At 38.2% G+C, this 144,179-nt stretch overlaps 2 protein-coding genes and 1 pseudogene across 2 annotated transcripts; all 3 read right to left on the bottom strand.

The window, feature by feature from the left end:
• Positions 1-37,013: 37,013 nt before the first annotated feature.
• On the bottom strand, positions 37,014-38,384 carry LOC140239168 (uncharacterized). The gene has a single exon (XM_072319051.1). It carries the CDS (start codon positions 38,382-38,384, stop codon positions 37,014-37,016), a length of 1,371 nt encoding a protein of 456 aa, XP_072175152.1.
• Positions 38,385-38,507: 123 nt separating this feature from the next.
• LOC140239166 (cytochrome P450 2J2-like) lies at positions 38,508-61,295 on the bottom strand (annotated as a pseudogene).
• Positions 61,296-75,136: 13,841 nt separating this feature from the next.
• LOC140239165 (cytochrome P450 2J2-like) lies at positions 75,137-86,066 on the bottom strand. Its single transcript, XM_072319050.1, has 6 exons — positions 85,934-86,066; positions 83,623-83,626; positions 82,315-82,505; positions 77,789-78,354; positions 76,497-76,824; positions 75,137-75,315 (listed from the first exon to the last, which is right to left on the bottom strand). The coding sequence occupies exons 1-6, from the start codon at positions 86,064-86,066 to the stop codon at positions 75,137-75,139; spliced, it is 1,401 nt and encodes a 466-aa protein (XP_072175151.1).
• Positions 86,067-144,179: the final 58,113 nt, after the last annotated feature.

Here is a 144,179-nt window from a genome sequence, read left to right as displayed (position 1 = left end):
GGGGAAAAAATGAAATGGCTGATATTTTGATTTGATTTGTTTTGATTTCTATATTCCTTTTTGCACAAGAATATAACAGAAAGCCAATCGAACAAAGTTCTTGAGTAATATCTTAACAGTGAATTACAAGGACATTGGTTGATGAATAAAATGAAGTGAATAAAACTGTTTTTCTTAATAGTGCAGAACGATTTCGAGCAAGTGTCTTTACATATTAGATAAAATTACAATTTTACGTACCAGCTGTTAAAAAAGATAATTACACATATCTATGAGCAATAAGAATGCAGGTGACCATTATCGTAAGCACAGAGGATATCCCTGCCATTTCAAAACCAATTTTCATCAAATAAGCATTGAATTCCTTTTCGAATTATATAGGCTCCCTACCTTCATATTTCTTTAGAGGTTCGTCATTATGTAATACACACACGCATACACACGCACGGAGAACTGAAGCCCCATCGCATACAAAACCCTAACATCCCCCATATGATTTACTTTATTCTAGTATATAGGTTTAGATGCACACTGTCAGTGAAGTAAAAAAACAAAACAATAGAAAGGTTGCTCTGACAGGTGGGATGCCTCCTAATAGGTCTGTAGTGCATCGTGACGATGTGAGACATCACATGGCTAGCGGGAAAAAGATTATTAACATTCAAAATTATTATCCATGGTTCATTTTCTTCATACGGCATGTAGGCCTATAGATATACTGTATCTTGCGATGTCCTTGTAATCCTCAGATGTTTGCACTTTTAGACGGGTTGTATAGAAGTAAACGCATGCATCTTTCATTCTAATCCAGACAGGTTTGGCGTGATCCCTGATCAATTCTTCCATGACGTACTGGTGCTGGTAAAAAGAAATGATTACACAAGGAAAACAAATCAGTTGGCTTTGCAATACAATGGACTTAACTGCTCCCATAGATTCTGAAAATGAATGGAGAGCAAAGAAGTTGACTGAATCCATAAGCAAGTTCAAATTAAAAGGAATGACAGAATCCCTTCACAAGAGCACTTAGTTTCTTGCGCCAGTTTTTACTTACTTTGCTGAATTTTCTGGAAATGATTCAAGTCTTTTTGTTGTTGTTGTTGCTTCTTTCTTATTCATTATCATTATCAAGCAGGGTTACGACCATTACTGTATCCTTTGTCTCTTGGGTGAAGATTTTCACATCTGTAATTTACACTTTCACCAATATTTGCAATAAATCAATTTTCCATATTTAGTTTAGCTTATGGATTGGATTCGGGAGTAGGTAATCCCCCCCCCCCCCAAAAAAAAAGAAAAAAACCCAACCAAACAAATAAACAAACAGAAGAACTTAAAGCATCTAAAATCTGCATTTTATAGAAACTCATTTACATGCCCTTTAACTACATAATATTCATTGATTTGGCTCTGTAATTGTGAGTACTTATTGATTTCCACTTTCCACATGGGTATACAGTGATGTACTATCCCCAGTTGATTTACTCTGCTGACTGCACCATGTATCGTTCTCTGCCAGCAGAGGTAATGTCTTGCAGAATTTATACAGTCGTCAGGACATCATCGTCACCCACTTTGGTGCCATCGGCATCCCTTTCCAAGACATCCTAATGGGCTTTACATTCAATTTTCACCATCTGTTGAGTTATGGAGAATCTACAGGGAATAAAGCTGAATTTCACTCAAAATATAGTCACTAACCTATCGTCATTCACATGAAAGATACTTCATAACTTCGTAACATTAAAGATACAGTGAGTTTACCCGCTAGGCCGAGTTTACCCATAACTACGGTACCGGTAATCTGTAGAATGTAGGCCTATTGTAACGTTAACAACACCAACACGTTATAGTTAGACTGAGTAAAGTTAGAGCGTTCCCCCATTCTAACGTAAGATTTAAAAATAGAAAACTAAAACAAACGAGCAAAATCTTTAAGGGCGTAGCCTATTTCTGCGCCTACTACAGTTTTACATTAAACGAGGGCAATTTTGCAAAAAAAAAAAAATCTTGTTATTCACCGACTTAGCAGACTTAGCAGACTTACCGCTTTCATGCAGGCCGGCCAGGCTAGAACTTTATCGCTTCGACGCCATTTAGCTAGATCCGCTCCTTTTTAGCTTTATGCAGTACAACAGTCGTCAGTGCAGTCGATCGAGTTGTAAGTACAGTGTATATGTAGTGGACGATACCAAGCCTAGAATACGCACGTACTGTAGGCCTACGCAAATACATGCTCTCCTATCCATCCAATTAAAACCAGGTCAAGGAAGGTGAACATTCAACACATTTGTGACAAACTTGTCATTTTAATATTTTGCCAATTTTATGAAAATGTAATCACACATTGTCCACGTGTACTATGTAGACCTATTAGGAGAATCATGCATTATGGCGGAGGCATACCAGTCGGCATAGCGACATTTCTAGTGAAAGAGTGCAATTGAACTCTTCCATGGAAAGACCAGAAGGCACATTGATCGAACGATCAGCAGCAGTGGCCGCAGCTTCATTGGTATTCGTCAACGGGGAAGCTTGCCTATGGTCCATCAACTGGGGCGCGTTGAGTCTTCGGCGTTTTCTGCCTTCTTTTTGGCAGTCTTGCCACCGTTTCTAGGGCCCTTACCAAGAACGGGATATTATCCAGGAGAACGAGTCAGAATATTGGTAGTAACAGTGCTGATGAAAAATATCAGGAACTCGCTGAATTGCGAAAATTTGTCAGTTAAATTCAAAAGTTGGGTTACATCATTGATGGCGCAATATAGAGTGCCGTAAAGGAGCGGGGGAATGAATCAAGGCAGTGTCGGATGATTGAAAGGTGAATTTTAACGTGTGCACCTGGCACCAGGATGCAACGTGCTTGATGTTTATTTTTTAATTTTGTTTTTGCCTCACGACCTCATTAGCAGCCACCAATGCACATTTTAACAATTCCAAAAGCAAGTGCAATCCTCCTGTCTTTTTGGAAAATGACAAGTGTGCATGATATCGACAATGTGGTACAAAGATACAATAACCGCACTGACAATCTCTCCCAACCAGAAAGACAAGCACTACAAATACTATGTAGAAATAGGGACATTGTAATCAAACCAGCGGACAAAGGCTCATGAACCGTCATTATGTCGACCGCTGACTACATCGCTGAAGGCGAACGACAGCTATCAGATTCCAAAACCTACACACTACTGGACAAAGACCCACACAAAGCAATCTAGACCGAGTAAAAAAGAAAAAAAAAAGAAACATCGAACCACTAGATATTGATCCTAAGGTCAAAAAGATATTGACCCCACCACATCCAATCTGCCCTAACATTTATTTCTTAAAATTCACAAAGAGAAGAACCCTGGGAGACCGATTGTCTCCGGATGCGCATGTCCAAACAACGGATAGGAATTTCCAGACTCGTCGATTTACACCTACGATTATTCAAAAAATGTCCTTATTCATCCAAGACACAGCACACTTCTTACGATGCATACAGGAGATAAACACCAAATACCCCATTCTCACCACGTAGCATCCTGGTGTAAGCCGACATAATGTAGTCTGTGCATTAACATCCCTCAAATGAGGGTATCCTAGCAACAAAACGCGCACTGTAGGACATCCGCATCAACCCACAGTTCCCCAACTGACCCGTTGAACTTTTTGCGTCTATTAGAGCTTGTACTTGATCTGAATTATACTTTCAATTCCAAGGAAAATTAAACAAGCAAACCCCTTCGCTTCCTCATATGCAAATCTGGTGACTTGGAGCAGAAACTGTGTGTTTTTTTTTTTTTTTGAAAACCAACACCATAAACATGTTTTCAGGAAGTTGGAAACGCTTCATTGATGACATCCAATTCATATAACTAATTGGATCACCAAGCACACTGTTAAACTTCCAGCTGTCCTTAAATGAAGCGCATCCGTCTATCAAATTCACATTTCATTCATCCAACACTGAAATCACCTTCCTTGATACATACCTCTTACTTCACAAGGGCACCTCTTCACCAAACTCACAGACACACACGCATACCTTCTACCCACATCATTGCCATCCCAAACACACATGCCACAGTATACTATACAGCCAGGCACTTCGAGATAGACGCATCTGCTCTAACCCAGAAGACGAATCGCATCATCTCGAAGACGGAACTCCAAAGGCATTTAATAACACGCAAATACAACCCACAGACCATCAATGATACAAATACAAGAGCAATATTCTATATATTTGTTTTGTGTTTGTGTATGGTACTCTTCTGTGGTATATATCGAAAATCACCACAGGAATTCCTGTCGTACTGTCCTGTGGTACGTCTCAACATTCCACAGGACAATTCGTGTGGTACTGTCCTGTGGTACGTCCCAAAATACCACAGGACAAGTCATGTGGTACTGTCCTGTGGTACTATCCTGTGGTACTTTCCTGTGGTATTGTCCTGTGGTACTGCCCTGTGGTACTGCCCTGTGGTACTGTCCTGTGGTACGTCCCAAAATACCACAGGACAAGTCGTGTGGTACTGTCCTGTGGTACTATCCTGTGGTACTGTCCTGTGGTACGTCCCAAATTACCACAGGACAAGTCGTGTGGTACTGTCCTGTGGTACTATCCTGTGGTACTGTCCTGTGGTACTGTCATGTGGTACTGCCCTGTGGTACATCCCAAAATACCACAGGACAAGTCGTGTGGTACTGTCCTGTGGTACTATCCTGTGGTACTGTCCTGTGGTACTGCCCTGTGGTATTGTCCTGTGGTACTGCCCTGTGGTACTGTCCTGTGGTACGTCCCAAAATACCACAGGACAAGTCGTGAGGTACTGTCCTGTGGTACTATCCTGTGGTACTGTCCTGTGGTACTGTCCTGTGGTATGTCCCAAAATACCACAGGACAATTCCTGTGGTACTGTCCTGTGGTATGTCCCAAAATACCACAGGACAAGTCGTGTGGTACTGTCCTGTGGTACTTTCCTGTGGTACTGCCCTGTGGTACTTTCCTGTGGTACTGCCCTGTGGTACTGTCCTGTGGTACGTCCCAAAATACCACAGGACGAGTCGTGTGGTACTGTCCTGTGGTACTATCCTGTGGTACTATCCTGTGGTACTGTCCTGTGGTACTGTCCTGCGGTACTGCCCTGTGGTACTGTCCTGTGGTACGTCCCAAAATACCACAGGACAAGTTGTGAGGTACTGTCATGTGGTACTATCCTGTGGTACGTCCCAAAATACCACAGGACAATTCCTGTGGTACTGTCCTGTGGTACTATCCTGTGGTACTTTCCTGTGGTACTGTCCTGTGGAACTGCCCTGTGGTACTGTCCTGTGGTACGTCCTAAAATACCACAGAACAAGTCGTGTGGTACTGTCCTGTGGTACTATCCTGTGGTACTTTCCTGTTGTACTCTCCTGTGGTACGTCCCAAAATACCACATTACAATTCCTGTGGTACTGTCCTGTGGTACTGTTGTGTGGTATACATCCCAAAATACCACAGGACAATTTGTGTGTACTGTCTTGTGGTACTGTCCTGTGGTACTATCCTGTGGTACTGTCCTGTGGTACTGTCATGTGGTACTGCCCTGTGGTACATCCCAAAATACCACAGGACAATTCCTGTGGTACTGTCCTGTGGTACTATCCTGTGGTACTTTCCTGTGGTACTGTCCTGTGGAACTGCCCTGTGGTACTGTCCTGTGGTACGTCCTAAAATACCACAGAACAAGTCGTGTGGTACTGTCCTGTGGTACTATCCTGTGGTACTTTCCTGTTGTACTCTCCTGTGGTACGTCCCAAAATACCACATTACAATTCCTGTGGTACTGTCCTGTGGTACTGTTGTGTGGTATACATCCCAAAATACCACAGGACAATTTGTGTGTACTGTCTTGTGGTACTGTCCTGTGGAACTTTCCTGTGGTAATGTCCTGTGGTACTGCCCTGTGGTACATCCCAGAGTACCACACGATGCTGTGACACAGTACCACTCAGTTCCTGTGTTAACATATATTTGTGTGGTACATTGTGTGGTACCAACCAGTACCACAGGGAGTACCACATGAGCCTGTAAAACAGTACCACACAGTTCCTGTGGTAACATATATTTATGTGGTACATTGTGTGGTACTGACAAGTACTACAGGGAGTACCCTACAAGCCTGTGGTACAGTACCACACAGTTCCTGTGGTACCATTACAAGTGTGTGGTACATTGTGTGGTACCGACAAGTACCACAGGGAGTACCACAGGACTTTTTTGTTAGGGTTGGATCACCACGCACACTGTTAAACTTCCAGCTGTCCTTAAATGAAGCGCATCCGTCTATCAAATTCACATTTCATTCATCCAACACTGAAATCACCTTCCTTGATACATACCTCTTACTTCGCAAGGGCACCTCTTCACCAAACTCACAGACACACACGCATACCTTCTACCCACATCATTGCCATCCCAAACACACATGCCACAGTATACTATACAGCCAGGCACTTCGAGATAGACGCATCTGCTCTAACCCAGAAGACGAATCGCATCATCTCGAAGACGGAACTCCAAAGGCATTTAATAACACGCAAATACAACCCACAGACCATCAATGATACAAATACAAGAGTAATATTCTATATATTTGTTTTGTGTTTGTGTATCTGCATGTTGTTGTTTTTTTTTGTGTGTGAAATACATCCAACTGGACCCCATGGAAGACCAGCTTAAAGGGAGAGTACAGTTTTGGTGGAGATGAGAATTGGGTTTTTAACTTTTTTCGAGATACCAAGAAAACACTTATGATATAGTACAGAACATGAGGAATTCAAAGTTTATTTGACGAAGATTGGGTTTGGAATGACTGAAACATCAAAAAAACAAAGTAAAACAAAGCGATCGTAATAAAGTGTGGGTCCCACACTTTATTAGAATCGCTCTTTTTTGATATTTCGGCCATTTCAAAACCAATTTTCATCAAATAAACGTTGAATTCCTCATAGAACTACATGCTCTTTCACATTTTATAAGAGGTTTCTCATTATCTCACCAAAAAATGTTAGAAACCTGAAATTAGGTCTCAACCATAACTGTACAATCCCTTTAACGTAGCTGAATATGGGCTATCCAGCCATCTCTCAGATGGAAATGAACAAACAAACTATAATACATATATATGCGCTTTGTATGAAGCGAATAAAGAGTATAATAATAATAATAATAAACGGATTTGAACTCCGATTACCTATCACAAGCGCAAAAAAAAAAGACAACAGACTACTTTCCCCCCCCCCCAAGCCCCTCTCATCTTATACCGCCGACCGAGATCACTTCGTGATATAAAGAACCGAAAACATAAACCAGGGAGGCGACTCACCTCCCTGCATAAACTTACCGTCAACACACAGACATCAACCCCACTCTGGCTTCTACAAATGCAAGTCAAACAAATGCACCCTACATCAACACATTACAGAAAAAACTCATTCACAAATACAACCCAAATCATCGTACATATCCCATCACACACTACATTGATTGCATCAATCTAGACCATCCATCTCGACATGCACACTCTGCAAAAAGCAATGCATCGGTAAAACAGAAACCACGCTCTACACACGATTCAACAACACTCGCTCAGAAATAGGAACATTCAACACACAACCAAAACACCTCCCATACACCAGGTATTTCAACCACCCAGAACACAGCCTGAACTGCCTACAAATCACTGCCATCGACCTGATTAAGAAGAAGACCCGCTTCGTAATCTTAACTCGTAAATCTTACTGGATATCCCCACCAAAAACTTTACAGCCGACCCTTAACCTACCATACTTCTACGACTTAAGTCACCTGACCATAAATTGCACATGCGTAACAACATTATACGCATGCACCACAGTCATGCTAACACTCACATACACACACGACACACAATCCTCATCACAGCAAGCCCTTATATCCACCACAGGAAGCCCTTATATCCACCACAGGAAGCCCTTATATCCACCACAGGAAGCCCTTATATCCACCACAGGAAGCCCTTATATCCACCACAGGAAGCCCTTATATCCACCACCAACGAGGTAAACCATCAGAGACACCACAGCAAGCCCTTATATCCACCACCAACGAGGTAAACTCTTATTTTGTTATGTGAATCATTCACATTTTTTGAACCCTTTGTAATATTCTCTCACTATAATATTATGTTATTGGTTCATAACACGTAAACGTCCGATTCTGTTATGTTATTAGTATGTCATGATACGCGATACTGTAGCCAGAAGACGACGCGTGGCTATTGTACCGTGTCATGTAGGTCCTATAGCCATTTGCACGTATAGAATACAACAACGTCCGGTCTTGCGCTGCTGTTACATTCCTAATAATATGCATTGTATTATTCTCACCAATACCAAAATGGTTAGTTCCACATTATTACTACTGTCTTATAGAGCTTGCAACGCGAGGGTAATAAATTATGTCACTGTTGTTATATAATAATTATAATGATTATCATACACTCATTGTAACCAATAACAGCGGAATATTCAGTCTGATATTATTAATGAATTCTGAGAGGGGGTAGACAAAGAATGAAGACAGAATGATGTGAATCAAACTCAGGCTATTTCAATTCTCACCTACACTGCTGTCATCTTCCGTTTGACATTCAGCTGTAGGACTGTCCATCTCTTGTTGCATGGTGAAGTTGAAGTGTTTTAAAGACTTGTAGCAATCTCTATCAGATAGTACATCGGCTATCGCTCAACTTGGACGAAAGGCAGCAACCGCAAATATTTGCCAATATAATCTGGCTAGGAGATGAAATTGCAGCTAAGAACGTATTTGAAGAGGTAAACCTCACTTTGTAAAGATTGAAATGACCAAATAAATTTGAATGTCTCAGCAAATCTACATTATTTCGGAAAACTTGGAAGTGATGTACATCCTTCTATGCCTGCAACACTAACTTTTCCACTGCGACAACTCTCTTTACTCTCTGCAAATGAATCAGGCATATCTTTTTCACATCAGTTATAAATCATCTCCAAATAAAAAAGAACTAACACACCGATAACATTGGTACATGGATATATAACACAAATGACCCGCAACATTTGGCTGGTTTGACAAAAATATACATTCTATTTTTTTTTTCATGATGCCATGGTACTTCAAATAATTCATGAAAATGTCGATATCTCAAGTTAGGCCTAAATATTCTTTGTAAGAGTTCAAAAATTCTTAGGAAATGTATCCGACATATCCATCGGGTTTATGAGCTATCTATTGCATTTCATACAAATACCGGAAAATACGTGATGTGTGATTAAGCCATGTTAATAATCACATACCTTCTCGCAGCATGTGTCCACAGGCGATAGTTACCGGCTAAAAGAAAGGCAGAATTCTTACAACTCAGAGAAATTGCTTCCTCCTTCTGAATTTTGGACCTGCCACTGGCCTTATGTTTCTAAAAATTGCCAAGAGATAAACATGTTCAAAACTTAAGAAAGTAATAATTTGTAAATGGGACCGTGCACCACAAAACAAAAGTTGCATCCCTCGATTGTATGTGAGGGCTCCAAAAACATTTTCTAGAACCCTTTGTTAGGGGGGGGGGGCGAGAAGAATGATCAGGCATGTTTTAGAGGCCCCTTTTCCTTTTCTTGAAATCCATAGCATACTTTTCAATTTCAAGTCTACTAACTTTTGAAAGGATAACTCTACTGCTTTGAAAGTTGGCATTAATCATGGACAGAATGTGTTAATTGAACATGGTCAATTTCAGCTTAATCTGAAATCACTTCATTGGCGTTTGTTCCAATGGTTTACATTTCGTGTTTTGTCCCTTTCATTGGACAGCTCGCACGGCTTGGTGAAGATTAAACGCTTGAATGGACTCTGTACTTCAGTCTCTTTTCTCTGTTCACACTCCTCCATCCTCCTCCACACTCCTTCCATCTGACTTGAGCTACACATCATTTTAAAGCTTAGAATCTGCCCTTTCAGAATAATAATAAAAATAGAATTACATATATATGGCGAGTTTTTGTTGTTGTTTTTTTTTTATGCAGGGTCACAAATAATATTTCGTGTGTAATATCTACGCTGTAATCAAGTAATTTCACTCAACTCTTCCATTTGCAAGGGGAAAGTGGTCACTCAAACTATGTTTAGAGATCCTTGATAGCGGCTGTACCTCTCAAAACCTTCATGTGTTTCATGAATGCACGCCAACACAAAGTAGCTCCCCCCCCCCCCCCCCGCCCCCCAAAAAAAAAAAAAAAAAATGACAAGAAAGTATATCCGGCGTCTAAAAGATGTTCATTTTGTATACCCAAAAAAGTGTCTTTTGCATTCATACAGGCTACTTTTCAGGACACCAATTTATTTCACTCCAGTCCTGATATTTGCCAAAGGAGGGCGGTGTTCTCGATCTCTTTGAGGGTGCATGGTCCTTAAAGGACAAGTCCACCATCATATACACAAGGATTGAGAGAATGCAGCAAAATTAGTAGAACACATCAGTGAAAGTTTAAGGAAAATTGGACAATCCGTTCAAAAGTTATGAATATCTTAAGTATCTGCGCGTCACTGCTGGAAGAGAAGACTACTACAGTGTATGATGTCACATGCGTAAGGAAAACAAAAAGAGAATTTCACAAAACTTTACTTTTTGAATAAAGTGCACATTTCTTCGACTTGCTACTGACGTATGCTAAGCGTAAGATTATTCCCCTGCCTTCTGAAAGAGAGAAGTCGAGTGTTCTTTTGTTATGGGAGAAAAATGGAAATATGTTGAATTTTCTTTATTCTTTCTTTATGTCGTTGTATTTATGTGACATCACAAGCTATAGTAGTCTTTTCATCCAGCCGTGACTGAGCAGAAACTTCAAAAATTCATAACATTTTAACGGATTGTCCGATTTTGCTCAAACTCTCACTGATGGGAGTTCTACTAATATTGCTGCATTCACTCAACCCACATGTCTATGAAGGTGAACTTGTCCTTTACGGGCTCACACCCATAAATATTTCCCCGTAGGGATGTGTGTTAAAAAAAAAATTGAAACATTTGAAATGAGGTGTTTCAGCTTCACTAACCTGGATAAGTGAGGTATACCCTTTCATCCATCAAATTTCAGGGTGGAATCTTCAGCTCAAATTCTGTCCAGGGGTCCGCAAAGCCAGCCTACGAGTTCTTGTCACTCAAAAAATCACCTATTTTCCGTATAAGTACCCAATGAAATATAGTCCCCTCAAATTCCATTAAAAAAGCTTTCATCTTCCAACCAAAATGCAGTTTGTAGAGGAATTCATACTCAATATCTACCGCTATTCAGTTTTTTTTTTTTTTGCCAAACTACATCATTGATTTTTAATTAATTTTTTTCTTCATTTATTTTGGTATCTTTGGTACGAATTTGTGAAGGGGTCTGGGACATTCCATTGTATTTATGGGTGTGGGCCCTTAAATGAAGAGGTCAGTTTCACCACTCAACACTTTTATGTGTTTTCCTTATCTGTGTCGAAATGATGGATAATTTCAAATTCGGTGCTGCTGCTAGTGTTAGTGATATCTCGATTCTTACAACCGGCTATAAAACCGAATTGAATCAATCGGTGTTTTGATGTTGATCTCAACGTATTTCCAGCAGTTGAAAGGGGCGGATCCAGGGAGGACCGCAACCGGCGCACGCCCCCCCCCTTTATTTTTTGTTGAAACAAAAGAAATAAACAAGAAAAAAATGGGGGAGGGGTGCGTGCGCCCCCCCTCCCTTTAATTTTGTAAACGCGCCCCCTCTTTACGGAATTCCTGGATCCACCCCTGTATTTTGGTTCCGGTGTTGAATGTTGTCTGCTGACCTGAGCTCCACCGTTTGCGTTGGAGATTTGGACGCTGTTTTGGCTAACTCTATCCCGTAGGGTTTACTATCTTTATATTATCGAGTTCAAGGTTCAGGTGTTCGTAGCATTACTGCGCGAGACCCACACTACACGTCCACAATACTTCGCGTCACTCGGGCAAAGTCCTTGGTTATGCCATGGTCTACAGAAGGAACGTACACGAACACTTTAGATAATCATTGCTACATAAATCAGAGCCCGGATGTAAAATTAAGATCGGTGTATTTTAACTAGTGACCGGGGATTTCCCGATCTGAAAGATTCGCCATTTTGTCCCTCTCGCCAGTACAGCAGGTCCTACTTATTACGTTGCGGTCGTCTTTCTTTCTTTGAAGTAAGTTATGTCTATTTGATATTACGTTTGTGCTCTGTAACGTTGCACTCCTGCACTGACTGAAAATCAGTGACAGTTAAGACACCTATGGTTGGGGAATGTAAACCGTCAGTCGTATATACAACGTCTGTATAGTCAAGAGTTCGATGTACAGTGTTAAATTGCGCGGTGCCTTTAGAATCATAATGGTTGTTCATGTTGATTGTACTCCATGTTAACCCGTGGTATCTTACTACAATTTAATGACTTTTGTATCGTCACCAAAGAGTGTACAGAGTAAAAGCGCGCAATACGTGCGCGCTTCTATTCTCTTTGATGGTCACATTACAACGAGTTTGCTGGCGATGAATGTGATTGTGCATATATATATATATATATATATATATATGCGTGTGTGTGTATATATATGTATATATATATGAAGAGTTTGTTTGCAAAAACCGATAAGTCCATATTTGCCAAATGGAGATATTTACGATTAAAGGTCAAGAAAAATAAAGAGAATAATAAGAAATTTTTTGCTTCTTTTGACCATAACTTCAAAAATATACCATTATATGTAGTGACCAATATGTCATATAAAAGGTATTATTTTGTACTTTATGACAGAGATCGTACTTCAAAATCTTCAAAAATGGACTTATCGGTTTTTGCAAACAAACCCTACATATATATATATACATATATATTTGAAGAGTTTGTTTGCAACAACCGATAAGTCCATATTTGTCAGATGGAGATATTTGCGATTAAAGGTCAAGAAAAATAAAAGGAATAATAAGAAAATTTTTGTTTCTTTTGACCATAACTTCAAAAATATTTCTTTATATGTAGTGACCAGTATATCATTTAAAAGGTATTATTTTGTACTCTATGACAGAGACCGTACTTCAAAATCTTCAAAAATGGACTTACCTGTTTTTGCAAACAAACTCTTCATTTATTAATTATATATCTATAAATTAATATAATATATATAAATATATATATATATATATTGCATAAAAGCGTCCAAAGGGGGAATATGATATGTCTGAAAACGATGTATCCTAAGGATTTGACAATGTTTTTCAAAGCCTTTTCATTGATCTGGGGCCTCGGGACTTATCCACAGTAGGGCCCAGATGGCATAGTGTGTGTAGATTGAAGACTGTACCATCAATACAATTCGGGGGATAGGCAGGGATGCAAAATAAATGGGTGTTTATATTGGATGTGTATATACAAAACGGGTCATGGGGAAAATTCGATTCATCTGCTTTTTCTAAACAGAAACAAAAAGTATTTTCTCAACATACAGAATTTAGAGGTATAGGACGCGTTTTGTACTCTTGTCAGTTCGATTCTGCATTGAGCCTATGTTAATGCATAAAATTAAAAAATGGCAATATTTGTTTTATTTTCTGAATATGTTAATGCTTTTTTTGTCAAAATCCCCCTATCATTTATTCCGCATTCCCCTTATGGCTGGAAAACGTTTTATACATTATGTCTATAAATATTCTGTCCCATTGAATACATGAAAATATTGTGGGGACTTGAAATACCCATTTAGGGAGCCATCCAGTTGTACATAAAGCATATAGTTCAATCGTTTTACTTACACTGCCATGGACCATATATTCAATTCAATTCAATTCAAAATGATAGGAAAAATAATATGAAGTAACACAAGTAATATAACGCTTACAAGAGCACATTATATTTAAAGGAACTTTGAATCACGAAAGTTTCAACAAAACATGAATACGATGTTTTAATTCTATCAGTTTTGGTTTGGATAAACAAACAAGAAAGCAATGCAAGCTGAATTTGTAACTCTACATGGAAAAGAGGAATTCACAAGATAATCATAGCTTGTAAAATTTGTGAATTACTCTAGAAGGTGAGGGCATCTCAAGATCCGTCAATGACTCCAAGTATGAAAATTTTGATATGATGACGTCAGGCGAAATAATCAGAAAAAAAGGACTATGACATGCAAAAGAACGAAAACAGGGACGGTACAGACAGGAGGGGTATCTCAGAGAAACGAGAAAAATATGATTGAAATGGCATCAACTGACAAACCAATGAGATGAATGATAAAATATGTCGGTCTAAACTATAAGAATTATTTGCTCTTTAGCAACCCTGGATGATCGGAAAACAATGACACCTATAGGGTTTGAAGATTCATCAAAGGGAGATGAGAAATGGCAGAAAGCAAAAATATTATGAGCCGTATAAGCCAAATCATGCCCGCGGCGAAGAAGCCTCCACAATTTCAGTTTTCACAGTCTGTCGAACTGATAATGAGCAAGGGCATATCAAGGTCACTTTTAGCGTGCATGTCAATACTTAACGGTGAATAAAATCATATGTTCCGGATGTACTCTACCAAGATTATGACACACTAGCTTTTGAAAGATTGTTATGCAATGCCAGAAATGTAAACAGGTCATTTAGATAACTGGAAGACATAATATATGCTACTATTGTCATGCATTTGTCTCGTACATGCATAGTATAAAACTCTACCTCTCTCTGTATATATACTGTATATATATAATAACATATACAGAGAGATGCATATATAAATCTTATATATATATATATATATATATATATCAGGGCTCCACACTCACTTTTTCGTTTCGTCAATTTCAAATTTATGGTGGCCCGAGAGAAAAATTTGGTGGCCCGAAAAAAAAAACACCTTTTACTGGTTTTTATAATCAGTAACAGATTTCTTCTCGATCTATCACAGGATGGCTACAGGACAGTCGAGGTACATTACCATTACGCCGTCTCATCTCGAAGCCATTGCCGAAGAAATCTGTTACATGTATCTCAGCAGGATCGATTTGTATGTAAACTTTTTGCAAAAGTTGAAATTACCTGAGCAAGAAATACACAGCTTCAAAATAACAATTTCGGAACCCCACCATACTAAAGCTGCAGGAATGGCTGCTCTGCTGAAACGTTGGTATGAACGCTGCTCTCCGCTCTCACGTCATAAGGAACTAAAGAATGTATTGAATCCGCATATCTACCAGAAAATTTTTTGTAAGTTATCGCACGAAGACATGATTTTTTTTTTTCTGTCTTAAGTTTTCAAATGACGAATTAATTGAGTTGTTCCTCTTTTAAACACAAATGTTAAGGTATATTCGGAAGAAGATGCAATGAAGCCACTTGCACTGAAACGATAACACTCCCTCGAGCACAAACTCGTACGTGTAAAAAGAGATATGTCATTTCTCAAAACTCTTTTTTTTTAAATAAAAATTCATTACGATTCCCTGTTTTTCTCGTTTTCTTTCATGTTAGGTGCGGGCAATATTTTACGATATTTATTGGATTTCTCTGTAAGGAAAATTTTAAAGATAATAGCAGAAGTTAAAAGTTTAGTCCATTATTTTACAGTAATAAAGAGAAATGCACATAAATAACTGTTCCATAATGATGATATCCGTGTAAGACAGTTTCATTTAGTGCATTCTGACTCCTGCCACTTTTGGTTCTTAAGAATTAAAAAAAGAAACCTTTGGTTTAGTTCCTCAGGATTACAGGATTAGACAGCGACATTTGCAGTCCCGTCTAGCAGCCCGCGAAAACCAAGAAGGTAAGATTGTTCGAACTTCCAAATATCACTCGTTCATATTGCTGAGACACATTGGCCCTCGGAAGACCATTACTTCATTTTTTTATTATTTTTTTTTTTTTTGAGCTGATGATTTGCTGGAGAGATTTGAGAGTTTTCAACACTCTAACGCACCGAAGTTCAGAAAAAATGGCAATCTATCCGTATTCATTAAAAGATATATTATATGGAGACTTTATTTATTTATTTATTTATTTATATGTTTTATTTTCACAGGGTGGCTCCATCAGTGGGTTAAACACTGTTGTTCTTGGAGGCCCTGCATGAACACATACATACAAATAAACACATGATAATCATACAATACCAACATCAAAATCAAATTTGCAGTATCAAATCTGTATATATCTTAATATACTGTATACAGATATAAATTAAAGGCTCAAAATTTAACAAATATTATACAACACATTACATCCTCATATCCTTAAATTTCCCCTACCTCAGAAAGAAAGAACAGAAAAACAACAACAACAACAACAACGACAGAACTATACTTGGGCACAGTGGAGTGCCCTCCAGAATTGGGCTGAGAAAGAATGTTTAGATGGGGCATGCCTTAAGTTTATTGGTAAACTGTTCCATTCAAGTGCTCCGGTGTGTGAAAAAGACTGTTTCCCAGCATTAGTTCGAGTTCTAGTTACTATTAGCCCGTCAGAGACTGCTGATCTAGTCTGGTAGTTGTGTGTATTACAAACTTTCTGAAACAAGAGTGACAGATACTCTGGAGCGTCCCCATTTAGTGCCCTATAAACCAGTTTGCACCTTTGAAGCTTCCACCTATCCTCTATCGTGGTCCAGTTTAGTTGACTTAGTACGTAGTCAGTAGATGTACGTGTGTCTACCCCTAAGACTATTCTGGCCATTCGTTTGTGTTGTCTCACAATAATATCTTTCGTAGTAGAGGGACATTTTGACCAGGCGACGCTGCAGTAGTCAAACAGTGGGAGAACTAAAGAGTTTGCAAGAAGTTTTAGTGAATTCAGAGGTAGGGATGTTTTCAGACGACTCATCAAACTTAATCTGGAACTTATTTTCTTACTTGTATGATATACATGTTCCTTCCAGTTAAGAGCCGGGTCTAAGTGTACCCCAAGATATTTGTAAGACTTTACTTGCGAGAGTGTGTGGCTCTCCAGCTTTATGTTGACGAGATTTGGGATAGCAGCTAGTTTTTGAGGCGTTCCGAAAATCATAAATTGTGTCTTACTAGGGTTAAGTGTGAGGCCATTTTCTTGTACCCAGTTGTTAACAAGATCTAAATCCTTATTTAGATGAAATTCAAGTTCATCTACATGCTTAGCACTGTATATTAGAACAGTATCGTCAGCATACATTATGACCTTGCTCTTGAAGGTGACACTGGGTAAGTCATTTACCATTATGGTGAACAGTAGGGGTCCGAGGATTGAGCCCTGCGGTACCCCTGACAGTATTGTACCCCAAGTTGACGCAGTATCCCCAACTGTTGTTTTTTGCTGGCGGTTTGAGAGATAATTTGTAAACCATATGAGTTCAACCCCTTTTATTCCATAGGATGTCATTTTCTGCAGGAGTATTTCATGGTTTACCGAATCGAATGCTTTTCGGAAGTCTAAAAACACCCCTCCAGTAAGTAAACGTTCATCCATGTTCTTATACAATAAATCAGTAAGAAAAGCTAAAACAGTGTCTGCACTATGATTTTTTCGAAAACCTGATTGTTCGGGTGCCAGCATTTCATGTGCCACAAGATACTCGGTCAGCTGGAGGTGCACGGCTCTTTCAAAGACCTTCATTACAACAGAAATAACTGATATGGGTCTGTAGTTATTTGTATCGTCTGCGTTGCCCCCTTTGTGTATGGGGGTGACACAGGCTTTCTTCCATTCTTCAGGGATGAGCCCAGTACACATTGAAACATTAAACAGGTGAGCTAGATGGCTGGAAATGATAGAGGCAGCTGCCTTCAGCAGTTTTGGATGTATCCCATCAGGACCAGTTGATTTAGACGTTTGTAAGTTTTGTAGTTCCTTTTGTACAAATGCTTCATCGACTTCATGAAAGGAAAAAACTGAATTCACATAATTTCTTTCATAGGGCTTATCACATGTTGCGGTGTTATTTTTGTCTTTACAACTTGACCTTGCACCGACAGATATGAAGAACTTATTGAACTCTTCAGCTATCTTTCCTTCATCTAACTCAGATGCACCATCAATGATTAAGGAATTCACCTTCCTATTCAATTTCTTACAGGGTGTTACAGTTTTAAGAATTTTCCATAATTCTTTGGAGTTTCTACGGTTTTCAACAATACTTGTATGATAGTATTCTTTCTTGAGTATCTTCCCTAAATTATTTACATAATTTCGTATCTGTTTATACTGCGCCCATTGAGCAGGATTGTTTCCAGAGTCTACAAGCTTTTTCAGTCGATCCCGCTCGTGAGAGAGCTTGATATATTCATCGTTGACCCAGGGAGTTTTCTTTCCCCTTACCCTACGTGTTACCACAGGAGCAAACCTATTACATATATCAAGGAATTTTTGTTTCCAAACTTCCCAAGCAGTGTTAGGATTTTCTTCCAGTAAAACTGGCGACCAGTCTACGTCCTGCAGAGCTAGTATAAACGCGTTATTATCAAATCGTTTAAATGAGCGGTATCTTATGGTACGAGGAGGTAACTTTGGTTTGTACAGTCTTCTAATTACATAAACAAGGTTATGATCACTGACACCAAGAGATATAACGTTACTTTCCCTAACATTCTGTGGATTACTGGTAAGTATTACGTCCAAAAGAGTACAACTTGTCTCTGTTATTCTGGTTGGAGACTCAATTAACTGATACAAACTATTCTGGTTACAGAGCTTCTTTATTGGTTTTGATTCTGTGGTACATAGCATGTTATAGTTTAAATCTCCGAGTACAATCAATTCTACGTTTGAGTCTGACACTCTGGAAATCATCTGTTCAATAAGTAACTGGTACTCACACGGTGCCCTTGGTGGCCTATAAATTGTTCCAATAAGTATACCTTTACAATTCTTAATCTTTACTTCTATCCAGAGGGCTTCAATGTCGCTGCATTCCAAGTCAATTCTACGGTGATAAGATATTGATTCGTCCACATATACTGCTACTCCACCACCACGGCGATTTCTGTCCAGCCTTTCAAGGCAGAATCCTTCAAAAGCAACTTCCGAGTCCGAGACGGTTGAGTCCAGGTGCGTCTCTGATATGGTTATGATGTCAAAAGGCCGGTTAATTAATTTTTGCTTCAAATTATCATACTTTGCGGTGAGGCTGCAAACATTAAGATGAGCAATTTTAAGTCCTTTCTCCTTTAGGTGGATAGCACCCCCCGTGTCTAGTAGCTCTTCCCGTACGGGACCTTCCTCGAATTCCAGTGTGGGAGGTAAGTTTGTAGGAGGTAAGTTTGTAGTTTGAGCATTCTTTCGTTTCCCCCTTCTAGTCTTGCGTCGTCGGGCGATTCCGAGTTCAGATATTGTCTTCCACAGTTCATGTGGAAGTCGCTGATACTGGCATATGTTCTGATTTACGTTGAGGCTTTGCAGGTATTTAGTGTCGTAACGTATTCTATCTGTTCGCTGTGAACTGTGTTCACTGACGTGTTGTTCACTTTTACCTTTCGAATTGGGACCAGGGTTAGGATGTATGTCACCCGATTTCAAAAGCAACTGGTGGGTTGCAGTAGAGTTTGCGTAGTATTGTATCCTTGCTTTCCCATATTTACATAAGAGTTTGCACGTTAGTTCACTAGGCACTTCATGGGGGCTACAGTCAGTCAATGCCTGACAATCTTGGCTTTGACTTATCAAAAGGATGACAGCAAGTACAATGGTGAAAGTTCTATAGAGCTCCATCCTACTTACAGGTGCGCTGTGGGTCAGTGAATAGAGAGTTGATAGCTGGTCCCTCCTTTAACAATGCTGACATTCAGTGATTGGCACAGTCATCCTTGCAAGGGTGAGTGGGCAGAAAGTCACTGAAGTATATCCATGTGTTGTAGTATGGCTCCCTGCAGTCTCAACCATACCGAAACATCGAAAATGTAAACTCCAAATAATACTTTCCCTCAGAAATCAGAAGCACTCATGTTGGTCCTGCTTGTTCCAAGACTCCAACATCAAACACCAGTTACAAAAACACAGGGTGACAGCACAAGACAAACACCAAAAACACAGGTAGGACAGAGAGCCTGGAGAGGAGCTGCCTAGGCGCTCACTCAGCTCTCTGATATGAATTTACACGAAAGGCAATGCGTTATGACAAAAAAAAATAATCATCCTAAGTTACTTATTCAGATCTAATATTCTCTTTTAAACTGATATGTGATGAGCTTAAAAGCAATTAGCAATAATTATGATTACAGTTAAAGATCACTTCAATTTTCAAGATATTAGGTTTCTGAGAAATACATGTAAACAGATCCGCATAATCTCATGTAATTACTTTAGTGTACTGACTTTGTCTTTTTTTCGGTTATTCACATTCAGCAACACGTGAGGATTCCATGGAGAACCCTGTTCATAGATAAAAACGTACATAACGCCACCTGGACCTTTGGTAACATATGAGAATATACCCTGCAAGAGATTAAGGGCCATCCTAGGTCACATCTATCCTCAGAAGACCACAACATCATAACAGTAGAATTTAAACGGATCGTCTACCATGTAGGTCTATCTATTTTTTTCTGTCAACTTTTAACTCATCATACCCTATAACCCTTTATCCCTTTGGCGTTTCCCTTTTTATCTTACTTGACCAGGGCACTGTGTCATGGAGCTGTTCGTAAAGTTACCACGACTTTACGAACGACTTAAGTATTGCAAGCAAAGTAGGTTTCCTTAAGTTTGTTATTATCAATAGCTAAAGTTCTTATTTGCAGGTGATAATGACTATCCCTACACGTAAACACGTTTTTAGTTGAAAGTGTATTTTTGCCCCAATGTAGATGAAATATCTATTGACATACAGTCGTACTTTGTTAAATCTTTGTTAAAAATGGACACACATATTGACACTTCATATTCCAATAATTCGTAAAAATAATGCGTTTTTAAACTTTACGGACAACTTTATGAAAGACGGCCCAGGCAGACACATCGACACTGCCCGCAGATAAAGAAATTAGTAAGAAGTAGCTGTTTTTTTTTTTTTTGTTTTTTTTTTTGTTTTTTTGCACGTGGCGTCCATGAGATGTATATGCACTAATTAATCTGTTCCCTCTACTTCTTAAACACTAAAGTGTAGAATTAGAAAGGAAATATAACACAAAGACATTACGTATTTCCTCATTTAATTAGCCATACATTACCATCGAGTGCAAACACATTCAACGTATGACATACTTATTATGAAAGTCTCGTGAGCATTTGATCCACCTAACGTTATACAGGGAAAGACAACAAAAATGTGAATTTCTTTTGATTGGAACTTAGAAACGAATTAGGTCAACAGTTACTAGAGATGTATGTGTTCAGAATATTCCTCTCAAACGCGTTACGTACTGCAAGTATCTCGGAGTTATTATTGATGAGCATTTAAATTGGGATAAACATATTGATTATTTCAGAAAGAACACAGCAAAAGATATATATTCATCAAAAAAGATTAAAACCGTATGTTACACAACAAACTGCATTGACATTTTATAAATCTGTAATACAAAGCAAGTTTGATTATTGTAGTATAATATGGGGGAATGCTGGGAAAGGGTACTTGGAAAATTTACAACGAATGCAAAATAGGGTACTCCGGATGGTTCTCAATGTAGAGTGGAGATTTTCTAGTCGAGATATATATGAATGTTTGAATATTGATAATCTTTCGGTGCGAAGAGATAAACATGTATTGCATATTATGTATAAGATTGTCCATGAAATGATGCCTGGTGAGTTTATGAAATATTTTGTATTCAAAGAATTTTATTATGGATCGAGGAATACATGTAAGAATCTAGAAATTGCAAGACCGCGTACAAATAAAAAACGGAGTTTATCAAATAGAGGAGTTATAAAATGGAATCAACTTCCTGAATATATCAAAAATAAGACATTTGTTGTATCTAAGGTTATTGTTTAGGTGTGAGGGTGAAATATAGTTAATTATGAAACATATTTCATGGATAAAGATATATATTATGTGAATATTCAGTATTATGTTATGAATGGAATGGGGGATGGGAGAGGGTAAACGTTTGGCAATTTTTGGTACTTTTTTGTATTTGTGGGCATTTTTTTGGTTATTTTTATCAACGTATTGTAATTTTGTTTTGTGTGTTTGATATGTTTATTATTGTGCAATGTATGATGATGTATATGTGATTTTATCGGGCACGGACCAGCTGAAGAACAGCCATTGGCTGAAGCCGGTTCCGTGCGAAAATAAAATAAACTGAACTGAACTGAACTTAGAGCTTTTCTATTTGTGGGAGTGTATCAATATGAAACAGTTACAGAGGCACTTCAAGCAATTTACACAATTTCAAATCACTTAATTCATAAATTGATATTGTAATGCATAGATTTGTAGAATTTATTGTGGTATTTCATCACACTGACTGATTATTTTTCCGTAAAAACAACAACAACAACGGCTGGATGGCCCACATTCAGCCATGCCAACATGCCATCACTGGTCTTCCATGGGCTCCAGAAGCTGCAAATTACAAATACAATATGAACTAATGAAAAACATAGATCAAATCATGAAGATATGAAATACATAGATTGAGGAAAAAATAACATATGTATTTTAGATCTAAATAAATCAATATTTGGGGAAATCTTTACATCCATGGGAAGGTCTTCACATTCATTGGTATATACTTCAAAATTTATTTAATTTAATCAAATATCCATCTCTAGGTTTGGGTAGTCTTCATTTTTGTCCAAAACAAGAGGGATAAAAAATAGTTTAAAACTCAAATTTAAATTCATTTCTTAAGTAAGAAGGGGTGAAGTTATTCATTTTCTTAAACATTGAAGTAAAAGAGTGATTTTTTTTTGTCAAAAAGTTGCTAATTTTAGGCGTTTTGTATCTATGTAGGAGAAACATGAGAGTCAGGTTGTAATCTTAGAATAATTCTGGTTTGTTTTTTTTTATTCAGTTTATCGAGGTATTTCTTGAAGGATGACTCTTTGTCTGAAAAAAAAAAGACATCTACAGTCCTATTTTATAATTTTTGGAGTTTATCCAGGTCTTGACGATGACCCATTCTCTGAAATTCTATGTAAAAAAATCTACACTGCGAAAGTATGGTGGCCATAGGCGCCGGAAGTGGGGGGGCGGCCTCCCCCCCCCCCCCAATCCAAAAAGTGGGGGGGGGGGGGCAAAACGCATTTTTGCCCCCCCCCCCCCCAAAAAAAAAAAGCCCCCCCCCAAAAAAAAAAAAAAAAAAAAAAAAAAACAATAATGATAACAAGAATAAATGAATAAACAAAGAAAATAAAATAAATATGTATATATATGAATAAAAGGGAAAAATATGGCTACAAACGGCAGCTTTTGGACTGTAAAATGTCAAAAATTTCAAGCTCGCTCGCTTCGCTCGCTCGCATCCAGCATTTGAGCCCGGTGCGCCTCCAGCTTAAAAAAAGCGAAAAACATAGCTACGACGGCAGCTGTTGGACTCTAGAATGTCAAAATTTTCAAGCTCGCTCGCATTGAATCGTTATGCCATTCTCCTAATGTTGCTGACAGTAATTGCCAGTAGTTGCGCCCGATGCCCCCACCCCTTAATTTCCAAAGCGAAAGATAGATATAGCTACAAACGGGAGTTTTGGGACTGTAACAAGTCAAAATTTTCAAGCTCGCTCGCTCGCATTGAATCGTTATTCCACTCTCCTAACGTTGCTGCCAGTAATTGCCAGCAGTTGCGCCCGATCCGCCCCCCCCCCCCACTTAATTTCCAAAGCGAAAGATATAGCTACAAACGGGAGTTTTGGGACTGTAACATGTCAAAATTTTCAAGCTCGCTCGCTCGCATTGAATCGTTATGCCACTCTCCTAACGTTGCTGCCAGTAATTGCCAGCAGTTGCGCCCGATGCCGCCCCCCCCCCCCCACTTAATTTCCAAAGCGAAAGATATAGCTACAAACGGGAGTTTTTGGACTGTAAAATGTCAAAATTCTCAAGCTCGCTGGCTTTGCTCGCTCGCATTGAATCGTTATGCCATTCTCCTAATGTTGCTGCCAGTAATTGCCAGCAGTTGCGCCCGATGCGCCACCCCATTAATTTCCAAAGTGAAAGATAGCTACAAACCCCAGTTTGGGACTGTAGAATGTCAAAATTTTCAAGCTTGCTCGCTTCGCTCGCTCGCATTGAATCGTTATGCCATTCTCCTAATGTTGCTGCCAATAATTGCCAGCAGTTGCGCCCGATGCGCCCCCATTTATTTCCAAAGCGAAATATATAGCTACAATTAAAACTCCAGTTTTGGAACTGTAGAATATCAAAATTTTCAAGCTCGCTCGTTTCGCTCGCTCGCATTTTATTGTTATGCCATTCACCTTATGTTGCTGACAGTATATAATTTGTCAATCGTTTCACACCGTCATTCCATAATCCATGTAAGGAAACTTATAATGTTCCTCAATGACTGCGTTGTTGAATGTATCACATTCCGTAATGTATTATAGTCCCATTATTGCTCACGCACCCACGCAAAAGCATACAGACAGTCAAAATTACTTTATGGTTCCCCCCATGTTTCGACCCACCGTACGCCACTTTACATATATATATATATATATATATATATATATATATATATATATATATGTGTGTGTGTGTGTGTGTGTATGAGTGTGTGTGTGTGCGTGTGTGTGTGTGTGTGTGTGTGTGTGTGTACATTGTGTAACATATGCATGGTCTAATCTTGAGCCCCCTCCAATGTTTGCCCCCCCCCCCCCCCATCCAAAACTGCTTCCGGCGCGCCTGATGGTGGCAAAGCAGTCTCACATTAAATAATGTAGTGATAAACTTCGCTCCCTCACTTGCTTAACAAGGTCGACCGCGTAGAATTAATGTCTGCCTTTCTTCTTTTCTTAAGCTTCCTTTTGTACACAATCATGCATTCTAACATGAAGTTGTCAAATCATCATCATTGTTCACTGTAATGTCATGAAATTTTTAAAATATATTGTCTTTCCTCATCCCGACCATGATAAATTCTTATTCTATACCCAGTAGAGCAAATTGGATGTTTAAATAAAAAGTCGAAACTTGTCTAATGTGTAATATTCTCAAACAGTTTCAGGATCAGTGGTACGAGTTGTGAAGTAAATCATCGTTTTGCAATCTCACAGTTTTTACTCAACACATCTGCTCTATATTCAAAATAATGTATATTTACACATTTGTATTAAAGTATATGTATGTATACGTACGTACCCCAAGATATGCGTGATGCCAGTATCGTCACTGTCTACAAGAACAGGGGAGACCGCAGCGACTGCAACAACTATAAAGGCATCTCTCTCCTAAGTGTTGTGGGAAAAGTCTTCGCACGTGTAGTTCTGGCACGCCTGCAGAGTCTCGCCTCCCGGGTGTATCCAGAGTCACAGTGCGGCTTCAGGGCAGGCCGATCTACAGTAGACATGATCTTCTCACTACACCAGCTGCAGGAGAAGTGCCGTGAGCAGCAAAAGCCGCTGTACATTGCCTTCATAGACCTGACGAAAGCCTTTGACCTGGTCAGCCGAAGTGGACTCTTTAATAGTCTCCTGCCGAAGATTGGATGCCCCCCGAGATTGCTCCAAATTATCATTTCCTTTCACGAGAACATGCAAAGTAGAGTCTGCTACAACGGGAGAACTTCTGATGCCTTCCCTGTGAACAGCGGTGTGAAGCAAGGCTGTGTCCTCGCACCGACACTTTTCGGAATCTTCTTCTCCATGCTCCTTCAGTACGCCTTTGTTGACTGCACAGAGTGAATCTACATCCGTACCAGAGCGGATGGGAAGCTATTCAACATCGCCCGACTGCATGCCAGAACCAAAGGTAGAGAGGTTCTTATCCAAGAAATGCTGTTCGCTGACGACGCTGCTCTGGTATCGCACACAGAAGCGGGATTGCAGAGGCTTGTTGATTGTCTGTCCCATGCCTGTAACGAATTTGGACTAACCATCAGCCTGAAAAAGACTAAGATCTTGACCCAAGGCACTGACTCTCCTCCAGACATCTCCATTAATGTCACACATCTGGAAGAAGTGGACTCTTTCACCTACCTTGGTTCAGCAATCTCCAGTTCCCTCTCCCTTGACAATGAGATAAGCAATAGGATAGGGAAAGCTACTGCAGTCATGGCCAAACTGAACAGGCGCGTATGGAACAACAGTCAGCTGACCAAGAACACCAAGCTCTGCGTTTACCAAGCCTGCGTCCTCAGCACCCTGCCATACGGCTCTGAGTCCTGGGCAACATATGCTGGCCAGGAGAAGAGGCTCAACACCTTTCACCTCCGTTGCCTCAGACGACTCCTGCACATAAAATGGCAGGATAGGGTGACAAATGCAGAGGTCCTCCAGCGTGCCGGCATTCCCAGCATGTTTTCACTCCTCAGCCAGAGATGCCTGAAGTGGTTGGGTCATGTGCGTCGAATGGAACCAGGTCGCATCCCGAAGGACATGCTGTATGGAGAGCTAAGCGAGGGGTCTCGTCCCATGAGAAGGCCGCATCTCCGCTTCAACGATGTGTGCAAACGTGACATGAAGACGATGGACATAAACACCAACACATGGGAAGGTGTAGCTGAAGATCGTCCGCTATGGAGAGGCACCGTCAGGGAGGGCGTTCAGAGAGCTGAAGCTGTAAGGCACGTACAGCAGACCGACAGGAGAGCTAAGAGAAAGGCACGGGCAGTCTTAGTATTGGCCCCAACAGACTTCATCTGCTGCAAGTGCTCTAAGGATTGCCACTCAAGAGTGGGGCTTTACAGCCACTCAAGGCAGTGCAAACTTCTTGCCTAGCTAGTGCTACGCCATCGTTTCTCGAGACGAATGGATGCCAACCAACCATATATATATATGGGTCAGAATTTTGAACGATGTACAATTGAGCCAAAACAAGGCAAAATTTAAAAAAAGTAGGAAATTCTCCAAATCATTCATCTTACCTGAAAGAGTATAACTCAAGCTTTCATATGAACCCAATTATACTAGGATTTTCCCAGAGGAACAAGTTTTTATTCACCGCTGAAGTTTACCATGTCCAGAGCAGCGAACGTCCGTGAGGAATAGTACTGCACATACATTTGAATACCATTTGACATAGTTTCCAAAGATCTGATTCAGTTCAAAATCCTAACGAAATATCTGAAGGGACATGTGTACGTGATTGCTGAATATTAAGCTTGTACTCTTAACCTGTACGTAATGGTAGACAACTGATGATTTAACTAAATTCGTCATTTCTGTGGAAATATTGCTCTTCCGCTAAACACTTTCTTAACTTTACGCGCATTTTACAGAAACTCAATATTTTCACCTCTTATTTCACTATCCCATACTTCAATCCTCACTCCCATATAATAATATACCTTTTTAAGATGTATCTCATCTGGGCAGTCTCTATAACCCAACAAACATAGCATAGTTTTCATCACGGAGGTTCGCATGTAGCTCACGGACGTTCGGAACAAACAAGATATTGAACAATACAGCTCTCTTGAGTTGGAAACGCATTCTACTCACAACAAACAGCAATTTCATGTCGAGAACAAACTCCTCTGCAAAATCCTGAATAGATATTACCAATTCTCAATTATATAAGCTTGTTTATCTTCTCATACTGAGGAATCAAAGAAAACAATTTTTCCATCTCTCGTAAATGAACGTACAAACGTACGTGTAATCTCAGTGACGTAGTCCATCCTTGAGAACGAATATATCAAAATTTCGTTATCATGAAGTAGATATTCAGGTCCTAAACTTGTTATATAAAGTCTACAATGCAAAATTTGCTTTTTATATAACGAACATGATCACAGCTAAAATCATGACAAAGAATTAAAATAGAAAAACAACAGAAATGTGCTCCGTTATAGAAATACGAAGTTCAGCTGTGGAGGGCAAGCGAATACGTTAGGAAGAAATCCCTCTGTGTTTGCTCCTTGTGTAACACACTGTTACCGAGGAGAATGTGTGTTATTATATTAGTCAGAAATGATAATAGGTTCGATACTGCGAAGTTTCGTCATAACAAAACACAATAAGTCCATATAACTTGGATGGATGTTTGTGACTTCGATATTATACAATACGGTTTGTTATAACAAACCTTTTGTAGTGCGTCATTTCGGAGGCTCGTTATTCATACAGTTTGTCAATACGAAAATTGATAGAGTTCGTATGATTATGAAGCTTTTTTATTAGGTGAATGATAGGAATATCCGAAGGTTAACCGAAAGGCTTATTTATTGGAACATTGAAAATTTATGTTCGCTTATCCAAATGTGGAGAAACAAGTTAGCAACTAAAATTCTCCAATTTCAAAACCTCATAATAACTGTTTTCACCTAGACGAATATCAGGCCCATTCCACTTTTAGAAGAACGCACCTAAAGTAATGATCCTTAATATCTATTTTTCGAAGAACATTTACTAATAACAAACCTCCTAAATTAACTACAATTTTTTCCCATTTTGGAATAACAAACATTTGGACATCGGAGTAACGAATCTTTGGAAGAGCGAACGTATCAAAGTGCAACCTTAAACCTATTCTTAATCATTACTTTTTTTAACATGTTTTTTCAAAGTAAGCACAAAAGCACAAACAAATTGACGATCTCTCTGTCTCTTAAATGTAAAATGAAAAAAAAAATCTTGGAAAAAATTACAAATGAATATTGCTTTTCATTGATGAGTATAAAACAACACCATGTGATGATAAGCGGAGGATTTGTGTGTTTTCATCAGACAATAATTGTATACTGCATGATTTTTGTTCGCTTGTGACGGCATTTCGATGAATAAAAGACATAAACAAACGAACAAAAACTTCTCCAGAGGAATTTGGTATAACGGGAGTGCACTGGCAATTATTTTCTCTGTGTGTTGGAGCTCGATCCCTTCTCTGTTTCTCAATCATTTTCATTCAACTGCTTCCACGTCCTTTTGAAACTTTTCCGTTTCTTATTCAACACATGCTCATTACAGACTTCCTCCGTCATTATCCTGAATGTGATTGCGTAGCACTTTTCGAATTTGTTTTGGTTTGTTTTGTTTTGTTTTTGTTTTCTGTTTGGTCGCAGCATGTTTAGGCTACTGAGGGAATGAGAGAAAATCGTCATGAAGAGAAAAATAAGAATGAATTAAGGCATTTGATATCATGACAATTACAGCGAACGTCCGTTATGGAGACCAAAACTGGATGTGTTCTGTTTGAGACGGCAGCTACCATACTCAAAAGATAAACACTTAGAGCACCTGTCACTAAAAAGTGGCACTGATCCTCTTTCTCCTACTATGTAATCCACTGACTTATTCAACCAACGAACATCCGTGAAAAAAACGTTTTCCGTTTGTTATTACAGGTAAATTGAGTGCTGAACGCTATTCACTTTCGTGTATGAGCGGCTCGGTGATTTGGTAATATTTTCAACTAACATTAATCTTACTATGTGCAGTGATATATTTGTAATTGTCAGAAATTTCCTTTCTCGGACAGAACGTCCGTGAGCAAAACTTTCAGAACCTGTAACAGTACAAATTGTCTCCAGAACATCATTAGAAAGAAATTCAAACGCACAGAAATGACAGATTACGCAAAATTCCATTTTCCTATAACTTTGTTGTAAGTGTTTAGCTGTTTTTTGTATAATTAGAGGGAAAACAAGCGTAAAATTGTGAGTAAAATTTCAATTGTTTGTTCATCATGATCACATAACGCCTTAAAAATTCTGAAACTACTGCTCTAAACTCATTTTCTACTTTGTAAAACTTTATTTGTCGCTATTCGAGCCAAAAGTTTTAAAGAATACAGGATACTTTCGGGACAAGTTATCCCTATCGGAGGGATTGCATACGTCACGGACGTTCTCTGGAATTATCACGGACGTTCGTTCTACTACTAGGGTCAAGTTCCAGGACGGATAACTAATCGGCAGAGAGTACCTAGCCTTCTTAACTCTTTCAAAAATTTGAAAATGTATTGTCAATGCAAATTGTAAGAAATTTGACATCCTTACAACATATGAAGAGTTTGTTTGCAAAAACCGATAAGTCCATATTTGTCAAATGGAGATATTTGCGATTAAAGGTCAAGAAAAATAAAGAAAATAATAAGAAAATTTTTGCTTCTTTTGACCATAACTTCAAAAATATACCTTTATATGTAGTGACCAATATATCATTTAAAAGGTATTATTTTGTACTTTATGACAGAGACTGTACTTAAAAATTTTCAAAAATGGACTTATCGGTTTTTGCAAACAAACTCTTCATATGTATTGCTCAGAGGGGGATCAGGAGGTGAATTTTCAAAGAAAACATTAATTATTTCCTTGGTTTATGATGAATTGCATGGTCCAAAAACTCCGGACGAACCTCAGTCCGCTCCAAAAATGGCATGCAGCTCCTCGGCTAGAGAGCCAAAGGTAAAATGCACCTTCGCCATCAAAGCAAGATGGTGTCCCACTCGAAAACGTTTTAATCATTACGGACGTTCTTTTTTTCTTGGAGGTTCGTCTAAAAATATAATTTCGATTCCTATTTGACAAAGGATGGACAGAAACTCAAAACAAACATATTATCGTGTTGCTAGATCTTAGTTGATTACGACTCAGAACAATATCGCCAATAACGTTTCATGGGCTACGATCTTTATTAGAAAATAGCGGAGGCACGTCCGTGACGAAAACTGAGTATAATTTTGCATACAAGAATATTACGTCCCATGTACAGCCAGCAGACGTACAATTTTTGCAGGATATGTTCATTAGGTGGAAAACGAAATTTTCGTATACGTTACAGTTGGGACAACAAAGTAGAATTTGCAGCAGCGATAGAAATAAAAGCATCACGGACGTTCGTCTGTTTAGGACTGCGATATTTTAATTGTTCTCTGTAATTTTATACGTGCTCATAAAGTTCCTATAATTTTGTGGTACATACCCATGATATGTCAGATCCAGAACATGGTCAGATATTAGATGCCACGTACTATTAAAAATGCACATCATTAGTTTGGAAAACAAAAATTATTGTGAAAATAGCGTTTTTACCGTATTTTTACGCTTTAAGTCCTTGTGAAATGAAAAATATCAGGCAAAAGTCAACCAAACCATATATTTCCTGAAAGGAAATTTACCAATCTTTGAGATGACATGAAAAAATCTGGTTTCCTAGATCATCCTGGCGTGTTCTAAGGGAAAGAATGTCATAAGGTACGAAAATTGGCAATTGTACATCGTTCAAAATTCTCACCCATATATATATATATATATATATATATATATATATATATATATAGTGTAGTTGTTCCGCGTATTGGCAGTACTAGAAATAGCAATAATAAAGTCACACCATAGGAATGCAGGGAATGCATTAATAGCCAATCTTGATTTAATGAATAATCCGAATTTTCGAGGAACCTTCCTCTTCTTCAGGGATGACAGTGCGAATATTCAGAATGATTATTAAGAGTGAGGTGTTACTACCCTGCTAGCGCGCGCAATATGTGTAACCGAAACAAAAAATAATAGATAATAACAACAAACGCATGTTGTGCGCTTATGAGTGTCATACTCTGCGTCATAATAGATAAGACGTCACACCAGGATTGCGCGCGCTGCACAAAAAAGATCATAAGACAATAATAGCAATAATAGAAACGTCATAAAGGCAATGAAGTTAACATGATACAATGAAGGTGCCAATGGATTTTCACAGTGACAAGTCAATATCTAATATGGATTAGTAGTAGTGCGCCCTCGGCAGCACAAGCGCACCTTCCTTGGCGCTCCTAATTTGCAATCTATTTTCACAATTTTTTGCCCGTTTTCCAGTGTTGTGACTCAGTGGATTTCCTGTGTAGATGCCATTATATGTCAAGGATAATGTAGGAGGACTTTGCACGTCACCAAAGACCATCTCGAGTAAGTTGTTTTGATAATAATTTTTCTGCTGTGTTCGCTGTGTGAATCGTCCTTGGTGTCTTTTCGGTACCTGTTGTACCGTATGCACGAACGATATACGAGGCGCCATCCCAGAACACTGTATAGCGATGGCCTCGCTCATGAAGTATTCACTGCAGGCATTGCACAATATTGGACGAAACTTGCCTAAAACAAAAATACCAAATAAAACTTGGAAGTTGTTGAAGGATTTCAATATTGCCAAATCAACTAAACGTGGTTGTCGCGCTGGTGTGAATAAGCAGAGACAGATTCAAACAATAGTGACAGAGAGAGTGTCGGCCATTAAAAGTGCAACGGCCATTGAAACCCGCGCCAGTCGAGCTATCCGACATGCCAACTTGGTTTCCATAGCAACCTCTTCTTCAGTGCACAGACACCAAAACCAGCTACCGTCTTTGTTACTGTGTAATCCTCGGTCAATGAACAATAGAACCGATGAGCTGAGCGTCGTCCTCAATAACAACGGCATTGAAATTGCCACAGTAACGGAATCTTGGTTCACGGCTGACCAACCTGCTAGTCTTCACTGCATCCCTGGCTACGATCTTTTCTCCAGACCCCGGCTTGATCGCCGGGGAGGAGGTGTGGCTGTCTACGCTAAGGAAGAGCTGAATGGGGTGATACTAGAAGACATCAAGGTTCCTGATGGTATGGAAACATTGTGGATTGCTCTCCGTCCTCATCGGCTTCCTCGCTCTTCCTCGAGAATAGTCATTGGAGCAGTGTATTACCCACCCCGCAGCCCAATTGCCGCATCACTCCTTGATCATATCGGATCTACAATTGACGTTATTCTAACCAAACAACCCGATACTGCGGTCTTCATCATGGGTGACCTTAATCACCTGGACCTCAGCGGAGTCATGTCCAACGCGTTCGTCCAGGTTGTTGACCAACCCACTCGTGGTGATGTCACCCTTGATAAGATATTCACAAACAGATCTAGCAGTTATCGTCCAGCAGAGATCATACCACCCATAGGACTTAGCGACCACAATTGCGTCCTACTCTTGCCAACTGTCGAGACTCAGCGGAGCAACACCACGCGAAAACGTCTCGTGCGGCCCATGCCAGATAGCAGCATTCGTCAGTACGGAACATGGATATCTGACCACGATTGGTCAGAGGTATACGATGCCCATGGTGTACAGGCTAAGTGCTCGGCCTTCTATCAAACAATCCATGAATCAATCGACAAATACTTTCCGCAGAGGTCAGTGAAACTGCATAGTGAGGACAAAGTGTGGATCACTCCTCTTATCAAGTCCCTAATAGCCAAAAGACAGAGAGCATTTAGCGAAAAGCGCGAGTTCCTATGGAGACAACTGAGAAACAAAGTGATACGAGAAATCCGCAAAGCGAAGAAAAACAATTACGCCAATCGAGTGCAAAGATTGAAGAAATCTTCTCCTGGTGAATGGTTCAGACATATCAGAATGCTGTCTGGAAATGCGCCCAAGATGAGCATCACTGTCCCTGATATTGCCCCGAACGACCATAAAGCTATCGGTGACGCCATATGTCAGCACTTCGCGGCAATCGGTGGCGACCTTCCTGTGCTTGACAAATCGCGCTTGCCCGCATACTTACCTTCACCGCCACCTCTCCATGTAGAACCGCATGAAGTCTTCACACAACTCAATCATGTCAAACAGCGGAAGTCTTGTGGCCCTGACGGGATTTCTGCTAGGTTCATCCGGCTTTTCGCCTATGAACTCTCTCGTCCCCTGTCACACATCATGAACACTTCCTACGGCGATCACGAAGTGCCTTTGGAATGGAAACGAGCCAATGTTGTTCCAATTCCAAAATCGTCACCCACTACAATCAGCAACCTTCGTCCCATCGCCCTTACAGACCACTTCGCTAAGGTGGCAGAACACTTTGTTGCTCGTGATACATTACGTACGATGCGCCCCCAGCTAGATCCAGCACAGTATGGGAACATGAAGGGGGTGTCTACTACACACTGTCTTGTTAACATCTTGGACACCTTGCACAAACACGCGGACACCACTGGTTCCCTTTCGACTCTCCTGCTAACTGACTTCTCTAAAGCTTTCGACCACGTTGACCACACTGTCGCCGTTGGAAGACTGATCAATATGGGAGTGGTTCCGTCATACGTCGCCTGGATCGCAGATTTCTTGTGTAACAGAGAACAGCGAGTAAAGTACAAGAACACACTCTCTGACCCTTGTATCCTCACGTCAGGAGTCCCGCAGGGTACGCGTGGACCAGTTGTCTTTGCTGCCTTAATCAACGACGTCTTCAACAACGACGAGGTGAGCCACGCGCCTACTGATACCCGACACTACAAATACGTGGACGACCTAACGGTGGTCGAATGTCGGAATATCAACAGCCAATCTTCACTGCCAGATAAACTAATGAAACTACAACAATGGGCAACCGATAGTAACATGCGTCTTAACTTGAAGAAGTGTGCAAACATGGATATATGTTTTGCAAGGGCGCTTCCACCACCAACCATCATAACGCTTGACGACCAAGTGCTGGAGAACAACAAAGTTGTTAAGCTACTAGGAGTGTTCATCCAATCAAATTTGAAATGGGACACCCAGGTCAGCAGCATGGTCTGCAAGGGCAACAGTCGACTCTTCATTCTGCGCAGACTTAAGTTCCATGGCCTCCCCCCAGCTGACCTCCTAACAGTCTATCTGTCCACCGTTAGACCAATTCTAGAATACGCTGTTCCTGTTTGGGCCGCGGCTCTCACCAAGAAACAGGTCGACTTGATTGAGCGCATACAAAAGCGAGCCTGCAGAATCATCATTGGTCGAAGCTATTCCAGCTATTCAGACGCTAGGGACACTCTGCACCTCCCCACCCTCAGTGACAGGCGGCGAGACCTCTGTGTGTCCTTCGCGAGGACCCTCCTGGATCCATCCTCCAAGTTGCACCACCTGCTTCCGCCACCCCGTAATCACTCACACAATACAAGAAGTAAACAGAAATTCACCACTGTCCGGTACAGAACTGAAAGACATAAGACCAGTGCTATTCCTCATTTAATTCGCTTGTTAAATGAATAGTTATGTTGTGTGTGAGTGTGTGTGTGTGTGTGTGTGTGTGCGTGTGTGTGTGTGTGTGTGAGGGTGTGTGGGCGTGTGAGGGAGTGCGTGTGCTTGCCTATGGTGTATCTTTTAACAACACATTGTAAATTAGGATCCTTTTTAAACACATGTGGTGTGCAGATACGGTATAGAGTGTGTGCATGTGCTAAAGTAACCGAGTTTAATGTGATAGAAGTGTTTGTAGCACCACCTGCACCAACAAATGGAAGGGACAGAAATCCAAATCTCAAGAACAATTTTTTTTTCCTTTTTTAAATGTCCTCCTCTGATATCCAAACATATGGTTTGTTTGTTTGCCAGTTAGGATGTTCTTTCTCTCTCACCTGCCGTTTTTTTTTTTTTTTACAGTATTAATCTTTTCCTTTTTTGTCTGATTGAAATGCACGCTTGTCTGTCTTTTTTTTAATGATTTGAATCATGTGATATGTGAAGTTTTTTTTTTCTTCTGCTTTATGTTTAAACAAGTCTTTTGATATAAATGTAATGGCGTAAGTGATTAAGTTTTTTTTTTTCTGATGAATGACATGAATGCAATATATATTTTTGTCATACAGTATTTGAGAAATGTTTATAACAACCTCTGCATCAACAAGTGCAAATAACCAGTATATGTAAAATAAGCACAGAACATGTTTTTATGGTCATTGTTGATTTCATTTCCAATTTTCCATTTTTCCTCATATGTCATGTGCCATTTTTTAAAGTCTCAGGCAAATTTTTCTGACTCAGCCAGTGCAATACTGCCACACACAATAGTGCAACACCTGCCTTCTTATGTTCTGTGTTGTGTGATCTGTGATATATGAAGATTCTTTCTTTTTTATGCTTGACCAATTGTTTTAAAATTTGAAATCAATGTTTTAAGTAACAATGATAATGTATAAGGTTTTTTTTTTGGGGGGGGGGGTGTGGGGCTGAACGTGATATTGATTGTTGTAAGAGTAATACGTTTGTAAACGGTGGTTTTGTTGTAATGATATCAAATGTGTGGTTATGATAATGATAACCAATTTTGGATATTGTTAGTGAAGGAAATGAGGTAGAAGTATAAAAAAGTGAAAGTTGGATAATGTAAAGCTGAAAAAAAAAAAGGAAAAGAGAGAAAATGAAGAATAAGAAGAACAAAAAGAAGAGAAAAAGGAAAACAGAAGAAGATGAGAAAGAAGTTGAATTTACAGATATTTTTAAAGTAATCGTGATCATTTATGGTAATGAGAATAGTGATGTTAGAAATTGTATATGTATAATGGGAATTGTGTTTTTGTTTTGAATGTTGATATTGTGTGACGAATATGATTGATATTCATTTTTCATTACAATGTATTTTATGCAATCTTGTACATATTTTATAGTATCGTGCTTGTTTCTGTAAAGTGCCTGCAATCCAGCCTGCGGGCTGCAATGGACATTACTCAATAAAATACCCTTTCAATTCAATTCAATCCACAAGCGCGCGTAGTCTCAGTGTAACCAAAACAAAGGATAACAAATAATAACAATAAACGCATGCTGAGTTGCGCGAATATATGAGTGCCATACTGTGCGTTATAACAGAGAAGACGTCACACTGAGATGGCACGCGCTGCACAAAGGAGACAATAATTATGAACGATAATAGAAACGTCATAATGGCAATGAAGTGATACAATCTGTCAAGTGCTTGTACGTATTATATACAGAGGAGAGACGAGAGAGCAAAAAGTAGGAAAGGAGGGAATAAGGAGAGAAGGACACAAGAAAAAATGTCATAATATACATGAGGTACACTTACTCGTAACACATCAAGACTGCGCAAGTTGTCTAGTACCAGAAAAATAAATTGAAGACCTCTGCAAGGGTGAAATTATCAATAGCGGAGTAGCAACTAAAATTAGTTATCTGAAGAAAGTGTATGGGCTGAGCCAGGAAAGATCTTTGTTCATGCCTGTTTCAAAACTGCGGCTCCGAATAATGAATCGCAGTTCTGCCCACTTCCTGTCTTCAGCCGATTTGTAACCCCCGCCAAAGATGCAGACTTTCAAGTCTTTCATCGAATGACGGGGGTTACTGAAGTGGTTCGCCGCTGGAGTATCTTTGTGATTCAGGATTGAGCTCTTGTGATTATTAAACCTCATGCGGAACTTCGTGCTTGTCTCACCTATATATGACACCCCTGGGCATTTAGTGCACATAATACAGTAAAGCACATTGCTAGAGTCGCATGTGTGGTCTGGTGGTTTGATTCTGAGTGACGGAGAGATTTGCACCACTGTTTCTGTCACCAGATGGTTACAAATTTGACATCGTGGTTTGTCGCACCTCTTGTTACCTTTTGGGGTTGCAGGTTTTGGTAACTCACTCCGCACCAGAAGTGATCTCAAGTTGGGCGGTTGTCTTTGGGAGTGTAGAGGTGGTTCCCCCAATATTGTAGAAAGTCTGGGATCAAGTTGAATATTCGTCCACTCTTTCTTGGTCGTGGAGACAAACTTTTTGACTTGTGGGTGGAATGTAGTAACGAGAGGAATGCGATCGTTCCTCTCATCTTTAGGTTTAGAGTCTAACAGGTCTTCTCTCCGTTTTTCATTGACCCTTTTGAGTGCATTGTTCACGAGGCGAACTGGATAACCCCTTCTGACAAAATGTTCTCCCAGACGTACAGCATCTTCTTCAAACACCTTGGGGTCAGAGGTGATCCGCTTATATCTGACTAGTTGGCTGTACACAATTGATTGCTTTGTGTGCAAGGGGTGGAACGAATTGTAATCTAAGTAGGTGAAGGAATCCGTGGGTTTAACATACACACCGGTGGAAAGCAAGTTACCATTCTTAGACACATTGACATCCAGGAAGTGGATTTCCTCTCTGGAGCTCTCCATTGTGAACTGGATGTGACGATTATGTTTGTTAAATGCCTCGTGAAAGGCTGCGAGGTCTTTTTCACTGTAGGGCCAGATTATGAAAATGTCGTCGATGTATCTCAGATACATTGACGGTTGGAGAGTGCATTTAGAGAGGAAATCTTCTTCCAGGACTGCCATATATATGTTAGCGTACACGGGCGCCATCTTGGTCCCCATGGCGGTACCTTTTCGTTGAAGGTAGTGTTTGCCGTCAAACTCAAAGTAATTGTGCTTCAATATGAACTCGGACATGGACGTTATATCATCGATGTCATTGTTGGATACGTCCAGTTTTGTGAGGAACGTACGAAGAGCGTCTACACCGTGATTGTGTGGGATGTTGGTGTAAAGGCTCTTCACGTCCATGGTTACGAGTAGGCAGTCTGAGCTGAGGGTTGCAGACTTAATCTTGTTAAGAAAATCCGTCGTGTCTTTCACGTAACTTTTGATTTTGGGTAGGTACGTCTGAAGTTTTTTGTCAACAGTTTTTTACATTGGTTCTGTCAGAGAATCAACGCTTGAGACGATAGGTCTGCCAGGAGGGATTACATGCTTATCCCTGGCTTCCTTAATCATTTTTTGAACGTCAGACACCCCTGCATCAGATGCGGTCTCCACCATATTGGGAAGTTTTTGAATCTTAGGTAATAGGTAGAATTTACTCACCCGGGGATTGTCAGGGACCAGTGTACGCTCAGAGTTATTAGCAGACTTAAGGTTCTTTACACATTGTTGGGCTTGCTCACGATATTCTGGCGTGGGGTCTTCAACCAGGGGATGGTAGAAATCCTTGTCGGAGAGCTGGCGTTGAGCCTCAGCGATGTAGTCCTTCGTGTCTAAAATCACCACGGCTCCGCCTTTGTCCGCCGGCTTGATGACGATGTCCGCGTTGTTCTTCAACGTGTTGATTGCTCGGAGTTGTTCCTTCTCTTGTTGGCTGGGTCGTTGCTCGTTGACGTGACAGAGGAAGTTGTCGAGATGTCGCTCCACTGCAGAGGTGTAGTGGTCAATATATGAATTCCTTCCAGTTGGAGGGGTCCACTTAGCCTTCGTTAGCGATGGATGTTGCGAGATGGGTTGGGCGCGTTTCTACCATCCCCTGGTTGAAGACCCCACGCCAGAATATCGTGAGCAAGCCCAACAATGTGTAAAGAACCTTAAGTCTGCTAATAACTCTGAGCGTACACTGGTCCCTGACAATCCCCGGGTGAGTAAATTCTACCTATTACCTAAGATTCAAAAACTTCCCAATATGGTGGAGACCATGCACCTTTAATAATCATTGTGAATATTCGCACTGTCATCCCTGAAGAAGAGGAAGGTTCCTCGAAAATTCGGATTATTCATTAAATCAAGATTGGCTATTAATGCATTCCCTGCATTCCTATGTTGTGACTTTATTATTGCTATATATATATATATATATATATATATATATATGACCCGCCTCAACTAAAGGATCCGAAAGTCGGAGGAGGACAATTTTCTGTAATGACATGATATTATTCCCTCACTCTTCCACTTTGATGTCATATATAACATGACTCATAAAAGTGCTCTGTTGTGGAGATAGCGATGATTTTAAGAAATCAACGCTTTGAGAAAACCGCTTTCAAAGAATTCCTTCCGACGCTATCATGATCAGGGGAAGCAAGAAAGTTTTTCACCGTTTGACAATGTATAGAAAGCACGCTCCCAGCAACCTCCTCGATGTTCCTTCATGCTTAGCGCCAGCGGTCTACGCACGACCAATCAGTGACCAGGATGCCACAAGCCAATGAGATCACTTCCTTGTTGCTAGGGGCGGAATCTAGCTGCGGCGATAAATCCATATCTTCGGACACGTTTCTGTTCCGGTCAAGTAGGAAAATCAGTCCCAAGAAAAAAAAAAACTATTTTCTTGCCTTTCCTTTGATCATTTAGCTTCAAAATTTCGGCAGATGATAGAAGATACATTGGACTCCAACTGTGTCAAAAAACAAAAAATCCAAACGTTTTGGCAGATTCTGATGATATGACTTCAAACTTGATTTTTTTTTCGGCAAACCTGTCAGCGACTTTAGGATCCTTCTGTTGTAGCAGGTCACACACACACACACACACACACACACATGGTAGGATCAAAATGATGATCATAAGAATGTTGCTTTAAATGTTGCTCGTAAATTTTCGGCGATTACAACCGGTCATGCCATTCATGTCCCTTCTGCTGCGGAACCAATTCCTTGCTTCCCATGCCCTTGAGTTTAACAGTGTAATGACGCAAACAACCGTGTCAATTTGTTTGTTTTTACAGTGTTTGATCATTCGGGCCAATTTTATTTTGGCATGCTGCTGAACCATGGCAGCTAAAAGAAAAAAGAAAGAAAACAGAGTAAACAAAATGAGGGGGAGGAAAGTACCTCAGAACTGAACTGAGCAACTAGTTAACCAATTCAACTGCTGAAACTACACACTGAAGAATGGTAGGTGTACTAACTAACATTCAGGTGAGTTTAATAAAACATAGAATCTCGAGGAAAAACACATGCTTCGCAATTATTATGCCAGAGCTTGGTCATTTATTTCTATAAGAATCACCAGAAATTAACAACAAGCTGTAGAAGAGAGTAACGAAGAGATGATTAATATGAACTAATAATGGTGATATATATATTTTTTTATTGCTCTTCCTCCGCCATCTTGTCCAATCGTCCAATCCGATCGTCCTGTTCGATAATCTCTCAGAACTTCAAGGACAGCAAACAATAGTCAAAGAAAGCAACATGGCCCCAATAGTCGTTTATCTGGTTGTTTAACGCTCAGGCTTTTGTGAAGTAATTTCTTTCGAATTCCAAGCGGTCTCGTCACACAAAAGGATGAAATTGAAGGCATCCAATGGTTATCATTCGGTTATCCATTTGACTATAAAGCTTCGTGTGCAATGCAACTTCATGTTTGACCACACGTTCGACAAACCGGGTTGGGCTTTAAGAAGACCGTAGCCAAAATATAAATCTGGATTTACTTAGGGCAACATTATCAAAGATCAGTGACAGTTTAAAGATAATGGGACAAGCAATTGAAAAACTCATCTACTTCACGTCATTTTGGACAGCATTATAGAGAAAGTATAATGAAAATGTATCAGTTTTCCTCTTTTCTAGTATTATACAAGAGCAGTATAGTTACATCTCTCAGAAAGCGGGAGAATATATATTACCCTAAGCATAAACAGTGACAAGTCGAGGGAATATGAAATTTTCTAATAAAAATGACATTTTGCGGTATTTCCTTAATTGTACAACATACAGACTTTTATAGCATGCCCCTATTATCAGTACTTTATATCATTTAAAGAGTCACAAAATATGTTCCTTTACACTGTTTTCGGGTATCATGAAAGATGAAGCACGTGTTAAACGCATCTGTTCCCCTTGTAATCGCTTAAAAGTGATGGATAATAATAGTGAGAATAATGGTGATTTATATAGAGAAAATCATAGATTGAAAATTAAATGATTCGTTGAGAATTTTGCATAGAATTTATAGAAATTCGTGCGTGTGTGTGTGTACGTGCTCTCATGAGGTACTAACTTTTTTGTATCCTTGCTCAATGTTCATTTTCAAGTCAATTAACTTTTGGAAGGATAATGCTACTGCTGTGAAAGGTAAAATACAGCATGCCTAATTTCACCTTAATCTGATAATCCCTTCATTGTTGTTGCTCAAGTGGTTTACATCCTTTTTTTACCCATTCATACCACAGCTGGCACAGCTTGGTAAAGATTAAGCGCTTGAAGAGACCCTGTACTTTAGCCTCTTTTCTCAGTTCGGACTTCCCAGCATGTGCCTTCTTTCCATTAGATAGGTTAGGAGAGTCCTTTGAATTGAGTTATACATCAATTTAGAGCTTAGAGTCTGCTCTTTTAGAATCCGTCCGTAACTAAAAAATCCCTGTCTGGAGACTTTTTGTAGGTTTTGCGATGCACGGTCACATTTCTTCTTCATTATTCGTGAGTTGAAATTATGAAATGAATGGAAAAGTGAGTTTTCAGCAGTGTTTGTACGTGCCTTTTGATGTCTGAAAAGTATGATTTGGTGTGTCTCACAGGCACCTTTTCACTTCTTGAAAAATCCTTTGCACGCTCCTACCTTTCAACTCTAATAACTTTTGACAGGATAATACGGTTTTGAAGGTTGTTATTTATCATGATTATGGACAGAATGTGGTAACAGAAAATAATCGATATTAGCTTAACCTGATAATCCCTTCATTGTTGTTTCTACGGTGGTATGCTCTTTTGAAATTATGCACATATTTCTAAAGCTTTGAGTCTGCTCTTTCGGAATCCATCCTTATCTAAAAATCCATCTTTGGCGACTTTTTGTTGGTTTTGTGGAGATACAGGGTCACAAATTATTCCAGTAAGGTAATCCATTATAAAAAAACATATCAATTATTGTAACATGACTTACAGTATACCCGCATCATCAGTGAATATCTATGAACAAGTCACAAAATATTAATTTGATTATAGTATTTTTCGTTGTTCTTTTCTAATGTTTTAAAAGAAATCTCAAATAAACTGTTATATTTCCTTTTAAGTAGAGAAAAGCAATTGAACTGATGTAAAGTGAAATGGCGCACTTGTAAATTGAGCGAAGCTCATACAATTCGGAGTGGTACTTCTTTAATTTCAATACTGCAACAAATACACGTGGTGTTATAACTCTGAACATGCACATGAAATGGCTAAGTAATAAAGTGCTTGAAATTTTCCACAAATGAATCTTAATGTGTGCAGTGTCATAAAACATTACCGACTGTCATCTTTGCAATAGTTTCAAGTCATATCTAACGTGGTTTTCTTTAAAACAATTTTTCTTTTAAAGGGAAGCCGTCCTGAGATTTTCACTGTAATGATAATTAAGAAGAGTAAAAAACATAACCTTTAACCAGTTAATACGCGTGGAAATGAAACTGTCTCCGTAGGCGATTTTTGAAAAATAATTCCTGCAAGCGATCGTGTAAGAGCCGGCAAAAAGATGGTACGTCACGGACAGCCATGCCTCTAAAAACCAATTTAAGTGTTGAAAGGTTAGTTGCAATTTTGTCATAAAATGTGAAAGTTTGTGGTTTTATTATTTCAAACAAAATATTTCAAGCTTAGATTTATATAATTCATGAAAAATTATTGTTAACATAAATTTATATGTATTTTTAAATCAAATATACCATGAACTTGACATCAAATAGGCACGGTCCTTTTCTAGCTTCCGTCCGTGTTGCATACTTCTCAGCGTAGAAACCACTCTCGCGCGCGAATTCTTACCATAGTACTCCGTCTAGCTGATTTTGCCGAAGATAACCTGTACATGAGAGAGTCGAATTCTTCAAAGAAAATATTGTTTGTATCTCAATATTTCTGTAAGTAGTCAGATATCGCCTTTCCTCGGAAAAAAAAACAAACAAACTATGACCTGAGCCGGGAAGAGTAAACACAGGGGGTCGTAGGGATATGATTTCGCTCCACTTTGCCGCGCAGGTCCAGTCGTAGTCGGTACTGACAGCAGCTAGCTCAGTGGCACTGTACTGCAGTCCAACCCCGGCTGCAGCCCCACGGTAAATGAAACATAGCTAGCCACTTTATTTACCTCTCTACGCTTTTTTCCCTCGGTTCTCTTCGAAGTCGATGCTCGAGGTGTTTCTGTTTTATAACTCATGTGAGCAAATGGTCGGGATTGCATCTGGCTTAAGGAGTTTTCTCGGTTTATAACCGAGGGCCACAGCCTGCCGGTCCACGTAAAAACATCGCTTCTCAAATGGTCCAAGCACAGGTAGGTCACAACACGATATCGAGATTTTGTAGGCCCCAAGTTTCTTATGTTCGGCATCGTTGTACCGAGATTTCCAGCTATACAGCTCACCTTTCACGATACTTTTGTGGGACGGAAAAAAGGATTTTCCTGGGAAATTTTCTGTACGATTCGAGCAAAACTACTGATGTAAGATAGCCTGACTAGACGACACTGAATGCGGTCGCCCCTATAGTGTACAAGCAGGCCTGTACTAGCTGTGTAGAACCATTTCTACCTACAATCTGTACGTACTAGAACGTTTGCATGAGCGGCGACAGGGCTGTGCACAGCTGCGCTTGTGATAGACTGGAAAAGTGTGAAGGGCCAACCGCGTACGGGGTATCTACCGTAGATCTAGTTGTACCGTCCACATGTGTACTGTGCGACTATAATACACAATACACACACACACACACACACACAAACACACACACAACGTAGAAACAATGTGAAATACTACTACACGTAGTAGCCACCGATGTCTTCATGCATCCGGGTAACTAGGGAGCGTACGGATAACGAGCAGAACACGGCTGGGAAGAGTTGTGCATCGGTGACGTCAGACGTCACCATGCAGATTCACACTTTTTCAACCAAAATTTACGAGCTTATTTGGTGATTTGAAAGTTTGTTTTCGGTGAAAGTAGTTCATTGGAGGTACCAACAACAGTATATTTTTTTCAATTTCGTGAGGACTGCTTCCCTTTAAAGATTAAATCTGAAGAAAATTTCAACTGTGTTTTTATTGTATATAAGATTATTGTTAAATAATTTCACATTTTCATTTTTATCATATTCCCTCGGTCATTTCCGAATACGTACGAGCGAAGCTCATACAATTCGGAGTGGTGCACATGCACATGAAATGGCTAAGTAATAAAGTGCTTGAAATTTTCTACGAATCATACTACAATTCAAGCAACGTTTATCTGTCTGTCTTTTTGTTCCTCTACTCCTCCAAGGTAATTGGTCCGATTTCCATCAAACTTAGTTGGTGGATGCAGGTGCACCGCGAAATTGCCCTTGAGGGGTTCATTTTTGGAAAGGTCAAGGTCACTTGGGTCAAAGGTCAAAAAAATGTTTTTCGCTCCTTGGGATTCCCCCAGAAATATCCTCAATGGGGATTTCCCAGGTGTAGGCCTACTTATGCTTCCAGCACGTTTGGCCATAAGATCGGACCAAGGAGTAGCGCAAAACAGTCATTAGACCTCCCTTGACCCAGTGACCTTGACCATTTCTGGGGGGAATGCCCATAGAGGATTTCTGGGCACTGGCTGAAGCCAAACAAGCATGATACATGTACTCTTTGATAGTACGGATCATACCACTCCTTTCTGTTGGACAAGCCCATTTTACTCGACATATTTGCCCTCCCCCTACCCCCCCCCCCATGTACCACTTCGGCAGATTCAGCACTCCACGGGTTTCATTGACTAGTGAATTTTAATGTCAGCAGTGGCATAAAACATCACCGACTGTCATCTTTGCAATAGTTACAAGTCATATCTGATGTGGTTTTCTTTAAAACATTTTTTCTTTGAACGGTTAAATCCGATGAAAATCTTCAACTGCATTGTTTTATCATATTGTTAAATAATTTAACATTTTCACTTTTAAACATTTCCCTCATTCATTTTCTTATACAATCCCGACTCGGAGTTTCTTGCCAAAATACAATTTTCTTTTTTCACTCTATGTTTGAATCAATGTATCCTATTCTTTGTTTTTTTTTTCTATTCATTTTAATATCGTCTTTTAATATAATATAATTTTCGATATTTGGAATTTGAATTATTCCAAGTGATTTTTATAAACACTTATAATTTGATAGAAGCTTAGAATAAATCGAGATTAAAAAACAACAACACTTTAGTGGGAATTACGGTTTGCCATGGTATTAACACAATAATAGGAAACTTATCACATCGTATATATCTAAAGATAAACACCTACTTTATTCATAGAAAAAACGACAAAGTACATTCATGACTGGTCATCACTATTATATAATATCTGAACCGAAAAAGTTCGAGGGATTGCATTCTGGAAGCATGAATCCACATATTGAGGGGAATTGATACCATCAGCTCTCTTGACCTTTTCGGTTTCGATAGATGTAATTAAACACAAGTCATGTAACACTCCTTCGATGTACTGTTTAGGTATACCTTAACGCATGTACTTCATTATAATGCGAGGTTATAAGGTAATATTTTGATAATATTTATCAAGTAATGTGTCAAAATTTTAAATTTTCCGTAAAGTTTTAATACTCTTGAGCTTATTTCATGAGAGATATTTGTATGTGTGCAAAATACAACATTGATTGAATTATACATAGCTCGAAATAAATGTCTATGGTGTTCTGACTCTTATCATCATTATAATAAAAAAATTTCATCGGTTCCTCTGGCAATTCCAAATATCTTGTATGATTTTTCATCAAAATCTATTTTTCTACTGTTCTTTATTTCGGAGACAATTACTAATCTGCACTGACATCGCATTAATGATTTTACTCCTGCATATGAGAGAAAAAAGTGTTATTTGCTAAAAAAAAGAAAAAAAAAAGAAAAAAAAAGATCAGTAATGAGATAAAATATATACATGTTTCTTATACCTCCTCATTCTTATCACGTTATCGATTGCTTCGCGTTAAAGTCTAAATACAAGACAGAGGTGATAGCATCTTATATAAAGAAGGACAGTACCCAAAGCATCTTTGCTGTTATTTTGTACCTGCCTGGTTGGCATTGCAGTAGCGCGACAATCCCTCGTATTTTACCTATACTCCTCCTCAGCCTTGCTGGACTCTCGTGAATTGATTTGATGAAATGTGCTTTATGGCGCGTGTTTGATATTTCGTGGGTGCTGTGGTAAGTCCACTTACACCTTGCATGCTTGGCTTGGGATGGCCGGGTGGAATGCGAAACTCGAATCGCTGGAATAGGTAGGTGAAGAAGAGAAAAGCCTCCATTTTGACCAGTTGAAGCCCCAGACACTCCCGGCGACCTGTGCACCCAGCAATCGAGATTATGTTACACAGAATGTTGAAAGAGTTCTTCTTTCCGGAAATGGCTTCTGCCATATACAGATATGTTAGCCCTAATTTGATATCTCGGTGATATTATCTATTATAAAATGGGTTCAAGAATGTAGCCAATTGGAAGCGCTGAAATGAGTCACGTGTGCGTGCATTATTTTCTCACTAACATGCACGGCCTGACATCACAATGTTTACACTGGCAGTGCGCAATTAATCAGCTGTTACAAGTGCGTCACGCGCTACTATACGCGCTGTCAATCCTGTAAACAACTTCTAGTTCGGGCTGCCAGCCGGCCTTTCTTGTGCATACATGTGGCATACGTATACTCTTATACGTAGGCCTACAGTACTTATATGTGCGGGATTTCCGAGTGCGACGTGCGTAAGTGTTTGGGACGAACATCCTCGGACATCTTGACTCTTTGACTTCAGCGAGTGCTACATGTAGCTGACTGGTATTGACCGACAAAGGTACGTGAAAAATGCTGTTAGCTTTCGACCCATTTTATAAAACAAGTGATGCACAGGATTATTTCGTGGCGTAAACGCACTCTATCCTGTGCATCATTTGTATAATAATACAAATGAGACATGGCTATGGGTTATCATTTTGGATATTTCTGCTTATTAATTACTTGTTATTTTTCCCACTCTATTAAAATTGAGTTCTTTATTTGTAATTATCAACTGTCATTGAAATTTTGCAAAGTGCACTGCCGGCCTTTCTACAAAAGTGACAGAATAATCAATGTCTTGATTGTGGTCGCTAACCTGGAAGACGTGTATTTAATGTAACGATGCCGTTGGAAATGAGAAAAAGAAAAAGGGATTGTGAGATGTAAACGACATACAAATAATATATCATATACAGAAAGATGAATTAACAAAAAAGTTAATGAATGAATAATTGGAACAGTTGAGTAACTAAATAACTATAAACAAAGATAGAGCATCGCCGAGTCAAAAAGCATTATGTAGAACTGTGCGGCTATGATTATTTGAAGGCAGACATGTAAGTCATCTGCATTGCATAGTAGTAATAATTGAATTATTAACTTCAAGCATTTGTTGAGAAACACAAAACAAACAAAAGAAATAAAGTTGGAAAGGGGAAAGGGTGTCGTATTTTCTTACACTTCTTGTTGCATTACCTATTTTGCCCTAGCCTGGCCTCTTCAATTCACGATGAAACAAACAATAAAGTGCATGTATGTATATGTTAAAATAAATGTGCATCACCAAACGAACAAAAAGTCGGACCTTGATTTTACGTGAGGAATCAAAAATGGTGAACCGGTCAAGTAAGTCAATATTGAGTTTTTCATATTTTCAGAAGGAACCTTCTTCTATATCATTCTTAACCCTAACTGCACTGGGGGGGGGGGGGCTGGGAGGCCCGGCCCCCCCCCCCCCCCCTCCCCTCCATACTTTTGGCGATTGCATCACGACCGCTGAGAATTTCCGGATTCTCGCTTCATAACTTTTTCCCCTGAAGTCTTGCGCACATTTTGATACCACATTTATCCATATCGGACCTACCTAGGGGGGTGTTATGGGAAATTAGTATGCGCATGTCATCAAAACGACTAATCGCTGCATATATTTGTGTACAGTTACATACTGTCAATAGACCATGGCTTGCATTACTTTTCAAATTTTGCTCAGGAATTGGTTTTCCACTTGGTTCAGGCTTCTATGTTGTTCTGAAATAAATTGAGCAAAGTTTAGAAACAATGATATACATAAGGAATATAAAACAATAGAAAACATAAGAAATAAAAACAATACAAAACATAACAAAAAAGTTGTTTTCTTCTCATTTGTTTTTCTCTCTCTGAATTATTTCACATTTGAGAAACATTATTCTTCATTATTACACAGTTTTCTTGTAATTTTGTACTTGTTTAGGCTGAAATTATGAAAATATCCCCCAAATGCATAAAATACGCATTATTCAATTTTTCAATTCAATTCATGCTTTATTTCATTTTTCGAAAAGAACATAAACATTTCACTTTCTTTGGTAACAGAGAATAAGGTTGCATCGTCAAAACAAAATAAATTGAGAAAAATATAATCGAGGAACCTTGGGATAAGAAATACGTTGTAATGAAAATTGACTGAAGTGATAAAGACGATATAATACGTAAGAGATCAAAAATGGAGGGACCCACTAAAAAGATAATGCTTGTAGAATGCGGGCCCCTCAAGTACAGAATGTCAATAGAAATTGAACTGATGCAAAAAGGGGAAGAAAGACTGGGAATAAAGTAAAAAAAAAAGTCTGGAAGCCCTCTAGGAAGATAGAGTATCAAACAGACACACATACTCAGGCGAGTAAACATAAAACGAGACTGGGACGACGAAAATAATAAAGGGGGACTCATAGACAAGACAGAACGAGACAAGATTAACATAACAGGAAGACAATACAACGGACAGAAAGACAAAACAGATCCAGTGATCCTCGACAGAATTCATTGAAAAAAATGATGGGATGCGTGAAAAGGATACGATTATATAGAAAAGTATAGAGAAATAGATGCAGAAATAATAAAAATGAAATCGAATCTACTCTGTAGGTGTCTCAGGACAAGAGGGACGAGAAAATACGTGACAGTATATCACTTGTAATCCAAGTTCTTCGAAAAGGAATTGAAATAAGCCAACAGGCTATTTCAATTCTGTGGGATCATAAGATTCCAATAAAGAAAATTTTAATCTTCTTTTAAATGAATATAATAGAGGGGGCATTTTTTACATCATTATTCAGGGAATTCCAGTAAGTTGGGCCAGTGTAAATAAGCGTCGGTCGGTCGTCGAGGACGGACGCACAGAAACGAATCTCTCCAATCATCACTCTACTTTCAGTGAATTTTTATTGAAGAAACTGGAATTTTCGTCCATAGACTCAGAGAACTTTCCATGGTTTTTGTATTTTTTTACAAAATCACAGCGGCCATGTGTTTGAAACTTGTTGGATAAACTCATATTCTCAAGAAAGAGTGTTCGTGGAACTTGGACGTGATTGCGTACTGTGGCGGCCAAAGGCGGTACAATCGTGGTGGAACCTATATGCAAGCGTGGTATGTGAATGTCCATTACTCACCGCGTATATAGCTCGTGCATATACCTTTCCGACATACATTTTGCATAGTCTGTGATTGTTTTCATATGGCCACTCTTGCAGTATCTATGATACATTAACACTGCCTAATGTCTCCATTTGAGAATGCACCGTATTCATCATTTTGAACTCCGCATGTAACCACTTGTTGAAATGGGCACTACACACACCAATGGCCGAAGCCATGTTGAAAATGGTCGTGTGAACTGATTTGACTCTTGGAGCTAAGGGAGTTTTATCTGTCATCTTTGAGTCATTTTCAACGATACAACCTTATTTGTATTTAAGACTTTCAACTGCCATCTGACTTCTCTCACTTGGGCGTTTGTATAGCTCTACCCGTCATACGATATCGTCATTGCAATTAACTCATCCGCCATCATGCCTAACGCGTCAATGACTCAGGAAAAGGTCAGAGCCATCATTGATGAGACAATGAAAGCTTTTGTTGAAGGAGATGCATTCCTCCAAGCAATCAGGAATGCTGTCCGTGAAACCGTGCAAGCTGAATTATCAAGCATTGCCCAACATGTTGAGGCGAATGAGGCTAAGATAATGGACTTGGAAAAGCGCATTGAGGTCCAGTCAACCGAAATCACGAATCTACACAAAGCTCTTGACAAGGAGCGCAACCTTGTTCAGAGCATTCAGCGAGGTGTCTGCGCACAAGAGCAATACTCAAGACGTAATTGTCTGAGATTCTATGTCGTGGAGGAGTCAAAGGGCGAGAGCACAGATGATCAAGTTTGCCACATTGTGAACGAAATCCTCAAAATACCGCTCACAAAGAATGACATCGAAAGATCTCACCGCATCGGATCCCCTAGCGATAGTGAAAGCCCGGACGGATCTCTGAGGAGGAGCAGTCGCGCTTCGCGGAACAACAAAACGAAGTCTCGTCCAATTATAGTGAAGTTCGTTTCATATCGCGTAAGGAAGCTTGTCATTTCCAAACGGCGTGCACTCAAGGGTTCCAAGATGGGCATCGATGAAGATCTTACAAAGGAAAATGCTTCGCTGCTTCGCAAAACCAAAGCGTGTCGCAAGGTGCTGTCAGCTTGGACTTCCGATGGGAGAGTGGTTGCCCTGCTCCCTGCTACTGGCGGGAAAACTATCAAGCGTGCGATAAATTCCGAAAGTGACTTAGACTTGATATGACTCTCTGAATTTGGCACTGTATAGGATATGCCGGTTCACATCAGTCTGCTCTATTGTATAAGAGTTTGCTTCCAAAAAAAGTGTAAAAGTGATTATGATGCATTCTCAACTTTGTTCTATTCATTTAGTAAATTGACTGTTGTGTTTTTTTTTTCTCTCTCTCTCTCTCAAATCTTGCGTAACTTCAATCTTTTGTTATATATCTTTCCGTGTTTTTTTTTTCTTTTACTTATTTATTTCTTCATTCACCCGGTCCTTTTAATACATATCTTTGCTACATGACTGTGCAATACCCTTGTGTTATAATTATGTACTAAGGCAGTCAAAAACAACCAAAGAGGATTACAATGCACCCAATGCTCAGCCTGGTCGCACACAAAATGTGAAGGCGTAAAAATGAACATTATGATGATGTACAATATGAATTTTTGAACTGGAGATGTACAAAATGCGTTTTTCAGTGCTTACCTTTTGTTAATTGTATACCTGATGAGTCAAATATTGATACTAGAGATTTCATCACACCTCCTGTGAGCTCTAGTTACGATAATGAGCATGATGATGTATCACGAGAATACGATCACTTCAAAAATAATGATTTTAAATGTACTCACCTTAATATTCGTAGCTTATATCGTAATGTTGAAGAAATAAAACTGTTTTTATATGATAATGATATTCATATTTTAGCTTTGAATGAAACACTTTTGGATGATTCTATAAGTGATAATGAAATAGGTATTCAACATTACGATATAATCCGTAAGGATCGGAATCGTAATGGCGGTGGTGTCGCTATTTATATTCGCAGTTCAATTCCTTATGAGGTGATACATTCTGATGTAACGGATTCGCTGGAGCTTATTTTGATCAGAGTCCGACCGAAATCATGAACACCTTTTTTGTTTATGTCCTGGTACCGCCCTCCTGACAGAAAAATTGAAATTATGAATATATATGAAAATGTTTTAACCTTTGTTGATACTTTCAGATTAAATATTATTGTGATGGGAGATATAAATTGTGATATTCGCAAGAAATATAAGTCGAATGTTTTGAAGCGTTTTGAAGAAATAAATACATTATTTTCATTTTCATACCACGCAGTTTACTCGAGTCACGCATAATACGAGGAGCTTAATAGATCGTATGATGACCAATGCGATTGATATAGTAAAAGCTTATGGAGTAATTGATGTTGGACAGAGTGATCACAATTTATGTTATTTGATTTTGAATTTTAAATCTGTGCAAAGTCCTAGGATTATAAGTTACCGAAATTTTAGAAATGTAGATTTGGAAGCCTTTCGTATTCATTTGTCTGATCACCCTTGGCATGAAATATCAGCAGCCACAACTATTGATGAAGCAATTGAACTTTGGGAAACATATTTTATGGATTCGATTGAAAAATTTGCCCCTGTTAAAAAGAAACGGGTACGAAAACAGCCTGCCCCCTGGATAAACGCAAATATTAAAATTTTTATGAAAAAGAGAGATGATCTGAAACGAAAGGCCTCAAAATACAATGATGAATATATTATGAATATGTATCGTAAAGTCAGAAACTTAGTAACAAAGCAATGCAGATTGGCAAAAAAAGAATACTTCTCTAAACAATTATCAAATGCTTTTAATTGCTCTTCCGGTGAAAACGTTTGGTCGGTGCTTAAACCGCTCCTACCGTCAAAAAAGTCTGTTAACAACAGCACTGATAGCAATAACAGTTCAGTTTTGGCTAATCAATTCAATGATTTTTTCGCAAACATAGGATCCGAACTAGCGGCTACTATTCCGGATTTCAGAAATGATATTGCTGATATTAATTCTGTCCAATCATGTTTTGAATTTAATCCAGTAACAGAAGATGATGTAATGAAAACAATTCTGGGAATGAGTAATAAGAAATCTACGGGAGTAGACAATATTTCTATGATAATGCTAAAAATGGCTCTTCCGGTTATTGTTTCTTCATTGACCCACATATTCAATAGATCTTTATCAGAATGTACATTTCCTTCGAATTGGAAGAGATCAAAAATAATTAAAATAAAACTGGAGACAGAGCATCCCCAAATAATTATAGACCCATTTCTATTCTGTCTTCGGTGTCTAAAATATTGGAAAAGCTTGTTCAAGTCCAACTGACTGATTACTTGAAAGATAACATTATTTTATCCCAAGCCCAGTCGGGCTTTAGGAAAAATCATTCAACCATTTCTACTTTACTAAAAGTAACTGATGATTGGCTGACCGCCATAGACCACGGTCAGTACACCGGTGCAGTGTTTATAGACTTACGCAAAGCGTTCGATACTGTTGATCCTTGCATTCTGTTAAAAAGGTTATCTGCTATAGGTGTTGCTGAGAGTTGTTTATCATGGTTCTCTAGTTATTTAACTGATCGCAGAATATAAACACATTTTAGTTCATCAACATCAGTGGAAGCCAATATCGATTACGGTGTTCCGCAAGGGTCAATTTTGGGCCCGCTCTTGTTCATCATATATATTGACAGCATAGTCAAACAAGTCCATTCCTGTTCAATACATTTATACGCTGATGGTACTGTTATTTATTTTTCACATTCAGACATCATTATGATTGAGTCTGTTTGAATTCTGAACTACAGAATATTTTTAGTTGGTTGTGTGAATCGAAGTTGAGCCTCAATCAAGATAAAACTGTTTGTATGTTATTCGGCTCTCAGATGAAGTTAAAAAAATGCAATAAACTACATTTATTGGTATGAAAATATTATCTGTCAGGTACATTCTACGAAATATCTTGGCATGATCTTAGATCCATGTCTGAAATGGAACCTCCATATGTGACCCTGCACCTCAAAACAAACAAAAAGTCGCCAGACATGAATTTTTAGTTAAGACCATATTCTGAAAGAGCAGACTTTAAGCTTTAAAATGATGTCTAACTCAAATCAAACGGACTCTCCTAACCTATCTAAATATTGGAAAGAAAACACAAACTCAGGAAAAGTGTGAACTGAGAAAAGAGGCTCTGAAGTACAGTGTCTATTCAAGCGCTTAATCTTTACCAAACTGTGCTGGCTGTGCGATGAATGGGACAAAAAACAGGAAGTAAACCACCAGAGTAACAACAATGAAGGGATTATCAGATTGAACTGAAATTAAGCATGCCTCATTAACACATTCTGTTCATAATCAATGCCAACTTTCACAGCAGTAGCACTATCCTGTCAAAAGTTATTAGAGTTGAAAGTGAAGAGTGTGGACAAGGTTTTTCAGAAATGAAAAAGGGATTCTAAAGACACACCTATTCACACTATTCTACCAAAAAACGTTCGACATAAACTGCTAAAAAACACACTTTCCGGCCCGTTTTATGATACCAAATTTTAGCATAATGTAAAAAAAGACCCGCTCTTTCAGAAAATAAGAAAAAGTCAAGTTCGGCTAGGTTGACCCATTTCACTTATTTTCAGTCCTCACGCAAAATCAGTGTGTGCGACTTTATGTTCGTTTTGAGGTGCACGGTCACATATTGATAAGATGTGCATTCGAATAAGTAAATTGGTACGGTTGTTATCCCGATTACGACATACAATCAATCTGTCCAATCTAAAAGTTGTTTATAACGCAATTATTCTTCCTATCTTTGATTATGGAGATGTCATATATGGTTCAACCAGTTCTAAACACACAATGTTATTACAGAAACTTCAAAACAGAGCATGTCGAATAATATTAGGAATAAGTCCGTATAGACATATGTCGGTCAGAGAGCTGCATGCACGTCTAGGCTGGAAGTCTTTAGCAGCTCGTCGTTGTTGCCATTTGAACACCATGGTTTTTAAGGCATTACATGATTTTGCACCTCCGTATTTAAAAGATCAATTCCAATATTGTCATTTTAATTATTTACTTAGGTCAACAGGTAACTTAGCATTGCCAAAACCCAGGACAGAATACTGTAGAAGAACTTTTTTTAATACAACAATCTCCCTCCAAGCTTAAAAGTTGTTTGTAGTCCTGCTTCATTTTCTAGTAAATTGATATCATTTGTTCCAGATTTTTTGTAATCCTTTTATAGTATGTTTACTTTCTTTGTAGCTTAGTCGACATACAATGTCTTTTTTTCTCTTGTCAGTGATATACATATTTTTTACAGTTTGAATGTTTGTTTTTTTTTTTCCTGATGTCAATATCAATTTTATACTAGGACCCCATGGAAGAACAGCCATGTCTTCGTAGACTGAGCTGAATGGGCTATCCTACCGTACATATTCGTTGCTTATTTCCCTCTCTTGTTTTCTTCCTCTTTTCCATATTTGATGCTTTCTATGTATTATTCTACTGTTGAGCATATGTTGTATATTGCTTGTCATACTTTTACTGTACTCTTTTTTATGCTGAATTTACGGTGAATAAATAAATCAAATCAAATCAAGTGTGTTCTTAGCAAACATATGAATGATTAAGAATATGAATAATTAATTAGCTAATTATGCAAAAAAAAGCATAATTGATTAAAATGAATTACACCATCAGATTCAGCACGCGAAGATCTATCACCATGCAAATTTTCAAATTCATCGGACATTGCGTTTTCGAGATCAATGAGGGGGCCTACCACCCCCCCCCCCCAGTATTTTCATAAAGCCAAATAGCCCAGTACAGTAAGGGTTAAGTTTGGGATCATAAAATGAATGGGAAAGTGCAATTTCAGCATTTTTTTTCTACAACTCTTTTTTGTAGAGTAGAGAGATAAGGTATGTCTCAGAGGCCCCTTTTCATTTCTTGATAGCCCTTTGCACACTCTTCACTTTCAAGTCTAATATCTTTTGAAGGCTACTGTTTTGCAAGCGTGCATTCATGATGGTCAGAATGTGTTAATAGAGCATGCTCAATTTCAATTTAATCTGATAATCCCTTAATTGTTGTTGCCCCAGTGGTTTACATCCTGTTTTTGTCCCATTCATCGCACAGCTAGCACGGTTTGGTAAAGATTTCGCGCTTGAATAGACAGATAGACCCAATAATTCAGAGCCTCTTCACACTTTTCCAGAATGCGTGCTTTCTTTCTAATATTTAGATTCCATTTTAGAGTCGATCCATTTCGATTGAACTATACATCATTTTAAAGTTTAGAGTCTGCTCTTTCAGAATCTGCTTTTAACTAAAAATCCATGTTTTGCCACTTTCTGTTTTTCTTGTGATGCAGGGTAACAAATGTTAAATGATTTCAGACCTCATTATTTATTCATAGATTTATTTATCAGAACTTATTGCGTTTCTGGGAGTTTCATGCTCTGCTGGCACGCGTGCAGAACAAATTGTGCATTCCAAAATGTCAGGTTTCTATGTTACGGACAACAATGACATACCCTATCCAATGATGTGGTATTCATGACGTTTTGACTGCATTCATTACACAAAATTGAATATAACTAAGATTTGCATAGTCAGATACACTTACCAACGCCAAATGGCATCCACGCGTCATTTTTAATGACAGTTTTCCCGTCATTACACAGGAATCGCTGTGGCTTAAATTCTTCTGGATCCGTCCACTCGTTGCTGTCATGGTGAACAGCCCAAATGTTAGGGATCACAATGGTCCCCTGAGGTATGGTGTAACCAAACAGCGAAACATCACGTGAGGTTTTGTGTGGAAACGTGTTTGGAAAAAAGGTCTAAGCCGCATCACTTCAAGTATGGTAGCCTCGCAGAAAGGCAGATCATCCCTGTCGCTCAGTGTTGGCTGTCGGCCCCGCCCAACAACATTGTCCAACTCGTTCTGTACCTGTTAGTTCACGACAATACAAACTCACTATTCAGTTATACGTCGCAAATAGCTGTATTTGATTTTATTTCTCCTTGGGAGGAGGGTTCCAAGATGCTAAAGAAACAACATATTGGTCCTCCTCTCAACTTCACTTCCAAAGAGAAATATTAACATGCATGAGTGCTCCAACAGAAAGCCGCCCTGAGCACATTTCTCCTCAACATAGATTATTCACAGTTGTGCAGAGCCAGACACCAATGGAAAAATGATAGTCATAATTATTAAACTTGGTTCCTTCAGGGAATATTAAGGGTGTGTTTTAGCTCAAGGAATCTGAATAGCAAGTTACGGTTGAGAGGTGTTCACTCCATTATTGTATTCTTTAAAAAGTAAAGAGAGAGGGGATAGATTACAAGCAGGACTTGCTGGTCAACTTGGAGAAGGGATTTTGTACATTCCTGCCTCCACACGCTCCCTTTCTAGGACTCCTAACAATAACTATCTTACCCATGCACATTTCATGTATAATAGAGGACAAAAATAACCATCAACTGAACAAATGAGAAGGTTTAAGAATTAGGATACTTTCCTTTCCTTTTTTGTGTGTTTATGAACCACTAGGCAATTCCTTGATACTCTTCTTTTTTTTTACTGAACCAAGGATACTGTTTTCTTCAACGTACTGTCTCTCCCATTCCTGTCCACATAAACGGCTTATGGCATTAAAAATGGCATTTCCATGCATCATACATGATCAATGTTACCAATTCTCAAACTAGCATTCTCCTTTAAAAAGGCTCACACGTGGTAATGAATTTCTCGTTGCTGGCCGATATACAGTGCGTATCAAAAAAAAAAACGCAACAAGATTTAATTTCGAATTAAGTTTGTGAATATTGTGTTAATTTTACACCAAAGTGTATAGCAACATCTTAAAGTCACATATCTCCTCTTTCCAATGATATCTTATTTATTCTTACACGGTCATGGATGGCTGAGTAATCATTCTTTTTGGACAATGGGTAAAATTGGACTTTGGACCATGTTTCAGTTGGTAAGACCAGCATAAATCCTTTTCAATTCTCCTTTTCTTCCCTCTTTTTGTTTTGGAAAGCTGAATGTCTGGACTGGACTTTGTGGAAACGGTTTGCTCCTAGGGCCCTTCTTCTTTGAAAACAACATGAACGGAAATGGATACTTACAAATCTTAAATGAACATGTGATTCCTGAATTAATGGAAAATTTTCCTGTGCAACAAAAGGGTGTGTTCAGACACCTACGGTTGGCACAGGATGGCGCACCAGCCCATCGACTAGTTGCAGTTAGAAACAGATTGGCTGAGGTATTTGGAAATCGGGTGATTGCCTTGATACATGATGTGGAGTGGCCACCACGATCTCCGGATCTGACTTGTTGTGACTTTTTTCTTTGGAGTTATCTCAAGAGCAAAGTGTTCATTACTCTTCCACCTGACATTGCAACTCTGACACAAAGAATCACTGATGAGTTTGAAGCGCTACGCCATGAAGCCCCAGTGATTCGCAGGGCTGTGTGTGAGATGGAGAAAAGAGCTAATCTCTGTGTGGAAAGGAATAGTGGCCATAATGAGGGGAATGGGATGTAATGTTAAAAAGAGATTTTAAAAAAGAAGACAATGATAATTTGCGATTATTAATTTCATTATTCCATTTGTTAAGTTAATTTCTAATAAGGTGCATTGCTTCTTGCAGTGTCTAAACTTGGTCCCAAATCCAATTTGACCCATTGTCCAAAAGGAATGATTACTCAGCCATCCATGACCGTGTATGAATAGATAAGATATCATTGGAAAGAGGAGATATGTGGTTTTAAGATGTTGCTACTCACTTTGGTTTAAAGTTAACACAATCTTCACAAATTTGAAATCAAATCTTGTTGCGGTTTTTTTTTTTTTGATACGCACTGTACATAGCAACTTACTGCAGCAACTAACATCAATTTTTTTATGTCCAAGAGTAAAACATTAATGCGATGTCAGGCTACGCCTAGTCTACACAGTATTTACCTTTATGTTTAAAGAAGGGGAGGGGGTCTTTGTCCCTCGCTCAAACGTGAAGATGAAACAAAAGCTGCTACTGCCTCCCCTTGATCATGATAGCGTCGGAAGGACAACTTTGAAGACGTTTTTCTCGAAACTCTGATTTTCTCAACCACTTGACATGCGCTAGTAAAATCATCGATATCTCCGCAACTCAGTACTTTCATGAGTTGTGTTATATACGAAATTAAAGTAGAAGAGTAGAAAAATTATGTCATGCCATTTTCAGAAAATTGTCCTCCCCCGACTTTCGGATCCTTTTGTTGTAGCCAAATAAGTCGGATTTGTCATAAGCATTTGTCATAAGCCTAATTATTACATTTCATTCCATTACATTTATTGTGAAAATAAGGACATTTATATAGTCATAGTGACTGAGAATGCCTCCTCTTCTTAGTAATTCATAATGTGGAATACTGCAAAAACAAAACAACAATGTTTAACATTCTGCATCTTCTAGCACGTGATCACTTAAGTTATGAACGATTATCCGGAAGTAGACTATTCCTGAATTTTCAACCTATGCAGAGAGGGAAATCGCACGCACGTATACGTTGTACACCAACACTGTTATTTCTCTTCCATTTTTGAACAAAAAGTGAATTGAATGCTTAATTATGCGGTTTACAAACAAGTACAAAGAGTTTACCTTTCGTTGTACTTCTGGGTGGGTAGGTTATCAGGTAGATAATCATCCAAGACAACGTTAACGAGTTTGTCTCCAATCCTGCGGCAAATAAGTCCAAAACTCTTCCATAGTGAACACATCAGATATGTCATGTGCAATGAATGCGTCTACCACACTGCGTCTCTCGCTTTTCTGAAACGTGTCGCGGTGACGATGCATTTCAGAAAGAATGAATTTCTTCGATATCAAAAAGTTCGTTTGGAACTCACGGCACCAAGAGGTGAAGAGGAGGAAAGAGAAGACGTTCACAGGATCAGAATCCGATACGCTGATGAAGAGCCTGGTTATTGAATCTACTACCTTCTGGTATTCCACGTCATCGTAAATCTACTACCTTCTGGTATTCCACGTCATCGTAATCGAATCTCTTACCAAACACAAGTTGACAGATGATATTCGAAGTCGCCTTGTTAAGGTACTGCAGAATCTCAGTGGGTTTGCCTTGGGTAGCCTCGATTTCATCACCAAGGTACTTTGCTTCAAGGTTAATTTGAGGTTCGAGGCTTTTCTTACCCATGCCGATAGCCCGTAGAGTGACGAGGCCAAATTTTCGGAGATCACTCCAAGACCTTCCATTGCTCCAGACTACGGAAGTTGAGAAATGATAATACAAACCAAAAAACAGTATGTTAGGCCTAACTCGTTTTTTTTTTTTCTTTTTACAAATGCATCTCTTATGCAGATAGACCTATATATATATATATATATATATATATATATATATACATTGCGAGATTTTTTTTTTTGAGTTAACAAATAAGTTTCATGCTAACTTTGAGGAGTACATCAATATTATTGAGCATACTCGGGCCGGTGTCTATTTGAAATGCGTGTTGTAGTAAAATTCAAAACATTCTCAACGGGTTAAAGATTGGAAAGAATCCAGGAAATTCGGTTTATATTATAAATCTAATAAAATATTTTAGTCTCCTTTAATTTTTATCGAACATTGTTGCTCGTCAATGATGCAAAGTCTATTACAAGGCTTCATATTTTTTCTCCCATTCATATTCAAAGCAAATGAAACAATAAAGATTCGCATGCGCGTAAAGGGGAGACTTGAAGGCAGGGCCGGACTGCGATTGACTATGTCATAAAAGCGTGTAAAAAAAAATGTAGCAAATTCGGTAACTTCATATCGCAATATGTAATCAGTCACAAAATCAGTGAAATGAAGTGTTCTTTATTATTGGTACTATTAAAGGAAACGAGATATGAACAGCCTTAAAACATTAAAACTTACAGCTCTTGTTCTTATCCGGAATGCCTTCCAGTATATGCTTTGGAACGAAGCGATCGGAAAAAGCCTCGCCGATCTTTACCAAAGCCTGCCTAATGAAGAGTTGGTCATTCAAAACAACGGTCAAGTACGGTCCCTTCCGCAAGCTGAATATGGAACCGTATCGTCGAGCAAGATCCTTGTAGGTCTCGTGGCTCGATCGTCCGCCAAAGCGGTAGCCTACAAGCGGTAAAGACCACGGACCAGGGGGCAAGTTTTTTCTCCGACGAACAAGCCGGAGTGTAAAAATGAAACTGCACAGTCCAACGAGTAGAGCAGTGGAAATGATTGACATGTTTGAATATTTTGATTTCCCTGTTCTAGCATGAAATCGACAGCTTTGGCCCAATGCGACGTCACGCTACAATGGTCGTTGAGGCCTTCTCGTTTATCGTTTACTAATTCGACGATTATAATAGTCTATCTTCACACTATTCCAGCCAGCAAATATGGGAAACGCAGCATATGATATTAAATTATAGGTATGATAACAAAGTGGACTTTGCTCAATTTGAATTCATCAACACAGCTTTGTCATTGATAAAGGTTAGTATGTCAGTACAGGGTTATTCAAGTATATACTCGGAATATTATTAGTTAACCCTATAAAGCCTAAGGGGGAGGGCAGATTTTCATTTGTCACTCCTCTGTCCTTAATCCAATGCCAACCAAATTTGGTCATTTGTCCTAACATTGTATTGCAAGCATTTTGATGTATGATTTAGCTATATTTGATATTGCTGGTTGACATGGCAATCGTAAGCTAACAACCACGTCGGTCAGATTTTGCACCTTATTTCTGCTCCAATATCAAAAACAATATTACAGTGTAAGAAGTGGGTGTTTCTTGGCTGAAATTTTCTGAAGAAGCAAAATGCGATGTAATAATGGTCTTTAAATATTTTCATTATTTTCTTTGTTTTGACGTGACGAAGGCATAAAACAAGAGATGAAATACAGACAATTGAAAACAACAGTATTTCCAAAAGCTTGCCCTTATATTCTGTGGCATTTTTATTTCTTCATCCAAGTTATGTCCGTAATATCATTACTTTATCATATTACCAATCTACAAACTCAAGATTTTAATATTACGTAAATATGAAATTATTTATTCGTCTTATGATAGAAAATAGCTTCTTTGATATGCATATAAAGTTCTCATAAAATCAGTTAATGATTGTCATGCGTTACATAAATCACAACAGATGTAACAGTTTTTGTTGATACTAACTATCACTTATAAGGGGTTTTAAATTAACAAGTCACGAAATACTCATGCTCACGGATATAATTCCTACATGCTTGTAACACGTGTTTCGTCTGTTATAACTATCGAAAAATTCTACAGGCAAATCTCTTCATGAGATCAACTAATCATTGTCTATAGCCACAATTTTATAAAAAGGGAAAACAATCAACGTGTTGTATATGAGAGAAACGAAAAAAGAGAAAAAATGAACTCTGACACGTCTAACTATTTTGACCCTTCTCAGATACAAGGGGAGCACATTGTGCCCTTTGTAACTTTTTGTTATCTCATGTATCATCGTTATACTAGGTGTTTCAAACAACATTTCCCACTTTTGATTCTTAATAATTCAAAAACTGTATCAGATAACACTGTCATTGATATGAGTGATAGCTGAATAGTGTAAAATTTGGTTGAAGGTGGTTTAAATATGAAAACATAAATAAGTTTCATGAAATCCATGATTAATTTCACAGTTAGGTTCCAGACTTTGCTCTATTTTCAACCCTCTGTACAAAATTTCACTTTGCACAGGGGTCCATGGGTGTGTATGGGAGTGTGTGGTTAACACCCTGACAATGGTCCTGAACAATGGCCAGGGTTTGAATGCTTCATTATTCATTCATGAGAAATTCCACTATCACAGCTAGTCTTTAATCAGCCTCTGGCAGTATCTGTGTAAAGTCAAACGCCTGTCGATGCTGTCGTTGAGTCGCGCCAGTGCTCTCCCTACTTCTGAAAAAACAAAATTACAATGAATACCTTCTGTTCTATCGTAAACGTGGTGACAAGAAGTAAAGAAAATCAATTAGAGTATAATACACTTGTGTATATGGAGCCTTGAATAAATCTACTCTGAAACAAATCGCCCCAATGGTAAATGCTGCTGAACTCTTTACCAAAAATGATCTCTTTTTATCGAAAAAGCGAAAAATTTGTCAGACTATTTAATTAGTTGACAGCTGTATTAAAATGAGGAACTTCAGATCATTCATACTTATTTATATCCCAAATTCAGTGATATGTCAGAAGCAAAATTTGAAAATGATTGCCAGCTGGAATGAAATGCGGTGCTTACAAGCACTTTACCGTGCATGAATTCAGACTAGCAATGCCCAGGGCAATCCACATGAATTATTGATTAAGCATTCATGTGCCTGGAAGCGCCAGTCTGACGCCTAGTCAGCAGGTGGTTCAGGCATGTCCATTGTTCAGGGCCATTGTCAGCACACACTCACGTACACATCATTGGTTCCTGTGCGAATTTCAATTTTTGTACAGAGGGTTAAGATTTGACCAAAATCTGAAATCTTACTTCAAAATCAATCTTAGATTTAATGAAACTGATTTATGCTTTCACATGCAAATCACCTTTGACCAAATTGTACACTATCCAGCTATTAATCATATCAATGACAGTTTTATCGAATGAATAGTTTTTGAAATATTTATGATCAAAAGTGGGAAATGTTTTTTGAAACACCCAGTGTTTGGCACATTGCTGCTGGAGCAACTCATACTCTACATGACCGTGCATTTCAATTTCTCAAGGTCAACATGGAGGCGCTATTTACCAAAATATAAAGAATTGCAAAGGGAATATGCCGAAATCATGCCCTGTCTATGTAATTTCTTAATCCCCAGTATACGTCTTATCATAGACCAATCATTTTCAATGATTAGTTGATATGATCCTCGTATAGGGGAGATTTGCCTGTAGAATTTTTCGATAGATACAACACACGAAACGCATGTTACAAGCATGTACGAACTATATCCGTGAGCATGAGTATTTCGAGACTTGTTCATTTAAAACCCCTTTAATATAGGTGATGGTTAATAACAACAAGAGCATCTGCTGTGATTTATTTAACGCATAGTAATCATTTATTGATTCTATGAGAATTTAATATGCAATTCAAAGAAGCCATTTTTCTATCATACTACGTAAATTATTTCATTGAGGCAATAAGATACAACCAGTATAGTATTGAATAATCGTAATTAGACTGGCACAACATTATGCCTGGATTATCAGAAATTTGTATTCCATTCAGCAGTTTTCAAATATATTCATTTGCTTTCCTTTTGTAAAGATTTATTGATAACCACCATCACATCTATTTCACCTCATAAAAGACGAAACCTGTTTTACAAGCATGTCTTATAACAACCTTATTCACGACCATTGCGAGTCTGCTTCGTCAGTTGTTCACGTACATTATAAATCCTGAAATGAGACGGATCAGAGCAATAGAAGTAATTATTTCATGAAAAGTTGCGATATACAAAACGCAAAACAGTCGTTCAGTAATTCTCCGAGAATCGTGTTTATTACAATGTATTGAAGTCAGTTTTTTTTTTTTCATAAAGAGGAATTACATTTCTTTCATTGTCTTGTGTATACAATTTGGATCGTTGTAACCTACAATCTGCATTATCAGTGACTGTCTTCAAATACGTCATGGGATATATATGTCTATATACGTATGTATATTTATATAATCGTTTGGTGCTATAACAAACTATTTTATGAAGAATCTTAAAACGAATAATCGCATTTGAATATAGACAGTGAATTAAGCCTTTATAATTATGCGCACGCACGCATGGAGTCGACTGGGCGGGTCAATGTTGGTACTGGCTAAGATTTTGACCTATTTCTGGGTCTAACATGTCTACTTTGCTCCTCCCCGTCAACTACTACTATGAGCAAACGTAATACAAGCCTACAACCATCGAGAGAACCATACTGTTTGAGAAACAGGTCCAGAACTCGGCTTTTAAGTTCCAACACTTCAACAGCCGGCAGGGCACATCTACAACAGGCTACTGCAGCAGACGCACCTCCCGAAACCTCCCCGCTCAGCCAACGGTCTGAACCGGTTAAAGAAAACTCTGTAGCGGATACGCAGCAACCTACGCACCATTCGTCGTGCAGTACCATGGCGCCTGGGACTGAAGGTACGTTAAGCCATTCCGAATTCACAAGGGTCACTGAAAAAATTATGGATAAACTGGAAACGCTTTCAGTGAGCGTTAATGCAATTCGTACTGAAGTATCTGACATACGAAATACCTTGACTGAGTTGCAAACTGCTGTTTCAGACTCGAGTGCAAGACTTACTACCATTGAGAATGACACTTTACCCCAGATGAAAAGAGATAGAGTGAAGATGGAAGCTGAGTTGAAAGAACAGATACTTTTAATGGAATTGCATGACAGGAAACTTAATTTGTTGATTTATGGAGTAGAAAATCGGCAAAACGAAAAGGCTGTTGAAGTTGTGAGAGATGTAATTAAACAGCTTGGTTTTTCTGAGCAACAAGTGAAAGGAATGTTTGTAGTGAATGCGCACCGCCTCCCTAGACGTCCGGTGGCTGGTAGTGACGAACAGAGCAGGCGTGGCCCTGACCCGATTATCGTTAGATTTGGCGCCATGTTTGATCGAGATGCGGTTTGGAATGCGTACCAGAGAATGCATATGCGCCCCGCCACAACGAGAGGTCAAGCCCCTGCTCGACCTAACTTCCGGCTCGCAACAGACTTACCAGCGTCACTCAAAAAGAAACGCTTTCAATTGGAGCAAAAGGCCTATCACATGAGGAAGAATGAAAATCAATCAACCAGAATAAAAGTGGTCGGGGTGAAAGTTCTGTTGGAATGCAGGGAAAAGGGTTCGCTATCGGCATGGAGGGTAGTTGGAGATTGAGTTTCAGATTGATCAGGACCAGTTTGATTTCTGCCAAATGAAACGCGGCCATCGTTTTGCTCTCCCTTCCCTTTGTACAGCGATACACAGTAAAATGATTAAGTCAAGTTTGAATTCATAATTTTCTTCGAGTCCTATCTGTGTTGGAAAACGGAAATCGCAATGCCTGCGTTATTGTTGTAGCTAATGATTGTGACTTTCGTCGGCAGGAATGCTAGTAAACAAATTGGGCATTGTATTCTTCAGGTGAGCTGATAAGAGCAACACGACTTCATTATAAATGACATCTTGTGCGCAGGGTGCTTACAGGCGGCGTACCGGGAATGTGAAACACCCAAACTATAACAACAGAAGGATCAGACATTCTAAAGTTGCAAAGCAATGCAGCTGAGACATGGAGTGCATAAATTGGTTCCTATGGTTACGAGTCAACGGAACTGAATATGTATTAGTGTGTATTCATTGTAATAAGGAGAAGAGCTAAAGAGGAAAGCGATTCTTACCTCTGCTGAATAATTGGATTTCAGTATGTATGAAGCCCTTCGTTTTATTCTGTTCGAGGTTATTAGAGATTTGCCAAAACAAGCATCAACCTTACAGGTATTTCATGCACTGGTTTGTATTCATGGTTGCAAACAAGCATCGACCTCACATTTAATGTACTGCTTGTGTGCTTATGATTGTGTATCAGCTAGTAATAAAGGACGAGACATTTTTTTTTTCAATCAACGCTGTAAAACAATCAACGCTGTAAAACAATCTGATTTTTGGGGGTAATATTTGTCGTTTATTTGGTTGACCTCCACAAATATACAAAGTTTTTGTGTAATGGACATTGGTAGTGGGTAAAACTGATACACTGTATTTTGTAACACTGTGTTTTGTTAAGGTCATTTGTAGGGGGTAAATTTGGTAAAGAAATGGTGGCAACACGAATGCATATCTGTGTATATGCGGCATCATGTGCCAAGTAACGGGAATGTATATATAGTTAACAACCTGACAACAGAACTATGAGTTGAGAGTCGCAAAGTGATGCCGTCATGCTCTGGAATGTATAAATTGTTTTTTATGTCTATGAGGTAACTGGATGGAACATGAATTAGGGTTTTTTTTTTTTGTTTTGTTTTGTTTTTCTCAGAAAAGGATCCGAGATTATGAGGAAGGTGACTCTCACCCGAAATGCTGGAATTTGTAATATAGGACATTGTTTAAATTCTACTGCAGTTCATTAGGAACTTGACAAAACAAAAGTCAACGTTACAGTGTATTACGTTCTGGTTGTGTGTTCATGGTCGGATATCTGCTGGTTACAACACAACTTAGTTGCGTAATAATGTGGATTTTGTATTTTCGTTGTTTGGCTGGCCTCCACAAATATGTTCACACTCTTTTAGTGGGTAATATAGAGGCCGTAGTGTACTTTTTTTTTTTGCTGAAAAGAATCAGAACCTATTGTGAACTTCCTGTGTAAATTATTTTTTAGCTTTGATTAAGTAATAGACTTTCTCAAGTATGTATTTCCTTTTTGGGAAAACTACCTGATGTGCTAAAGCCCAATTATAGTGTTGTGTTGCTTTCGGTCTTTTTGGAAGATTATTGTAAGAGTAATCTTTGGTTTATCATGGATAATATGCACGGTGCAGTTTTGATATGGAAGTATATTAAGTTCATTAGAATTATAATTGATGGGTGAAATATATATTATGGTGAAAGGTTAAACAAAATGAATACAGGTTGCATGTATCTTGAATACAAAACGTGTCTGAACAGTTGCACATCAATATAATGAAAGGATGACACGTTTTTATGTCATACGATATGACTTTGGATGCAATGTTGTTTGTTGTTTGTTGTTTGTTTTTGTTTTTTTTTTAACCGGAGTACATCCGTTTTGAAAAAGAATCCGAGCATATTATGATAACAAAAATGAATTTTGGCGTAATGCAGGATTTGTATTGCGCAACTTGCTATGGTTTAATAGATGAAAACTCATGCTTTGTGATCATGGAATTCAAATTTTCATTTTGATATAGTATGTATTCCCTGTGTGTTTGATGTGATCAGATAGACAACTTTACCGAGTGTTATGAATGTGACATTTCATGGAAAATTACTGTCACGTTTGTAAAGTTTCGTTCTCTTGTGAACACACTTGAAGATCAATTAATTTGTGTAATGAAAATAATATATATGGAATTTATTGACATTAGAATGAAAATGTATGGTTTTCGATTGTGTCTTGGACCGTGTTTCTGACAGCAAGTGCCGTCAGGTCTGAAGTAAGAATATCCATGATTTTGATCATTTAGCAAAACATTGCAGTGTAATCAGGATTAACAATGTTATTGGTTATAAGTTTTTTCCCTTTTTCAAAAAAGAATGTAAGGAAACGCCAACAAGATATTGCTTTGCCTAACAGTGTTGTTCGGCAGTATGATGTATTGTGTGACGAAATGATATATTGTTTACGGTTGTGTTTTTGACCGTGTTTCTGACGACAATTGCCATCAGGTCTGAATTGAGAATACCTATGATTTGATTATTTTGCAAATCATTACAGTGTAATCAGGATGAATATTGTTACTGGTTGCAAGTTATTTCCCCTTTATTTTTTTCCAAAAAAAAATGTATATATATGGAAATGTTATCAGGATGAATATTCTCACTGGTTACAATTACCCCTTTATTTTTTTTTTTCTTTTCCAAATATGTATATATATATATGGAAATGTCAACAAAGTATTGCTTTGTCTAGCAATAGGATATGTCGTTTAGCAATGTGATGTTATTGTCTAACAATATGATATTGTTTGCGGTTGTGGTTTTGACTGTTTTTCTGACAGCAAGTGCCGTCGGGTCTGATGAAAATATCCATATAATTTTGATTATTTTGCAAAACATCACAGTGCAATCAGGATAAATAATTCTACTGGTCATAAGTTCTCTCCTCCATTTTCACAAAAAAAAAAAAAATATATATATATATATATATAAGGTAATGCCAACAAAATATTGTTTTGTTTAATAATGATATGTTGTGGTATGCTTTAATTGAAAATCCTGTAAAATTAGAGATGAATTGGATTCATGAATTAGATTTATGTAACTGTTCGGATTTCTTTCTTTTTATTTATTTTTTGTTGGTGTTGGGGAATTACGCAAACTTGATATTATGATGTAATGAATGATATACATGAATATTGCAGTGATATCTTGTACACGACAATAGTGAATTTCATTTTTTCAGTGCCGAAAGGCTATGCGGTTGCGAGTGTCCCCCCCCCACACCATATTTACACAATGGAACAAATGGTTTCCAGGTGTTTCAACTGATTGTGTCTGTAGTGTGTATTAACTTCATTTGTCTGTATCATATTTTCAATACATGTGTAATCCTTGTTGGGTTGTACTTTGACCAATTGAGGAATATATTGCATTTTATAAACGACCCCCCCCCCCCATCCATTTCGTTTTTGAGATGATTATTACTACAAGTCTGATCCCCCTCTTAATTGTGACAATTTTTGGAAAAGTTACAAGTTTTTATCCGTACGTTAGATCTTTATCGCTTGTCTGCATATTCATATGCGCACAATTCCTGCGTACTCATCATTCTGCCAAACTGGTGTAATTAAAAGTATACAGTACTTGCTTGTAACAGCAATTCTTCACTTGTACGGTCCCAGTATCGTCTGCACTAAACCGAACTCTTTCCTTATCTGCCTACACTCGCAGCCACGCCCACGTCAAACACGCACACGTTAAGACACACACGCACACACACACCCAAATCTCACACTCTCAAGCACAATCATACTCTCGCATGTTAAAACACTGCTTACACACTCCATGCATACACACACTACCACTGTTATAATGATGCCATTGGCGGCATTGGTGTGAAAATATGTTTCGTATTCAGACCTGCGGTGTGCTAACAAGTGCCCGAGAAGGTAATTGGCCTGGGGTTTTTGGAGCTATTCTGTACTTATCGTATATCATTGATGATCTGGAAATTGATCGAATGTAATAGCCAAGCCACGTTTGTCCTTGTCTAATGTCGGCTCAAATTTTTGTGTATGTATGTTTTTGCTGTCGTCTCGGAAGCCCACAGAGACACTGGATTTATTCTTATTATGTTCTGTGTGTTCTATGTCTTTTTCTGTCCATGCTTTTCAGTGTTTTTACTTACCTTATTCTGCCCTTTCTCGTTTCACGTTCTACGTCTCTTCAGCGATCTTCTGCTTATCATGATTTTGACGTCACCCATGTTCGTAGATTACTCCAGCGTCTCGCCACATCCCGGCGACTGGGTATTTTTTTGTATCGTCCACTTATTCATGACATCCTAGTTTTGTTAATAACGCAGACTTTTAAAAATTCGTCTCGTATTTTTAATTATGGCTAATTTTCTGAATGCTCCATTTCATTCCGTATCCAACGATGATTTTTTTGAATTATTTAGGAACACAAGCTTAGATTCTGACCCAGTTAGTGGGTTAACCAGTACACGAACCACCCCTTACGATGATTTTGTTACCGATAGCCTGAATACAGCTGCAAATGAATTGCCTCATGATCTTAGTAATGATTTCACTCAAAATATGTTGTGCAATTATATTACAGTGAATCAATGCAAAGACATGATTCATAATTTTTCAGAGGACACGTTTTCTTTGTTACATTTAAATATAAGGAGTCTGAATAAACATTTTGATGATTTAAAGTTTCTATTAGAATCTGATGCAAGCCAGTCGCTATCCGTTATCGGATTAAGTGAGACATGGTTAGCTTCCAATACAGAAAATTATTTCGCATTTGAGGGTTATAATTTGTTTGTTAACAATAGGCTTGATAAGAATGGAGGGGGCGTTGCATTGTACATATCTCGTTCCTTTGATACTATTGTTCATGAAGATATTTCTAGAATGGACAATGTTGTTGAATCTTTGTTTATAGAAATTCTTATCCCAGGATGTAGAAATCTTATGGTAGGCATTATATACAGACCTCCTAATTCAAACGCCAATGATTTTTTAACTTATTTTTCAGATCTTGATAATTCACACGTTTTCCGAAATAAGGATTGCTTTTTACTCGGTGATTTCAATATTGATTTGCTGAAGTCTGAGCATGATAATATCTCTAGTGATTTTCTTCACACACTTCTGTCCTCGTTCTTTCTTCCTCTTATTTCTAAACCCACACGTGTTACAGATCGCTCTGCCACCCTCATTGACAACTTGTTTTGTAATATTCTACCCCTCCCTCACTCTTTTATAATCCTTTCAGATATGACTGATCATTTTCCAATAATGACTTGTTTTACTCTTAAAACACCAGTTAATATTAAACCTATTTCACCTCCTTTGTTTAGACGTAGAGTTTCACCTGAAAAGTTAGCTAGTTTTGATGTGGCTCTCGAGAACGCTGACTGGTCAGGAGTATTTGGCAGCGATGATGTTAATATATCCTTTTGTAATTTTATGGAAACTTTTAATCATCATTTAGATGATGTAATCCCAAAACAAAGAAATAGAACAGAGTATAAAAAGACACCTAGATTACCTTGGATTTCCAGATCAATTCTTCGTTCAATTAATAGAAAAAATCGTTTGTATTACAAGTATAGATTGGAAAAAACTGAGCGATCGAAGAATAGATATACATCATATAAAAATACTTTGACAATGATTTTACGTTCTGAAAAGAAAAGATATTACTTTAAGCAATTATCGAAATATAAGTTTGATATGAAAAATACTTGGAAAGTCCTAAAACAGGCCATGAATGTTCCGAGTAAACACTCTGACATTGATAAAATTAAATTGAATGATGAATTGATTAATGATCCTCTTCATATTGCAAATATTTTTAATTCTTATTTTTCAAAAATAGGCGAAAATTATGCTCAAAACATTCCTGCAACAGATTCTCATTTTACTGAATTTTTAGGTCAGCGTAATTCTGATTCCATATTTTTTATACCTACTAACAGATTTGAAATTATTGATATAATTTCTTCTTTTGAAAATAAACGAAGTTCCGGTTATGATGAGATAGATAATTTCATACTTAAGGGTGTTATTTCCTCGATTGCTGATCCACTTGCTCATATATTTAATCTGTCAATTTTTAATGGTGTGTTCCCTGATAAAATGAAATTAGCTAAAGTAATCCCAATATTTAAGGCAGGCGATAAGTTCGAAGTCAGCAATTATCGCCCAATTTCATTATTATCGTCATTGTCTAAGGTTTTAGAAAAACTTATTTACAAGAGAATGGTAAATTTTTTGAAGGTACATGACGTTTTTACGAATTTTCAGTTTGGTTTTCGTGAGAAACATAGTACTACGCATGCTCTTTTGCATTTTGTTGATAGAGTTGTTCACGCAATCGATAACCATTCTCATTTAGTTAGTATTTTCTTGGACTTCTCCAAGGCCTTCGACACTATCAATCATGATATTTTACTTTATAAGTTATCGCATTATGGAATACGTGGGAAGGCCTTGGAGTGGTTCAAGAGTTATTTACTTGATAGAAAACAATTCGTTACAATTAACAACAATGATTCCGTTGTCAGAGAAGTTAAATGTGGTGTCCCACAGGGAAGTCTCTTAGGGCCGTTATTGTTCATTATTTATATCAATGATTTTTGTCGCGTATCCGACGACCTCTCTTTTATTCATTTTGCAGATGACACTAATGTATTTTTTGCCCATAATGATATTGATTTTCTCGTTCATAAAATTAACATTGAATTGAAAAAAGTGACAAATTGGGTCAGGGCCAATAGGCTATCACTCAATGCTCAAAAAACAAAATATATGCTTTTTAGTAATACTATTGATAGTTTAAGTACAAATATAGTATTAGATGACTCTCATCTACAAAGAGTCTCACATATCAAATTTTTGGGTGTCATTGTGGATGAAAAACTTTCCTGGAAATCACATGTTGATAATGTCTGCAATATAATTTCACGTAATATAGGCATTGTGAATAGATTGAAATTTCATATTCCACAAAAATCATTACTTATGCTATATTCGTCGTTAATATTGCCTCATCTTAATTATGGAATATTAGTTTGGGGCAACACGCATCAGAATTTATTAGAGAGAGTGTTCCTCTTACAAAAGAAAGCTCTCCGTGTTATCTGTTATTCCCCTGTACGTTCTCATACAAATATGTTGTTCGCCTCCAACAAGCTCTTAAAAATTGCAGATTTGTTTTTGTTTAATTTAGGGCAATTTATGTACAAGTATTGTAATAACTTGCTTCCGTCTATTTTTGACTCTATGTTCCTAAAAAATCAATCATTTCATGAATATCCTACTAGGCGTTCCAATGAATTTCACTTACCTTTTTTAAGAACGATTTTTGCTAAAAACACATTTATGTAGGCCCAAATTATTGGAATTCTTTGAATCAAGACATAAAAAACGCTCCATCCATATATTCTTTCAAGAGGAGACTGAAGTCTTTTTTATTGCAATCGTATGACTCTACAATACCGAATTAACCATTTGGCCTTTTTTCTCAGCTACACTTACCTGCTCACTTTGTCCCCTCTTCAAAGAATTAATGGTATCTTTTTCCTGGATGCTCGCAATGTTGTCACCTATGCCATTTTGCCCATAGCGTCTTGAAGTTGGCTTTCCGTATGCTACTCCTGTTCATACGTCCCTATATTTTCTATTTTCTATTTTCTTGTCTTTTTTCAGGCGTCAAAATATTACTTTTCCCCTACAACTATCCTCTTATTCTCTTGGCATGCTTCTGCCGAAGATCGCTGTTTCTGTTGTTTCTGTTGTTCTGTTTCTGTTTCTGTTGTGCATTCTTGTCTGCTATTTTGTCTTCAGTTTGTCAGTCTTGTCCATCCCGTTTGTCTTGTACAACCCTTTTTTTTTTCAGTAGTTGTCTCGTTGTCTAGTCCTGTTTCATGTTTGTTCGCGTCTATGAAAGTGTATATCTGGTAATCTAATTTTCAGTGGGCTTCCAGACTTCTTCCACTTTATTATCTTTTGTATCCAGGCTTCTCCCACTTTGTTATCTTTTGTATCTACGATGATTCGATTCCATCAATGTTCTTTTCCAGAGGGGCCCACACACTACAAGCTCTGTCTTTTTAGTGGGTCCCTCCATTTTTCGCACGGTATACATGTACTTCACTTCGATCACTTCTGTTGCTTTTTTACTATACAATGTATGATTACTATAGGTCCTCAATTATTGTTCAGTCTATTCATTTCACTATGTTCTATTTACCTTGTTCTCTGTTATCAAAAGAAGTGAAACATATGTTATGTCGAAAAATGAAACAAACTTTGAATTGAATTGAAAAACATCAAGACTTACACCAAATTTGTAATCTTCGATTTTAATATTTCCATTCGATAGATGGGCATATCAAATGAGTGACTTGAAATACACGAAATTATATATAGGCAGCACAAGTAGAAAGAAGCCTTGAAAAGCAAGTTCTCTTGACCTCTGTTTTCTTTTTTTTAAAGTGAGTAAATGTAATATTCGCTCCTTCCATTGTAACTTTTATTCTTGCTCTGGCACGTAGCAACTGACATTGCGAGTGATAGAATTATAATGTTATTAAGCTTCCAACCATAAATATGTAAAATTTTCATCCTCCGCGAAGTTTTAATACTGTTATCATGTCTTAAAGAGACGACTTTATTTCTTTAACTAAATAAATTTGTTAGCGTGATAAAATACAACATAACACTGAGATATCCTGGTTCTACTGAACATGCCGACTTAACATTATGACTATTTATTTTGCTACAGTACTTTTTGCGGAGGCAATTTTATTGTAGTATCGAATGCATGATTCTACTCATACATACATACATTTACTCTTTAAGGAATTTTATTATGTGCTCAATCATTACTAATTATAATCGCTTAATATGGAATGTAATTTCCTCACACCACTCCTCATTTTCATTACGTCATCAATGGTTTCTTAAGCATCTACTTAGATGTCATCTTATAAAGAAGGTCAGTACCAAAGTATATTTGCTGACATTTTGTAGAGTCGTACTTAACATATATTGGCAGTGGCACCACAATATCTTAATGTATCAATTAAACACTCCACAATTCCCTTGCTTCACACTCTTATTGATATACATGTTCTACTGAGATTCAACGCTGTGTGGCGCATGTTTGATACGTCGTAGGGGCTGTGGTAAATCCGCCGACACCCTGAAAGCTTGGTTGTGATTGGCCAGGAGGAATTCGAAACACAAATCGCTGGAATAGATTTGTGAAAAAAAGGAAGAGCTCCATTTTGGCCAGTTGAAACCCCAAACACTCGCGACGACCTAATTCATGCAGGAGTCAGATGAAAGGACAGGATAATGGTTCAAAGTCATCTGTTCGTCACACTCATGAATCTTTATCATTATCGTTATCTGATACAAGAATACTCATTATGTCGATTAATAGTCCTAAGTTTATCATACATCAGCAATAAATGAAAAGTTTAATTAAGTGAATGTCAAAAATAGAGGGAAACAACTGATCGAACAATTCAAATTGACTTATTAGTGAACTGATTGGTCACATTTGATTAATCAATAGATAAATTCATTAAAAAATGCATACATTAAGAAAAATAGCGCGAGAGGTAAAGCATCACAGGCGAGGGAGGTAGGCTAGGAAATAGAAAGAGATATACGTTATATCATAAAGATAGTGGAAAGGGACAACTGCATGGTAATTATTAAGTTGATAGAGTGTTTGTTGAAAATAAAAAGATTATTTGTATTTTTTTGCATTTCGTTGCTGCAATGATTATAATCTACCCTCATAGTCTTGTCTCTGTATAATAATGAGGATCACATGGCATGCACGTTTCTGTATCGTTCTTAGGGACTTATCAACCTGTGAATTCTTCATTCAGTAGAATTTCATCCATTTTTCCCTAAGGATTTTCTTTCGTGCAGACACAAAAACTGAACTTGCTTTGTGTATGTGGGAGTGTTAGATTTCTTGTACAAACAAAGATGACACAATCTTTTATGTGTCTTTCATTTCATTTCGTTTCAATAATTTTATTTCATTTCCAGCAATGCGAAATATTTACACAAATGAAATAAAAAAATATCATTACATTTTAGGGACAAGAAATACAAAATGACAATAATACGCGTCACTTTTAGATGACTTTGAATGTAAATTATTCCATCCAAAATGAAGCTGACGTGGTTGACAACGTAGCTTGTACATTGGACAATAAAATGAATACTGAATGTATCTAATGATATCAAGGAAGCATATTACTTTGATAACTAGGAAAAACACGTGTACACATATATATGGCCTACTTATACAAACAAACACACAGACGGACAGAAAAACACCAATGATCTCTCTTGTTAAAGAGAAGGAGAGAGAAAATAAGATATAGCAGAAAGAGTGTTTTGTGGCATAATTGAAGATTCGACTACATTCACTACACAAATGATAACTATGTTACCGATATAGGAAGCACGACACCTACCAACGCCAAACGGCATCCATGCGTCACTTTTCACGACAGTTTTCCCGTCATCAGACAGGAATCGTTGCGGTTTAAATTCTTCGGGATTTATCCACTCTTTACTGTCGTGGTGAACAGCCCAGATGTTGGGGATCACAATGGTCCCCTTTGGAATGGTGTAACCAGACAGCGAAACATCGCATGATGTTTTATGAGGCACCAAGTTTGGTAAAATTGGGCTGAGGCGCATCACTTCAAGTATGGTAGCCTCGCAGAAAGGCAGATTCTCCCTGTCGCTCAGTGTTGGCTGTCGGCCCCGCCCAACAACATTGTCTAACTCTGCCTGTACCTGTGGGTTAGGAGCAAAGCAAACTCATCGTTGCATGCCACAGGCAGTATATTGTTAGAACAGGGTTATTTATTTATTTATTTATTGAAATAGAAGCAATAAACATAGCTCAAAGAGAAATATTCAAGGTGATGAAATCTTACACATAAAGCTATCAATGACCCCCCCCCCCCCCCCCCCCCCCCCACACACACACACAAAACAATTGCTATATGTAATAGCAATTGTTGGACCCGGTTATAGGACAATTCATTCAAGTGCTTTACATAGCCCGATACAAGCACGTTGAAAACACAAGCAGAAATCATATAACATGATGTGAAATAAGGAATGTGGTGATTCTAGGTGCTTACCGATGATTGCCATGAGATCTGATAAGATCTAAGACGATAACAATGACCCGGAAAGTGGCACTTGTGATAGACATTCACAACAATTCTACAATCGCGCAGTATGATGGCCCATTGCATCATGATCGACGCTCTTATTACGGATCGTAATATTGTAGGAACGCAGCATAAAAGCCAGCTCAACGTCTTCTGCACGGCGTGCTGTCTCCTTGATCTCTAACGTCATAAAACCACCTTCCCCATAACAAAAGTGACATCTATCCCTGGCTTCTCATAGAGTGCTCCCAAATCACAAATTACAATTATTCTTTTTCGTACTTACACCCTATACCGTATTAGACTACATGTCGATTGCCAATTTAGTTGGAATAATAATTCATAAAAAAATAATAATTATAAATGCTGTTGCCAGTTTTTCCTTGTACTGCACATAATGAGAAGTTTCAATATCAGTTATGAATGCAAACAAGCATGATAATTTCTCCGCAATACAAAATTGACTTTTTGCGTTGTTCTATTCGTGCAGAGGAGACGTAACACGAATATATTTCCATTGTAATTTCCGTTTCATATTAGAAGTAGTTCACAAAAGAACTTCATACCAATGATAGTACCTTTCGTTGTATGTCTTGGTTCGTTATCATGTAGAGAATAATCCACGACAACGTTACCGAGGTCGTCTCCAAACCTGCAGCAAAGAAATCTAGTAACACCCGCCAGAAATCTTCAAAAGTGAAAACCTGCGATATGACGTCATCTGCGATGAATGCGTCCACCATGCTGCGAATGTCGCTTTTCTGAAACGTGTCGCGATGACGATGCATTTCGGAAAAAATGAATTTCTTTGCTTTCTGAAAGTCAGTCCTGAGCTCGATAGAATCGGATACGCTGATGAAGAGCCTGGTTATTGAGTCTACTACCTTCTGGTATTCCACGTCATTGTAATCGAATCTCTTACCAAATACAAGTTGACAGATGATATTCGAAGTCGCCTTGTTGAGGTACTGCAGAATCTCGATGGGTTTGCCTTGGGTAGCCTCGATTTCATCACCAAGGTACTTTGCTTCAAGGTTAATTTGAGGTTCGAGGCTTTTCTTACCCATGCCGAAAGCCCGTAGAGTGACGAGGCCAAATTTTCGGAGATCACTCCAGGACTTTCCACTGCTCCATACTATGGAAGGTGCGAAATAATAATCACAAACCAAACGACTAATGTCATAAGAATTTCTAAGCGTACTAATCACCATTTTCATGCATTAAATAATTCTAAAAGGTTGTGTTTCCATTTTTTAATGTTTTTTTTTACATGTACAAGTGTCATAGAAGGATTAAAAATGTTTAATTTAAAAGTTATGAATATGTCTTTCAATCAAGTGATGGACGTTTGATTAAAAAAAACTAGAAATGTCGCTATTGCGACTGGTATGCCTCCGCCATAATGCACGATTCTCCTAATAGGTCTAGATAGTACATGTGGACAATGTGTGATTACATTTTCACAAAATTGGCAAAATGTTAAAATGACAAGTTTGTCACAAATGTGTTGAATGTTCACCTTCCTTGACCTAGGTTTAATTGGATGAATAGGAGAGTATGTATTTGGGGATTTAAGTACTTTAACTTGACTTTGACCCATTCGTACATTTATGCATTGAATAATTTTTAGGGTATCGAGAAAAAGTGCAATTTCTGTATTGAATAGTAAATTGTTACCATTTTCATCTGGCCTTTGACCCTAAAATTCATAAGATAATCACTGTCAGGCAGAACATGCATAGATATGTAATAAGTTTCGAGATAACTTGAGCCAGTTCCGAGATATGGAGGAGAAAGTTAGTTCAGCACCTTCATTTGATCTTTGACCTTTTGACCTTTGAGGCAAAACAAATAGAAAACTCAAAATAAACTTTCCAGAGAATCTCTGTTAGGTTATACATGCATACGCCAAGTGTAAAAAAAAAAAAAAAAAAAAAAACTGCTGGCATTGCATAAACATGACGGAAATAATAAAAATTGAAAGTGTTGCCCTTGACCTTTGACCCCTGACCTTTGACCCCGTGAACCCTAAATTCTCTAGATAATCACTGCCTGTCAGAACATGTATATATGTGACCGTGCATCACAAAACGAACAAAAAGTCGCACCCCTTGATTTTACACGAGGACTCAAAAAAGGTGAAATAGTTCAATCGAATCAATCTTGAGTTTTTCATCTTTTCTGAAAGAGCTCTCCTTCTTCTACGTTATTCTAAAGTTTGGAATCATAACATGAATGGGAAAGTGTGTTATGAGCGGTTTTTCTACAGCCCTTGTTTGAGGAGAGAGAAGAATTATCAGCTATGTCTTAGAGGCCCCTTTCATTTCTTGAAATCCTTTGCACACTTTTCACTTTCAACTCTAATAACTTTTGAAAAGATGATGCTACTGCTTTGAAAATTGACATCTATGAACAGAATATGTTAATCAAGAATGCTCAATTTCAGAGAAATCTGATAATCCCTTCATTTTTATTGCTAAGGTTGTTTACATCGTGTGTTTTGTCCTTCTCATCACACAGCAAGCACGGCTGGTAATGATTAAGCACTTGAATAGACCCTGTACAGTATGTCCCAAAAAAATTACAACGGGACCCCCCCCCCCGCAATAATATCTTCAAAAATAGTGAATCAATCAAAATAAAAATTCAGGGTATGAAATTATAACTCATTGCCCATATCTTACAGAAAACCCCATTCGATTTGCTTCAGTGGTCAAAAAGAAATGAGGAATTATGTAGAGGATGTCGGGAATCTCTTTTGTCCAAGTTTTGTCTATTATTCACGCACTAGACTGCCAGAGCATGGAATTGCTAAAATTGAAAAAATTAGACTCATGACATGCTTTACAACAATCTACATTTCTCTGTGATCGCTTAACCAATTGAATGAGGTTCTCTGCAAAATAGAGCTAAGATGTTATATTTTAAGGCCCCGAAGTAGCACTTAGACAGGTCGATCATTTTTTATGTTATCAATTCGAAAATTTGATTGTAATTTTTGAGGGACATGCTGCAGTATGTTCCACAAAAATTATAATCATTTTCGCATTGATAACATCCAATGTGATTATTTTTTTCAATGCTACTGCAGGGACTTAAAATATAACATCTTAGCTCTATTTTGCAGAAACCCCCATTCGATTTGGTTACGCGGTCACAGAGAAATGGGGATTGTAGTAAAGCAAGCCATGAGTCTGATTCTTTCAAGTTTAGCACTTCAATGATTTTGTATGTGAACAATAGACAGAACTTGGACAAACAGATTCCCGACATCCTCTACAAAATTCCTCATTTCTCTTTGACCACTGAAATCGAATGGGGTTTTCTGTAAGGTGTGGGCAATGAGTTATAGTTTCACACCCTGAATTTGTATTTAGATTGATGCAATATCTTTAAAGAAATCATTGCGTAGGGCCCCGTTGTAATTTTTATTTGGGGGGGGGGGGGGGGACATACGGTACCTCTTTTCTCAGTTCACACTTTTCCAGAGTGTGTGCTTTCTTTCAAGTATTTGGATAGGTTGATAGGAAAGTCCATTTGAATTGAGTTATGCATCATTGAAAGCTTAGAGTCTGCTCTTACAGAATCTGTCCTTACTAAAAATCCATGTCTGGCGACTTTTTGTTGGTTTTGTGATGCAGGGTCACACATAGTATGTACCATGAAGATACCTTGAACAATTCTAAGGTACAGAGAAAAAAGGTGAAGTTTTAATATAATTACGTGACCTTTTTACCTTTCACCTTTCACCTCATGACCCAACCTTTTCACCAGAGAATCTTAATGGGGTAATACAATTGTATACACTAAGTTTCAAGAAAATATCTTCAGGCATCATGTGCACCCAAAAGTTGATAGGCACAACTTCACCCCCTAATACACATACATGCCAAGTTTCATTAGGATACCTCAAAAGATTTTGATAGTTACCCTGTCCACAAAATTCATTACGGACGGACGGACGGACGGACGGACAACCCTAAAACAATGCTTCCGGCACCAATTAGTGGCGGAGGCATAACAACTTCAGATAAGAATAAAATGAAAGATTTCTATTTAGCTCGGTTTCATCGACTAGGCGCTTAGATGCTTGCCAGTGCAAACAATAATAACAAGTACTGACAATGTCTTATTCGATTCAGTCTGTCAGTTCATTTTATTCCATTTTAGCATGGACCTGCTTCAGCCAATGGCTGTTTATCAGCTGGTACGTATCGACCAAAAAAAAAAAAGAAATATAATATGATAGAAAATATAAAGACAACTCGTAGCGAAAAAAAAAATAATACATTGATAACAAAAAAAAAATACAGGCATCTTTCCTCCCAATATCCACCCGTCAATGTCCAAAAATGCTAAATCTTTTATATTTGCATTGAGCTTTTGTATGAGAAATTGGACAGTACTATTCAACCCAAGACCTAATCACAATCTGAAATCCAGCTAATGACGTATTTTGGAGTTAACAAGAAGCTTTTTCCCAACCACTACTCACAGTTAGTAAGTTCTGCATGACCCCACAACTGTTCCTTTGGTTTGTGCAAACTCGGAATTGGGATTACAATGGTCTTGAATAATCAATCATGCAGTGCACTTTCTTTATAAGAATGCGGTTACAACGAAATTCCGCTTTACATCGGAGCAAAAATTTAGCCCGCAACATTATCTGCTCTATGATTGTTTTTTTTTTCCGTATGTCTGTTTTTTTTATGTTTGTATTATAAGAAAAAAAAATGCCGATCTTGATCAGGACTTCGTTATAACAGGAGTGCACTGTATGAGTGGAATGGAGTGAATCCATGCATTCATTCATTCATTCAATTCAATTCATTCATTCATTCATTCATTCATTTATTTCTTCCATCTCCAGCAAAACTTGTAGATACAATTTTTTTATATTTCTTCGCATTAGAATAATTGTGTTAACATTACAAGATATGACAAATGAAATTTATGTGTATACAATTTATTGATAGGATGAAAAAGGAAAAGAACATTCCTTAACTTTCACAATAATATCATCCAGCAAAATGTGCCAAAGGATACATTTTGAAGTCTTTATTTCGAAATAAGGAAAATAAATACTGTGTTTGTCTACACTTACCGCTCTTGTTCTTGTCAGGAATGCCTTCAAGTATGTATTTTGGAACAAAGCGATTAGAAAATGCATCGCCATTCTTTACCAAAGCCTGCCTAATGGAGACTTTGTCATTTAATACAACGGTCAAGTATGGTCCCCTCCGCACGCTGAATATGGGACCGTATCGTCTAGATAGTTCCCGGTAGATCTCGTGGCTCGGTCGTCCGTATGGCAAGCCATATTGCTTTTTAAAAAGATTTTCTGATATCACGAATTCCCTTTCGTGATATCAAAAATTCGAATTTCTGATATCACAAATTCAATTTTTGATATCACAAATACCCATTGGTTTATCACGTAAAACCAATTTTTTATATCACGAAATCGAATTAGTGATATCACAAATTCAATTCGTGATATCACGAATTCAATTCGAGATATCACGAATTCACATTCTTGATATCAAGAAATACATTTTGTGATATCACTAATTCCAATTTGTGATATCATTAATTTACATGGAATTTCAGCACATATCTTTCGCAAAGAAATGATTTGATTTCGAGCATTAGTTTTGCGCTGAAATTCAACCGTAAATTCTAGCGTTTGTTGAGCGCAGAAATACACAGGGAATTCGAGCTTTAGTTCAGTGCAGAAAACCAACGGGAATTTGAGCGTTAGTTGAGCGCAGAAATACATACGGAATTCGAGCATTCGTTTTGCGCTGAAATTCAGCTGTGAATTCGAGCGTTAGTTGAGAGCAGAAATACACAAGGAATTCGAGCATTAGTTTTGCGCTGAAATTCAACTGTGAATTCGAGCGTTAGTTGAGCGCAGAAATACACAGGGAATTCGAGCATTAGATTTGCGCTGAAATTCAGTTGTGAATTCGAGCGTTAGTTCAGTGCAGAAATACACAGGGAATTCGAGCATTAGTTTTGCGCTGAAATTCAACTGTGAATTCGAGCGTTAGTTGAGCGCAGAAATACACAGGGAATTCGAGCATTAGTTTTGCGCTGAAATCCAACTGTGAATTCGAGCGTTAGTTGAGCGCAGAAATACACTGGGAATTCGAGCTTTAGTTTTGCGCTGAAATTCAACAATGAATTCGAGCGTTAGTTGAGCGCAGAAATACACTGTGAATTTGAGCATTAGTTTAGCGCAGATATTCCTATGGAATTTCAGGTGTTATCTTTACATAGTACAGGCTGTATATAACGATAGTTACAAAAAAAAAAAAACCCTAAATGAAGAGTTTTGGCAACTCGTCTTCATTTAAAGTGATTAGGAATTGGTTTTAAAAGAATCGATGAAAATAAATCGTTTAGCAACATATCTAAAATGTCATTATTTATATGTTGTCAATTACTTCAAAGTCATTATTATATTCTTTTTTTTCCCTCCATTTCTTGCCACTGATTTGGCAGAGACTGGTTGACTTACAACTTTTGATTGCCTTTCTCTTTACTCTGTCACGTGAAAGATACTCTCTCCCGACCTCCCCCTGTTACTTAATAAGAGAGATTTCTCATTGCGCAGATTAACAAAATTGAAGTCCTTCGTACCACTGCTTTTTTCCTACTACAAATTCTAACTGTTTGTTTGCCATGCATACTGCTGCATAAACTCCTCATAAGATCTGGATATCTTCACTCTTCTTGATCTGGTCTGAAGACTTTTGGGCTTGTGCGTTCCAGTTTTGTTCTCCCCGGTTTTGGTTCTTGAATAAACTTGCCTATATGATTACACTTTAAATCATTTTACAAAATCATAAACATACTGGGGCAGGCAAACTGTACACCCAACACAATTGGTCTTAATGGATACACCCCTTTGTTCTGGAGGACTGATTTTGAGGAGTGAGAAAATGTCTTTAGGAGAAACACGTTGCTTTATGTGACCACCAGCCGACACCAGTGGTGACATTAAATTGGCAAGTTTACGACTCCCTCTCGCACCCCGCATGACTCACAGTCTCTCTCTCTCTCTCTCTCTCTCTCTTATTCTCCGCTGCTGACATACACAGACCAGAGGGTTGATTGCCCTCGGTCGGTCCTCCGCAATACAAACACATAGTATATGCTTTTATAACACATACACATACCACCACACATAATATCGATTTGGTGGAAGAGTCTACTGTAAAGGGGATTACCACATGAAAAATGTATCATAATTAACAATAATGTAGTAATAGATGACAATTTGAGGACCAAAACGATGAATTAAATGTAAGCCCTAAGTGAACATAGTATCATTGAATTCATGATAACATGTTGCAAAATAATTGATTTGTATCAATAATTCATCGAATATACCTTGACGATCATTTACGGAATGATGGATGTGTAAATCTCTCATATATAGTTATTGGTATTTTGAACATTGTTCTAAAAAAAGTTAACAGTAGTATACCTTCCATCTGAATATCAGCTCAAAAGTAATGTTCCAATTCCCTGTGTATTTCTGCGCTAAAAAAAACACAACAAACAAAACCGCTCGAATTCACAGTTGAATTCCAGGGCAAAACTAACGCTCGAATTCCCTTTGTATTTCTGCGCTAAACTATGAAATGCTCGAATTCACAGCGATTTTCTGCACTAAACTGACGCTCGAACTCCCTGTGTATTTCAGCGCTCAACTAACGCTCGAATTCACTTTGTATTTCTGCGCTAAACTAATGCTCGAATTCACAGGGATTTACTGCACTGAACTAACGCTCGAAATCCCTGTGTATTTTTGCGCTCAACTAACGCTCGAATTCACAGTCGATTTTCAGCGCAAAACTAACGCTCGAATTCACTTCGTATTTCTGCGCTCAACTAACGCTCGAATTCACAGGGATTTACTGCACTGAACTAACGCTCGAATTCCCTGTGTATTTCTGCGCTCAATTAACGCTCGAATTCACAGTTGATTTTCAGCGCAAAACTAACGCTCGAATTCACTTTGTATTTCTGCGCTCAACTAACGCTCGAATTCACAGGGATTTACTGCACTGAACTAACGCTCGAATTCCCCGTGTATTTCTGCGCTCAACTAACGCTCGAATTCACAGTTGAATTTCAGCGCAAAACTAACGCTCGAATTCCCTGTGAATTACTGATATCACAAATTCGATTTTGTGATATCAATAATTCAATTCGTGATATCACAAAATGGAATTTGTGATATCAGAAATTCGCATTTGTGATATCACAAATAAGAATTCTTGATATCACAAATTTATTTCGTGATATCACAAATTCGAATTTGTGATATCAAAAATCATTTTGTGATATCACGAATTACCATTGGTTTTTCACGTCAAACCTATTTTTGATATCAAAAATTCGAATTTCTGATATCACAAATTCATTTAGTGATATCTCAAATTGAGTTGTAGATATCAGAAATTCGAATTTCTGATATCACAAATTGAATTTGTGATATCAAAAATGGATTTTGTGATATCACAAATTCGATATCTTGATATCACAAATTAAGTTCATGTGCTACACTTACGGGAATTTGTGATATCACAAATTTAATTCTTGATATCACAAATTGAATTCTTGATATCAAAAATTTGATTTTTTGATATCACAAAATGGAATTTGTGATATCAGAAATTAACTTTAAATGTAAAAACGGCTTGCCATACGTCCGCCAAAGCGGTAGCCTATGAGCGGTAAAGACCACGGACCAGGAGGCATATTTCTCCTATGACGAACAAACCACACAGTTAACATGAAACTGCACAATCCAACAAGTAATGTCGTTGAAAGAACTGCCATTATTCTAATCATTTAATTCCAGTGCATTAGCATAAAGCCAAACGGATTTTTGTTCCTCATACGGCATCACGTGAGAAAAATGACTGTCAAAGAATTGATACTCGCCAATCGTTGTTATCTATTAGAGAATATGTTCATAATCTTTTGACATAAATCTTGCCATCACATGCAATATAACAATTAACCTGGATGAACAGACCTTTGGACTTGGCAAACATTTTTCATGGACTGTACTCAATACAGCTTTATCATAACGCCTGTAAATAGGGTCAGTATGACCTGCAGTTATTCAAATCATTAACATTTACACATTGTTATTGTATCCATCGATTTCTCGATTTTTCCTCGTTTTGTTACATTTTAAACATTGTTTCTCCCCACCCCATCCCAATAAAAAGTATAGCACATTTATTTTCTTGTTTTCGCTATGTCTCGTTAACAAGCCTAAAACATGAGTGGCCTGGGGCAACTTACTGGAGGGCGTGCTTTCTAACGATATTAATAATATTGTAATATGCGGGAAGGGAAATTCACACAGAGAAGGTTTTTTTTTTTTTTCTTCTTTTTTTATATCATTATGAAGGACAAAGTACGTTCACGATATCGCGTCAGCATGGACATCAAAGCAACGCTATCCGTGATCATAGTGATTCTAGGTTTGGTTACTTGTCCACTTGTGGTCCTATGTGTAAGTGTTGAATGATAATCATCGTAACTCCTAATTTAACAGGGCATGGTAATTATCCATTGATTTTCTGTGTGCTATTTTTCTCACTCAAGTTGTATACAAAGACTGATTTTTCTTCAACAAGCAAACAAATTAAATTTCTTAATCACAGTAGCCTGGCGTTATCAGTGAACGTCGTTCACTACTAACCAAAATGTTTATTTAGTTTGCTGTTAATAAAAAAAAAAAAAACAAGCAAACATATCATTTATCTGGGCCTTGTGTTATAAAACTTGCGATTTAAACCAAATACAAAGCTCAATTAATTAGTAAGCCATAGCAATTATCCGTCTTAATAAAATCAATCGCACAATTGTGATCAATTACGAACACTTATTACTAATTAAATAAGAATGAAAGAGTCTAAACATGCAGTAAAGTGTGTCTGTTCAGCCAAGTCTAACACAATTAAAAAAATAACAACAACAACTTAGTAACTATTTCTTCAGATGTCAGTAGCAGCGCTGCAGGGTCGACTTTTGGGAACAAGGACGTCCATTCGTTTCCAGGATGGGGGAATTTTGCTGACACGTGTATACCAAAATTCGCTGACAAGCAAAAACTATAACAAATCAAAACAAGCAAAAGAAGTCCACACACCTCTGTCTGCCACTCTCTACTAAAACTTGTTGAAACATAAACATATGTAACATATACATGAAATAAAACAAAATAAAACATGACCCAAACCCCCAAAACGTTCACACCATTCTGAAAATAAAAAAAAAATCCTCCTTATATTATTGATTAGGCTACTTCTGTTGAAATTCAAAAAAGAGTACAAAAGAATATTCATAACCATGATAACGCAGTATAAATCGTAATGTTTATGATAAGATTATGATAAGTACAACGAAGCAGAATAACTACGAATATCACTGAATACTTTGAAAGGTTGACAGAAAGGATAGGAAAAGTTACAATGGTTAAATGGTAACAATGTTAAAACCTGATGCAGGCACTTTAATGCTGAGCCATGTATGCCTAACAAAATAATGTTGGAGAAGAAAAAAATAAACAAACAACAGTAAATACATACACACATGCTCGCGCAATGCTCGCTGTTGCTATGATAGGTTATACAGAAGTCCTCCGGAAAGCTTTATGGTTTAAGGGCAATTTCACTTAGTGAACAAAGCATGTATGATAATATATCTGAATACAATATGGCCTGTCACCGAACGGCTAAAACGCGACTGATAAGCTCTATTGTCTGTTTCTCACACTCCCAATTCCTTCCTAACGGGACATCGATGATTTCGAAAGCATTACAATTATCCAAATGACAAGCAAAGGTGATGGCGCCTATAAAGAATGGCAGCTGTAAAAGACTTTTCCTGGTTTAAGTACCTATAGTGTAAGTTCAGCAGTGCAGACCTGCACATCCTTCTGATAGGTGCATGTCACAAGTTCGACACCCACTTATCATCCGGCTCACGTGTCATACAGCCCGTGAGTCATACAGTCCACGAGTAATACAGTCCATGATTTCTTACGGCCCATGTCCTGAGTTCGACACTAACGCCAATGAGACTGGTACATTATCTCGCGTTCTAATGTCGAAGTGCTGGGCTGCTTTACCCAATGTCAAACTCATGGGCGTAGTATCTACAATGTACCTATAGTGTCGAACTCATGGACTTCATGACTCGTGGGCTGTATGACTCAATACATCTTTTTTTTTTCCAAAGTCGAACTCGTGAGATATATGACGTAATGACACATGGATGTTTATCTTGTGGGATTACTAACTCTTTATACACCCTTCCATTCCTTGCCCTGGTCTCTTGATCTACATTGTACCACGATCTGCTGATATTTAACGCTGTGTGCCGCATGCTTGATGCGTCATGGGTGCTGTGGTAAATCCACTGACTCCCTGCAAGCTTGGCTGTGATTGGCCAGGTGGAATTCGAAACTCAAATTGCTGGAATAGATTGGTGAAGAAGAGAAAGATTTCCGCTTCAGCCAGTTGAAGCCCGAGACATTCTCGGCGACCTGTGCACACGAGAATGAGATGAAATGACTTAAGCAGGAGAACAGGTCAACTTATGCTTTATGTCAACAATGCATAAACCCATGACATTTTCCATATATCAGATCATTATCCATATCTATATTATACTAGTATTTACGACTGTTAATGGAATAGAGGAATTAGATATATAGAAAGATGGATAGATGAATAAGAAAATATTGGTTGTTATGGTCCTCTTTTTTTCCTGACTTCATTCGGACACTTCCATTTTTTTAAAATATAAATCATATCTGTAGTTTATTCCATATTCGGTATGAAGAGGAGTTCCTTTTTTTGGGGGGGTTAGTTTAAGCACTTTATCATTCTGTAAGTTATATCTCGTATCTGTTATGTACATAAGTAGGCCTATATCTGTATAATGTTTAGTTATATACAAAGATAATATATATACATATATATGTATATTACATATACATATATGTTACATGTATAAAATGTATATATATTATATATATATATATATATATATATATATATATATATATGTGTGACCGTGCACCTCAAAACGAACATAAAGTCGCACACACTGATTTTGCATGAGAACTGAAAATAAGTGAAATGGGTCAACCTAGCCGAACTTGACTTTTTTCATATTTTCTGAAAGAGTGGGTCTTCTTTTACATTATGCTAAAATTTGGTGTCATAAAACAGGCAGGAAAGTGTGTTTTTTAGCAATTTATCTCGAACATTTTGGTAGAATAGTGTGATTAGGTGTGTCTTTAGAATCCCTTTTTCATTTCTGAAAAACCTTGTCCACACTCTTCACTTTCAACTCTAATAACTTTTGAAAGGATAGCGCTACTGCTTTGAAAGTTGGCATTAATTATGGACAGACTGTGATAATGAGCCATATTTAATTTCAGTTTAATCTAATAATCTCTTCATTGTTGTTACTCTGGTGGTTTACTTCCTGTTTTTTGTCCCATTCATCGCACAGCCAGCACGGTTTGGTAAAGATTAAGCGCTTGAATAGACACTGTACTTCAGAGCCTCTTTTCTCAGTTCACACTTTTCCTGAGTTTGTGCTTTCTTTCCAATATTTAGATAGGTTAGGAGAGTCCATTAGATTTGAGTTATACATCATTTTAAAGCTTAAAGTCTGCTCTTTCAGAATAGGGTCTTAACTAAAAATTCATGTCTGGCGACTTTTTGTTTGTTTTGAGGTGCAGGGTCACATATATATCTATATATATATACATATATATATATTCCATACATACATAACGTATACATACCAAAGAGATAATCTCTTTGATACATAATATATTATCATATACATAATAAAATACATACCTATGTGCGTGTCCTGCGTTTGATTTTACACGCGTTTGTTTATGAGTTTAGAAATCTGGGTGTACACTTTGCTCTTTCTTCAACATGTCAATGTGAACTTACCTTGACCTGCTCTAGATTGAGGAAACTGTAAGTGGGCTCCTTTTAGATAAATATTATATTGACACAATCATAGTCTTTGTCATAGAGTTATTAGGTCAATAGAGTTATTGAAGTGATCGTTTCGAAGGTATGTGCGGGTGTGTGCGTGCATGTGTGTGTGTGCGTATGTGTGTTGTGTGTGTGTGTGTATCATTAAAACAGTATATGTGTCCGTGTGTGTATGTGTGTGAGTGTGTGTCGTGTGTCTTATAACTCTCATGCGTGGTGTGGTCAGCTGTTTGACTGTATCGAAACTTACAGTCAAAGTACTTGTGGGGAAAAATTCATGTTTTCTTCATCTCTGATAGTACATAATGTACCAGAAAAACTGATTGCGACGATCTATGACGATTGTTTTATATACGTAGTAATACAGGCACAGGTACAGATATATTCATCTCCCTCCAAATTTTTTGACGGGGGGGGGGGGGGGATGGGAGAGGAAGAGCGTGGAGGCGCCCCTACTTTATCTTTTAAAATTTATGTCTAGGAATACATCGGGTCTATCTACTGGGGCTTCGCGCTATTTCCCCTGTAAAAAAAAAAAACACACAAAAAAATAATAATAAAAACACAAACAAACATGTAGTGAAACTTGGTTAAGAGGTTTTTTATGATTTTGTTTGTTTGTTAGTTTGTTGTTGCTATTTTATTTTACCAGCCGATGAAACCTGGAAGTGGTAACAACGTGAGTAAGGTTTTGTTATTGTTGTGGTTTTTTAAGGGGTATTTTGTTTTGTTTTTGTTAGTTTGTTTGTTTGTTGTTTGTCTGTTTGTTTTTGTATTTTTTGTTTTGTTAGTTTTTGATCGCTTGTCAGCTGAAGAATTCCGGCAGAAAGTAACCTTTCTTGCTCAGAGAAAGCAATCGATTTTTTTTTTTTTCAAAAGTGATAAGGACTGGATTTGGAAACAGCTTCCTTTTACATCGGATGAAACTCCTAAGTATCCTGATCCTTCAGTCAGCATATCGTCTGTTAACCCGGTAGCATGCTCATCACCGTCGCTTGATATGCCTGTTGAACAAATTCAAACTTTGAAACAAGAAAAAGGTCTGAAAATAACTCACTACTACCGTGTATGATGTCACATGCGTACAACTATATATGGAAAATAAAAAGAGAATTTCACAAAACTTTACTTTTTGAATAAAGTGAACTATATGCACATTTCTTCGACTTGCTACTGACGTATGTTAAAGGTAATATACCCCCTGCCTTCTGAAAGGGAGAAGTCGAGTGTTCTTTCGTTGTGCGAGAAAAATGGAAATATGTTGAATTTCCTTATTTTGTCTTTAAATCGTTATACTCATGTGACACCACAAGCTTACTTAGTCTTTTCATCCTGCCGTGACTGAGCAGAAACTTCAAAAATTCATACCTTTTGAATGGATTGTCCTATTTTCCTCAAACTCTCACTGATGTGTTCTACTAATATTGCTGCATTCACTCAACCCACATGTCTATGAAGGTGAACTTGTCCTTTAACGTTCAGTGAAACTCATTTTAATGACACTATAAAAGATAACGAATTAAATATTGATTCATATAATTTCCTCAGGAAAGATAGAAACCGCTCAGGTGGTGGAGTAGCTATGCATTTAAAAGAAAACACAGTTTTTAAAGTAAGAACTGATTTAGAATTGTAAGAGAAAGAACTTGAAATGATTGTTGTTGAGATTTCTTTTTTGTCAAATGCTAAGCCATTGTATGTAGTAGTATGGTATAGACCACCAAATACCGCGACCTCAGCAGTTTTTTCAACTTTTCGAGACAGTTTTACAGAATTTAGATGATACTGTTACGGATTATTTGATATTAGGTGATATGAATTGCGATATGCTTAGTCCTCAGTCATGGCAAACGAGAAGACTTTGTGACATAACACAAAATTTTGGTCTGGTACAATGTGTAAAATCACAGACAAGAGTAATTTCAGTGACAAGTACATTGGTGGATGTGATATTAACAAGTAACGAAGGTAAGATAAGAAATATTAAAGTATTACCAATCGCTTTGAGTGATCATTGCCTCATTTATTGTGCATGGGGTAATACAAAGCAAAGTGAAGACGGTCTGCACAGATATTCTAGTATAGCAGGAATGTAAAGAAAATGAATATGTGACCCTGCACCTCAAAACAAACAAAAAGTCACCAGACATGAATTTTTAGTTAAGACCATATTCTGAAATAGCAGACTTTAAGCTTTAAAATGATGTATAACTCGAATCAAATGGACTCTCCTAACCTTTCTTAATATTGGAAAGAAAGCACAAACTCAGGAAAAGTGTGAACTGAGAAAAGAGGTTCTGAAGTGCAGTGTCTATTCAAGCGCTTAATCTTTACCAAATCGTGCTGGCTGTGCGATGAATGGGACAAAAAACAGGAAGTAAACCACCAGAGTAACAACAATGAAGGGATTATCAAATCAAACTGAAATTAAGCATGCCCCATTAACACATTCTGTTCATAATTAATGCCAACTTTGAAAGCAGTAGCACTATCCTTTCAAAAGTAATTAGAGTTGAAAGTTAAAAGTGTGGACAAGGTTTTTTCAGAAATGAAAAAGGGATTCTAGAGACACACCTAAACACACTATTCTACCAAAAATGTTCGAGATAAACTGCTTAAAAAAAGAAAACTTTCCTGCCCGTTTTATGATACCAAATTTTAGCATAATGTAAAAGAAGACCCACTCTTTCAGAAAATATGAAAAAGTGAAGTTCGGCTACGTTGACCCATTTCACTTATTTTCAGTCCTCACGCAAAATCAGTGTGTGCGACTTTATGTTCGTTTTGAGGTGCACGGTCACATATATCGCTGTATAAAGATGATAATAATTTCACTGATTTGGACAGATTTTTTGAAGAGCAAGATGCTGAGAAGGCATACATATTATTTGTAGACAAGTTCAAGAGAATATTAGATAGACATGCATCTCTACGAAAGAAGAGAGTAAAAAAGAAAGAATCACCGTGGATAAATGAATGTATCATTGAACTTATTTGAAATAGAAACAAACAAAAGAAAAAAGCCAAAGAGACGCAATCACCTGATGACTGGGATCGATACAGAGTATGAAGAAATCAAGTCACTGCTCAAATACGTTTGGCGAAGAAAGAGTATATTTCAGCATCTATTTCCTCTTGCCAGGGTCAGTCAGGTGATATCTGGAAAGCACTGCAGTATGTACTCCCACAGAAAAACAAAACTTGTGCCATTAATCAGATTGGGGAAAATGAAATAGAAATTGAAGATAAAAATGTGACAGCAGAAAAGAGGAATTTATATTTCACAAACATAGGCAAACAAATACAGGAAACTATCTCAACCGATGATGATTTTCAGAGCAGATATGAAGGAGAAGAAATGAATGATGGTTACCTTAATGATGATGATAATGATGATTATGATGATGATGATGATGATGATGATGATGAAGAAAAAGAGCGTAATAATGAATTTGATTTCAACGAAATAACTGAACAAGAAGTGTTAGAAAAATTAAATAGGAGTGTTAGGAAAATAAATCAAGTGGTTTGGACACAATCTGAGCATCCCTAATAAAGCCCGTAGCAAATCATTATTGGCAGACCTCTTACTCACATTTTTAATATGTCCCTAATGCATGGCTCATTTCCCCGAGAATGGAAATTGTCACGGGTAACCCCAATCCACAAAGGAGGGGGAAAGAGTGACATGGGTAATTATAGACGTATTTATTTTATTTATTTATTTATTTATTTATTTATTTATTTATTTATTTACGTATATCTGTTTGACCAATTTTTGCTAAAATTATGCAGAAATTAATATGTACTCAGTTTTACAGATATTTGATTGAAGCATCTATATTGAGTGAAAGTCAGTTTGGCTTTAGACCGAAACATTAAAAAAACGACCCCACCAACACCAGCGAGCTGGCTCCAACCCAACAGTGCACCTCCTGCTCCAAAGCAGGCGAGCGGAGCCACTGCAACAGCATCACCCGGGGAGAGTCTGCAAGCCATATCGACAGGATCTCCATTGCCCACCAACAACCCGGATACAGTGCAACAGGGTGTCCATTCAGATGCATCGGTCCATGATATATCTATTGAAACGACCCTTTCTCCGGCACTCGAGGCATGCTTTCAGCGGATGAGCGACAAGTTTGAAAAAAGATGTTAAGAAAGGTATCCGATAATCTTAATAGCTGAGTGAAATAGAGAGCAACTTCAACAGATCTTTGCTTGCCGAGCGGAAGCGGATCGACACCCTCGAGAAACAGCAGGCGGAGATAAAAACGACAATCGAAGAGCTGGGGAAGGAGGCAGATGACCTTCGAGCCCGGACCATCATCTGCGAAGCCGCAGTGAACAAGAATGAGCGTTTCCTGAGGAGAAACAACGTGAGAATCGTCGGGATTCCCGAAGCTCCACCAGGAGACGAGCGAGAGGACTGCATCCAGGCTTCAGAAAAGATCCTTCGCGACAAATTCAACATCACAACTCATCGTATCCCAGTTTAGAAAGGTTTAACATTGAATCTTTACACCCGATTTCTGGCGTAGTGTGTTAAAGGAGATACGCAGTTCTGCCAGATTACGGCCGAATTGTATGTGTATTATGTAGATAGGTCCCTCGGCTGCCACGTGTTCAAGCTTTTGCTTTTAGTGGCAGTCCTTCTTCTGCATAATTTCTCAGGTAATTATTCGGAAATTTGGTAATACGAGTTATACTTTGTAAATTAAATTAGTTAAGACATCGGTTTTCCTTCTGTGAATCATGTACATTGTAATCTGCTTACTGATAGTCTATATGATATCACAAAGAATCTTGATTTATGTATGAAATTGTGTTGGAAGAAAAATAAATCAAACAAACAAACAAACAAAATAAGAGACAATGAGGGACAGATATCTGACTGGATAGAAAAAAATCAATAACAGGGCAGACTGGGCACTGAAATCCTATTACATAATGTAATTCATCACCGTTAAGAAGTGTATCAAGTTAGAGCAATGATATCGTAGAACGCTATTCTTCAAAATGTTGGATGATATAATCATCGTTTCTAACTGTAAGAAATTTTGGCTATTTTTATGCTGCACCTTACAATTGATGCAGGTAATGTGGTGTTGTTTTTCACTTTGATCGTAAACTTGCGTAAACTTACGTACATTTTATCGTACATTTCAATTTAAGAGTTTGCTTGCTTTTGTATCCAAGATAAAGCAAAAAATGAAAATAAAAAAAGAGGTGACAAATTAACATAATCGCTTCTGCGGTCCGATTGAATTCCGTTTGGTTGACAAATTTCGCGGTGTCCTGTTATAGTGGCACCTTCAACACCGAGCCGTATTACATATTTTGCATCGGACATACCATGGCATGATGAAAAGAGATAAGTGTTGTAGTACAGCTTACCCTGTGTCTCTATGATCCCATTATATGGAACAGAATCTTAGAAAAAAGAACAATTGTTCAGTGGACAAAGCTCTGGACTTTTCAACCATATTTTTGGTAACATATACAGTATATGTATAGGGCATCCCTTTGTAATATTCATTCTGGTTTTTGTTTCATGTTTGTAATACTTGAGACAGAGCTCGACACTAACGGTGGCCCGGTGGCCCGGGGCCACCAAAAACGCAAGTCAGGCCACCAAAATTTCAGAAATGAAGAATTTGGTGGCCTGATCGGGCCACCAAAAAAGTAAGTTAGTGTGGGGCCCTGCTTAATATTATTATGTATTCTATATTCTTTACCTGTTCAAATAAATAATGATAATACATAAATAAAGAGCTGACTTGCATTATCATCGACTTCAACCACAACCCGTTCTGATTTTTCGTGGAGTCTGTGATTGATCGATTCCTTACTTTCTCTCAACACACATGCGTAGCGCCAGATGGCCAGTGGCAAAATGAATAGTGCTGTTGTACAAAACCGAGAAAAGTTATCATGCATAATAATTATTACTAACCTTAATCATCGGAAATTGCGGAAACGGTATACTGACAAGAGAACGGGTTTAAACAGCGATTTACGGCAGTACGGGACAGTAGAAATAAGGTCAGTCCTAGTTCGGCACATTTTTTCTCAAACCACTTTTCTTCATAAGATATCAGTGTCCAAGAGCAGATGTGAGCAGTTAGGCAGAGGAGTTTGTGGTGGAACAGTAACCCAGGGCTATGTGTACCACGTGCTCTGGTCAAAGGAAAAAGGCCCACCACGAAAATTTTCCAGAACAGCGTCACAAAGGCGAAGATTTTGTTCTCCCTTTTGTGACTGTTTTATGCAAATTGGGTCAGACGAATAATGCCTGCTTATTTATAACGTGCATGTGATATACGTACATCTCTGTGGACGTGCCCATGGTGTTTTATTTCTCCGGGCTAACCTATTTTTCCATAGTTTTCTCTATAACCTAGAATGTATTGCTGGAGGATGCAATACTAAGTTGAGGTCTTGTGTGCCCGCATTCTGATTACCTCTCGTCATAACGTAGACATGTTAGGGGACAGGCCTATATATACAGTATGTCCCCCCCAAAATTTACAACGGAGGCCTCCGCAATGATATCTTTAAAAATATTGCATCAATCTAAATACAAGTTGAGGGTATGAAACCGTACCTCATTGCCCACATCTTAAAAAAACAAGAACCCTTTCGATTTGCTTCAGTAGTCAAAGAGAAATACGGAATTTTATAGAGGATGTCGGGAATCTTTTCCGTCCAAATTCTGTCTATTATTCACACACAAGAGCATTGAATTGCTAAAATGGGAAGAATCAGACCCATGACATGCTTTACAACAATCCACATTTCTCTGTGACCGCTGAAACAAATTGAATGGGGTTTTCTGCAAAATAGAGCTAAAATGTTATATTTTAAGACACTGAAGCAGCATTTAAAAGAATGAATCATATTGGGTGTTATCAATGCGAAAATTTGATCGTATTTTTTTTGGAACATACTGCAGTAAGTTGCCCCAAAAATTACAATTAGATTTTCGAATTGATAACACCCAATATGGTCGACCTGTCTAAGTGCTACTTCAGGGTCTTGAAATATAGCATCATGGCAACAACATTATGGCATGCACGCATCCTGAAGAAAGCTCTATGAGAGCTATGTGTGTCTGTGAGGCAGTCGAGTCACGTGACACCAACCCCGCTGCGATCAATTGAAACATCAATCAAGGTTGAAGTATCACAACACAATGAAAACAAATTGAATGATGATAACATGTAACCATGAATAGCCCATTCAGATCTTTCAACATGAAAGATCTCTTCTTCCATGGAGACACTATGTAGTGAATCATGGCCATTCCGTTATCAAATTATTCTAATGGTATGAGAACAGAATGCTGTGGAAGTTTGCATGTGCTAAATACTCTAAGTTATGGAGGGAATTGAGTTTCTTAGTATATTGTAGAAGTAAATTTGCTCAATTTCATTGATTAATATTTCCACGTGGAAAGTCGATTAAACGGGTTTATCAATTTGTGGGTAAATTTGTCCCTTCTTAACGGGAAAATAGAGTGGGTTATTTTTTGCCATATATAAAAGAATAATAGTACGCTGCATAGTAAAACATGAAATATCAAATAGCACAGAGAAACTCTGAAACGGTTTCCTGGAAATTGGAAAAGCAGGGGTGGATCCAGGAATTCCGTAAAGGGGGGCGCGTTTAAAAAATTAAAGGGGGGGGGGGCGCACACACCCCTCCCCATTTTTTTTCTTTTTATTTCTTTTGTTTCAACAAAAAAATAAAGGGGGGGGGGCGTGCGCCGGTTGCGGTCCTCCCTGGATCCGCCCCTGAAAAGGGACAATGCCAATCGAGTTACGGCCCTATTGGAGAGATTATTGTATTTTAATTTTCTTTTAAAGCATCAACACAGCTACACCCACACATACACGCACAAACACACACATATTGTGTACATGAAGAGTTTGTTCGCAAAAACCGATAAGTCCATTTTTGAAGATTTTGAAGTACGGTCTCTGTCATAAAGTACAAAATAATACCTTTTAAATGATATATTGGTCACAACATATAAAGGTACATTTTTGAAGTTATGGTCAAAAGAAGCAAAAATTTTCTTATTATTCTCTTTATTTTTCTTGACATTTAATCGCAAATATCTCCATTGGGCAAATATGGACTTATCGGTTTTTGCAAACAAACTGTTCACATGCACATACACACGTACATTCTTTTTTAGGTTCTGGACTGTCCCCCTTTGTCCAAAATAACACAGTCGCTTTGAGCGTTTCCGTTATCGGAGGGTGAAGTTCGTGCAGTACAATATCCGGTGCATTGCCCGATCAGGAATTGAACTCTCCCCTGAATAATATTCCTTGGAGCGGAGAAATTTGAATTGTGATAGTCCGAAGTAGATCATGATCATGAGCCATTTGTTGCAATATTTGTATTTGTAGAGACAAATATTACGATAAAAGCAATTAATTGCGTATACATGTATGTATTTCAGCCCTTTCCCAGATGATGTCTGTCCATTATTGTGCCCTCGGCCCCCCTTTTCTTCTTCTTCTCCAGAGTCTCAGCATGCAAGTAAATTAGTATAATTATAGCCATATATATGCGAGGAAAACAGCGGACAATTATCATACTTTGGTGAAAATGTGCCGTATTCGTATATGATGGGATACACATCTCTCACTCTCTCTCTCCCTCTCTCTCTCTATGTATTTATGTATATACAAAATTACCTTAAAAGTACAATTATAATTTTCTTCATAATTTGAGTGGGAAAAAAAGACTCATTTTCATTTAAAGACATTACAATCACAATCTCGTGTAATGGAAACCGTGTAATAAGCGGGCTCATAAAGCATGTTGCAGCTTTTTTAACGCCTGTTTGAACATATTCCTGTCATGAAATAAAAGTGACAATGGTGGGTTGGATCATAAAATGGGGGCGGGGGTGGTACCGCTATTGAAATATTCATCCACAATTCCCCAGTGAATAGTGAAGAGTGTATGCAGTAGACTGTACTATTATAGCACGCACGCATCCTGAAGAAAGCTCTGTGAAAGCTCTCTGTGTGTCTGTATGGCAGTAGAGTCACGTGACACCATCGCTGCTTGCCGTGTCTTTCCCACCCACCTCGATCAATTGCTGCACCCAATCGCTTCGTCGCGGTGACCGATCGAGCAGTGACCCGCACGTCACAGTGTGAAATTCAGCAGTCAGTTGGCAGCAGTGGCCTTTGTAGAACTCAACTTATTTTACTCTCCTCCGGGTATTCATACACAGTGCGTCATAACAAACACAGCAAAGAATCAACATTATACAAATTTATGCAATTCTTTCGTCAAGATGCTTTCATTGCAACTACCCTACATCGACGTAAATATTACGTCGATGTAGGACAATTTGTCAATCAGTTGCAACAATCAATATACTCTGAAATAATAAGCGTATAATTTTGTGTGATTTCATATCTAAGCCAGAGACTAATATCACCATAATAGTATAGCTAAAAATGCATGGCCTACATCATTTTTTTTTAAGGGGGGGGGGCGGGGTGAACTTGTATCAAGCAAATCGTAACCCTTCAGTTCAACAGAGACTATGCCATTACTTAATGAAAATCTTTATGAATTCAAAATATTATAATGTTAATATAGTTATATTTTATCGTTACTAGCAATATTATATAAAAAAGAATATATAAATATATGACTTGTAATAAGAACAATCTCTTGATCTCCCTTATGATATAGCTTGTATGGCATCTCACATCATATCATGACATAATCATATGTTCTTTCCACATCTTAATGTTGACCTTTTTACTTCCCACCTACTCTCATATCCCTTCTTCTGTCCCTCCCCTGCATGCCATTGACCCATTGACCACTGTCTCCGCAAATTTCTCGGTTATTTGCGACCAACAGCTTGTCGACGGTATTGAGGGGGTTAATAGTAATAATCATCTTTCATCAAGTCAAAAAGTGATTGTTCTTGATAAGGAGGACTTTTGATTGATTTTCAGACTCTTACATTTGAACAGCTATAAATTGGTTATACTGGGTTCAGGGTTTCAGAATTTATAGTTAATTTGATGATGGAAATAGATAAACTGTTGAATTGAATTGAATTGAATTGAATTGAATTGAAATGAATTGAGTTGAATATAGTAATTGGGATGAGGTATAAGAATGTTTTCAAAATTTCTAACAAATCACGATGAACAAGGATGGTGACATGGCAGCTTCACAATAGGAAAACATGAGTGGGGACCCAATGAAGCTACAATTTGTGTAACAATAGAAGAAAACATGCATAAGATTTACACAGGGAAATTTACTTTTAAGCAAGCAATGGAATTACATTGCAACATATCTAAAATATGTGAGCCTCTTATGTCATCATCCTTGTTCGTTGTAATTTGTATTGCGTGTGTTTTTTTTTAAGTATTTCTCTGGTCAAGGACACATTCCACAAATCTATACATGAAGCTGTCAATTTATTTACTACATGATGTGAAAGTATGAAAATCGTCCGGATTTCCCCTTTATTATAAGCTTAAGAGATTGAACTGAAATTTTCTAAAGAGGAAGTGATCTCTATTATGCATTTTCTGTGAGAAACCACTTCACACGAAGCCGATTTTCAAAGGAATACTATATTTTCCCCATTCACAGCTCTATCAATTATAATCCAAATATGATGAAATGTCATACTAAAAGAAATTAGGATTCATCATATGGAGGAAATAGAGGATTGTGTGTATAGACTTTAAAAGGAATTGTAAAATATTCCTTGGCGTGCATAATTCTTAAAATTTCTTAAAATACCATGAATATATCTTATTGTATGTGTTTGTATAATGTATAGTGCTCAATGAAATTGCTTATGTGCATCTATTCGTGTAAAGTTATATTACTTTTTTTTTATCACTGCACTTGTTATTCTTTGTCTTTTTGCTTTTGAAATTTGTATTCAATTTGTATTTGACTGAATGCCGAAATAGAATTTAATCAAATCAAATCAAAACACGAACGTACGCGCCGATCATACCTGTGCGGTGTATAACTGTGTTGATTACTGCTCAGTTCAGGTCGGTTCAGTTCACTACGTTTATTTTCACATTTACTTCTTTTCTTTTCTCTCAAGGAATAACAAATTGACATTGATACAATAGATTAGGGTAAAAAGTGTATAAAACCATGTCTTTCGATTGCATCAAATAAAGAACATAGTGAACACAGATGTTAATGGTCACATCATAGCATAAAGGTGTTTCATAGATGTAACAGGAACATGATGGGGGCCAACATATAGAATAAGCTTGCTTGTAAACCTGCATAGGTCCCAAAAAATCCTAGGTGTGGAAATTTCAGAGAACGGTTACGAACGCCTTGACTGAGATTATTCCAATATCAAAATCAATGTTGAAAAAATATTAACTAATATAGACCAATGACTATGATATGAGTACGGTGTCAGAATCGGATTCTCTCTTTCCCGTCCCCCTAAATAGTTAAGAGTCAGAAATCATTCTCTGTCCGTTGCATTGTAGGCATCGCATACATGTTCCAATTATGCTATAAAAAGCGTACAAGTGCAGGAGAGCCAAAAAGAAAGAAAAAAATCAAAATTCTAATTCCTAATGGAAATATATGGTCATTAATCTTTTCACGTACAATACAAATAGAAGGGCGTTGATTAACGATTCATTTGATATGTTACTAATTCTAAAATTTATGAAAACTGGCGGGTGAATTTAATGATTGTTCGAAACATGCTGCCTCAGACAGGTTTCAAAAAAGGATATTCGTTTTATGATGGGCGCCAGGAAGATTAAAATTGTCGACATTATGGTGGCCAAGCTTTTGTCCTGCCCTCCACTACGCCTGTCGCAGCGCATTTCGTTTCTTTTTGTTTCTTTAGAGACACCCTATCAGGCGGATTCCGACTCTTCACCATTTATCACGACGGGAAATATGCATGTCACACGCAACGCTGGCTTTTCAAATTAGCCATCGCTCGCCATTTGCATTTCGCAGAAAGAGAGAGAGAAAAGAGAAAAAGCTTAGTACTGCAGTCGCGAAAGACAAATCGCCCATTACTACGCAGGGACATTAGCAGAAATGGCGTCTGTGAATTCGCAGATGAAAAAAGAGCATTTTGTTGTTGTTGTTGCAATACTCACTTTGGGGGCTTATTTCCATAAGTCACAAGTAAAAGCAGAACAGATAGTTTTGCTAGTGTAGGTTATTTTCGTTTTTATCATTGGCCTCTCTAAATATACCTGCAAAATAAGAAAACAAGCAACAATAAGTTGCTTTGTAATAAATCTAGGTTACTTTTCTTTTTACTTTCAGTGAGTGAATTCATCGAGTGGATGCGGAAAACACATTAGTGAATGTGTGAGGAAAAAAATCTGTCATTCCTTTCTTGTTTTATGTATATATATTTTTTTATTTTTTTTATTCTTTTTTTTTTATAGTTTCGGTGCCGAAATCTCTGGATGAGATGACTATAACAGGGCGTGACGTCAATACAGGTAAATGTTGTAATGAAAATACAAAGAGAATTCAATACAGATTCTCTATGTGTTTGTAATGAAAATACAAAGAGAATTCAATACAGATTCTCTATTCTAGTATAATGAAAGAGCACTGTCTTGACCTACCGCTTTTAGAAAGCACGGGAAATAGTAGTTTCCCTATCATAAGGCACCTTTATCAGTAGCAAGTAGAAAGAACGACGTGTACTTTTCCTGCATCCTTTATATTTGAGTATCTGAATATAAGAACGACCCAAGTCCATGGAAGACCATTTCGAGTAAACTTAAGAAAACTTCCTATCTTTTTTTTTTTTATTTGTCCAATAATATTCTATTTAACTGTGATGGTAAGGCAACATTGCATATACAAATTAGAACATATATTATTATGAAAATTAACGTTTACATTAATTGTGGAGAGGCCATTTTGTGTGATGGACTTGGGTCGTTCTTTGATTCATATGGACTTGGGTTGTTCTTTGATTCATATACACTGTACATGATATTCTGACATAGAGATGAGAGAAGGACGAGAGAGGGCGCTGTAATACGAATGTAAGAATGACCCAAGTCATTCATTCTTACATTCATATAAGATTTAACTCATTCATTAAAGGCACTTCCGGGGGTAATTAGGCTTTATCATTTATACACAAGATGAGTCCATGCATAAGCTACCATTTCCCATATCAAACTGAATTTGGCCAAAAATTGGACTTGGGTCGTTCTTATATTCAGGTCTTCATTTGTTAATATTCTTGTCCTACACTATTTATATTCACGACCTGTTGTATAGATTATCTTCTGCTCCAGCTATGGCGGCAAAGTAACCGTATGATAATTCAAAACTTCTGAAGGGACTGCACTATTTTCCCCTAACTTCACTTATGTGCTCTTCTCCATAAAATTCATTAATATATGAAGAGTTTGTTCGCAAAAACCGATAAGTCCATTATTGACGATTTTGAAGTACGGTCTCTGTCTTAAAGTACAAAATAATACCTTTTAAATTGTATATTGGTCACTACATATAAAGGTACATTTTTGAAGTTATGGTCAAAAGAAGCAATTATTTTCTTATTAATCTCTTTATTTTTTCTTGACCTTTAATCGCAAATATCTCCATTTGGCAAATATATGGACTTATCGGTTTTTGCGAACAAACTCTTCATATATAGGTTTAATTCCTCTTTAAAATTTCTCAATAACTGAGTAACAGTGAAAACTTAATCATTCATTAATATCTACTTATTTTGTTATCTTATTCATTCATTTATATCTTTTTAGAGTTATTCACTTATCTAGTTACATCATTTATTTGAATCTATTGCCAAGAAACATCTTAAGCACTCTCTGAACGATATTTTATCAAATCACAAGTACCTATTATGCTCCAAGGATCTCAGGTTAAAGGTTATGCCTATGAGGCACACCATGATCCTCTCGGTTGTGCTCCGCACTTTTCACCAACGTCACAATCAAAAGCTGAACTCTGACCCCGCCCCCCCCCCCCCTTCCCCGTTAAACCGAATTTAAAAAAAGGAGCCGAATTGGTACGTCGATACATATGAACTAGCACACTAACTTGCTCGAATCACGTAAAACAAAATACAACTGCACAGATTAAAGGTATAATCGTAGGACCTACAATGGCATGTTCGAACATTGTCACTAAAAAGACATTCGGCCTGTTCACCTACATAATCTCGGACAAAATAATTACAGGTCTAACGGTATCTCGTCATGATATCGGGTTACGAGGGGTTTACTTTGATTTTTTTCTGATTTGCTCGTTTGAGGGCGCTATTCATGTTGGTCAAAAATCCTTCTTTTAGTGTATGGGGCTGTTTCCATGGTTGTCTTGTTTTTGTTTCGGTTTTGGTTATGCTTTGTTTTGTTTTATTCTGTTTTTGTATTTAGCTCCACGTGGAACTCCTTGCAGGGAGACTGACACTCGTTAAATCATGTGACTCTGTTGACTCATTCTATGGCATGAAATCTCACTGGTTGCTGTCTCCGTCCTACCATATATTTAAAAAAAAAATGCATACTAGATTATATTTTTTCTTTACACTTTTATCTAACAATCGACACTCGTATCTGCGTCATGTTATATACTAGTACCATTCAAGCTCACTTTGTACCAAAAACAACCAAACTGACAACAAAGAACTAAAACCCTATTCCAAGGTTAGATACATCCTGGTTGTTAAGGAAACGTTTTCTCCCTATACATGGACACTTATAGAAACCAGCGCATGCACTGTATCATGTAAATGATAACTTTGTGAAGCAAACAGAATCATTTGTCGTCTTGACTGTCTATGATCGAAGGGCTACTGGAAGAGCTGGTTTTTGGTTGTGAACCCCTAGAGTCTGAGTGAAAGGAAATCCTTTACAATGAAAGAGATCGCAAGAAGCAGTATTCTCGTGGTAGACAGAAAGAGATAGATAGAAAGGGATAGTACAGTATCGGGGGAGATGAGAACTGGGCTTTTAACTTTTTGCGAGATACCTAGAACACAAATTGCCGCATCATTCTATTCATATAAACTTAATAAAATCTAACCCCATTAATATCTGAACCACTTTTATGCTGAATTAACATCGATACCATTCTCATAGGTTATCATTTCTCCCTCTTATCTTATGAGTCTTTTTACAATTTTAGTCAATGGGACTGCCACCATCGTTAAATGTCATCAGGAGTTACGTCACCAAGATGTCAAAACTATAGAAATTACTCTTTCACAGGTAAGCTGGTGGTAAAGATGAACACTTTGAAGACGCATGGGGGCGTTATTTCAGATACGAAAGATCTACCAATGTGAGAGATCGAGTGCCGGAGCTGCTCTCAAAATCACTCCAGAAAAATGTACATTCTTTCTAGTTGCTGTTTTTTGTTTGTATGTGTCTGTGTGTTTTGCTTTCTATCACGGAGAATTATCGAAAACTCCAAGCAATTTCTCAACCAATAGGTCAATGTAACTGTTGATATTTTGATTATGAAATATGTGCTATATGCTCCTCAAATAGTGTTATTGTACAATAATTGCACGTAGGAATTTCGTTATGATTATTTTAGATATTTCTCTTGAAATTTGTGTCACTGATTACTAAAAGAAATGCGAAAGTCTCTTGCAGATTTTGTGAAGTTTCTATAAATGAATATTTTGTATGTAAGCTCTATTATAATAATTTACATATAATTTTCAAAAGCTAGTATGACCTTGTGTATCATTCGGCCTGTCCCGTTCTGTGGTGAATGAACATTGATTGAATTAAAATTGACGATTATTGTGAACTTGTTCAAACTCCTACAACATTCATAAAATAATTTTGTCTATTCTTTTTACATTTTCTGCGTTGACACACACACACACACACACACACACACACATACACACACAAATGGGTTACATCCTCCATCCATGGGCTACATCCATGAGCTACATTTGAAATCATTAACATTATTGTTTTTTAACTAGGAAATTCATGATACTCACCTTATACTCATTTTCCAAGCGCCGACGTTTATTTCCATTCCTCTGCATGGAAGCGAAATTAATGGACATCAAAAATTTTGCTTTTGTTTATTGAACGAAAGATGAAAGTCATTGCAATCCATATATCACTTCTTAGATTCGTGTAATTCTGTTCTAGATTATTTGTGGAATTGTCGAAATAAACTATTGGCAGCTTCGAATGAGTACTCTCCCAAAAGTGGAGACATGAGTATTTTGTCCAGGAGGCAGAAACCCTTGTTGGTCGTAAAGGAGTCTGAGTCAAGACTACTACATGCACCACTGGCACTGTTCCATGGTCCATGTACTGGAGCCTCTCCCCGGTTTGTTGGACGTTCAATGGGAGCACAGTGGATGGACAGAGCAAGGAGTTATTTACATACTGTAAAACATTATTCGCGGCATGAAGTTTTCGCGAATTAAAGCCGACGGCTTTTTGTGCGGCATGACATTTTCGCGAAATGCCACTGGCATTCCTCCTTGGACAGAGATACGTTGGCACAGACTCTACACCAACAAAATGTGACCATGCACCTCAAAACGAACATAAAGTCGCACACACTGAGTTTGCGTGAGGACTGTTAGTGAAATGGGTCAACCTAGCCGAACTTGACTTTTTCGTATTTTCTGAAAGAGCGGGTCTTCTTTTACATTATGCTAAAATTTGGTATCATAAAACGGGCAGGAAAGTGTGTCTTTTTTTAGCAGTTCATCTCGAACATTTTTGGTAGAATAGTGTGATTAAGTGTGTCCTTATATCCCTTTTTCATTTCTGAAAAACCTTGTCCACACTCTTCACTTTCAACTCTGATAACTTTTAAAAGGATAGTGCTACTGCTTTGAAAGTTGGCATTAATTATGAACAGAATGTGTTAATGAGGCATGTTTAATTTCAGTTTAATCTGAGCAAACAAATAAACAATTAAACAAACAATCTTTCTAAATGTTTACATACTATCAAAGTGGCAGTTACGCAGTGATTTCTATAAGAGAGTTATTCTGTAATAACGTTTTCGTTGGCTATTATCTTAGCAGTATTACATTTTGTATGGAAGAAGTGCCTACTAGAGTCTTTATCATTTCGCTCTTTGTTGGATGGAAAATGGATTGAATTAAATTTAATTAAATTGAATTCAATAGCCTATCCCTTCAGAACAAACACACAATTTTTACAAATACTAATAGTGATTATAGTACAGATCAACGAAGTACGGCCTAAATGTGTGTATGCGTATTGTATGTATGTATGTAAAATAATGTAAAATATGTATGTATGTATGTATGTATCTATGTATGTAGGAAGGTAGGTAGGTCTATCTATGCATTTGCTGAAGTTAGTGTATGTGTATGTATGTGTAGATGCATGTACGTATGTGTTTACGTGTACTTAATTTGTTAGAGATAGTGAAGAATATGTAGTATACTATAATGGGGACAGGGAAATGAGTACGCCTAGTTGGTATAAACTGAAGAGGGCAAGTTATATAACACGATGGGGGAAAGAAAAAGGGATAACGGAATCTATTTTTGGCACAGCCGGCTGCCTTTTATTTGCAGTCCTGCTGAGCACAATGCGATTTCCAACAAAGCATGACGGCGTCTACTGCACTATGTAACGGTCACTTGCTGCAGTGCAGACAGGGAATTCCCCAGCTGAGTGACTGCCTTCCGTCGTAATGTACCAGGCCTACTGTATTCTGCAGAGATATACTTTACATTTCTTGGTATGTGATCTGCGTTCTGCGCTGAATGTAAGTATTGTATTACTATACTGTAAAACTAAATATTCCATTCGCTAGTTAATCAAAATCCTATATCCTAAATGATTTTGACTCGAAATTAGTTCGATCTATACTGCGTTGCAACACATACAGTATCTGCACTTATACGCCCGTGAGGACAGCAAAGTTGCCATGATATACGTTTACAATCATGTATAGGTCTAGGGTAGATGTTTAGTGTTTCCCGACTCTGTCATTTAGACGGAAGTTCAGTCTCTGTAATAAAGGCAAGCATGTCTACTTTTCTCGGTTTTACTGGCCACAACAGGGCGACTGGGCGCCATCAGGTATCCCCCCCCCCTTTTTTTTTTTGGTACACGCAGAGCGGTGGCAGCTATACACACGCAGCACATGCATCACACGCGTTTTTACCTGCGCGTTGAATGTGCGTGCATCGCAGCTATCGTACGTACTTCACGTGTATTGAAAGAATTGCATATACAGTCGCAAACCGCTACACGTCGTACGGAGTTCTGTTCTCATAAGCTTTATATCTTAGTAAGCAGCTAACGTACATTGCTAAAGATAAGAGTAAAATATTACTATTTCAAAGATATAATTTTGATCGAAATCAGATGGAAAAATAAAAAAGTTATGACATTTTGAAGTTTTTGAGTTCTTGAGCAGTCAATATGAATATGCAATTGGCAAAGTGAGCATGTCATTCCCTCATAACTTGTCATATATTTGTGCATACAATTGTGAAATTTCCCAGTTTTTCATTCAAACGCAATTATGCTCGAGGCTCAAAATAATCCTGGTATATCTAATTGATCACTATTCTGAAGTTATTCGACCAGGAATAACATCATGTTTCACACTTCAATGAGAGAAACATTGAATTTTCATCATTTCGTGTTTGTTCACGATCAATCAAAAACTGTGAGAGTATGACATGGTTAGCTCACTCATTTGCATATTCATATCCACTGTACAAGAACTGTCTTGCAGAAAGTAGCAATTAAAACTTCAAAATGTCATAACTTCCTTATTTTTCATCAGATTTCAGTCAAATTATTCTTTATATCAAACTGACTTATATTTGGACTGGATTTCCCCTTTTAGGGTGGCTGAAGAAAAAGACGAGTAGACAGATTTGTCTATAGTCCATTTGAATAAACCATCGCAACTTGAAGAAGCTAAGAAAGATTCCAATGTTATACACACAGAGAAGTCAATGGTTTTATTTCCTCGGTACATCTTATGTTTACAGGGTCATCTATGTACTCACGTTGCTAGCGATATAGCCGTTCACCGTATAGGTCCCCATATACTCTGTATTATTATCACGCAACGTTGTACAGGCATGTGTGCATTGGGTGGTCGATTCTGTTTCTTAAAGGAGGAATCCATCCAAAGTTTTCTCAATTTCATAAGAAAGAAAAAAAAATCCCTGCAGAACAGTGCTTAATGATCATAAGAAGTAAGGCAATTTTGATATTCTAAAATCTCAAAAACCTTTCGGAATACACTTCTTGACAAATCGTCATGAAAATTCAAATCAGCAAATTGATGATGTCATGCTCTCACAATTTCTTATTCATATCATAAACAGAAATGACAAAAATATTTCATTTCAGCTGTGTGAATAGATACACAACTTGCCTTAACCCCCCCCCCCCCAAAAAAAAAAAAAAATCAATTCGTAAGGAAAAGATGAAACAATTATGATGCGGTTTACCCGTTAAAACATATGAATATTCCGTCAATTCATGATTTCAATGTTTCCATTAAAAAAAAAAAGCATCACAATGAGTGCTAGGCAACGAGAGGTTGACGACCTGCTACGGATCGTCGCGAGGGCAATACCTGAGAACGCCACCACCGGGAGACTTGGGAAAGTGATGGGTTTCAGCGAACCAGAAATCACAACTTTTGTTACAGCCAATACCCGAGAGCTGTATGCATCCATTAGAAGTAACAGTAACCAAGATGTACATGGGGGAACTCTTAGTATGCTACGTCAGTGGAGTCAGAGGTGTGGTTTCGCCTGGGATCTGGTGGCCATACAACCAGCTCTCCGGCAAGCTCTCATTGCAGCTAAACTTGGTTGGATCGCCGACAAACATCTACCTGAAGGTACACCAAATGGCTTTAATAATTGCTACATTGCAAAATTACAATCCTTTATATTCCACATTCAAACTGGCTTAAAAGCTTTTATCTACCATTTGCAGGTGAAAGAAAACCCTACCTTTAGTACTTCAAAATAGTTCTTAAATGTGATCTAGGGATAGAAACAACCAAAGTAAAACTGTTAATGAGTATCATCAATGTTAAGTATTGTTAAGTTTACAAAGTCTGAAAAATAGTTTGAAGAAGATCATTGTTTCGAGAGTAAACTGCCTACAATAACATACGGTTTATTCTAAAATAGAATGTTCCCCTTTTTATTGAATACATATGTTAAAATGCTTTACTTTCACGCAGTTCGACCACAATTATCCAGCCTCCTTTTATCCGGAAATCTCTATTATCCGGACGCGTTCACGCAGTGAGAGAATTTTGTTTTTTCATCCAAAAATTGAGCAAAAACAGTGACTTTAAGCTCAATTGAAATTTCTACAAGACTCACACGATTTACCTACAATATTCCCGACGGACCTAACATAAATTCACACCACACTATCATCGTAAAAGTAAGCAGTCATGATCTATCGGGACTACAATTTTGCGCAGGCTAGCGTAGATTACCCCACCGTTGCGGGGTACGCTACCTGCCTAGCTGCCAGTGCACTGGGACGGCAGCTTGGACGGCAGCTATAATGTGTCTCTAGCATCCGACCAATTCCCTTATCCGGATGAGCGCCGGTCCCGACATGGCCGGATAATCGAGGTCAAATTGTAATTGTGCATGTATGTTATTGATCGTGTTGCGATGGAGAAAAAATAAGATAAACTGAACTGAATTGAGAAAAAAGTGATATGTCTTAATATTTTAGGTTTTATTGCGAAACTTTTCACATTTATGAATCAAATGCGAAAACCTAGCCCTGCTCCCAGTGATAAACAATACCTTCAAATGAATAGGTAACAATTTCCCTAAAGAAAGAAAAAACAAAACAAAACAAAGCAAGGACAAAATGAAATTCAACGGAAATAGAAACGCAGAATAACAACAGTCTTATAGAAACTTGGACGTAATGCGATTTCTTGGTCACACATCTCTTAAACGGTGACTTTATTAGAAGTTATCGCCCCACAAGTTTTGCACTGAACTTTTCTCAGTTTTTCAAATGAACACCAGACACACATACTCGCACCCACACACACACACACACACACACACACACACACACACATATATATATATATATATATATATATATGTATATTGTGCGTGCACATGTGTATCAAGATTATTCCTTTTTGTTTTACAGCTTGTACAGTTGCAGGAGTCGAGGCCCCAGGTCATTCGCAAAATGTTGTCCCGAGAAATAGTAAGTAATAATTCTGTAAATATCAACAACCATGACTGAGTTTAATTCATCGGCTTCTGATTCTTTGTCTTTGTCCGAAATTTAATTATATCGTCTTCCACAATCTTATGCAGCTCTTGACAGCGCAAATTCTAGAATCGTTGAGGTTGTCCTGCGAATTTCAATACTGAACCAAAATGACGAAAACCTTCATTACAAGATTTCTTTGAGAGAAACGCAAATTGAGTTCTAGTGTTCTGTACAGATTATTTGGCAGTATCAAATAATACTTCTCATCTTATAATGCACAAGTACATAGGTCACATTGGTACACATGTTGCACAAAAACGAAATGAATTTCATGTATGTGGTTACACTCTTTGATAATTTGAATTGAATCTGTTAAGTAAACTATATTTCTGTCATTCATTCCACCTCCGTCATCATAGACATACACGCAACGCAATCAAATATTATTCAACATGTATGAGATAAGAGCTCTATAGAGAAGCTTTAACACAATTTGCCAGAAAGACATCGAAAAATCAGTGAAATTAATTTGGCAACTTCATTTTTTTTTTCGCAGATGCCGACAACGTCACACCCCTGCATATCAAGAGATTGTCTCGTCTTGTACCACCTGGAAAATATACAGACCTGTGCTCCATGCTTGGGGCTGAATATGGCCAGGCACAGCAGAAACTGGCAAAGTTTAGCAATGACTACGCCCAGGCCCTCTCCGATGTCCTCCACAGCTGGGTAGACGCAAAAGTGAGAAGCAAAGCCGAGCTAAAGGTAGCTCTAGAGGGGGCAGAACTGGGCGGAGTCTACGCAAGGGTCTGCTTTGAATGAGGCACGGGCCTTACCTCATGTACTAGTTACTCCTTGAATGACAAGTGCATGTCGCATGTTCCAACACTTCTACTTCGTGACATGCTCTTGTGTTAGTTTGTTTCTGGTTGTATTCAAGATTGCAGGCAAAGGTCAATGAGATCCCTGTACTTCGACAGGAAGAACATCTGGACGAAATACTGTGGAAAAGTCACGAATTATGTTGTTTCCTGTGGCAGCCCCCTCCCCCTCCTCATTTCCGCTTTTTCGTGTTTATACCTACATGGATATCTGTGAATTCATAACAGGTTCTTTTACAAACCATTATCTGATACATTGTACTGGACATACGTCTTTTCTGCATACATCTAAGTATAATAATTCAACTTTAATGTTTCTACAATCCCCCCTTTTTTTTTAATTGGAGGGCTGTCTTCTCAAACTCCTCAGAGATCCTCAAAATTATACATGTTGTATTGTTTAACCTTTGTGTTGTTTTTAAATGCAACCAAAATCCAAAGAGAAATGGGGGTTAATGGAAAACAGCAACATTATTAGAACATATCAGTGAAACTTTGAGGAAAATCGGACAATCGATGCAAAAGTTATGAATTCTTAAAATTTTGATGTTGGAACCGCTGGATGAGGAGATTATTGGAGATTACGACGTATGTGTAGACAACAATAATTATAAAAAAATATAAAGGGAATTTAACAAAAACCATGAATGACAAACAATCATGTTTTTCATGAAAATAAAACATGCCATTAACTTGATGCCGACATAATGTTAGGGGTAGCAACCATTCCCCCTGCTTTCTGAAAGCTGAATAGTCAAGCGCTCTTTCACTATGCTAGAAAATTGATTTTTGAGGAATTCCCTCTTTAAAATGCATCGACTGTCAGATTTTCTTAAAACTTTCACTGATATTATGTTCTACTAATGTTATTGCTTTCGCTCAATCCACATTTCCCTTTGGGTTCGGGTTTCCTTTAAGGAAAACTACACGTACGAATTTACCACTGTAGACCAAAGGAATACAGTCCTTTGTCCAGCCTCCAAATGAGATGATCTCACCCCTATAAACTACACCTAAATAGTTTTGAACATGTTTTTGTGCTAATCTTCTATACAACCTCCCCCCCCCCACACACACAGAGTATGTAAGTATCTTTTGTTACAAATCATGACTAGGCAAAGTCTAATCTATCTTATTTTTCTGTGTATCCCGTATTCTCATGGTCGGGTACACGTCCGTTAAAGCCGGAGTGAAAACAATATCTACTCACCTGTACGGTATCAATGACGTTAGCTTGAGCGTGAATGCGTTTGCATGCATAATACTTATGCAGTAGGTACCATACACGAATTCAGACGACTCAGTACGGCGCACAAGTTGATAATTGTTCAGAATCCTTTATTCACCATTGTTAAACTTTCCATCTGATCATTTGTCAATAACATTTATCGTGGCTACCAGAAATGTTAAGATGGACCAAAGCCAATTACTGGATGATTATATGAAAATTATGGTCTCAAAACTATGCGGATTTTATCCATGTAGGCTTGTTTTCACTCCAGCCACTATAATGATATCCGCTCATAGAATACGTAGGTTCCTACAGTATGGACCGGTTGTATGGTAGTAACTGGGGATTCCCCGTGGGCAGTTGTCGGATAGATCCGCCATTTTTGTCAGACGTGCCATTAGATTAGTATAGGACCGGCTCTTCCCCTGTAATACTGCGGTCTTCGTTCTGTGTTTAATGTAAGTAATGTCCATCGACATTTGTACCTTGTACTCTGCACTGATTTCCAAATCAGTTACAGCTAAAATACACTTATGACTGTGCCATTTTGAACCCTCATTCGTGTGTTGTTTAGATTGTTATGTGCAGTCAGCCCATATAAGTACGTGGTGCATTTATTCACAGTCATTGTTCACCATGATCATGTCGACCCAAGTGCTCGCAGTGTTGTACACATTTGCTCCGTTTCAATGCTATTATCGTCATACACTGTAATATCACAATGAATGGCCCCGCGAATTTTTCTTTCTTTATGTTATTTGAATAGACTATAATGTGGGACATATAGGGGATTGAGACGTCTATTCAGGAAATCATCCAGCTACCCCAAACAAATAGATCAGCGTTTTTATTGATACTCCCACACGGGGTAAATAGCTCAGAGAAACGAGTATCAGATACCAAGAACATCAACATTTACTGATGCCCCATGGAGATGTTTGGTAGAGACTATATGCCTAAACTACTAGTACTACATGTAGCCTAGTACAATCACTTGGATCTAGCAACCTATAGTGATTGGTAAATTCTTGCAGTGGTATCTTTGATTGCATGCTCAGTCCCGTAGTAATATCTAGTTATGTAACGATAGATTTGCTCAGGGCTTTGACCACAAACAATGGCGTACATAATATCCCTAAATTTGAGAATGACCACAGAGATATGGAGAAAATGGCAGAAAAGACTAAACATAAAATGGTAGTTTGGTTAGGCCTAAAGGCTTATGTTCAAACATCGAAGCCAAAGATTTCAGTTTGCTGCAGAGTGTCAAAAAGATTAAGTATACAGCAAGGACACACCACGGTCACTTATTCAGTGTGCACGTCACTAGCTACTTTAGCTGGCGAACGAAATACTTCAGTACTGTATCTGGCTGTGCTTCACCTACCTCTTTCGGCAAGTTGGCATTCAAACAGTTGGAGGACAGACACACAGCTTTTTATATCAGTATATGGTACAAATACTTATGTTCTAAGAAGGCTTATACATGCAGGCATATTTATACACATGCTTATATGATATGGATGTATAGATACAGTGGATACAAGCATTGTTTACACATGTATAGATTTAGAATATGTATGTCAAAGTTTATTCTGTGCTGTATTAAATATTTGAAGAGTTTGTTTGCAAAAAACAATATGTCCATATTTGCCAAATGGAGATATTTGCGATTAAAGGTCAACAAAAATAAAGAGAATAATATGAAAATTTTTGCTTCTTTTGACCATAGCTTAAAAATATACCTTTAGATGTAGTGACCAATATATCATTTAAAAGTTATTATTTTGTACTTTATGACAGAGATCATACTTTAAAATCTTCAAAAATGGACTTACCGGTTTTTGCAAACAAACCCTTCATTTGAACACTCTATTATTGATGGACTCACATCTGTATGGACCAGTTTCATGTCTTTTTATATAAGCACATTTTTTCTTGTTCTTGGAATGCTATTCAGGGATTTTTCTATCACTGATCATTCGTTGAGCGCTGCCGCGTTTTTATGAAAATGCAAAAATAAAAGAAAAATAAGCAAAATCATCTAAAACAGTCGAGTATTCCGTTAGGCTTATGCTTATTGATGATTAATATAACTGTTTTTAGGTGTGGTAGATCATTTTGTTACCTCTATAGAAATAGGCAGTGCTCATTGTCAGGGGAATGAACAACTTGGTATGATTTGGAATAATATTTTCTTTTATTTCATACTCATGTCTAGTACATTGTTTGAATATGAGTAATACATCGTTTATAATTGATTATTCGTATGATGTCCAGTAAAATGCACAATTAAAATAGAATAAAATGGAATTACAAAAATCTTTGGTTTGACTTGCGTACATAATGGGAGTCACGTAACTAGAAGACAGTTTGACGTTTTAAAAACCTTTTTATAGATTTCGTTCTTTGTTGCTGAAAACCAAAGAAAAACAATATACACTATCGATAACATTGAATAATATCAATGTATACACACTTCACGAAGATGGTTCATTGATTTGTTGCTGTTTATATTACGATATTCTTGTACAGAATATATTCAAGACTCCTGTAGAAGGCGAAAATTTGAGTCGAATAAACTCATTCTTTATTGACCCCACACACATGAATTATACAGGTGTATAATGTTTAAATATTTATGTGCGTTTTTATATATTATAATTGTATTTAAAGGCACAGGAATACCTAAAAATGTAAATGTCATTAAGATGAGGTAAAGACATAGCTATATTATATATCTATCTATTTGCATATTATGTTTTAACACTGACGCACAGAGTATGATAATACACTGCATACAACGTTTTTTTTTTTTTTTTTTCCGTACGTTTGGACTCGCAAGGTATGTGTTTGCTATAACGACTGTAACCTGCATGCAGGGGTCAACTACTGGGTAAAGTCTGGGAATGAAGAAACCGAATCAAGGTGAAAAACAAACAAACAAACAATTATTGACCAATGGAAATACTTACAGAAGTCAACATATACATTAAAGGGTTATTGCAATCAAATGTATTTTGACCTTATACCTCCGGGTTTGTACACACATGTATCCAATTCAATAAATCGTGCTTGAAAATATGCATCAAAACATCTTTTTTTTTTTTTTTTTCTCCAGACTTTATGTACACCCGGCCAATTAGCCCTACATCTCAAACAAATCATCCAGGTCATCTTAATTCAAGTTTCAGTTGAGACATCATTCTCTTCCTATAGAGCAGCTGAACAATAGACAAAGTTATGTGCCTTGCCCTTCATAGCTATTACGATACCTGCACTTGAATTACTCAAAGTATCGTCACAGGTTATTTTCTTATACGGACCCTTGAGGTATCAGTGAATGGTATAAGGCAATTACTGTGTCTATATCTCAGCTTATTAAAACAGGATGATAATGTCACAGCTGGAATACGAATAAAGATGATGGAGGCATTTTTTTCTTCTTTTTTTTTTTTCTAGAGGTGCGGCTTAATAGGGTGAAGAAAGGATTAAGAAAATATATGTAAAAGTAATTATGCAATGCATATTTCATAACATGTTTATTGATTTGGTGGTGTAAAGACCAAAAAAAAAAAAAGAACAGCAGAAATCAACATACATTTAGTTTGCGAGAACCTTTGAATGATTTATTGCAGGATGGCTGCGGGACAATCAGGAGATGTGGATTCCCTTCTGAAAGGTATTGCCATGGATATTTCAAGCATTGACGGCATTGAGAACCTTGGGAAACCGTTAGGTTTCTCTCTGGGAGAAATTCAAAACTTTTTACAAACTAACAGTCGCTACCATGACATGAGCACGGTTTGGTAAAGATTAAGCGCTTGAATAGACACTGTGCTTCAGAGCCTCTTTTCTCAGTTCACACTTTTCTTGAGTTTGTGCTTTCTTTCTAATATTTAGATAGGTTAGGAGAGTCCATTTGATTTGAGTTGTACATCATTTTAAAGCTTAAAGTCTGTTCTTTCAGAATATGGTCTTAACAAAAACTTCATGTCTGGCGACTTTTTGTTTGTTTTGAGGTGCAGGGTCACATATGTATAATGTATCGATGTGAATTGAATTGAATTGAATTTAATGACAAGACTACAACAGTTCGTGACGTCACTACATAACAAAATAAAACTCAAAGAATTTGACAAGATTTCATTTTAATTTAAAGTACGTAATCTGCAACGTGTTCCTGGCAAATATTAAGGTAATATTGTTCCCCCTACTTTCGAAAAGATATATATACCCATTTTCTCTTTTATTAATCACTTGGCAAGAACAATGACTTTGTGCTAAACTATCTTAAAAAAAAACAATATGCAAAGACAAACAATTGAATTAACTCATTTCACAGATGCTGACAGCGTGACAACTGTTCACATCAAAAGACTCGTCCGTTTTGTACCGCCGGGAAAATACACAGACCTCTGCTCCATGCTGGGGGTAAGGTATAACCAGGCACAACAGATATTAGATAGGTTCAACAAGGACTACGCCCAGGCCCTCTCTAATGTCCTCCACAACTGGATGGATGAGAAGGAGAGAAGCAAAGCCGACCTCAAGGCAACTCTAGAGGGGGCAGAATTGGGCGGTGTCTACAGAGACGTTGACGAAGGAGTTCGGTAAGATGCAGTTGTATTTGTGTTTTTTATTCAATGTATGCGTGTGAATACCGATGTATACATATTATACTTGACACTCATCTATATAAAGGTATGAAATGTGCATGATTGTTGTATACAAGAAACAAGAAAATGCAGACATTAGAATATGCAGAATCTACATAGAAACAGTACTTCAGAGCGTATATTACCAAAAGTTAATAAAGAATAAATTTTTACATGAGAATTGCAGTTGTAGGGAATGACAAACTATGGAGTTGGAAAATGCATCAATAAGTAAAAAGAATATAACATATTAAGTGTCAATAATACTAAGCTACAGAAAAGTGTCGTGTTTATCGGTACGTGCAGCAAAGGTAGAGAATAACGGTCATTGCTGACAATCAAACGTTTGCCTACCAGACCGACCCCCTCCCATCCCCCTTCCAGTGTGATGTTCTGATGCAAAGAAGGAAATGAAAAGCATAATCGTAGAGTGCTCAACGAGATGGAGAAAATCGCTGCAGAAAGGAATTAAAAAAAAAAGGTAAAAAACTTGAGTTTATGCTTAAAGACATTTTGCCGGGCGGTAGAATCACTTATCTTTCAAGATCATTATCAAAAACATTATAGATCATGCTGATTTCGGACTACCACGTACGAGAAAAAAAAAGGCAAAAAAAAAAATCTATACTTGTATGATTAGAATGTACTCAGCAATTCTTATCGAACATCGGTAAATAGCTGGAAGGCAATTCACTCAACTGATAAACATCTAAATGATGGAATATCAAAGTAATACTAGTCTAAGATCTTTATGATACTCCGCTGAAGCAAGTCATTTTGCCCATGCTTGCTTTTCATAGCTAGTGTCAAAACAATGTTAACTTGCAATCCGCGTGATATTTCATGCATTCATATTGATTCAATTCCAAGCCTTATCATCCGTACTTAACCATGCCATGTAAAAAAAACAAACAAACAAACAAACAAACAAAAAACATCACTTGTGTTATTGAAAAACATACATTTCGATTTAATCAAATGACCCTTTGTTTATATGTTGAGCAGCTTTTACAGTATTTTTTTATCATTTTATATATTATTCTATTTTACAGAAAAAAAAAATCCATGGTTGTAAGGTTGGGTTTTTAAAATTTCTATCTAAATCAACAGTCAAGATTTAAATAAACAGAAGAAAAATGTTACTTCATTATCGGTAGGTTTGACGTTTAATGATCTCCTTTGATACATGTTATACTTTTTATAGGCTTATTCTATTACTATTAGACAAGAAGATTCTTCGCTGGGTTGTGACTTGATAAAAAGTTTTATCCAATATAAAAATAAATCAGCGCTCCTTGATTGACTGGATACTCTCAAGGTTGTTATTTTAGTGACCTGTCCTTTCTCGTTTCTTATCAATCTTTTCGTTTCGTGACGATTTTGTGCTGATGTACGCACACTATTGATACCTGCAGTCTCTTCACTGGAAATACGCTGTAAAATTGCTTGACACGGAGGAAATCTCCAAGACGCCAACATACTCAAATGACCTGGTAATGTTCTTCAATTGTTTGTAAAAGATTGACAGAGACAAATCAAGGTGCACCCCAGCCAGTGACTACCGGAAGAAAGAGAGCTGGAAAAGGTACTTTTGATATAACTATTAAGAGAAGTAACTTTGACGAGACGTGATCTCAATCCTGAGACGTGAAGGAAGAATAGCCGATTATATTTTCCGAGGGTCACCAACATACATCATGGTGCCTTGTAAAGACAATGAAAAATATCAGGAGGAAACACGCATTAAAAGCAATATGATTTCATCACCTTGACGAGTTATAAATTGAACGTTTTGTAACTACAGGGAACAAAAAAAAAAATGTATTTTTTCTTATTTAGGGCAATTACCCCAGACCCTTCCCTGACCCTAACCCTAATCTTTACTCTGACCTTATCATTAACCGGTGTTTAGCCAGGGGATACAATGACTGTGAAACATGCCAGAGACAGAATTACCTTAGCTTACACATGACACGTAGATCTCCATTATATACACAAAATCAATTCCCACGTTAACTTGCTATCCACGTGACATTTTATAGATTCCGACTGATGTCATAATATAAAATGTAAATTCAACCGTTTTATTTATAATATTTATCACTTGTTTTATTGAAATACATTTGAATTTGACAAAAAAAGAAATCGACTCAATCAAGATCAAATGACATTTTGTTTCCTTTTACATGTTACATGCATTTACAGAAAAGTGAATGGGGGGGGGGGGGGTGTAATTACCCTTATACGATTTTCCGCCTGGTTCCTGGAGTTTGTAAGAAACCTGACAGTCGCTTTTGAAATTTCTTCTTGAATAGGTTGTTATTAGTTGTTTTTTTATCTTCATAATGATATGTTTAAACTGACGGTTCGCCGACAGAAGATGGATTCGATGTATGACGGTATCTTTTCATGTTGAAGCACTTATTTGCTTATTTCCTGATGTCTTATACACAGGCTTAGGGACGACGATTGAGCAGCGAGGGTCACCCATTAACATCACGGAAAATATAATTAACCTGAATTTTAGCGGACAGGAAGCTAACGTGAACAGGTTAGTGCAATTTGTTCTATTAAATTCTCGTCGAGGTATGATAACTTACAGTACGAGTGATATTCCACGGGTGAAAATGCTTCTGTATGGCAGATGTCGCATGTACGTGAGTTTATACAAATAAGACATCAATTATCCACATGTCCTTACCAGTGGAAGCTACAAGTATACCATCGTAGTGAATACGTCGTATCATGCAGATTTATTGAATGAATCTATTCCATGAAACTCGTATTTTGGCTTTCGAGATATGCAGCGAAGAAGAACTGATGGTCGAGGGAGATTATTGTTATGAAGCCAAAGTTGTTGTTGTGTTCTTTTTTAAATCGTTGTCAGATATCATTTGCGCACAGACCTTCGAAATGTCAATATAAATGTTCGTGTTTAATCTCTCTCCCTCCCTCTCTCTCTCTCTCTCTACTCTTCTAATTACTGAAAAACATATGGTGAGGTAATGAGAAACCTTTTTATGAAATCTAAAAAACAAACAAACATGTAATTCCAAGAGGAAATCAACGTTTATATGATGAAATTGGTTTTGAAATGGCTGAAATATCCAAAACAGAACAATCCTATAAAAGAAGGACCCAACTTTATTACAATCACTTTGTTTTACTTTGTGTTCGGATGTCTCAGCCATTCCAAAACCGAATTTAATCAAACACAGTTTGAATTCCTCTTAAAATGGTATAATTTTTACTGTTTCATTAGTGTTTTGTTTTTGTATCTCACAAAAAAAAAAAAAGTTGAAAGCCCAATCCTCATCTCAACCGACAGTATATTTTACCTTTTAGGTATTTCCTCATCATGAAATAAATATACATGTAGGGCAATGCAGGTGAATTGATTTTAAGAATGCAAAATGTACGACACGTATAAGTTGTTCACATAAAGCTTCGTCATTCTTTGCATTTCATCACTAACTCGTAGCTCAAAGATGACATCACAACAGGCAACACTGCCAAAGACAACGTCTAAGAGGAAAGGAGGTGCAAGGGAAGGAGGTACATCCCGAACTCGGAAAAGAAAAAAAAAATCAGACAATCTTTTTGAATACTCGTCGATTGTTCACCCGAGGTCAAATGAAAGGATTATGACGCCTAAATAGGGGGCATCTTTATACGTCAGATTGTAATGAATGTAATCGAGTTTGGTGCCGGAACGAACGTATAAACACTTTCATAAATGCACTTATCTCTACTTTTCTTTGAAGATGTCGTTGATAGTATCGCATATTTGTTTTTATGGTCTTACTGAATACACTAAAGAACTACGACATGTTGCACTTACAAAACATTTACTTACATAACTATGGCATACTTTATACTCAACTTTGATAACTTTATATTCAACTTATACCTATTGTGAGACGTATCATGTTTCATTATTCTTTGAGGCCGCCTCATAAGGTGCAAATTTGTGACTACTTGTGTCTCGTCTCTCTCTTATACTTTGGTTATTCTTATCTTGGACTGCACATGGCATGACAATGGAGAGCAAAGCCTGTTTATCCATAAAATGTAACAAATAACATGTTATGTTTATTGTAACTTTAACAGAAATGGCTATCCAAATCTCTTTTGTATAGGGCCTAATAGGCCATCATGGATGATAAACACAAATAAGCAAGGTATTAATAAAATTGCAATGATCCTCGGAAGGAAAAGCGGGGGGGGGGGGGGGACTGTTTCGCCTTCTTTGTCTAGCAATCACTCTCTGTCTCAATGTATACCATCTACCCCTAAACGCGTTCAATTGTAGTTATCTGTTGTGCGTGTACCCAATTTGCTGTTTTGTTGCTTGAAAATTTCTTCTCTTTATCGTTAACCTCTTCCTGCAGATGAGGAAAATGAAGAGACGAGACCGTCGAATAACCTACAAAGTCAACAACAGCTGTCGAACATCGTCCAGATCTTCGCTGTAGTCCCATTTATTGCCTTTTTTATTTACTTTATATATACCTGGCAGAGCTGACAGGTCAACTTTTTTATTTTTGTGAATTACACGGCAATCACTTGCTTAATTTCATCAAGGTATTGGAGCCATGTACATAGACGTTTACGTGGAGGTATTCACGTCATCTTCATTGGCGCATATACGAAATGATATATAATATGTGAGTGTCTTAATTTAGAACCCTCAGATTGTTGAGTAAAATGGGAACATTATTCCTACAAAAAACAGACCAAGGTGAACAGAAATCACAAAACCACTAAAAGCCTTGTAGGCGAGCTTACACTTTATAGTGACCAAAACATTCCGGTCACTGCAAAGTACTTTGACCATTAAAAAATGTAAAATTTACATGGTCATTGACATTTACTATTAGAATGGGAAGAACTGTTCACTTTTGTTTTGTCTATGCTCTTCAGATTAGTACAAAATTGTAATATATATATATATATATATATATATATTATTTCTCAGATTACTCAATAATCAGATGGCAAGGAGACAATGCCAAACCGAGTAATAATCATTTAAAATTGTTTAGAACAGCTTGGTTATTTTTTTCAACAGATCAGCGAAACCTTCAGGGAAATTAAACAGACACTAACATAGCACGGTTGGATTGCATATGAACAATTAAAAGTGGTGTTACGTGCTCCATGGTCCCGCGGAGTTGCAACCTATGAAATAGCGTAACCGTACATTCCCTGTGTATTCACATGTACTAGCAGTGCCAAGGCGACAACACACTATGACGTCCTTTGTCTTTCAGGGATGAGTCAATTCCAACAGCATGAAGCCCATAGTCTCTATCATAATCTTTAATCTACAAACAAGAAAGACAGTAAAAACAAAGCTACAATTTTCATTGCATGTTTTTAAGTGGAAAATATGCAGAAACGTGAAACTTTTACACAGATAGAGAACATTACCAGAGGCTGTTGAAACAACCATTTAGCGTCCGTCGTTAGGTCCATTTCACCTCGGGTACAGTCTGTATTGCAGAACTGTGACTCCCTTGAAAGTAAAGTACTGCCTGGCACCTCCTGCCCTCCGAAGCAATGGGATGACTGATGACATCCAACCGTATCTATAGCCCATTTAAGCCCTATTTACACTTGTGTTTCTTAACCCCGTACTTTCTCTGACCCAGGACTATCGTTAGTCCCGTACCAATTTGTTTTTCCAGCTTTTTACACTCGCCAATAAATCCCGTACTAAGCTCTTGTCCTGGGCTAAGGAGAAAACTGACCTTTTTACACTTGTATTTCTTAGCCCCGTACTTTCAAAACCACATGAATATTCATGATTACGCTGTGCACTGTACAAGTACACGCACGCACCGGCAGCACTTGATGACCTCGTTTCTGATTGGTCAGTGGGGGGTCGGACTTCGTCTCCGTCGCTTAGCCCCGGATTATTTTTTCGTTCTGTTTACACGCGCTTGCTTGCCACCGCAATTGCGGGGTTATAACTGCGGTGCTAACCCTGCTATTTTGCAGGGCCAGATAGTACGGGATTGTCGGTGGGGCTAGCCCACTTTCGCAAAACCGAGTGTAAACAGAAAGTAAAGTCCGGTACCAACGGTGGGGCTAAGGGGGGGGGGCTAAGGGGGGGGGGGGCTTAGGGGGCAAAAATTTGCAAGTGTAAAAAGCCCTTTATCCTCCAAACGCGACACTCAGCTGTTTAAGATTCTGACGACAGGCCTATACATCGTTTAGCTCATATCTGTTCAGTCCAGTCCACAAATGGAATCTGGAGGCGGCTTTGGAAGAACTGATGTTGTTGTTTGCAAGGAAGGCTGTGGAGACAAGGGTTGCATGAGGATAGGCAGAGTTGTTACTAGCCATCATGTTTGGGACATGGACGAGCTCTTGCGCTGTCAAATAACGTTGCCTGATGTGTTTCATAATCATGTAATAATAATAATAATAATGATAATAATTGATATGATTTGTAAAGCGCCAAATCCACTCTGCAGAGTGCTGTAGGCGATGAAGGAAGAGAAAGTGAAGGAGATGTAAAGGACATACAAATATAAAGTACATGTAATGAGTAATCAAATTGAGGCTTTAAACAATTGAGTTTTTAGACTGTAGTAGGGGACACATTGAAAACTCACTCTATTTCTATCAATTGTCCGATGGCGTTGTTCCTCCAGGCTTCATCCTGTTTGCCATTGTGAAAGCTGAGATGACAGTATTTAATTCAGATGTCTCTCTATCCTGCACACCATGCCTACCGTTCAAATCCGTGAATCAGACACAGCTGCGTATAATTTATGAGAATATGAACTTTTGGAATATGGAATATGGAATAATAAAAAAGCAAAAACAAATACATGATATAATATATATTTGTCACCTGAAATTCCATTTGTACAAATGAATTGAATAAAAAACAACAACACACACCCATTACAGTATAGAATGGCTTGACTTGGCTCTAATATAACGGGTGTACCTCACGAGACCGACACTGACGAGTCATACAGCCCGCGAATTATACGGCCCACGAGTTATACAGCCCATGAGTTTGACACTAAGCAAGCAACAAGACCCACGAGACCGACACATTAAGCCCAGTGTTGTGTTGTTGAACTCGTAGGCTGTTCACCAAGTGTCGAACTCATGGGCATTATTTGCCTAGTGTCGAACTCATGGGCTGTATGACTCACTGACCTTTTTTTCAATGTCGAACTTGTGGGATGTATACTTGTGGGTGTCGATCACGCGGAATGACCCCAGTTTTCCATCCTGGTTTCTGTGCAGCGTGTTTCTACCTAATTACAATGAGCTACTTTCTGTGTTAATTATTTAACCTGGAATGACCGTTTTTTGTTTTGTTACAACAACAAAACAAAGAAACCATCAAAACACCTTGGAACAAAAAAAAAAAAAATGTCTGAAACATTTTTTTTTTTGCATCCCAATCTGTGATGCCCAGAAATTCAACGTGCTATGTTCTGTGCAGAATGCATTTACTATCAATACTGATACATTGTATTACTTTTGCATTAACAGCTCTCACTTTGTATCATCTTTTCTGGTGTTCTATTACAATGCCTCTTATTGAAATGTTTTGATGCGCACCTGTGCACCTACACATACAAATATATATATATATATATATATATATTGTTGGTTGTCCACGTGTTGGCAAGATAATAAAGACAACACTGGAACAAAGGTCATGCTGTATTCACCAGTGGTTTATTTCTGCACACGAATTTTCGAGCGAGTAGCTGTTTCTCCAGTGTTGATACTGAGAGAACATTTACAAGTATTACTGATTGATACTGAGGCAGCAAGCGCCAATGTTTGCTAACACAATTGGACTAGGAGATGACAAACAACTAAGAATGTATTTGAAAAGAGGTTAAAATTACTTCGTAGTTAGATTTGAAGGACCAAATGAACTTAAATGAATGAATTTGAATGTCTCAGCTAATCTACATTAATTGGGAAAAAAGTGGAAATAATGTACAGTATTCTCTGCCTGCAACGGTGTCTGCGACACTAGCTCTTCCACTGCGACAGCTTTTAAGCAGGCATATCTTTACCACACATTTATGATCATTGTCTTATATGTATTTTATCTCCAGATCTAAAAGTAATACACTGACAAAATTAATAAAATGCATTGACAAATGAAAATATAACGCAAATTACCCCCAATAAATTGACTTGCGTACAAAAAAAAAAGAAATGGCTGGTTTGACAAAAGTACATAATACATTTTTCATGATGTCCGTACTTCAAATGATTTGTATATTTGTATTATGAATTGCATATATAAACTTAGAAAACAAGTCGTTTCGTCGTAGGAATGAAAAAACTCGTTTGAAAATAACACAAGACGTCCATTGGTTTGTAAAAAGTGTTATCTATTGCATTTTATACATATACCGGAACATACGTAATGTGAATCACATGCCTACTCACAAAAGGGCCCTGACTCACCTTTCTGGGCAAGCCTTGCGTGGGACTTGCGAAGAACAATGTTTGCCACCCCCTCCCACGGTAAGGACTTTTTGTAAAAACAGAGGGAAAAAAGTCCAGAAAAGAGTACAAAAGTCACGTTTAAAATGCATTTAAAAGCAACTTTCTAGGGGATTAATCATGGTGGAAAAAACTAGTGCGGATTCGCATAAACGACAATGATTTTAACATACAGGGGTACATTTTATGTGACAGTGTCAGATCCTCGGCGGGAAGGTTGTTTTTGTGATTTTTTCACATAATCATATGAAATGAAAGGAGGATAATGAATATATATATATATATATATATATATATATATATATATATATATATATATATATATATAGATAGATATATACAGTGCGAAAAGAAGAGCAAGGTGGACGTAGCTAGGGTCAACGTGCCTGTTTATTGCCGCCGAGCTTTCGGTCCCAAACGGACCTTCATCAGGGCTGTAACGATACAAAAATGACTCACTCGTATGGCTGCACTAATGAATATATATTCATATATATATACTAATATAAATCTAACTGGCGTGAGTCTATAATGACTGTGTAATCAATCAATCCGTAATTACAGCTGTATATAACATATTCCAATAATAATATACATAATCAATTGCATATTATTGAATACATTTCATATTAAACTCGTGTTATTAATTGAGATGAGGGTATATAACAAGAACACCAATTCAGTATCCTCATCTTATGTGTTGTGTGACAGACGACTGTAATAATATCAAACTAGACATTTTTATGTTGTCGACGATAATACAGCATGTGGCAGCATTGCAAGACGTAAGTGGCTATATGATACACTACATCAGTCACGCGTCATCTTCTGGCTATCGTATAATGAGGTAAATAATACTAATATACCACAACCATTCATATACATATAGTTGTATTATAACATATAACAGAATATTACATAAGGTACAGAATATGAACGGTTCACATAATAAAGAAAAGATTTACCTTATTAATGGCGGATATAAAGGCTTGCGGCGGTGTCTGTATGGGTTGAGTGTGTCTGTTCGTGTGTGTGTGTGTGTGTGTATGTGTGGGTTGGCGTATGGTTGCATATGCGCATCACATTGTTGCGCATGTGCAGTTAATGGTCTGCTGGTTAAGGATCAACATTGATGCCATTTGGCTGTAATGTTTTTAGTGTGGCTATCAAGTAGGATTCACGATTTAGAATTACAGGGCGGGTCTTCTTCTTGATTAGTTCAATGGCAGTGATTTGTAAGCAGTTCAGGCTGTGTTCTGGGAGGTTGAAGTGCCTTGTGTATGGGAGGTGTTTTGATTGTGTGTTGAATGTTCGTATTTCTGAGCGAGTGTTGTTGAGTCGTGTGTAGAGTGTGGTTTCTGTTTTGCCAATGTATTGCTTCTTGCAGAGTGTGCATGTCAGTAGATAGATGACGCAGGTTGATTTGCAATCGATGTAGTCTGTGATGGGGTATGTGCGATTTGTGGTGGTACTTGTGAATGAGTTTGTTTCTGTAATGTGTTTGTGTAGGATGCATTTGTTTGATTTGCATTTGTAGAAGCCAGAGCGAGGGTGGATGTCTGTGTGTTGGTGGTGTGTTTGTGTTTTCGGGTCTTTTGCATTAACTAAGATATCACGGAGTGATCTCGGTCGGCGGTATGAGATGAGAGGGGGTTCGGGGAAAGTTTTCTGAAGTGATGATGACGACTGTAGTGTTGAGAGTTGCTGTTGGATGATGCGTGGAATTTTTTCCGTGGCTCTGTTGTACGTGACTGTGAAGATTGGTCTTTGTGTTTTTCTACGTTTGTGGTAGGTAAGGAGTTCAGGTCTGGGTTTTTGTTTTGCTCTTGTTATGGCATCATCTACGGTTTGTGGGTCGTATTTGCGTCTTACCAAGCATGCCCCATTTTCACCACGTAGCATCCTAGTATCAGCCGACGTGTGTAGTTTGTACACAAACATACCTCACAATGATGGTATCCTAGCAACAAAACGCGCACTGGACAACCGCATCAATCCACATCCCCCGACTGACCAACTCTTGCGCCTTTTAGAGCTTGTACTTAACCTCAACCATTTTCAGTTTCAAGGCAAAGTATACAAGCAAACTCATGGGACTGCCATGGGGACCCCCTGCGCTCCTTCACATGCAAATCTGTTCATGGGTGACTTAGAGCAGAAACTGATCTTCTCGAAAACCAACACCACAAGCATCTTGTCAGGCAGTTGGAAACGCTTCATTGACGACATCCAATTCATATGGCTAGGATCACCACGCACACTGTCAAACTTCCAACTGTCCTTAAATGAAGCGCACCCTACTATCAAATTCACATTTCAGTCATCCGACACTGAAATCACCTTCATTGACACATACCTCCTACTCCACAATGGCACCCTAAACACAGAAATCTTCACTAAACCCACGGACACACATGCATACCTTCTACCCACATCATGCCATCCCAAACACACATTCCACAGTATACCATACAGCCAGGCCCTCAGAGTGAGACGCATCTGCTCTAACCAAAAAGACGAATCGCATCATCTCGAAGAACTTCGCAGCCATTTCGTAAGACGCAAATACGACCCACAGACCGTAGATGATGCCATAACAAGAGCAAAACAAAAACCCAGACCTGAACTCCTTACCTACCACAAACGTAGAAAAACACAAAGACCAATCTTCACAGTCACGTACAACAGAGCCACGGAAAAAATTCCACGCATCATCCAACAGCAACTCTCAACACTACAGTCGTCATCATCACTTCAGAAAACTTTCCCCGAACCCCCTCTCATCTCATACCGCCGACCGAGATCACTCCGTGATATCTTAGTTAATGCAAAAGACCCGAAAACACAAACACACCACCAACACACAGACATCCACCCTCGCTCTGGCTTCTACAAATGCAAATCAAACAAATGCATCCTACACAAACACATTACAGAAACAAACTCATTCACAAGTACCACCACAAATCGCACATACCCCATCACAGACTACATCAATTGCAAATCAACCTGGGTCATCTATCTACTGACATGTACACTCTGCAAGAAGCAATACATTGGCAAAACAGAAACCACACTCTACACACGACTCAACAACACTCGCTCAGAAATACGAACATTCAACACACAATCAAAACACCTCCCATACACAAGGCACTTCAACCTCCCAGAACACAGCCTGAACTGCTTACAAATCACTGCCATTGAACTAATCAAGAAGAAGACCCGCCCTGTAATTCTAAATCGTGAATCCTACTGGATAGCCACACTAAAAACATTACAGCCAAATGGCATCAATGTTGATCCTTAACCAGCAGACCATTAACTGCACATGCGCAACAATGTGATGCGCATATGCAACCATACGCCAACCCACACATACACACACACACACACACACGAACAGACACACTCAACCCACACAGACACCGCCGCAAGCCTTTATATCCGCCATTAATAAGGTAAATCTTTTCGTTATTATGTGAACCGTTCATATTCTGTACCTTATGTAATATTCTGTTATATGTTATAATACAACTATATGTATATGAATGGTTGTGGTATATTAGTATTATTTACCTCATTATACGATAGCCAGAAGATGACGCGTGACTGATGTAGTGTATCATATAGCCACTTACGTCTTGCAATGCTGCCACATGCTGTATTATCGTCGACAACATAAAAATGTCTAGTTTGATATTATTACAGTCGTCTGTCACACAACACATAAGATGAGGATACTGAATTGGTGTTCTTGTTATATACCCTCATCTCAATTAATAACACGAGTTTAATATGAAATGTATTCAATAATATGCAATTGATTATGTATATTATTATTGGAATATGTTATATACAGCTGTAATTACGGATTGATTGATTACACAGTCATTATAGACTCACGCCAGTTAGATTTATATTAGTATATATATATGAATATAATATTAGTGTAGCCATACGAGTGAGTCATTTTTGTATCGTTACAGCCCTGATGAAGGTCCGTTTGGGACCGAAAGCTCGGCGGCAATAAACAGGCACGTTGACCCTAGCTACGTCCACCTTGCTCTTCTTTTCGCACTGAATATAAATAATGAAGGAGCTACACTGGTACTGTAAATGGTCGAGACCCCTTCTCGCAGTCTATATATATATATATATATATATATATATATATATATATATATATATATATATATATATATATACATATATATATATATATGACAAGTGAAATATGAAAATAAACGTGCTGGAACTGCTTACTGTGTCTCATGTCTAAGACCAGTGCAATTTAACTCATTCAAATTCAAAGATATGGTCGGATACACATCACTTCCATTGTAGCTGAGTCACAAACAAACAAAAACAAACAGTTCGCTTGTAAGGTACAGTACAATGTGTATCAATGGAGTTAGCTTGAGCGTGAATGAATGGCATGCAAATGTTGCAGTACGCAAATCTAGACGGCACGGGATTCCCAATCGGATAGATCGGCCATTTTGTCAGACGTGCGATTAGATTGGCAAAGGACTGGCTCTTTCCCCTTTCATATTGCTGTCTTCGTTCCGTGTTTTAGGTAAGTGATGTTAAATCGACATTTGTTTATTGTACCCCCTGCACTTTATAATTGCCAATCACTGACAGCTTAAACGTAAAGTATAGCTGTGCCATTTTGAACCATCATTCGTGTGTAGTTCAGATTGTAAAGTATACAGTGAGTCAGCCTATTTGAGTACGCAGTGCCCTTATTCACAGTCATTGTTCATCATGATCGTGTCGGTTTATTGTCACTTTTTCTACTATCAGACGGTCTACTTCCACTTCGTCTAACACCAAAGTGGCTAAAATCATTTGTTTGTTTGTTTGTTTGTTTGTTAAAATATATTTATTCAGGATAAAAAGTTCAGCGAAAGCTGTTTTACAACAATGTCCTGTATCAAAATACATATAAAAACAGTCTAATATGCAGTTTCTAATGCAGTGGATTTCATACATGTCATATATAAATTGAATAGAATTATGCAAACTAAAATATAAATTGAGTAATTTTATAATAAAAGTAATCACTAAATTAGAAATTATCAAATAGGCTTACACGGTGATGAGGTGAACAGCAATAATGACTATAAAATCATAAATGGCTTAATTATGCAACGTCCAGGCAGATCAGCGTCACCAGGGTGAGGACCACTGGCCACGTGCAATCAAAACCCATCCAACGCACTGCGAAAAGCGGTTTCATTCCAGCGTGCAATACGCTCCCACCCAAGCCCCAGAGGATTTATTCAGCTGAAAAGGGTCACACTTTTTGATGGCCTCATCATATAAGGATGTGGCCAAGGGTCAATAAAATGAATTGCTGGCAAGTCACATCCTGTACCGTAAGCCATGGGGCCACAAAAAGGGGCCCCGAAAATGGATTTATTCAGCCGAAGGGGGTCACGGACAAAGTTGGTGGATATTGTTCCTTTGGGTGTACTTATCATGAAAACAGCAATGCCAGCTGAATGAACTAATGTGTGTGTGTGTGGGGGGGGGGGACTTTGGGGCTACTGTCTGGGGCCCCGTGCAGAATAAAATAGCTGGCTTTGGTGTTTTGGATATTTCTGATGGATGGGTACTACTTCCATTGGAAAAGAAATTAGCCGTGACTCTTATCAGCTGAATAAAGTCAATGTCTGTGTGTGTGTTTGTATACGTAGGGCCTATAGGGGGTGGGGCACTTTGGGGCTACTGTCTGGGGCCCCGTGCAGGATAAAAGAGCTGGCTTTGGTGTTTTGGATATCTCTGATGGGTACTACTTCCATTGCAAAAGAAATTATCCTTGACTCTTTTCAGCTGAATAAAATCAGTGTATGTGTGTGTTTGTACGTAGGGCCAGTTATTTTATCCTGTACGGGGCCCCAGACAGTAGCCCCAAAGTGCCCCCTACACACACACACACACACACACACACACACACACACACACACACACATTGGTTTCATTCAGTCGAAAAGGGTCACGGCTGATTTCTTTTGCAATGGAAGTAGTACCCATCGGATATCCAAAATACCAAAGTCAGATATTTTATCCTGCACGGGGCCCAAGACAGTATATAGCTCCAAAGTGCTTTGCTTTCTTCTCTTCTTTGTCTTCATCTCTTCTTCTTCTTAAATATGCGCTCATTCTTCTTCATATTCGCGACAACGACAACGTCCTCCTCCTCATCATCACTTTTGCTGTTCTGGCAAACATTTTCCAGCGTATTGGCTACGTTCGATTTTAGAGCGGCGAGAGCGGAAGACATGCGTAATTGAGTCTGGGAAAGCGTAGGAACAGCGTAGCTAAAGCGGCCAACAGCGTTATCGAAGCAGGAATGAAGCGTCGTAGGAACAGGCCCTGATTTTATACGAGAGTAGAGAACTTAGTGAGAGCGTCGTTAAAGCGGGAAGGTCGTGCTTTGATCAAGAAAGCGGCGCAGCAGCGGGACCATGTCGTCGGTGTCTAGTTTAGACTATATTTCCCGTTCTTGTGCCGCTGTTACTACGGTCAGAAAAACCTGGAATTGTTACGCTCATCCCGCGGTATTTACACTGTCACTACTCTCTCCCCGTTTGAGCTACGATTCAAAATAGATCAATCTTGATGGGGAGATGGGAAAGAAATTTTGAACAAGTTCAAAATTTCTTCTCGATCTGCAAAATTGCCAGATCAAACCCTATCACCCAAACGCTGCTGCTACGATGCTCCCGGTCCCCATACACTTTTGCCGCTCTCTCCCGATCTGACAGATTGAATAGATCGGGATGCAGATCTTGATAGTGGATATGTGGGGACACTAACTTGTCTTTAGGAACACTCCGTGGGGCCCCGTAGAGCAATAACTGGTTTCGGTGTTTTTGATACCTCGTTGAGTACTACTTCCATTGCAAAAGAAATTAAGGCGTGATTCTTTTCACTTAGAATAAAAATACGGGAGCACTTTCCAGCTACTGGCTGGGGGCCCCTTAAAGAATGAAAATAACTGGATGGGTTTGTGTTTTACCTATTTCAGCTGTTAATTCCACTGCCAAGGAAAATAGGCATACGTGATTCTTTTCACCTAAAAACGCTTAATTCATATGGGGTGGGAATACCTTGAGGCTATACCTGTCAAGGGCCCTGCATCCGGGCCAATTTCGCACCTCATTTAATCCAAATATGCTGAATTAGATTTAGCAAAAATTTAGCCTAGATGACATGGTAGTTCAATGTCATGATCTCTTCATTCAAATTCATTTTGAAACATTCACATTACCTCTAACCTTATTCTAAATAACACTTTTTCAACTGAAATTCAAATATAAGACAAGCAACATTCCACTATCCGTTCATTCATAGATTCATAATGATATAGTCACGTGATCACGTATATGCTGTGCTTGTTCATTCAAATATTGATTTCTGGGCATCTAATTTAACATGTTCTGCAGTCAATTAAACAGATATGTTCATGCTTGACCTCTTTCCTTATTTCCTTTCATCGTAGTTATTGTTTTGTAAGCATCATAACATTTTCATGTTTTTGTATTCGTTTAAGAGGCTTTGACAAAAGTTTTTTTTTTTTTTTTTTTTTTTTTTTTTTTAACGTGCTTATTAAATCCGAAGAAGTAAGAAGCCACAAATTATCTGGCCATTACGAGCGCTTTATTACGAGCGGTCGGCCAGTACCAGGAAGTCAAGGTTATGATCCTCAATTTTTTTTTTTTTTAATAAGTCTTTCTATGTCTTGTAGAGATATACGTCTGTATCTAATTGTGCTGTCATGACTATAAAAAATGAAGTTAATCTGCATTACTGGTACACGTATAGGCCTTTAATGACATGTACGAAAGAGAAGGAGCGTTACAGAACAACCAAATCCAGTTATACTAGATAAAAGATATGATACTTTTACTGCTTTATAACAGTAATTTATAGATGAAACAAAAACACATATAGAAAGACACGTTAAAATGTTCTCACCTTTAAAAAAAAAAAAGAAATAGCATGATGTAAATTTGAATGAACACGTTTGGAATTTGACTGTCTTTCGCAAAATTTAATGACTGAAATACCCTTTTCGGCAAGTCAAGGCGAATTTGAATGAACGTATATAGGGTACCAGTCAATTTGAATACCCATTTTACGAATTCGAACCTTCTATCAAATGAACCGACAAAAGTTCGAAATTGGCTGGGAAAACCTAACTGGCTTTGATGTTTTGGGTATCTATGATGTAAACTAAGGCCTACTTCGATTGTAAAAGAAAAACAACTATGACTCTTTTCAGCTAAATGATGTCATAATAATTATGTGGGGGAGGGGCACTTTATGGCTACTGTACCGGGCCCAGTACAGGATGAAATGACTGGTTTTCGTAATAATATTACGAAAACCAGTCATTTCATCCTGTACTGGGCCCGGTACAGTAGCCATAAAGTGCCCCTCCCCCACATAATTATTATGACATCATATTATGGTCACCTCGGTTGTTCACTATACAGAAGCATGCTTCCTTTGCAAATTTCTTGGGTGTTTTGCTACTGTAACCTATAGCACACCGTACACAGGATAAGATGACCTGCTTTTGGCGTTTGTGATATCTCTGTTCAGTAAGCCCTGATATTTACATTGCAAAAGATTTTGTAAGGCCATTTTCAGCTGATTCACAATACATGTATAATGGATGGGACACTGTGGAGCTACTGTCTGGGGCTCCGTACAGGATAAAATAACTGGCCTTGGTGTGTTGAATATCTCTGATAGGTACTTCTTCCAGTGCAAAAGAAATTACCCGTGTTTGGGGGGTACTGTCTGGGGCCCCGTACAGGATAAAATAACTGGCTTTGGTATTTTGGATATCTCTGATGGGTACTACTTCCAATGCAAAAGAAATTAGCCGTGACCCTTTTCGGCTGAATGAAACTAATGTGTGTGTGTGTGTGTGTGTGTGTGTGTGTGTGTGTGTGTGTAAGGGGGGCACTTTGGGGCTACTGTCTGGGGCCCCGTACAGGATAAAATAACTGGTTTTAGTGTTTGGGATATCTCTGATGAGTACCACTTCCGATTGCAAAAGAAAGTATGCGAGCCATGACCCTTCTCAGCTGAATAAAATCAATGTGTGCGTGTGGGGGGGGGGGGAGCAATTTGGGGCTACTGACTGGGTCCCATGCAGGATAATATAGCTGGCTTTGGTATTTTGGATATCTTTGATGGGTACTACTTCCATTGCAAAAGAAAGTAGCCATGACCCTTTTCAGCTGAATAAAATCAATGTGTGTGTGTGTGCAGGGGAGGGGGGGGGGGGGCAATTTGGGGTTACTGACTGGGGCCCCATGCTGAATAAAATAGCTGGCTTTGGTATTTTGGATATCTCTGATGGGTACTTTTTCCATTGCAAAAGAAATCAGCCGTGGCCCTTTTCAGCTGAATGAAACTAATGTGTGTGTGTGTGGGGGGGGGGGAGGCATTTAGGGCTACTGTCTGGGGCCCCGTACAGGATAAAATAGCTGGCTTTTTAGTGTTTTGGATATCTCTGATGGTTACCACTTCCATTGCAAAAGGAATTAGCCGTGACCCTTTTCAGCTGAATAAAATCAATGTTTGTGGGGGGTTTTTTTCGGGGGGGGGGGGGGAGGGGGCAATTTGGGGCTACTGTCTGGGGCCCCGTGCAGGATAAAATAACTGGCTTTGGTATTTTGGATATCTCTGATGGGTACTACTTCCAATGCAAAAGAAATTAGCCGTGACCCTTTTCGGCTGAATGAAACTAATGTGTGTGTGTGTGTGTGTGTGTGCGTGTAAGGGGGGCACTTTGGGGCTACTGTCTGGGGCCCCGTACAGGATAAAATAACTGGTTTTAGTGTTTGGGATATCTCTGATGAGTACCACTTCCGATTGCAAAAGAAAGTATGCGAGCCATGACCCTTCTCAGCTGAATAAAATCAATGTGTGTGTGTGGGGGGGGGGGGGGAGCAATTTGGGGCTACTGACTGGGGCCCCATGCAGGATAATATAGCTGGCTTTGGTATTTTGGATATCTCTGATGGGTACTACTTCCATTGCAAAAGAAAGTAGCCATGACCCTTTTCAGCTGAATAAAATCAATGTGTGTGTGCGTGTAGGGGGGGGGGAGGGAGCAATTTGGGGTTACTGACTGGGGCCCCATGCTGAATAAAATAGCTGGCTTTGGTATTTTGGATATCTCTGATGGGTACTACTTCCATTGCAAAAGAAATCAGCCGTGGTCCTTTTCAGCTGAATGAAACTAATGTGTGTGTGTGGGGGGGGGGGAGGCACTTGGGGCTACTGTCTGGGGCCCCGTACAGGATAAAACAGCTGGCTTTTTAGTGTTTTGGATATCTCTGATGGTTACTACTTCCATTGCAAAAGAAATTAGCCGTGACCCTTTTCAGCTGAATAAAATCAATGTTTGTGTTTTTTTCGGGGGGGGGGGGTGGAGGGGGCAATTTGGGGCTACTGTCTGGGGCCCCGTGCAGGATAAAATAACTGGCTTTGGTATTTTGGATATCTCTGATGGGTACTACTTCCAATGCAAAAGAAATTAGCCGTGACCCTTTTCGGCTGAATGAAACTACTGTAATGTGTGTGTGTGTGTGTGTGTGTGTGTGTGTGTGTGTGTGTGTGTGTGTTTTTGGGGGGGGGGTGGAGGGGGCAATTTTGGGCTACTGTCTGGGGCCCCGTGTAGGATAAAATAACTGGCTCTGATGGGTACTACTTCCATTGCAAAGGAAATTAGCCGTGGCCCTTTTTAGCTGAATGAAACTATAATGTGTGTGTGGAGGGGGAGGGGGCACTTTGGGGCTACTGTATGGGGCCCTGTACATGATAAAATAGCTGGCTTTGATGATTGGGATATCTCTGATGGGAACTACTTCCATTGCAAAAGAAATTAGCCGTGGCCCTTTTTAGCTGAATGAAACTATAATGTGTGTGTGGAGGGGGAGGGGGCAATTTGGGGCTACTGTCTGGGGCCCCGTGCAGGATAAAATAACTGGCTTTGGTATTTTGGATATCTCTGATGGGTACTACTTCCAATGCAAAAGAAATTAGCCGTGACCCTTTTCGGCTGAATGAAACTAATGTGTGTGTGTGTGTGTGTGTGTGTGTGTGTGTGTGTGTGTGTAAGGGGGGCACTTTGGGGCTACTGTCTGGGGCCCCGTACAGGATAAAATAACTGGTTTTAGTGTTTGGGATATCTCTGATGAGTACCACTTCCGATTGCAAAAGAAAGTATGCGAGCCATGACCCTTCTCAGCTGAATAAAATCAATGTGTGTGTGTGGGGGGGGGGGAGCAATTTGGGGCTACTGACTGGGGCCCCATGCAGGATAATATAGCTGGCTTTGGTATTTTGGATATCTCTGATGGGTACTACTTCCATTGCAAAAGAAAGTAGCCATGACCCTTTTCAGCTGAATAAAATCAATGTGTGTGTGCGTGTAGGGGGGGGGGGAGGGAGCAATTTGGGGTTACTGACTGGGGCCCCATGCTGAATAAAATAGCTGGCTTTGGTATTTTGGATATCTCTGATGGGTACTACTTCCAATGCAAAAGAAATTAGCCGTGACCCTTTCGGCTGAATGAAACTAATGTGTGTGTGTGTGGGGGGGGGGGGAGGCATTTGGGGCTACTGTCTGGGGCCCCGTACAGGATAAAATAGCTGGCTTTTTAGTGTTTTGGATATCTCTGATGGTTACTACTTCCATTGCAAAAGAAATTAGCCGTGACCCTTTTCAGCTGAATAAAACCAATGCTTGTGTTTTTTTTCGGGGGGGGGGGGGTGGAGGGGGCAATTTGGGGCTACTGTCTGGGGCCCCGTGCAGGATAAAATAACTGGCTTTGGTATTTTGGATATCTCTGATGGGTACTACTTCCAATGCAAAAGAAATTAGCCGTGACCATTTTCGGCTGAATGAAACTAATGTGTGTGTGTGTGTGTGTGTGTGTGTGTGTGTGTGTGTGTGTGTGTTTTGGGGGGGGGGTGGAGGGGGCAATTTTGGGCTACTCTCTGGGGCCCCGTGTAGGATAAAATAACTGGCTCTGATGGGTACTACTTCCATTGCAAAGGAAATTAGCCGTGGCCCTTTTTAGCTGAATGAAACTATTATGTGTGTGTGGAGGGGGAGGGGGCACTTTGGGGCTACTGTATGGGGCCCCGTACATGATAAAATAGCTGGCTTTGATGATTGGGATATCTCTGATGGGTACTACTCCCATTGCAAAGGAAATTAGCCGTGGCCCTATTTAGCTGAATGAAACTATAATGTGTGTGTGGAGGGGGAGGGGGCACTTTGGGGCTACTGTATGGGGCCCTGTACATGATAAAATAGCTGGCTTTGATGATTGGGATATCTCTGATGGGAACTACTTCCATTGCAAAAGAAATTAGCCGTGGCCCTTTTTAGCTGAATGAAACTATAATGTGTGTGTGGAGGGGGAGGGGGCAATTTGGGGCTACTGTCTGGGGCCCCGTGCAGGATAAAATAACTGGCTTTGGTATTTTGGATATCTCTGATGGGTACTACTTCCAATGCAAAAGAAATTAGCCGTGACCCTTTTCGGCTGAATGAAACTAATGTGTGTGTGTGTGTGTGTGTGTGTGTGTGTGTGTGTGTGTGTGTGTAAGGGGGGCACTTTGGGGCTACTGTCTGGGGCCCCGTACAGGATAAAATAACTGGTTTTAGTGTTTGGGATATCTCTGATGAGTACCACTTCCGATTGCAAAAGAAAGTATGCGAGCCATGACCCTTCTCAGCTGAATAAAATCAATGTGTGTGTGTGTGGGGGGGGGGAGCAATTTGGGGCTACTGACTGGGGCCCCATGCAGGATAATATAGCTGGCTTTGGTATTTTGGATATCTCTGATGGGTACTACTTCCATTGCAAAAGAAAGTAGCCATGACCCTTTTCAGCTGAATAAAATCAATGTGTGTGTGCGTGTAGGGGGGGGGGGGGAGGGAGCAATTTGGGGTTACTGACTGGGGCCCCATGCTGAATAAAATAGCTGGCTTTGGTATTTTGGATATCTCTGATGGGTACTACTTCCAATGCAAAAGAAATTAGCCGTGACCCTTTCGGCTGAATGAAACTAATGTGTGTGTGTTGGGGGGGGGGGGCATTTGGGGCTACTGTCTGGGGCCCCGTACAGGATAAAATAGCTGGCTTTTTAGTGTTTTGGATATCTCTGATGGTTACTACTTCCATTGCAAAAGAAATTAGCCGTGACCCTTTTCAGCTGAATAAAATCAATGTTTGTGTTTTTTTTCGGGGGGGGGGGGTGGAGGGGGCAATTTGGGGCTACTGTCTGGGGCCCCGTGCAGGATAAAATAACTGGCTTTGGTATTTTGGATATCTCTGATGGGTACTACTTCCAATGCAAAAGAAATTAGCCGTGACCCTTTTCGGCTGAATGAAACTAATGTGTGTGTGTGTGTGTGTGTGTGTGTGTGTGTGTGTGTGTGTGTGTTTTTTTTTTGGGGGGGGGGGTGGAGGGGGCAATTTTGGGCTACTCTCTGGGGCCCCGTGTAGGATAAAATAACTGGCTCTGATGGGTACTACTTCCATTGCAAAGGAAATTAGCCGTGGCCCTTTTTAGCTGAATGAAACTATTATGTGTGTGTGGAGGGGGAGGGGGCACTTTGGGGCTACTGTATGGGGCCCCGTACATGATAAAATAGCTGGCTTTGATGATTGGGATATCTCTGATGGGAACTACTTCCATTGCAAAAGAAATTAACCGTGACTCTTTTCAGCTGAATAAAATCAATGTATGTGTGTGTTTGTACGTAGGGCCTATAGGGGGTGGGGCACTTTGGGGCTACTGTCTGGGGCCCCGTACAGGATAAAATAGCTGGCATTGGTGTTTTGGATATCTCTGATGGGAATTACTTTCATTGCAAAAGAAATTAGCCGTGACCCTTTTCAGCTGAATAACACCACATTTTGGGGGCCCTTTGGGGCTACTGTCTGGGGTCCCGTACAGGATGAAATAGCTGGCATTGCTGTTTTCATGATAAGTACACCCAAAGGAACAATATCCACCAACTTTTGTCCGTGACCCCCTTCGGCTGAATAAATCCATTTTTCGGGGCCCCTTTTTGTGGCCCCCAGGCTTACGGTACAGTATGTGACTTGCCAGCAATTCATTTTATTGACCCTTGGCCACATCCTTATATGATGAGACCATCAAAAAGTGTGACCCTTTTCAGCTGAATAAATCTTCTGGGCCCCCCGTACGGTCCGCACCCGACTGTGACAAAGATCTACCCGGACGCCGCAGAAACAAATACATCCAGTGAATGTCACATATTCGCTCAGCGGTTCGAGCATTCTCAATCGCCAACAGATCCCCAATGCCCCATCCACGATGAATGGGACATGCAGAATCCGTCAACTCATGAAAAGACCCGCGCCGCCAAGCCCACACACCCATTAAGAGTACACTAAACCAAAACAGGCAAAAGCACACACTATACAAATTTATGCAAGCATGCGCACAATCAAAGACATGTACATAATATACAGACACTACCCAATGCCATGCACCCAAGCGTCGAAATCAAATACACAAACTCACACACATTACCGAAATATGCTTACAATTAAATACAGTACAAAATTGCTACACACCATATCACCATGTTTGTCCAATGAGCAAGTTGTTGGGAAAAAGGAACACAGTGAGGAAATTACAAGAAATAATTGACCGGGTTATTGTAAAGGAAAATCCACTGCATTAGAAAAAGCTTACAGTGATATTCAACAGATCAACAGTAGCAGATAAAATCAACGACATAAGAATAAATAATACATTACAGGTAAGAGATAAAAAATCAACGATTATCAGTACATTGTGTGATTATGGGGACTGGGGAAGACAAACTATGAGGAAAGCAATTCATAAGACAATAATCAATAATGTTTAATTTAAGGTGCTGTAAAGCACATATACTCTGAAATGTTTACGTTTATATAATGTTTTAAAAGACCAATAGGGTATGGGAATTTTTCATTTCATCGTCCAAAGAATTCCACATTTTCGGGCCAGAAAAAGAAAAAGATTGTTTAAACATTTCAGTATTGGGTTTTGGTGCTACCACATTTGGTGAATTAGCATTACGGGTGTTAAAACCATGCCTATCAAAATACGTCTCAATTTCATTACAAAGTCGTACAGGGGCTGTACCATGTAGGGCCTATGCATTGATACATCAACATACATAAAAAGTAGTCTCTCCTAGTTTCAAAAGTTTGCCATTTTAAATCCTTGATTAAGAAAAATCCTTGATTTAGAAACAATTCTGGCCGCTCGTCTTTGAATACGGTGTATCAATTCACGAGTTTTCAAAGAACATTTGGTCTACTATCAATTTCGTCTCAGCTCATTTGGTCTAATCCTCACTTGGTCAAATGCCCATTTTAGCTGGTTATCATTTCGTTTAATTACCAGATGGTCTAATTGTTACATTGTCTACGTGGATTTTTCCCACTTGGTTCAATATCATTGCGTCTATTGTCAGTTCGTCCAAATTCCATTTAGCCTATAGTTGGTCTACGAACATTTGGGTTAATATCAGTCGGTCCACTGTCCACTTGGTCTATATTCTACTAGGTCTAATAGACAGTTAGTCTCCTTCCATTTCGTCTAATTTCCAGTTAGTCCACTAGCCATTTCGTCCAATTAGCATTACGTCTAACTACCGATTAATCTAATTTTCATTTGGTCCAATCTCCAATAGGGCCACACTCGTTTCGTCTTCAGCCAAGAAACAATGGTCTATCACAAAATATTTATATTACCAACTTTGCTGTGATTAAAGTACAGTTCATGTGAGGTACGTTTAACCAAACTGTGATTTCTCCTGTGTATTGTGCATGTGCCTGTGTATTTTATGCCCCGTGTCTGAATTGTGGAAAGTTTCAGTGCAATCGTATAATCATAGTATCGGTGGAATCATGCATTTAATAAATGAGCTTCAAACAAAAGAGAGAGAGAAAAAAAAAACTGTCAGTTAATCCATCTGTCTTACGATTCAGGCCTAAATCTTGGTTAAGCATATAAAAATGTATGTGATCATGGTAGGGTCCATGATAATCATAACCAAGGGCCTTCTAGACGCGAAATATATGCGATAGCTGCGGGGGCAAATTTAGCTTTGATTTTTTTTTTTCTTTGACGAAACTATTTGTCTGGGCGCTATCAAAACAGCCCTGCAAAGTCTCATCAAGGACTCGAGGTGAAAATAATCAAGGCCAAAACAAAAAACAAAAACACAAACATACAAACAAACAAAAAACAAAACAAAACGAAAAATTAACATTTTAACCAATATTGTCGATGTTAGTTATTATGTTTAATAAATGTAGTATATATGTTATGTATATAGCAACGCTGTACAGAAATCGTAAAAAGAGGTTATGAAAAAACAAAACAAAAGTATATGCCTATAACTTATATGTTATTTTAGCTGCTATAGCTCACCATCAAATCACCGATTACATTCGAACTATAGATTCTACAGATACAAATGTAATAACTTCTCCCTGTGACTTGCAATCCGTATGTAACGTATTTCAAGAAAATCCATACTAATCTTGAGTATTTAATTTGAAGAAAAAAAAAACGCAACCGCTCAAATTTGAAAACTATGCATAGTAGTTAGCACACATGAACATCGGACATGCAGTGTAAATGATAGACCCGTTGGGTGTTAAACAAAGTGGTCATTAGATTAAATGACAGTAGAACAGTTGGGTATTAGACTAAGTGGTCACAGAAAATAAGGAATGAACGGAGGAAGCATGAGTTTTTTAAGTTTTTTTTTTATATTGTTGTTGGTTCTTGGTCTGAGCAACAGAAAACATCTCAGATAAGCCGTCACATGAAGTCTGTATTAACTACCGAAAACACAAAAGTTTTAATCCACTGAGCTAGCACGAAAGCGACCATACAATATTGATTCAAAGTTATAGTCTACAGACCACCATGATGAATTGAACGTGAAAGCCACCTATATGTAATGGTGGCTGTATGCGTATTACAGCTATGAGTGTCCTTCCTCCTTCTTTCTTTTTTTTTTTTTTTTTTTTGGGGGGGGGGGTAGGTGAATGATCTGTTTACAAAACAGTCCCGAAATGTGATTACATAAACTTCAGTAACAATTTACGAGTATTCACCTACTTCCCTCATAATCTGTGTGTATGAAATTTAGAATGCATTTGCAATGTGTGAAATTTGAAGACTGCTCACATCTAAAGTGAATTGTAAAGGACAGAAGTTACTTTTCTGTCACACCTGCATATATTTAATCCAGGTACTTGCCCGATACTT

This window comes from Diadema setosum, chromosome 15, assembly GCF_964275005.1.
Source record: "Diadema setosum chromosome 15, eeDiaSeto1, whole genome shotgun sequence".
NCBI classification, from domain to species: domain Eukaryota; kingdom Metazoa; phylum Echinodermata; class Echinoidea; order Diadematoida; family Diadematidae; genus Diadema; species Diadema setosum.
The sequence above is the reverse complement of the archived record's forward strand: the minus strand, read 5'-3'. Positions and strand labels throughout refer to the sequence as shown.

What these genes read in the sequence shown, in the direction of transcription:
- LOC140239165 (XM_072319050.1), bottom strand. Translation starts at nt 86,066, where the DNA reads ATGGCAGTTCTTTCAACGACATTACTTGTTGGATTGTGCAGTTTCATG. An exon ending in TCCTGACAAGAACAAGAGCG is followed by an intron (nt 78,355 to 82,314) that starts GTAAGTGTAGAC and finishes ATTATTTCGCAC; the next exon opens with CTTCCATAGTATGGAGCAGT. An exon ending in ACCAAGACATACAACGAAAG is followed by an intron (nt 76,825 to 77,788) that starts GTACTATCATTG and finishes CCTAACCCACAG; the next exon opens with GTACAGGCAGAGTTAGACAA.
- LOC140239168 (XM_072319051.1), bottom strand. Translation starts at nt 38,384, where the DNA reads ATGGACGTGAAGAGCCTTTACACCAACATCCCACACAATCACGGTGTA.